At 42.9% G+C, this 105,588-nt stretch overlaps 13 protein-coding genes across 21 annotated transcripts; 8 read left to right on the top strand and 5 right to left on the bottom strand.

Annotated features, from left to right (window-relative positions):
* The first annotated feature begins 54,130 nt into the window (after positions 1-54,130).
* Positions 54,131-78,858, top strand: LOC6544133 (beta-1-syntrophin). 3 transcript variants are annotated; one of them, XM_026977541.1, is made up of 8 exons: positions 54,131-54,225; positions 62,410-62,708; positions 63,622-64,106; positions 75,896-76,105; positions 76,331-76,629; positions 76,970-77,164; positions 77,229-77,597; positions 77,651-78,858. In XM_026977541.1, exons 2-8 carry the CDS (start codon positions 62,467-62,469, stop codon positions 77,732-77,734), a joined length of 1,884 nt encoding a protein of 627 aa, XP_026833342.1. In that variant the 5' UTR covers positions 54,131-54,225; positions 62,410-62,466; the 3' UTR covers positions 77,735-78,858. The 3 variants fall into 3 exon arrangements, with proteins under 3 accessions (XP_026833342.1, XP_001973685.1, XP_015012931.1); XM_001973649.3 differs by lacking the exon at positions 54,131-54,225 and adding an exon at positions 54,262-54,698 and having other exon boundaries at positions 76,331-76,623; XM_015157445.2 differs by lacking the exon at positions 54,131-54,225 and adding an exon at positions 54,262-54,698.
* On the bottom strand, positions 54,216-54,464 carry LOC6544058. The gene has a single exon (XM_001973651.3). It carries the CDS (start codon positions 54,462-54,464, stop codon positions 54,240-54,242), a length of 225 nt encoding a protein of 74 aa, XP_001973687.1. The 3' UTR covers positions 54,216-54,239.
* LOC6544134 lies at positions 66,375-67,244 on the bottom strand. Its single transcript, XM_001973650.3, has one exon. It carries the CDS (start codon positions 67,199-67,201, stop codon positions 66,395-66,397), a length of 807 nt encoding a protein of 268 aa, XP_001973686.3. The 5' UTR covers positions 67,202-67,244; the 3' UTR covers positions 66,375-66,394.
* A 1,109-nt stretch (positions 78,859-79,967) lies between the features above and the next one.
* LOC6544132 lies at positions 79,968-81,026 on the top strand. The gene has a single exon (XM_001973648.3). It carries the CDS (start codon positions 80,042-80,044, stop codon positions 80,849-80,851), a length of 810 nt encoding a protein of 269 aa, XP_001973684.3. The 5' UTR covers positions 79,968-80,041; the 3' UTR covers positions 80,852-81,026.
* A 739-nt stretch (positions 81,027-81,765) lies between these two features.
* On the bottom strand, positions 81,766-82,735 carry LOC6544131. The gene has a single exon (XM_001973647.3). The coding sequence runs from the start codon at positions 82,615-82,617 to the stop codon at positions 81,850-81,852; it is 768 nt and encodes a 255-aa protein (XP_001973683.1). The 5' UTR covers positions 82,618-82,735; the 3' UTR covers positions 81,766-81,849.
* A 1,191-nt stretch (positions 82,736-83,926) lies between these two features.
* On the top strand, positions 83,927-84,850 carry LOC6544130. Of its 2 annotated transcripts, none has more exons than XM_026977076.1 (2): positions 83,927-84,496; positions 84,701-84,850. In XM_026977076.1, the coding sequence occupies exon 1, from the start codon at positions 83,983-83,985 to the stop codon at positions 84,481-84,483; it is 501 nt and encodes a 166-aa protein (XP_026832877.1). In that variant the 5' UTR covers positions 83,927-83,982; the 3' UTR covers positions 84,484-84,496; positions 84,701-84,850. The 2 variants fall into 2 exon arrangements, with proteins under 2 accessions (XP_026832877.1, XP_001973682.1); XM_001973646.3 differs by having other exon boundaries at positions 84,698-84,850.
* Positions 84,851-85,896: 1,046 nt separating this feature from the next.
* On the top strand, positions 85,897-86,799 carry LOC6544129. Its single transcript, XM_001973645.3, has one exon. It carries the CDS (start codon positions 85,979-85,981, stop codon positions 86,561-86,563), a length of 585 nt encoding a protein of 194 aa, XP_001973681.1. The 5' UTR covers positions 85,897-85,978; the 3' UTR covers positions 86,564-86,799.
* Positions 86,800-90,304: 3,505 nt separating this feature from the next.
* LOC6544128 (titin) lies at positions 90,305-91,012 on the bottom strand. The gene has a single exon (XM_001973644.3). It carries the CDS (start codon positions 90,950-90,952, stop codon positions 90,377-90,379), a length of 576 nt encoding a protein of 191 aa, XP_001973680.1. The 5' UTR covers positions 90,953-91,012; the 3' UTR covers positions 90,305-90,376.
* A 571-nt stretch (positions 91,013-91,583) lies between these two features.
* Positions 91,584-92,288, top strand: LOC6544127 (proline-rich extensin-like protein EPR1). Its single transcript, XM_001973643.3, has one exon. It carries the CDS (start codon positions 91,643-91,645, stop codon positions 92,156-92,158), a length of 516 nt encoding a protein of 171 aa, XP_001973679.1. The 5' UTR covers positions 91,584-91,642; the 3' UTR covers positions 92,159-92,288.
* Positions 92,289-93,436: 1,148 nt separating this feature from the next.
* Positions 93,437-94,186, top strand: LOC6544126 (cell surface glycoprotein 1). The gene has a single exon (XM_001973642.3). It carries the CDS (start codon positions 93,484-93,486, stop codon positions 94,069-94,071), a length of 588 nt encoding a protein of 195 aa, XP_001973678.1. The 5' UTR covers positions 93,437-93,483; the 3' UTR covers positions 94,072-94,186.
* Positions 94,187-94,534: 348 nt separating this feature from the next.
* Positions 94,535-95,333, top strand: LOC6544125 (extensin). Its single transcript, XM_001973641.3, has one exon. It carries the CDS (start codon positions 94,585-94,587, stop codon positions 95,269-95,271), a length of 687 nt encoding a protein of 228 aa, XP_001973677.1. The 5' UTR covers positions 94,535-94,584; the 3' UTR covers positions 95,272-95,333.
* On the bottom strand, positions 95,318-96,136 carry LOC6543997 (DNA-directed RNA polymerases I, II, and III subunit RPABC3). Its single transcript, XM_015158672.2, has 2 exons — positions 95,897-96,136; positions 95,318-95,824 (listed from the first exon to the last, which is right to left on the bottom strand). The coding sequence occupies exon 2, from the start codon at positions 95,817-95,819 to the stop codon at positions 95,370-95,372; it is 450 nt and encodes a 149-aa protein (XP_015014158.1). The 5' UTR covers positions 95,820-95,824; positions 95,897-96,136; the 3' UTR covers positions 95,318-95,369.
* A 206-nt stretch (positions 96,137-96,342) lies between these two features.
* On the top strand, positions 96,343-100,657 carry LOC6543996 (zinc finger protein OZF). Of its 6 annotated transcripts, XM_026976750.1 has the most exons (5): positions 96,343-96,574; positions 96,634-96,740; positions 98,107-98,882; positions 99,074-99,469; positions 99,529-100,657. In XM_026976750.1, the coding sequence occupies exons 3-5, from the start codon at positions 98,307-98,309 to the stop codon at positions 100,123-100,125; spliced, it is 1,569 nt and encodes a 522-aa protein (XP_026832551.1). In that variant the 5' UTR covers positions 96,343-96,574; positions 96,634-96,740; positions 98,107-98,306; the 3' UTR covers positions 100,126-100,657. The 6 variants fall into 6 exon arrangements, 5 of the variants coding, with proteins under 5 accessions (XP_026832551.1, XP_001973675.1, XP_015012933.1 ...); XM_001973639.3 differs by lacking the exon at positions 96,634-96,740; XM_015157447.2 differs by having other exon boundaries at positions 96,343-96,740.
* The last annotated feature ends 4,931 nt before the right edge of the window (positions 100,658-105,588 follow it).

Here is a 105,588-nt window from a genome sequence, read left to right as displayed (position 1 = left end):
GCACTCGACACGATACCTTAGAAATCTATCAACTATTGCAAAACAATCAATGCTAATACCTCGCTGTTAAAATTGGATTCCCACCAGCAGCAAAATTGCCAGTGGAAAATCAACGCGCTTCCATATGTCTAATTGAATTCTCCTGTCATAAGCATGATCAGATGACTGCCTTCGTGTGCCGAGATGCCCACTCAAGTGATCCCCGGGCATTTGACCAGTCTTTGTCTGTGCCTCCATCGCATCTCATCTCATCTCAGCTCAGACTCAGGCTCCCGGCTTCTGTCACTTGGTGATGATGATGATTTCATTTTAATAACACCACTGGACGGAGGAAGACTGCCACGGCGGAGATCGTTTAATACTCTGCATTCGCCGCGGCCGTGTCAACACCACTTGACGGAGTAACAAGGAAGCGCAACACTCTAAAACGACGTGTAATTTATCACAGGCAAAAGCATTTAGCCATGAACTGGAACGTAGACTCATGAATCCGACTGCAACTGCCACAAAATCTGGCTAGTTTCTTGGAGTAGTTTCTTCTGGCGCTGCCTGTCAGCATAGTTGTCGTCATAATCTGCCAACTGGCGATGCAGCTCCTGGAGCTGCTGCGCTGCAATTTGGTCGTCATATTAAAATTTCTTCTGCTCGTGGGCAAATCTGAAATCTTCCCTCCGCTCTCTCCAAATTTTTAATTAAGTTTGGGCCTTGGCAACGGGCGCATGCGTATCTGGCCTGCTCGCGTGTTCATCTCCCGGTGATGAGTTGGGGCATTAGCTTTGATGGCTGCACATATTTATTAGAGCGCTATCTGCCTCAAATTGTGGCCACTTGGAGCGATATAGAGGCATGGAACTGTAATCTAATTATGAAAGAGTTGGTTGACTTACTTTCAAGCCGGACTTCAATTGTACTTAATACACAGTAAAAACCTAATTTAAATTAAAACATATGCAAAAGGCACGAACACATTTAAAAAGTACGCTAGAATTTTTTAAAGTATACACATATTTAAAGTTCTTTTAAAGTTCTTATTGATATAGTATCACAGAAATTTTTTCTGATTTTAATTTTAAACAAAGAATACTTCAAATAATGCATATATGTGAAAGTAACAATTTCGTGACCCTTAGAAGCTTTGGAAGAAATACTTTCTTTTTATTTTATCAAAATGCTAAGTAAATCGTTATAGTCCTTTATGCTAATGATGCACCAAATCTTCAACAAGTAATATTCTAACAGAGCAAGATCATATTGATATAAGTATAATACAAATTGAATTTAAATGTATTAGTTATATTTCAAAGTTTGCTGAGAAAGGCCAAAGGATTGACTAAGTAATGTGACTTTTTTTCTACTACAACGTCCTAAAACTTTTCAGAGAAAACTTCAGCCAAGCCAATCGGAGATTGCCAAACATTTAAACAGGTCTGTTTTGTGCGCTGGCATGGCCAAATACAAATTGGCCATGGCCAAAAAACAAGACGAATCTACGAGAGAAATCACTGCGAGGCACAAACAAAATAGGCGACAAATCTTCCGAAGCTGACTTGAAGCCGGAATGCCAGAGAATTTAAGACATTTGGCGACATGCGATGGATTGCCAAATCGATCCAGATACAGATACTTTAAATCACAATTTCAATTGAACGGGCGCTGGCCAAGCCGATCCAAAAAAATCTGAAAAATCGATCTGCGCACATGTCAAAGGCGGTAGCGATCTCTGCAACAACAACGCGTTTAGACGCAACAACATCACCAACAACAACATCAACATCGGCAACAACTGGCGGGCAGCATTTTATTTCAATTTCAATTGATTGTCGTACAATCGCCATGAATAATTCAATTTTTAGAATTGCATTGCATGAAGTCAGATAGAGATAGCTGCTGGACAGGCGAAAGAGAGGGAGTGAGGCATACGTAGTATGGACATATTTTTGCCACTGTGTGTTGTTGTAGCTGTAAGCTATAGTCATTTTACCCTTCTCCTTTTCTCCTCCCGAGCCCCATTACATTTTTACTGTTTAGTATTTGAGTCCTAAGTTAAGTTATTTTATAAATTAGCTTATAATCTTATAAATAAGCCCAGCCGGTATCCGATATTACTATAAACTGAAGCTTTAGATACCAAAAATCGTTTATATTCCATGCTTCCCAACGAAATGGGAAATGACAGATGCGTAGATTTTTGGGCTATTTTTGTGTAGTGGGGAGGGGTACATAAACGAAATGCATCAAAACATCATCTTGAACCATTAGCAATGTCAGACACATTAAGCATCCCCTGCAAAGCAGGACTCTTTCATCTGCCATGGAACTCCAGCCAAGCATCGGTGATTAATGTGTTTATTATGCAACAATTATGTACATAAACACCGCGCATTGAATGCGAATACGAATTGGAGTGAGTTTGAGTGTCCCGTATGAATTCGGCTCTTGAGCGTTTCAAGATCACGGATCATGTCACATTAATGAACTCGCTCCCGGCCCTTGACTTTGACACTTCATAAAGGTGTCGACGCGAGGGAAGAGCAGTCGGCATCCTGGCAAGGACAATGAACGGGCTGCTCGTTTCATTTGCCTCACTTTATGCGGGGACAGGCCTCGTCTCCCAAGACATTCCCAGCCCGAATAAATCACACAGCGATGAATTTGCATAACTCCTGGTGCAGATCGGTCGAGTAATTTGTTCTGCTTAGCAGAAACTAGTTTGCGTCCTGTCATGGGATACACTTAACATCCTTTTTTTGGCCACCGTTTTTCGGCGATCAAGGCTTGCCAAAGCGAAAGGCTCCCAAGTGTATCTGTATCTGAGTCTGTATCTGTATCTGTCGGATGCGGACCTCGATCTAGATTTCCTTTCATCCATCTGCCGGCTGCATTCCATCGCTCATCTGCTTTGCACTCCATTTGGAGCCGCGCCTTTTTGGGGCACATATTTGGCCTCTGATGTCATTTCCCTCTCCTCAGCCAGCGACTCGCATAAATTCGCAGCCTAATTTGTTCAGAGCGCGTGCTTCAGTTTTCGGCCGAGTCGGCGGCGTCCCTCAAAAAGATACTAATAACAATTGTGCGATCTGCCTTGGCTCACTTTTGCTCCTCTTTGCGGCTAACAAGGGGATCTTCCGGCCAATACGAGTTGGGGATACTCTGAATTTATGTTTTCACCGTTAGCATGCCTTCTCTTTAATAGTAAGCATTTTATAAATTTGAATAACAATTTTTTTACACTGTAGCTTACGTTTATACGTTTTCAGACTACAAATTACCCCATTTAAATTTGGTTTTAGATGTTATTAAAGACGCCCTTTAATGTTTCTAGTAAACCCAGAGCCCTTATGGCAGGGCAACACCAGAGCTTTTGCATCTTGTCCGCTCAGGCCTAAGCTAAAGTGACAAATTGGAGCGTTTTTTGGGTGCCTCATGGTTGAAGTTAAAGCCGGGATCTGATCTGGGTGCAGGGCCTGGGGGTCTGGGGCTCGGGGTCTTTGGAGTCTGGTGCCCAGACACCTCTCCACACATGTGGAACGACGAAATTCGGGGCTTGGCCAGAGCAAGCCGCACTTAAGTGGATTTTGGAGCGTTCTGCGAGGGGCGAAACAAAAAACGGTTTGCCCTATAAATCTTCTGGGTGTTGACTTGGTTTCTTTGCTGTTTTGCTTTTTCTGCACGTTTTACGACTGACATTAATTGAATGCGTCTTAAATTGGGGGAACTTTCCTCCGAGCATAGCACACGCTTCATTTGATTTATTCGCAATGCGTAATCTTGGCGGCCAGCCAAATATTCGGTGAACTTGGCTTTAACTTGTCTGTGCAGTGGGAATTGGAGGCCTGTCCCCTTTTCGGTGTCGCTGTGTAGATGGGTCGGCCCGAAAACAAAGTGCAGCCGAAATGCCAGGAACAATTGCTTCCCATTTTCCAACTTTCTTTCGGTATGCTTAATAGTCTGGGCAGGGACCCGAGCAGTCCAAGGAGTCCACGGATAGCTCCTAGAACCAGTCGCAAGATCAAAGCTCGGCGATATAATTGGTCGCTGCTGCTCGTTGACCGCAGAGATCCACATGCACATCCACAATCCAATCCCAATCCTCGGCCCAGTGCATGCTTAATAATAATTCGTTTTGGCAAACAATGTAAATTCTTCATTAACCTCCTAATTTGCTAGGGATGCTCTGGCCGCCCGATCCTTCCCAATTGTTTGTGCCTCCGAGATCTGGATAAATGGTATTTTATGAGGAGCACGCCGAAATTTGTTACATTTTCTTGTCCTTTCCTGGGAGGGGGTTCTGTCATTTCCGCTGGCACATAAATGACTCTTTTTGTGGGCGGTATGGTAGGAAGAAAAAACATGTTTATGGCTTTGTTTATGACTTCGGAAGGATTGCGGTAGGAACATATATAGTTGGAGTTTATTGGGATGAGTTTACTATAAGAACTAGGTAACTTTAGTACTGGAAACTTTAAGCTAAAATACACATGTGATTTAAAGTCAGTTACCAACTTAATCAAACTTTCCAGTTGTTACTTTCCGATAGTTTCTTAGTTTCCACTCGGTCATTAGACATTCTATCCTGCATATTCGGAACGCTTTTCTCCGCTCTCTGCTTTTCCATCTTGGAGTAATTTTTCACTCCACATGCTACGAAAGCAAGTCGCAGGAATGTTGCTGATTTGCGCTGATTGATCGATTGATTGAGTGATTGACAACGGCGCCAATGAGAGGCCGATCATTCGCCAACTTGGGCAGTTCACGTTCGCTAATTAATTAAATGCCGAAATGCCAGAGCTGTCATACTCAGATCAATGCGAACATGGCCAGGTTGGTGGTTTTAAAGTTAGCCAGAGGGCTGCTTTCAGCAAATGGTGAATAGTGAGTGGTAAATAGTAAACAGTGATTGGTAAGAAGTGCTCTCCAGAAACTCCAAAGTTAAGTGTATTACAGAAAACATTTCAGCGTTTCGTTGCTCTGCTTTTCCGGCTGTGACTGGGACCATTCTTTACGAGAGGCAATAAATTTAACAATTTGTTTAGTGCAGACATGCACATGGATGCGGCACCAATACACGGACACGCAAAGTGTCTACGGCTCCTGGCCATATATGGCGAATCCTGAGGCTGGGGCCGCTTCTGAGATGCCAAAAGCAAAGCAATTTGTCGTGCGGTAAACCAAAAGCCAGCAATAACATTGGGGCAGCTGCTGTCGCCAGATGTGTGGGCTATTCAGGGGGCTGGGAGGGCTCCCGAGGCAAGGAGGTATAGAAAGCAAGAGTTAAGCAGTTCGAACCATTCTGCAATATCGTATTCACGTCACGCAGGCACCTATTGCCTTAGGATTTCGACGGACAAACTTACAAACTTGGCGCGTCGATAATCGGAGCTGATCGATAGAATTAGCGACTTTCTTCGGATAAACCATCACTTTTTCGCCCAAACAACTTTCAACCTGATTGATCAGGCAGTGAAGGTGGGGCATAAGTGCCACTGGGAGGAGAAACACTTTAATGTTCTATTTACGGTTATTGTTTAAAGAAACTAATTCGAGCTCTGATTTATTGGCATTCTCGTTTTTACTTACCATCCTACCATCTTTTTAATATTGGTATAAACACTGATGCTGAATTAGGGAATGTATATATCTTAAGAACTACAATTGTACTAGTGTATCGCCTATTTTAGTAACTTTTCTCAGCTATCCTGAGGTTATCCCATGAGGGCGTTCACGTGAAAAATAGAATTTGGTGCCAGTGCTCAAAGACAAAACTGCAAGTCAAACATGAGGGAAAAAGCCGCGGCAGAACCGCTAAAGTGAAAACGCGACGAGACAAAAGAGAATAAGCAAACCAAAAGGTAAATAGCGGCAACCAGGTAACAAGTGGAAACTCAATGTCCGACGTCCGACGTCCGATGCCCCCATGCACCATGCCCCCATACACTGCCCATTTGGCCCCAGTTGAGTCCGCATTGCCCCGAACGGCCTCCACACTTAGGGAAATTTTAGGCACAATTTTGGAGCACTTTAAATGTATTGGAACGGAATTTAATTAATTACTATTCAAAGTCTAACAAATTTCTATTTTAAATTGTAGCACAATGTCTACCAGATTTATTACAAAATTATATCACTACAATTATTACTTGGTTAAACTATTAAGCTGTAAACTATGTAAAAGCTAGAAAAAATGTATTATGAGTTTACCTTTGCAATACACAATCAAGTTATATGGACGCTCACCGTCTCCATACCTGAGTTATAAATCAACGGATGAATTCCAATGAGGGTTATTGTTTATAGCCATAAATGGGTATACTTGCTGAAATGTATGTTTCCTACCCTTTACAGTATGTATATATTCGATCAGGAAACTATCCGAGACGATCTGTTTGTCCGTATAAAAGGCGGGATCTTGGTAACTATTATAAGATATCATAGCTAGAGAGTTAAGATTAAGCGTGCATTTCGGTATATATTCTAATCAAATATAGCATTCTCCCTTGTTTCATTTCTGGTCAGCCGTTTTGCACTATCTAAACATCTTAGCAAATACCTTTGAAATCTCAAGAAAAATGAATATTTTACATAGTTGTAAGAGTGGCAACAAAGTACATACATATGATGTAAAATAAAATTTTTTTCCAGTGCCTGCATTCGCCGCGGCCTCGCTGTCTAAGCCAGTGTCACTGCGCCTCTTCCCTGCCCATGTCGATGGCGACGTCGTCATCTCTCCCGCGAGTCGGTGTCCGACTTCTGGCCCGGCTCCACCTCCACCTCCATCTCCACCTCCTCCGTCGGCCGGCCATTCCAGTTGCCGGCTCGTATGCATGCCAGCCATATAATGCAGCTCATCAACAACAAAACGGCAGCGGAGGCAAATGCAACATGTGCTCCGTGCTGCAAGTGCCCTGCTTCTTCTGCTTCTACTTCTTCTGCCTCTGCTTCTTCAGTCGGGCTTCTTCTACAGCGGTAAACAAATATGAGTGGCTGCGCATGCGCCGCACTCTCTTCTCTCTCTATTTCCCCACTCGTGTGTGTGTGTGTGTGCGTGCGCCTCCTTCGAGAAGTGTGGGAAAATTTTCGGAATTTCTTTTCTCGTCTTGGGTTTTCTTTCTGCAAAAGACCCATTTTCCGCGCTTCTCCGCTCTTCCCAAGGAGGCTTGCCATGCTTGCAAAGGGGCGGCTGGGGGACAGGGGGCGTGGCCTAGCGGGGGCTGGGCTCGGCATGCCAACTAGTGAAATTCTTTTTGATAATTTAATTTAAGAAATATTGTGTATAGACGCCAACGACCCCGACCCCTTGACCAGACGGCAACCAGAATTTGGCTTAGCCAATCTCCAAAGGTGGGTTTTCGCGTGCCGAATGCTCTGCCTGGCAACAGTGGAGAAAGTTTTTGTCGCCGCGCCGCTAAAAAGAAGCTTAATTACTAGCCAGCGAGATTGATGGAAACTGGAAAAGTTATAAACGGCTGTAGTATGCAGAAAGATTCTATCAGATATGATTATGCATAGCGTTTGCTATTCAGTCTCTATGGAAATACAACGATGTCTTGGGACTTCTTGGGCTGTATTTCCTTGTTCTGCTTTGAAGAAAAATTTAGGCCAGGGACCCCATGCAAAAAATATATTTTAAATTAGGTTTCAAAGACTAAAATGTAGAAGAATAGTTTTTTCATTTTCCAACTACACGTGCCGTAAAAAAGAAAATAAAAAAATAAACTAGCCATCTGCCTAAGAGAAAATTGTATTTCAGGAGTGCCATGAGGAACTATTTGATGAATTCCAAAGAAGAGAGTAATCCAAAGGAGCCTTGCCCACTCCTCAGCCTTTTTCAATTAGGTCTTTTACAACTAAAAGCCATCCCACAATTTATTACCCCAGTAACCATCCCAAATCTTGTAATTGAACTCGTAGTGGATACGGGCCTTCTTCCACTCCATTGCACAGTGTCATCATCATTTGGCGGACACACATTAACCGATCTCGTTTAGCCACGCATAGTTTAGTTTATGATGTCGATTAGTTGCACTATAAGCAACACCTTTAACTGCCAACAAATTACAACTTTATCATGCCGCAAACGACGTACGCAGCCGGGTCTCCATTCGCGGACCAGTTCCCATACCATGGCCATCAATTCTGGTCCAATCTGCTTCGAGAGCAGTTCGCATAATTAATGAAGTGCTGGAATGGCAGCGAGTGCCAGCGAGTGCCAGCAGCCGGGATGCCACAAATGAAGCTATTCCGCGGAGTGGGCCAGTCTTGTGGATGCCGCGAACTGCGGCTCCTCCATATTTATACAGAGCGCGCATGTTAAATAAAAGATAAGCGGCCCAAGCGGCCCGAGCGGCGAGTGTCACGCGCTCCTCCATTCCGTCGGCACCTCCTGGATCCCATCTGATTACCCTCTTCTAACTCGGAACACATACTCCTCCGTGGCTACGATTTCAATATGCAGTTCGGGGCTCTTTCTCCGGGTGTCGCATCATTTTGCAAGTCTAATCACATAAATTAAAACTGCCGTCATTTGGGAAACGCTGCGACGGCTTCTTTGGATCTTTTGGTCCCACGAAGGGAAATGCTCTGGGGAAAGAAGTTATGCTAATCCCGCAACGCCAAATAGTTAAATAAAGCGATCCTTTTCGAGCAAGGAGCATTCTTATGTTTCTAATACTCCTTTAAGTTTATGGACACTTTAGCTATAGCATTTACCAATTAATTAGACATAGCATTCACCTACGGTATACCTTATGTATAATATTAATACTATCAATTACTCATTTTTTTAACCAACTTTTTCGGTATTAGGCACTCAGTTTTGGAAACAATAAAACACGAAGCATTGGATACCAAAGGATTTTAAATTCATCAAGGGCTTTAAATGTATTTATGCAGTTGTTATTCAGCATTCATAACTATATAATATATATTATAATAAAACTATTATAATTATGGAAACCACTTTCTTTTGGTTTTTTTTTTTGAATCTTTTCCAGTAAATCCAGTTGCACCAGTGACCCTTCGATCTGAAAAAAGACAAAAGAAAAATGTTGTAAACAGTTCTTGCACCGATTTTAGTTGACTTCGAGTCGAATGTGTCAACACTTAAATTTAGATTATACCATATATGTATGGGTTGACTGATTTTACCATCGGGTGCAGCAATATTTAATTTTAGACTCCAGTCGCAGTCGAAGTCGAACAGTCCGAAGTCGGTAGCAGCTCCACAGTCAGCTCCACAGACTGTGATGTTGATCAGAAAGCATTTGCTCGGCCAGCTTGTAATTCAATCTGCTTGCATTCAGACATGTAACAGCAATTTTAAAACAATTTTCAACTTACTGACAGACCGGCTACCGGATTGGCTTGGCCCCAGCCCCAGCCCCAGAGTCAGCCTGAGTCTCAGCTTCAGATCCAAGTTGAGATCCAGAGCCCGGGGCTGAGGCTTGGCTTTATCCGCTGTCTGGGTATCAGAATCGGAGCTGGGGAGCTGCGGAGTTGGGGAGCTGGCAACGGCAACGCTTTTTGAGTGACTTTGGTACCAATCTGTCCATCATCATTACCATCAAGTGTAACATTTGTGACGACAGCCAGCGGCGTACCGAGAACCTCAGGTGCTGCGGATGATGCTCAATCCGAGTCTGAGTCCCAGTCTGATGGCGATGGCGATGCCGATGCCGATGCCGATGCTGAATCTGATACTGATGAGGCTGGGCTGCCTCCTCCTGACTCTTTGCGATCCAACTGCTATTGATGTTGGTGGCAGACTGAAAGCGCAGCGAAGCTGCTTCTGCGTACTGTGAATGCCTGTGCAATTACTTTGTAATTTAAGTTATTGATTGCCAGGCTCCTCGCCAGTCTAGGTGCCCTGGCTCCCCTTTCCCTTCACCGAATCTCTTGGATAATCTCACAGCGGCACCGTTACAGACCGTCACCCAATGTTACTTTGTCGCCCTATAAAATGGTTACTGTGTCGTATGGCTGGTAATTGACGAATAGTAAAACATAAAAATTAAGTATTTGGTTTATAATATTTAGGCCTAAGTGTCAATGACTCTTAACAATTCAGAAGCAAAAAATGCTGTTTGGTTATATTTTTGAATGAAATTTTTGATATAATAATAACTATTAAAATGAGTTAAGAGTTATAAAAACAAGATAAAATAAAAATGATTAATAATAAGCTGTACAATTAACTTAATTGATTGACCTATATCTTAGGGCTGGGCAATTTTAAAGGTACTTTAGAGGATTATATACTACACCCAAAAATATAGTAGATCATACAGTCGTCGACTATGACTGACCCAGTTTTCGTTGTAGATTAGAATTTATACAGTGCATCTGTGGCTATTCCGGAATATTTTATGTTTTGATTATTGCCAGCCCGCGAGTCGATTTATGGCAAAATTCAATTTCGTTTTTTGCAATCATTTAGTTGTACGCTTTTTCGATATCTATTTTACCGGGCTGAGGGGAATGGCTGCCTGTGCTTTTATATCATTAAATTCCTGGTTTTCTGTCATTTTCGCATTGCTGTTAGACGTAGACACTATCTTATAATTGCACGGACCACGGAGCAAGAAGCGACATTTCATCAATATATATTCCACTTTTTTAGCTCTGGAAACTGTCATAACTCATTGATGTTGTGGTTGTTCCTGAGTTCTGTTTGAGTTGACAAGGGGCAGAGATTGATGTATTGATTGTTGTTAGTTTGTAATGCCGACAGTTATGACAGTAATTTGTTTTCACAATTTGTTAGACACTCCAATGGAAATAGGTTGGAAGAGGTATTTTTTCAACTGTAGCTGAGATGGAGGCCATCTCGGCCACGAAATTCAGGTTTGATTCGCGCACGGAGGGACGCCTGGTAGAGCTAATTAGTATTTGAGGACTGCGCATCATATTTCACAGCAATAGCTGAAACCTTTTTATGGCCAGTCGGCTTTTACTACGTGCCACAGATGCGCCTCGAGGTTGATAGCTCGTTTTGGAGTCCTTCGGCTCGAGATGGACGCAAAATGAAAGGCCTTGGCACTTTGAAGTTTCAGCGTCGATTTGATTGCCTACTTATAAGCGGAGTATGCATTTCACTTTGTTCTCCCACCGACTTTCCCCCAGCGTAATGCATCTTCGCATCATCGCATCTTCGACGAGTTCGAGTCCAGTTTGGACGGCCACTAACAAAGAAATCAAAGACAGTCTGCAGAAATAAATCACAATTCGAACCAAATCAGTAGAAAATCCCGTGCCATAATAGGCCAAGTGTTTGTCTATGAGTGCTTCACTAATTTGGTCATTAATTGGCATTGGCTGTATGGATGGGCTCCACATTCAGGCATTTAATTTAGTTGGTACACAAACGTATGAATATTGCTGTATTGGGCGATAGAGATGGTCAATTTTATTTGGCACTCGTTGTTGAGAAACACGAATTGGGAAATTATTTGTATCCAAATTTACAATCCAAGGAGGCAATTGGAAATGATAAGGAATAAACCTGTTGAATCAACATATTATAATAAAAAATGACCTAATATTCATTTTTGGTTTTATACAAAAATTTCAATTGCCTTTTTAGTTGGATGCTAAAGAGCTTTCAATAGTTGGAAGTCCTCAAAAAATTGAGGAACATCATTTTAATAAACCATTTTATGAAGTTACATCTCCGGTACTTGATTTGTAAAATAGTTTTATCAAAGCTTTATGTGACAGATTCATTATTTAAGTGCAATCGCCAGGGGCCATCACAGCATTGAAGTGTGTGTGTCATGCCCAAATTCTCGAAACACCCAAAAGGCATAGCTTGAGCTCATAAATAACAAAAATTGCCAACGACAAACAACATTGATATTTAATAATAATAATAATAAATGTGCCAAAACAAGACAGGCAGCTGCCGCTGCTGCTGCCGCTGCCGCTGGAGGAAGCTAGAAAAACTGGCCATTGGCCACGATCCTCTGTCGAGGAGCAGATAGTCCAAGTCCGATGCCTGAAAAGAAGCCATTCCCGCAATCACAACTCGAGCAGAAGAAAGTAGGAGTTCGCGAGTGCGATTTGGTCATGCGATGGTGTTTTCCTGCGCAGCTGGAAGCCATTTTTAGTCAGAGCCGCCAGATGATCGATGATCGATGATACCCAGGTCGCCTCCGCTGGCCAAGTGCGGCCTGCCTTTTGAAATAGATTCAACTAGACCCGCCAGCGCCTTGGGGCATCGTTTTTAGTTTTGGTTATCGCCTTACTAGTAGCAATGGCTACTGCATCAGATCAGCCAGGAGCAGCCACCAGTGGCATCTTCGTATCTGGTATCTGGGATCTGGGAAGATATAGCGCCGGATGAAGGCAAGAAGTTCATTTTGTTTTTGGTAAATTACTCTGGCTCTTGTGTCTCAAGGTGATGTCTGTATTCGACAATCTAGATCAGCACAGCAGTTTACGACAGTTTTATGACACGTTTAGCCCCCGTTAGTGTTATCAATTACAACTGTCAGCTCCAAAAGGAATTCGTTGGCCAAACATGAAAGTAACGATATTTCTGAGCAGCACATTAGGGATTAGGGTTGTTGGTCGAGCTAAACTTGTATGATTTATGTAAGTTTACTCCAGCTTTGGAGTTCTCCACTAAGAGTAACGATTTAGAAGAAAATGTTTAGGCAAAACCTTAAAAATATACGAATGAAAACCTCGCGTTTGGGGAAGTGAGGAGTATACTGAAAATATTGAAAGTTAAAATAACTCATCCGACATGTTGGTCATAAGTATGTGTGCCTTAATCGGTATGAAACTTAAAGTAGTTTCTCCATATATACGTGCATTTTCCAGATAGGGCTAACGGTCTGCATGGGGATAAGCTCATTCCAAAGCCAAGTGTCCAGGTAGACGGAAAAATGCTGGAAATCGGAATCAAGAAGACAGCGAAGAAATTAAATTAATCTCCACCAAGTTAGCATTTGATGAGTGGCATGCAAAATGCCAGACGGATTTATGAGAACGGACAGATTTGGAGCAGTGAAGTGGGGAATCCAAACGATGTTACGCATTAGACAAACAACAAGCAGTCACACAAGACCCCATATAGTCGGTGTGAGCCCGAATCCGAGTCCGAAATTAAGCCGTATGCTGATTTCATTTTAATTACGGAGCGTCTCCCTCCGATCCCCTCCTGAGTCCCGAATCCTGGACTGGAGTGATGGCAATCAGGCTTGGCAAAGCTGGATCAGCTTAGAGCGACAAGTGCGTAATGCACATGCAATTACAAATACCCATGTGCCCAGCACATGTGTGTAATTTCAGTGGATCTCCGGAGCTGCGGAGCTCCGAGCTCTGGAACTCTGGAGCTGTGAGCTCAACTTGTCAACCCAAATAGGTGGAGGTAGAGTCAGTGCGCGGCTGGGCGATCAAAATCAAGTAAGCTCCGAGACGGAAGTATATCTGGACGGCGAGAAGATTGCAAGTTGAAATTGGAAGTCTAAGGGAAATTATAATATTATTATAAAAATATATTATATTATATAACATTTTGTTGTCACTTGAAAGATTAAGGTCATACCTAACATGTTAAAAATGTAATTAATTCATTTAAAGACAATGACCCAGAGGACTTTTCTTTTCCCAGCGTATTACTGATCACCTTAAAAAGGGTTCCATTTTCCGCCAGGTTATCCGTCATTCGTCAAAGCTTTCTTGTCCGTATTTGTGGTGCTAATGTGTCGAGCCAAAGTGCCAACAGTCATAACTCATTTGGCTTTAAACGGCTGCCTTAGAAACCATTTATTGTTGGCTGCCCTGAACGTGCGAACTGAACCACAAGCCAAAACGCTGCAAATTTGCAGCAGCTTATAGGTATTTTCATATATATTTCTTGCAGCGCCCAAAACGAAGTCAAAACCAAGTCACGCGTTGCAACTGAATGCAACAGGAAACGGAATATCAACCTATGACGGGTTGCCCGCAGCGTCTCCACGAGTTAGTTACAATGGAAATGGACCCATGCGGATTGCAGGCGAAAGTTTTTCGTTACATATCGCAGTGGCTTGGGGAGCAGGGTGAGGAGGCTGGGGAGGGAACCTGTGGGGCGGATGAGTCCTCATTGAAAGCGGCGACATTGACAAATGCATGTGGCAAACGCAATGTTGCAGATTTGTAAACGTGCCAACGCATGCCCCAATGCACAAGCGAATTTATTTTTCATTTTAGGGCCTAGTTAATGTGAAATCAATTTTAAGACATTGAGTGTTTTCTGGATTAAGTGAATACCTTAATCATGTTCATTTACAGTCATATGTGAAAAATGGTAGATATATATACAAGTATATACCATATGAATCCCTCAAATATTTCGGTACAAAGAAGTACGCAGGCTTGTAATGAATTATATGTAATAAATATAAAGTGGCTACTCACTAAAATATCTACAAGATCATTGGAATATTTAAACTGAACTTTAGGAACTGGAAAAGCTGGCAATTTGCTGTGGAAGTGAACTGTACGCTTGGCGATCTTCATCGTGCCTTCTTTATACGGTTAACTTGGCTATGGAATTATGGCACCGTGCTGCCATATTCGGTGGTCAGGGTTTCGTTATTGAGTGGCGACATAAATTAAGGCATGATTTATTGCCGAGTAGGTGGAATGGACCATAAACTCCTTGACAAGTCAGCAGTAGCCACTCCACCGAGTAGTAGGAAAAGGCAGCCAAGTGTAAGCAAAGCGGATAAATTACTACACATTAATTGAAAGTTAAGTAAAAAATAGCATAAATTGGGAGAGATCTATAGAGCGGCAGGGAGTTCTAATCCCGCCGTGAATAATGCCGCAAGGAGAGCGCTCAGCTGCCTCGCCGTGGGCAACAATAAATTTCACCTTGTAAGTGTAACAATTTGTATGTTAAACGCGCCCAGCGAGAAGCAAGCACAAAAAATAAGGCATCCAGGGCCCCAGGAGTGGACGCGGTTCGAGGATCGGATGGGGTCCCACCAGGCTGCGAGAAAGCAGATCCCAGCCGGAGACTCCCCGACTGCCCCCAGGGGAGACGATGTCCAAGTCGTTGTCTGTGTCCCAGCCTTGCGGCTTCGTGTGGCTGCTACCAGGCGGCAGTTGCATTTGAAAAAGAATAGACAATTGTTTGGTCCGCATAACAAGTTGAAGGCAAACAGCCTGGAGAAGTCGCTCTGCCAGGCTGGCCAGGCTCCCGAACTGGGCTGAGATGGAGACACCCAGGACAGTGGTGAGCGAATTGCAATTCAAGCTTTTGAAAATTTGTGGTATCTAAGTCAAAGGTCCCCTGCAGAAACGCGTTACATTTTAATAGTTTTAGGGAGTGAGCAATTTTAATTTTCGATTTGAATAGTTATGTCCTATTCCCTATTACGAAATTTGGTACTATCCCTCCACCTGAGATCAGATCAGATTTTTTGCCAGTCAGGAACCACGGTTGTGAGCAGACAATATAATAATGCCGACCGAAACTGAACAGAGTCGGGGAACGAAAATAGATTTGTATCGAATGGCGGCTCCTCTGAAGCGCGCCTTGCGATTTGCAAATATTTTGTCATTGTGTGGCGAGATTTATGGAGTGGAGTGGAGTCGAAGGCAGCGGCTCAGCCGAAGTGGTAGCTGCGGCGGAGGAAAACGCCGTCGCCCCGCTATGGTTTCCAGGAAAAACTTTGGGCACAGGCAAATATACCGCTAGACTATAGCTCCTACTCCGACTGCAGTCGCGGAGTGTCAGCGCCTGACTATGTGACACAATTCTCACTCACCTGACATCGGGGCGGCTCTGGACGGGGTTACCTCTGGACCAGCTCCAGCTTCAGTTGGAGCTTCAGTTGGAGCTTGAGCTGGAGCTGGTGCCTCGCTCCCAGCATGTGTGTGCAATGTGTCACGGGGGCAGCACGCTCACAGACTCGGTTTCATGCACAGACTCCATCCCATGCTAACAGCCTTAGGCACTCTTCCTCATCCAAGATTTTGCGGCCACATTTTCTGGCCGATCATCAGCTGTGCATGCTAAAAGAAAATTTGGCTGATTTCGTTCAAAAATGTATGCTCAGCAGAATGCAACGTTGAATGGTCGGAAACAGTAACCAAGGAGATTGGTGCCATGCAAACGGATAAGCTGTGGACTACTATATCCGTTGCTTATTTAACCTCCTCGAATTCATCATCTGTAAGTATAATAAAGTTACACATTCATTATTCAACTCATATGAACTCTTATCCTTATAAGATTTATATTACAATCGTATATAATTCGAAAATATTTGGACATAAAAAATATTCTTATTATGGCCAAAACTTTTGAATCGCAATCTGCTTTCCGAATAGATTCGATTTGGTATGCCCAACTTAAAGTCGACAATTAGTCAACAACTAAACACCTTTCACACCTCGCAGCGCACAGCTCACAAATGCACACTTGCAGGTTCGCACAAATGGCAATTGCAGTCTGCGTCTCATTCGCATCCTCGACGTCAGACATTCAATATCACTCAGTCGCAATCACGATCGGGGAGCACAAGTGAACTTCGGTGGCATTTAATGGCCAAACGAGAATCGGCCTGAGACCAAGACCGGAGGCACTGCTGCCACACAGTCACCATCGCACAATGCGGCACAGTGACTCCGAACAAGAGCTAACAATACCGGAGGAGAAGGCTGTGGAGGATGGGGCTGAGGCGGAGGCCAGAAGAGAGGGCAGCTAGATTTGAGCCTTAGATCAAAGCCAAATGCGCCGCCACTTGCTGTTAACTCGATGGCGCTCCAAGGTACACGAGCTTGGGGATGGGTACTTTTTGGACCTCTGTCCAGGCCATCCAATAGGCTCGGGCAATTTTTATTTGATTCCATTTATTTTTGATGATTTTTCCGTAGTTTACTGGGTGATTTGCAGAGTCGCTTAGTTTGAGTGACTGAATGTAACAGGATCATTGTGGTCGTTGTAGCATCTTAGGGTTTGATCACGCAGTTTGTAGGGTATTAACGTAAGGTCCACTATAGTAGAATCATCAGCCCCTGAAAGTAGGCAAGCGAGTTGAAGCTTTGCAGTGAGCACCAGGTACTTTGAAGTCGAAGATCTCGGCCTCAGCCTCCTTTCCTGTTTTTCGATCGGCTTCAGCTGGCTGAACTGTTTGCTTTGCTTCGAAAGTGTGCAAATGTTCGCGTCAGGCAATTTGCTGACGCGTTTGTTGTAATTAAATCGACGGCAGTGCCGTCTCAGGATGGAGAGGTACACGATACACGGCATTGATTTGATCGGCAGTTGGCTGGTGCTTCAGCTTCAGCTTCAGCTGCAGCCTTAGCTTGCGATTGCCGCTCTGTCCATTCATTGTGCACATGAATCTCCAGATGTCCAGGCTCTGGGGCGGTCCATCGGCCTGCGTTCAGCTAATCTGTTGGGACTCAATGCATTCGATCGTCTCGCTGGCTTGTTACTCTTGCATACAAATGACACAAATGCCTCGGCCGATGTCTAAACATGTGTTTAGACATGATATGTAGACAATCTATAAATATGTTCTATTTAAGGGCTGCAATAAACATGTCACGGGACAGCATAAGTGGCAACTACAGATAAGTACGGTTGCAGTGGTCTATTGCCGAAGTGTCAAGAGATATGATCACGCGGGAGGTGACTAGCGCGGTCATAGGCTTCAAACATAGATTTGAGATAAACCTCAGCTGCATTGACCAACGCAGACTGCAGCGTCTTACAAGCGCTGCATTATATAATTAGATGATAAGAACCTATGTAAGAATGAATAAAAGGCGATGCCCTCGCAGTAGCGAGTCAGTTAGATTCAAACACCCGAATTGAACTCATTAAGTGTACGCATTAGTTTATAGTGTGAACATTTTGGTCCTTCGAGCCGGATTCGACTCTGCAGTTTCCCCCTATATGGTAAGGGATTCAGAGAAAGGCCAGCTCCTTTAAGCATTGCTAAGTTAATCTTGCAGCTAAAGGTAGCAAAAATAATTGACTCTTGTTTCCCCCTACCAAAGGTAAGGAACAGAGATAAACATAAAAAGCAAAAAGATACAAAAGAATCTTTTATGTTTTTAAATAAAACAAGCACCTTATAGTCTATAGCTAAAGGTTGCTTTGTGTACCATTATAAATTGTGGTAAGGCGTGTTGAGGCCGTACATCAGCAATTCTGAATTTAACATTTTGGTCCTTCGAGAAATTCTGTTGTTTTCCCCCACCAGTGGTAAGAAACACAGAAGAAAAAAAAAAAACCAGCGCTTCAAAGTAAAAAGAGCAAGGTTATTCGAGTGATTCTGTTGTTTCCCCCACCAGTGGTAAGAAACACAGAATAAAAGACCACGCCTTAAAGTACTAGGACTATAAGGTGAAACATTGTGTTCTTGCTTTTCCTTGGCTGATCAATCAGCTGTGAGTCGAGGCACAGCTAGGTCAACTGGGCGACCAATCAAAAAATCCTCCAACGGATCACGCCAAAGAATATAAGCAGAAAGCACAAAAAAGTCACAGTGATTGTTTTCCCAACATGTTGTCGGAAAGATCTGTGAAATTGATGCAAGACCAAGGAGAGCTGCAGAACAAAATACTGCAAGCAATCAAGGAAAAGGCATCTATACCAGCAATAGAAGCATTGGTAGTTCGATTTACTACTAACAACAATGCGCTGGTAAAATTGGGAGTTGGCGATCATCAATATTTTAATGATAAAATATTTATTAAAACTATGGATGCTGTCAAGGCCTACAAGGAGTCGCAATTAAAGGTAGAAACACTTGAAGAAATAAATATACCAAGTGGATCAAAATTATCTGATAGCGCATCAGCTCGGAGCTCCAGTCCAGTTGATAATCTGGTTCAACTGGTGGATAGAAGAGCGGACAGGGTGAGGCAACAGATGAGCCTAATTTACGAAACCCTGGATAGTTCAAGTGAGATTGAACTAGTCAAGCAGCTGGCAATGATGAAAAGTCATTGGTCCAACGTGACGGACACACTGAAACTGCTTGAAAACAAGTATGACAGAACTGTCTTTGATCAAGATGAGGCAGACATTCTGCAATCTGAAGTTGCCGCACTAGAAATGGTACTTCAAATGAAGTTGGAACAGTTCAAAAGTTCCAACTGCGACGTGCCAGAACTCCCAAAAGTGGACCTTCCAACGTTCAATGGAAATGCGAAGGAATGGCCAACATTTTTCGAGCTGTTCTCTGAACTAATAGACAGCAGGAAAGATCTCAGCAACACAAGGAAGCTGGGATATTTAAGAGCCTGCTTAAAAGGAGAAGCTCAAATGGTGGTTAGCCATTTGATAACGGGATCAGCGGCTAGCTATACAGCAGCGTGGGAGCTTATCTGCAAACGCTATGAGAATAGCAGAAAAATATTCTCCCAACACTTCAACAAATTAATGGAATTGGAGTGCTTGCTGCCCCACGATGAGAAAAATTTAGGGAAGTTTTTGGATACTGCAACCGAGAGCATATTCATCATAAAGCAAAAAGGAAAAATAGGAAGCTCTGCTGACGTAATTTTAGCAGAAATTCTGCTGCGGAAATTTTCGCCAGAAGCCTTGCAGCTGTATGAACAGCATGTAAAAAAGGCAAGAGATATACAGTCCTTACAAGACGTACTGGAGTTTATTGAGCAACAATACAACTCAGTAAACGCCATTACCAAAAATACCGCTCAGCTTGCTACAAGAAAAGTGCAAGTTAGATCATGTGCCTTTTGCTCTAAGGATGGCCACGATATGATAAAGTGTCTCAAATTCAGAGCACAATCAATCGAAAAAAGAAAAGAATTCGTTCAAAAGAACAACATGTGCTTTAGATGCTTTGGAAAGCATAATGCTATCGACTGCAGAAAGGAAATTACATGCAATCGATGCTCCAAAAGACACAACAGCCTTCTGCATGAAGACACAAAACGCAGTATCAACAGCAATAGCCTTAAGCAAGGCCAAGACACACTATTGGCTACAGCTGTTGTTTTAGTGAAAAACAAAGCTGGAGGTTACAATGAGTTGAGGGCGCTTATTGACGGTGGATCCCAGAAGACGCTGATTTCAGAGGAAGCAGCACAAATATTAAGGATTCCCAGAGTAAGGAGTACTATAGAGGTCGAAGGTATCTCCCAGACTACTCAATTCTCAAAAAATAGTGTCCACCTGACGATCAAACCAAAAATTCCAAGCAGCTTCAAAGCATCAACGGAAGCATTGGTTTTACCAACACTCCATAGAGCCCTTCCCAGCAAAAAGTTTGATATTGATATCAGCAAAGAGTGGAAGGGCTACAGGCTAGCAGATCCACGATTCAACGAGCCAAGCAGAATTGACATAGTGATAGGTGTGGATCTATTTCCCCTGATTATGATGGAGAAAATTAAAACCGTAAATGGAATCTTGGGACAAAAAACCAAATTTGGATGGATTCTGTCCGGAAATATAACTCGAGCAGCAAAGCAAAAAATTACAAGTGCCACTACATCAATAAATCAAAAGGACCTGAAACGCTTTTGGGAATTGGATAGATGGAAGCTGATTCAACGCATCAAAGGTGATTTTTGGAAGAAATGGAAAGAGGAGTATCTGGTGTCATTGCAAAAGCGAACCAAATGGCGCCAAGAAAAGCCAAATCTGAAGGAGGGACAGCGGGTTCTTATAAAACATGAGAACACTCACCCTGCAAGATGGCCAATGGGAAGAATCATTAGTACGACTAAAGGACAAGATGATAAAGTCCGGGTAGTCACGGTTAAAACAAGCGATGGGGAAGTAAAAAGATCGCTAAACAAGATCTGTCAACTTCCTGTTAGCGAAGCAAAACCAGCTGGAGCTGGAACGCATAAATGATAGACGACTACTGGCCGTACATTTTTCCCCCCCGGAGAATGTCTAAACATGTGTTTAGACATGATATGTAGACAATCTATAAATATGTTCTATTTAAGGGCTGCAATAAACATGTCACGGGACAGCATAAGTGGCAACTACAGATAAGTACGGTTGCAGTGGTCTATTGCCGAAGTGTCAAGAGATATGATCACGCGGGAGGTGACTAGCGCGGTCATAGGCTTCAAACATAGATTTGAGATAAACCTCAGCTGCATTGACCAACGCAGACTGCAGCGTCTTACAAGCGCTGCATTATATAATTAGATGATAAGAACCTATGTAAGAATGAATAAAAGGCGATGCCCTCGCAGTAGCGAGTCAGTTAGATTCAAACACCCGAATTGAACTCATTAAGTGTACGCATTAGTTTATAGTGTGAACAGCCGACGTTTCTTTTTGTTCCTTTGGCCGGCAACGCTCTTGGTTTGTATTTTGTATTTCTAATGCCGTCACAGGCAATCAGATTCATTGGCCAACCGATCTCCCGATCTCCCGATCGCTGGATCGGACGGCCAACGTGGCCGGCTCCTGACTGAGATTTCACCTCGACGCTAATGGCGACAAACTGCCGTGGAGTGCAAGATCGCAGTCATGTGTCTTTAATTTGATACTGCCGCTGCTCCTGCGGCTGTGCAAGCAATTTATCCCATTTGTTCGGCCGCGCTGATCACGATGATCTACATGCTAATCAAATCAAATCACAACAAATCAACTCGCCAATTACTCACTTGAACACCGTCGGTATCGAGCAATAACAAATGACTTAGGCGACAAACTAGATGCTTGTGCCACACTCACACACGCTCACACTGCGCCAGAGGGAGACAGCAAGACATCGGCCAGTGGGCGGCGGATGGAGACTGTGTAAAGTGTGGATAAGTAATGGCCACGGAGCTGGTCATTTGTCTTCATTGGTGGCACACGGTGGAGGTGAAGAAAACTTAACACCTGCTTTCAGACCACTTAATGGTCATTGCTTTCGTGATTGGTTAATCTGGTGTAATTAAATTCGGGATGCTTCCAAAAAAACTACATAGTCTATATTAGATTACAGATATGATTCTACTTTTTTGGTTGCAGCCTTTCAACGCACAAATTTTGGCTGAATTTCTGCTAAATGAAAATAAGGTTTTACACGTATTTTAATTTTACTATTAATTGATTTTATTTCTTTTTGTGGAAATTCCAGCGCAATGCGGCTGAAACATTTACCCTTTGAGTTTTAAAAATTGAGCATAGTAAATTAAAACAATTGGTACTTTGACATTTGTTAGTGATTAGCAAATATGCATTGCCATTTGAACTGAAATATTAAGCTCGATATATTCAAGTGCTTTTGGCTTCAGCCTTCAACTGTAGCGGGCACCATTTAAAAGATCATTTGGTAAATGCCAAAAGTAAAACTGATCACTGAGCACTTTATAAAGAAGCATGGCCAATCGACAGTCTAACGCCTAGCAAAACATGTCATAACAAATTTATAGCTAAATAATGAACTTTATATTGTTGGCAATGAGTTCCCAGTTCCAAATGTTTGCAAATCAAATAGAAATCCATCTATGAAGAGGGAGACAGCACAGCCAATCGTTTGGTGATTGGCAATTGTTGAAAACGGCATTCAGCAAGAGTCAGAAACGGAATCAGAGGGAAAATTGTCGCTCTTGTTGGTAATTTATGAGTTTATTTTTTGCAAGCAAACACAGAAGGTCTTTTATGATCGAGATCGAAGTCATTCAGTTGCGAGCCCGAAGAGGCATTAATCAATAAATTTGTTTCCCTGCCAAGCGATGACATACCGCACAGTCAACCCTCGATGTCGGGGTCGCTCGAACATCGAGCATTGAGCATTGAGCAGCATTGAGGGCATTGTCAGCAGTCCCGTTCAACAAAGGTACAATGTTTTTCGATAAATATTATTGCCCAACGGCAGATCGTGCTCATTTAAGCGCCCTCATTGTTGTGACAACTTCACAGGCGATTCAATGGAGCGGGTGTTCCTTCTAGTTCAAGCAAATGGCCTGCTAGGGCAGCTGTTCAAGTGTCCTTTGTGCCGCTGTTGATTTTAATAGGTGTTGCCGATGCCCTTAATCACATCTCCGGCAGTTACTCCCCAATTTATGCCCCATTGAACAGCATTCAAAAGTGCGCATTGGTTTCGCTACTAACCGCCGCGGTAATGGTCTGAAACGAAGATCAACCCATAAGTGACTGGCAACACCCACTTTAATATTTCATGATATGGAAAAAGCGTCAAAACCACGTAGCAATAATAGGTTTACATTTCCAAAAAATTGTAGGGTAAAAGGATAAGTTTCAGCCGCCTCTGGCGGAGGAGCGAAAAAATAAATTCCCGTGCCCATGCCGGATCGTACGCAAGCGCATGCCAAAGATAGCTCGGATGCCAGCAGATCGGGGGAAGTAGTAGCCGGTATATACGAGTATATATCGCATATGGGGAGCCGGGCGACTAAGTGTGAAGCGCATGCGCAAATGCGCGATAAGAGTGAGGCCATTGTTGGTGCTATTGGCCAAGCACACAGCCGATTGAGTGGCAGTCCAGTTCAGTTTCAGAAATGGTAATAAACGATTACGTCAATTTATGCGCGCCAACACTATAAAGTAATTTTCAGCTGAAAACGGTCATGGACAAGGGAGTGGAACGTGGGATGCGTGGTACGGGATGCGGGGGAGGACTCAACATATGGAGCTGCCAATGCCAGGTAGATCGGCTACTTTTTACCTGCAATACTGCTCGAGTTGTCTTTGACAAGAAGTGACTGCAGTAGTCCAGTACGCTGTATCAAAGCAAGAGTGTACGCTACAGTCGAGTCCCTTGACTATCAGATACCCCTTACTCAGAAAATCAGACTATATAGACATGAGGAAAGCAGCTGCTTTCGAGCTTGCAATATGAGCCAAGCTTGAGAAAGGACTTACAAAACTGTAAAAAATAAGGACAAATAATCAATTAAGGCGTCACTGGAATCTGCATGCCCAATCCAACATTTCTAGCTACCATGCGAACTGACGAACGGGTATTAATTATGCTAGTTATCCAGTTACTTAGTTACAGGGTCGGAAACGGTTTATTCCACTCTTCTAGTAAAGGGTATTGAAGGAGTTTACTATAAGGTACAGTAATAATGCTTAATAATACTATATTTATTTTGACAAACCTTCCCCAACCGAAATGTAAAATATAGGGCCAAAAAGCAGGAAATCGGGTCACATGCGCTCAGTTGCTTACCTTTGATAAGTGCTTGTCGATTGCTGCCGACCTTGCGGCCAAGTGATGGGCGATAATGTGGTTGCATGTATTAATTAAGTTGCCGCTTGGCTTTTGGACCATAACTCAGCGTGTTCGGCTGCAACACACGACACAAACTTGCGCGGCAGCCACATTCACCTTTGCAACATGCGGCAATATATTTCTCCATCCGTATCCGTACGCGATGTAGCGGCTACCTGAACATGCAACTTGCAACTGCGATCTGCAACTTGCAACCAAATCAGATAAACAAGCTGCGCAATTGCAACAAGCGTAGTTTGCACTAATAACAACTCAATAAATAATAAAAGCAACATTCCCAATCGGCAACGGCCACAAAAAGACTCTGGCCAGCAACAATAAACATGCGCATCTTTATTTTATTCACTTCTTACGCCTTATTTGCCTGAGCAAATTTTCATTATTTTCATCTTTCCCCAGTTCCCCAGCTGGCTTCTCACAGAAGCTTGGATCAGAATTTGAGCCGCCGATCCCGTTTCCTTTCCCACCATTCCGCCCGTATCCACAGTGGAACTTCACTATTGCGCTCTCCATAACTTAAACCTATTTAATAAAAAGGTATTGAAGGTATTGAATGTTGGATTACTTGAGTGCTTAAATTGCTAGTCTTATTTTTTAACGGAAATACCTAAATTAAATTAAATAAATTAAAAGTTTGAACTACAAGAACTGGTGAAAATGAAAATTATATAATTTTAAAAAATATACAAGTCTTTCTAAGAAAATTCGTAGGTTTAACTAGTGTGGTGAACCCATATCAACTTGCCTTTGGTTCGATTCGGGCCACAAAAATATAACATTCAAATAATCTTGCAGAAATTAAAATTAAAATGGCGTTATATGAAACGATGAAATGTAGTAAATTAATAAATATTTTATTTTTGTCCACTTGGTTCGGTTTCACGACTCCACAACAACGATTTTTTGGAGAACGACAGACAAAGAACTTACTTCCATTTCAAAATGCCATGTTGTTTGTGATTTTCTCCTGATCTTAGTATCGGAATAAGAAAATGTAGGCGTGTCTCGAATTAAAATTAAAATATTTGCCATGAGATCTTGTGCATTTTGATTTGGCCAGTCTACATAATTCATTTTAAAGAGTGTGTCAACTTTGATCATTGTTGTGTCCCACTGTACCTCCGACTTGCGATTTGTTGCCTAGAACATTTTCTGGCAATGAGCAATCAATGGAGCGGCAGCAACATCTTGGCCATGTTGTGCCGGCGCAGAATTTATGCTAATATCCATTATGTCGAACATGTTATAGTTTCTTCCCTCGTTTCATATATATGCGCCGATATATGTGTACGATCCCTGCTTTTTTCGGGGCGTTAACTGGGAAATTGCCGGTTGCCGTTCGCCGGCTGGCAGTAGCGCAAGTGTTGAGCTCTTAATAGAAAATTGGAAACGAACCACGATCTGCACCACGCTGCAGCCCGACTTCATTTGTCCGTAGGCGGCGGGGATCTGCATGTGATGCTGGTGTAAATCAGAAGGTGTTATCGTCTGCATAAATATTGATATTGTTGGGCAAGTGATAGCCGGCGTTGTGCTCGGAGCGGTAATTGCACGGCTCCAGACGAGCGACTCCACCAGACTCGGATTCAGACTGCATCCAGACTCTGGGAAAATTGGCATTGGCATTGGCAGTGGTTCCCTGGCCCCTTTGTCCCTCTGGTATCTTCTAGCACCTTCTAGTATCGCCGCTTAGGTGCGCCTAATGGCTCTCCGTGGGTCCTCGCCAGAGTTCGCCTTCGGGGCTCCAGGTGACGCCCACTTCCCCGTGGGTTCTGGTGGCTTCGATCTGGGCTTGGGACTGGGTATGGGCTCGCCTTGCGCCATTCGACAATTTAGTGATTGCGATTAGGAGGTGTAAATGCGCTTCAGAAATTAATTTGTTCGCCACAAATTAAATTTTTATTATTAAAAAGTCTTGCGTGTGGCTAAAACGCTAAAAATAGCCAATTTTTCATGTGCGGCTTTCTTTGGTTATAAATGGGGGATCCTTTATTTGCCTTTTAGTGGAGTCTAAGTGGAAATTTATATTGAATTGCTACGGGCTCTTACTTAAACGAATGTAGCTTTGCGTTAAATAAGTAAAATTAAAATATCTTTATAATTTACATCCCTGATAACTTTAAAGTCGGGTATCTCAAGCTTTCAGAAATATATACATACCTAATTAAATAGCTATATTAAATAAATTCTGCAGATATGTTTACCATTTTTTAGTTATTATGTTATTCCTCCCGAAGTTTGTTTTACAAAATTCTAAATACTTGCTGGGTAACTCTAAATTGAACCAATTTAAGGTTATACCGTGGCTTCAAATTATATTTGTATGCTCGCTGTATTAAACAAATTTATTAAGTAAACGAAATACAGGGTCCCTCCCGTTAACTGTAGTTCTCATCCCAGAAGCTGCTCCCCTGGCCGGGCACTCCCCCATCGACCAACGGTAGCAGGTAGTTGAGTATCTGGAAATGGGCCCGCCGATCATTACCCATTCGGCCAGTATGCCCATCTCTGATCCATTAGCATAAACGTAGCATAAATGAAGACATTTTTCGGTCAGTAGCAACCGAAGAAGAACAGTATCGACAGGCATCATCAGCATCATGATCCTCGCCATGACCAATAATGGGAATCAGAGCACCAGAGGCAAGCCATAAAAAAATGTTCCCAGCTTTTTATTATCACCGGCCGATCTCGTCTGTGCATTGTAATAGAGTCAGATGCAATTTTTTGTTTGCATTTGGCTTGCATTGGATTAAATTAAAATTCAATGACAGCCTCCGGAGTAGGAGTGGGTGTGCTGGGGTGGTAAGGGGATGGTGCTGGGAGCAGGATGGAACAGAGGCTGCGGCAGAGCACCTACGTTTTGGATTTGTCGTGCAAATCAAAATGAAATCACGGACAAAAGAACATGCCAGGCGGACTGAGTCCGAGAGCTGCAGTCGCCGGGCCAGTGGAAGCGCATTTTGGGGCACTTCGTGACTCAAATGAACCGCAGAAAATCATTCGGCGAACAAAAACCGAGAAGAAATACAGAAGCTCCCAGGTCTGGGCTCCATAGAGCTTGAAGGGGGTGCAGGCGCCATGGCCATGGCTAAAACAAGATCAGTTATGGTAAGTTCGTTCTCATCGCCGCGGACAGGCCGGGCCACTTGTCATAAGTCCGGATAGCCGACATCGGATGACAAATCCGCCAAAGAGCCAAGTCCGAACCGATTCAAGACGAAGCCAATTCAAAGGAAAGAGGCCTCCTGTTCACACTATAAACTAATGCGTACACTTAATGAGTTCAATTCGGGTGTTTGAATCTAACTGACTCGCTGCTGCGAGGGCATCGCCTTTTATTCATTCTTACATAGGTTCTTATCATCTAATTATATAATGCAGCGCTTGTAAGACGCTGCAGTCTGCGTTGGTCAATGCAGCTGAGGTTTATCTCAAATCTATGTTTGAAGCCTATGACCGCGCTAGTCACCTCCCGCGTGGTCATATCTCTTGACACTTCGGCAATAGACCACTGCAACCGTACTTATCTGTAGTTGCCACTTATGCTGTCCCGTGACATGTTTATTGCAGCCCTTAAATAGAACATATTTATAGATTGTCTACTTATCATGTCTAAACACATGTTTAGACATTCTCCGGGGGGGAAAAATGTACGGCCAGTAGTTGTCTCTCATTTATGTGTTGCCTCCGGATATAAATGACCATTATAATTATAATAATCGTTGTCAACGCTAGGGCCGAGTGTCCGCTTGCCGTGTGGAAAATCAAGTCATCAATGTGTACTTTGTTATTTTTCAGAGTCTTGATGCGCATTTGAAGATTTTGCAGTTCATTAGTGTTGTTGATAATCAAGTGCTTCAGCGGGACCACGTTCCATGTCTCCTTGTCATCTATAATTCGTAAACTGGGGAAGATAGATATTTCAGACGCTGTCGAAATTACTTTTTGAGGAGTAATTATTGTTGTATCTCCTAATATTGCTGTGCATCCTGCAAGTAGTTGTATAATGCCTTGATTGGGCAGTCTTATAACTTGATGCTGTTCGTTGCATCTTATATTAGCTGTTGTATTCCGAAACAGTTTAAATAGCCAACGGTTGGATCCACTTATCTCTTTGATGAACGAATTGCCTTGGAATTCCATCATTTCGCATGAGTGTGCCTTGCTTGGTTTCAATGGAGATATTTCGCAAGAGTGATCTTCCGCGTTTTTCCATGCCCAATTACTTTCGCAAAGCCATGTTGTCGAATCCTCTTGTCTGCATTGGTTAATTTCCATTTCAGACATTAGGTGATATGCGTTTATGTCTGTATTGAACGCAAAATATTTAGAATTCAATTTCGGAATAAGCTTTGTTCCGTTTGTCCACAGTGGTATTGGGATTACTTCAAAGAGATCCGTTTCCTGATTGTTGTATATCGGCAATTTTGCTTCAATGAATAGGACATTATCCTTCAACATCGCTTGTGCCTTCATCAGTTTATAGATCAGTGGTAATTGTATAACTGAATTTCCACCCGGTAGCATTTGTTTTCGTCCTAATTTTTTCTTAACTTTTTCGAGCTCCTCCAGCATTTTGTTAGGGGCAATTAGTGTAGGATGAATTCTTCCTTCACTAATGTCCGTTATCATTGAGATCGCTGTTGCTTGTAGGCTTTCTGCCTCTTCAATCCAGTTTCGCACTTGATTTGATAACATAAGGAATTTAATTGACTCCTTATATACCATAAAGTGCTCCTTCATGGTTTCTGCAATAATATTGACTTGTTGGGTCAGTTTTCCCATATTCCGGTTTGCTTCTATTGTAGTTGCTCTTACTAATTCTTCCGTGGCATTGATGACCGAGGTCTGATTGTCAACATATTCCATTAGATGTTTTTCGTTTCTTATGATCGTTTGCATATTTTCCTGTATTCTATTTGCATTTCCGATATCAAAGAACAGTATAAACCTTTTCTTTCGGTTGGTACGGTGCCGAAGTATTTTGTCTTTTTCTTTTATGTTGTCAATTTTTGTCCGTATTGTCGTGCCGAAGAAATCGCAGTAGTCCTTGAAGTCTCCCATTTTTGTGCAAACCAAGCGGGATTTTTCCAGGAAGTCCTCTGATTGTTTTATGACATCAAAATAGGCTTGCATGTCATAATAAAACAATAATTGCCAACTGGATGTAGCGACTTCAATTTTACCAATTTTGTTCACCATAACTGCAGCTTTTGCGTCGATGTCGTAAATTTTCCCAAGTTCTTTGGCTTGTTTTTGAGGTTCCGATTTTTCTGTCGCATTTGTTGCTTGCAATATCAATAAACAGCATAGCACAGTAGCTATGCTTCCAGTGCCATTCCTTTTGTCCTTTGGAACTCGCTGCCTAAGCTTCTTGTCCTTGCGTAGCTGCATTGACTCCGTTATAGATGGCGTTGCAGCTCCAGCTGGTTTTGCTTCGCTAACAGGAAGTTGACAGATCTTATTTAGCGATCTTTTTACTTCCCCCTCGTTTGTTTTGACCGTGACTACCCGGACTTTATCATCTTGTCCTTTAGTCGTACCAATGATTCTTCCCATTGGCCATCTTGCAGGGTGAGTATTCTCATGTTTTATAAGAACCAGCTGTCCCTCCTTCAGATTTGGCTTTACTTGCCGCCATTTGGTTCGCTGTTGCAATGACACCAGATACTCCTCTTTCCATTTCTTCCAAAAGTCACCTCTGATGCGTTGAATAAGCTTCCATCTATCCAAAGAGCTGATTGTCTTACTTTCGTCAAAATGTTCAGGAGCTCCAATTAGAGGTCTTCCCACCAGAAAATGACCCGGCGTTAATATGTCTTCACCATCGTTTTCGCTCCTTACAGTGACTAATGGGCGCGAGTTTAGCACTGCTTCGATTTGACATAGCAGCGATGCAAATTCTTCATATGTAAAGCTGTTTTCACCAATAACTCGTTTAAGGTGATGCTTCACTGATTTTACGCCGGCTTCCCATAAACCTCCCATGTGGGGGCTTCCCGGGGGAATAAAGTGCCACTTGATGCCTTCTTTTTCTAGTGTAGGTGCTAACTCATTATTGTTTTTAATGGCAGCTACAAATTCTTTGTCCAACACTCTTGAAGCTCCTACGAAGTTTGTTCCATTATCTGAGTATATGTTCTCACTCTTGCCTCGTCTTGCAAAGAACCGTCGAAGAGCCTCCAGGAATTTGTCTGATGAAAGGTCGCTAACAGCTTCCAGATGTATCGCTTTTGTTGCCATACAAACAAATACACAAATGTATCCTTTATAAGTTTTTTGACCTCTTCCCTTTGAGCAGCGAATCTGGAACGGTCCGGCGTAGTCGATTCCAGTATTTTGAAACGAGTAATCAGCCGTTACTCGATAAACTGGTAAATTTCCCATCAGTTGACTGGACATCTCTTGCTTGTATCGTAGGCATACAATACATTCCCTTAAATATTTCTTTAAGGAATTTTGTATGCCAAATATCCAGAACTCCCTCTGAATATAAGTTCTCATAATGTTAATTCCGCCATGCAGAGTTTCTTTATGAGCATCCTTTGCAATTAACCAAGTCAAATGTGACTTATCCAGTATAATTGGATGTTTTACATTATACGGTATCATTGCGTTTTGTAGTCGTCCACCAACTCGAAGTACGCCATCACTATCCAAAAAAGGATTTAGCGCCTGTAACTTACTCTTTGGGTCTAATGGTCTTTTGTTCTTGAGTAGTCTGACTTCGTGTCCAAAATCTAGCTGTTGTTGTATCTTTACCACAGCAATCTTCGCTAGCTTTAATTCCTCTACCGTAAGATGTGACGGCTGTTGCGATTTTCCTCTCAGCTTTGTTATGAAGCGTAATACATACGCCATTACTCTAAGAAGTTTGTCGATCGATGAATACTTCGATAAAAGATGGTTTTGTAGATATTCGGATTTTATCAATGTGGATACCACAACAATTTCCGATTCTTTTTGAGTGGGCCAGTGTTGTGCATCTATAGATAGCCAATTCGGCCCTCTCCACCAAATTTCACAGATTTTAAGCGCTTGTGGTGATATCCCTCTTGAAGCCACGTCTGCTGGATTTTCTTCCGACTTAACGTAATTCCATTTGACATTGGGAATTAGTTTATAGATTTCTTCCACTCTAGTTCTGACGAACTTATCTTTGCTGCGCTTGTTCTGTATCCAAGCAATAGTAATTTGCGAATCACTCCATGCATGCGTTGTAATCTTGTTGCTCCCTATAGTCTGCACTTTCGCTAATAACTTAGCTAGTAAATGTGCAGCACATAATTCCAACTTTGGAATTGTTTTCCTGTTTTTTATGGGATTAACTTTGCTTTTTGCTGCTAGTAAGGTGACTCTGCCGCCTACTTTTGTATACACAGCCGCTGCATATGCTTTCTCTGATGCATCGCAGAATCCATGTAGCTCCATAATACCTTTGGAGCATCCAGTCCAGCGTGAAATGCTAATTCCTTCTAAATCTGATAGGCCTTTAGCATATTCCATCCACCAGTTTGCTAAGTTCGATTCCAATTCAACGTCCCAAGTCATCGGTAACTTCCACAGTTCCTGAATGAAACATTTGCCTTGAATCGTTACAGGTGCCAACCATCCTAGTGGGTCGAAACTTCTGGATAACTGTGATAACACTAACCGCTTTGTTATGCGTGTTAGCATTGGTTTTTCTGCCGAAAACGTAAATGTATCCTTCTTTGGATCCCATTGGAGTCCTAAGGTTTTGATCGATTCATTTTCCTCAATGCAGATTTTTTCCGTAGCACCGTCGTCCTGAATGTCGGCTAAAATACGTTCGTCATTTGCAACCCATTTTCGCAGATGCATGCCGGCCTTCTCCATTACTTGTCTCAATTTCCTTTGGAGTTCATAGCACTCGTTGACTGTGTCTCCACCAGTTATGAGGTCATCCATATAAAAGTCGTCTCTTATTGTTTCTGCTAAGACGCTATCCTCTTGGCAAAAGCGATCTGCCAACTCTCGTAGACATCGGACTGCTAAGAAAGGTGCTGCCGAGGTGCCATATGTTACGGTTGTTAACTTGAACTCACTGATCGGCAATTTTGGATCCTCTCTCCATAGGATATATTGGTATTCTTGGTCTTTCTCAGCAACCTTTATTTGGCGATACATTTTTTCAATGTCAGCTACCATAACATATTGCCACTTGCGCCATTTAATTAGAATATCGAATATATCCTTTTGAATCTTAGGGCCAGCTATAATGACGTCATTTAGGCTTAGTCCATTTGTCGTCTTTGCGGATGCGTCAAAAACTACTCGTAACTTCGTAGTTAAGCTTCCAGGCCTGATGATTGCTTGATGGGGTAAATAGTATTTACCTTGACCCGTTGTCTTTACAGGTTCCATATGTCCCATCTTTAGGTATTCTTTCATGAATTCGTTGTATGCAGCCCAGTTCTTTGGGTTTCTTTGAAACTTTTTTTCCATTTGCATAAGCCTTGCCATTGCCTGTTTGCGAGAGTCCCCAAGCTTTGCCTCTTGGTGGAATGGAATTGAAACCACAAATCTGCCTTCCTCGTTGATGACAGTTGTTTCTTGGAATTTTCTTTCGCATTCTGCATTGTCTGTAATTGTCTCATCGGTTTCATCTTCCAATTCCCAAAAGCGTTCCAGGTCCTTTAGATTTATTGTTGTAGTGGCACTTATAATTTTCTGTTTTGCTGCTCGAGTTATATTTCCGGACACAATCCATCCAAATTTGGTTTTTTGTCCCAAGATTCCATTTACGGTTTTAATTTTCTCCATCATAATCAGGGGAAATAGATCCACACCTATCACTATGTCAATTCTGCTTGGCTCGTTGAATCGTGGATCTGCTAGCCTGTAGCCCTTCCACTCTTTGTTGATATCAATATCAAACTTTTTGCTGGGAAGGGCTCTATGGAGTGTTGGTAAAACCAATGCTTCCGTTGACGCTTTGAAGCTGCTTGGAATTTTTGGTTTGATCGTCAGGTGGACACTATTTTTTGATAATTGAGTAGTCTGGGAGATACCTTCGACCTCTATAGTACTCCTTACTCTGGGAATCCTTAATATTTGTGCTGCTTCCTCTGAAATCAGCGTCTTCTGGGATCCACCGTCAATAAGCGCCCTCAACTCGTTGTAACCTCCAGCTTTGTTTTTCACTAAAACAACAGCTGTAGCCAATAGAGTGTCTTGGCCTTGCTTAAGGCTATTGCTGTTGATGCTGCGTTTTGTGTCTTCATGCAGAAGGCTGTTGTGTCTTTTGGAGCATCGATTGCATGTAATTTCCTTTCTGCAGTCGATAGCATTATGCTTTCCAAAGCATCTAAAGCACATGTTGTTCTTTTGAACGAATTCTTTTCTTTTTTCAATTGATTGTGCTCTGAATTTGAGACACTTTATCATATCGTGGCCATCCTTAGAGCAAAAGGCACACGATCTAACTTGCACTTTTCTTGTAGCAAGCTGAGCGGTATTTTTGGTAATGGCGTTTACTGAGTTGTATTGTTGCTCAATAAACTCCAGTACGTCTTGTAAGGACTGTATATCTCTTGCCTTTTTTACATGCTGTTCATACAGCTGCAAGGCTTCTGGCGAAAATTTCCGCAGCAGAATTTCTGCTAAAATTACGTCAGCAGAGCTTCCTATTTTTCCTTTTTGCTTTATGATGAATATGCTCTCGGTCGCAGTATCCAAAAACTTCCCTAAATTTTTTTCATCATGGGGCAGCAAGCACTCCAATTCCATTAATTTGTTGAAGTGTTGGGAGAATATTTTTCTGCTATTCTCATAGCGTTTGCAGATAAGCTCCCACGCTGCTGTATAGCTAGCCGCTGATCCCGTTATCAAATGGCTAACCACCATTTGAGCTTCTCCTTTTAAGCAGGCTCTTAAATATCCCAGCTTCCTTGTGTTGCTGAGATCCTTCCTGCTGTCTATTAGCTCAGAGAACAGCTCGAAAAATGTTGGCCATTCCTTCGCATTTCCATTGAACGTTGGAAGGTCCACTTTTGGGAGTTCTGGCACGTCGCAGTTGGAACTTTTGAACTGTTCCAACTTCATTTGAAGTACCATCTCTAGTGCGGCAACTTCAGATTGCAGAATGTCTGCCTCATCTTGATCAAAGACAGTTCTGTCATACTTGTTTTCAAGCAGTTTCAGTGTGTCCGTCACGTTGGACCAATGACTTTTCATCATTGCCAGCTGCTTGACTAGTTCAATCTCACTTGAACTATCCAGGGTTTCGTAAATTAGGCTCATCTGTTGCCTCACCCTGTCCGCTCTTCTATCCACCAGTTGAACCAGATTATCAACTGGACTGGAGCTCCGAGCTGATGCGCTATCAGATAATTTTGATCCACTTGGTATATTTATTTCTTCAAGTGTTTCTACCTTTAATTGCGACTCCTTGTAGGCCTTGACAGCATCCATAGTTTTAATAAATATTTTATCATTAAAATATTGATGATCGCCAACTCCCAATTTTACCAGCGCATTGTTGTTAGTAGTAAATCGAACTACCAATGCTTCTATTGCTGGTATAGATGCCTTTTCCTTGATTGCTTGCAGTATTTTGTTCTGCAGCTCTCCTTGGTCTTGCATCAATTTCACAGATCTTTCCGACAACATGTTGGGAAAACAATCACTGTGACTTTTTTGTGCTTTCTGCTTATATTCTTTGGCGTGATCCGTTGGAGGATTTTTTGATTGGTCGCCCAGTTGACCTAGCTGTGCCTCGACTCACAGCTGATTGATCAGCCAAGGAAAAGCAAGAACACAATGTTTCACCTTATAGTCCTAGTACTTTAAGGCGTGGTCTTTTATTCTGTGTTTCTTACCACTGGTGGGGGAAACAACAGAATCACTCGAATAACCTTGCTCTTTTTACTTTGAAGCGCTGGTTTTTTTCTTCTGTGTTTCTTACCACTGGTGGGGGAAAACAACAGAATTGCTCGAAGGACCAAAATGTTCACACTATAAACTAATGCGTACACTTAATGAGTTCAATTCGGGTGTTTGAATCTAACTGACTCGCTGCTGCGAGGGCATCGCCTTTTATTCATTCTTACATAGGTTCTTATCATCTAATTATATAATGCAGCGCTTGTAAGACGCTGCAGTCTGCGTTGGTCAATGCAGCTGAGGTTTATCTCAAATCTATGTTTGAAGCCTATGACCGCGCTAGTCACCTCCCGCGTGGTCATATCTCTTGACACTTCGGCAATAGACCACTGCAACCGTACTTATCTGTAGTTGCCACTTATGCTGTCCCGTGACATGTTTATTGCAGCCCTTAAATAGAACATATTTATAGATTGTCTACTTATCATGTCTAAACACATGTTTAGACACCTCCTGAAAGCGGAGCACTCACACTGCAAAGAAGTAAAGCGAAAATTGTATCTTTTGGATAATGTATATTAATATGGATGCCATATTAGTGACTATTACTCAATAATATTTGTAATATCAACCCACATACTTGCCCTTAAAGTGTTATAGTTAAGTGATACAGATGTCATGCATAAAATATTATAATTTTACGGCTCTCCCTATAATATTATGTAATTAAGATCGACACATAAGAATAAGTAATAAGAAAGAGAAATTGATTAAACGTGCAGTTTTCATTTAAGCATATACCTATTATTTAAAGGAAGTTACATTTTGTATTGCAGTGTGCAGTTCCTCACACATGGCGGCAAAAATTAAAAGCTTTCCGAGGCCAACAAGGGAAAAACTCGGCGAAAAATATAAATTTAGGTGGAATGTCAACGTTATCGTCGAGCTCATATCTGTTGGGGGACATCACTGGATGCAGCGCCTGTCCCGGCCGACCAGAGATGGCCTTTTGCATGGACGGAGCTGGCGATCAATGGCCAGCCATTTGGTAGGTGTTTCATGGTTAGCCAACAAGTCACCCGACTACCGATTCCCAAACCAAACCACGCCAAACCAAGCCGACCAGCAACAAATGCCGTTTGCTGCATTTGAAGTTGCACATTGCTGGCTTCGAGTTGCAAGTTGCTGTTGGCGTTGCCGCCGATCGGGAGGCAAATTAAACTGTCGAAACTATTTCATGTCCAATGCGCGATTTGGCAAACAATTTGTGACATTTGAATGGCCGTTCAATGACAATTGTGGCTGCCTTTTAGCCAAGTCCTCCGTTCATTCGCTCTTCCTGCGCTCTGTTATTGATTCCCCAAGTCTCTGCGTCGGCATCGCTCACAAGATTCTATTTGGGATTGGATTGGGATTGGGATTGGGTTGGGTCGCCGATCTCTGCTCGGTGGGAAATGGAATCAGTGCCATAAAATTACGAGTATCTGCTGGGCGTAATGTGTGAGAAATCTTTCAGATACCGTTGGGCATCAAGTTATTGCGGATTGGGTTCGTGGATTGCTTATTACGAATTATTTCTGGAGAGGCTCATTAGTTCCTAGATTTGTTGATTTTCATTCCTCAAAAAACTATTAATTGATGGCAATTAACTATTCACACTAATCTATGGAGTAACTATTTGGTTCATCCCTAATAGTTTATGTGTACAAATAGGAAGTTCCAATAAATATACTTATACCCGTTACACTAGAAGCGTTTCGGACCCTATAAAGTACCCTATATATTCTTGATCAGGACCAATAGACGAGTCGATCTGGCCACAATCAGGAACTACCACCTACATACTTTTGAAAAATGTTTTGATTTTTCGCGTTTTATTATTTTGCCTGCCAATTTCTATCACTGTGCCAAAAAGAATATTGAATTGAGCTGAGCAAAATGTATCTCATAGTCGAGGAACTCGACTATTGCGTTCGCTCTCGTTTTATTTCATTAGCATTCAAAAAAATGGTATTTTTCCGCCTAAACTGTATCAAGATCTCCAAATCCAGGGGAGGGGCTGGAAAGCGAAAGATTTACGCGGCTACCGCAGCGGACGATGTAAACAAGCCGCTAATGCCCCTGTCAGAGTTGCGGGCTAAAGTGCGTGCATCGCACAATGTGCAACATGGATTTTGCATTTGGCAGTGGACTGGTTGAGCGGCCAGGTATCCCCAAACGCGAACCGCCGCTTAAATGAGCGCAAATTAAATGCGGGTCGGCGAAATGTTGCACAAACGAAATTAGCGCACCCAAAAAGCTGCTGGGTGGGATGGGGGAAGCCCCACGTCTTTCCATGCTCAGTGGCAAGCAAATTATGCCGGCTTCGAAGTGACACGCCACATAGACCAAAAGAAGAGAGACTTGCTTGCTACTTTGGCTGGAATCTGCGCTGCGAACGTGGCGGCCAATAAAAACGCGCATTAGAAAGGTAACAATTGCCTGGTCAAGATTAAAAACCAGAACGTGAGACATTTTGCACTCCATTTGGCGCTTAACGGGGGGCTGAGTGCAGTGCGATTTGGCAGTGGCATGTGGGAGCCCGCGTTTTGGCCAGCCTCAAAATCTGCGCCTCAGTTGTCTTGGATCCGGTAAGTGTTTATTGCCAGTTGCAGTTTTCCCATTATTTTGCGATAGCATTTGTAGTAGACGATTGATTTAAGCCATTTGATGGCAGTGTCAATAAAAATAATGAATGATGGGAAAATGTATCTGGAAATGTTGTTTCATTCCTCAATTAAATATTTTCATTTATAACACCGCACACATTAAAAAGGAGCCTACTACATAAAGGTTGCTAGTAAATGCTTTCAAGTGCTTCAGTTCTCAAGTTGCTACATCCAAAGCAGAAAAGCTACCAATGCCTATTGAACTTTAATTTGGTCATAAAAATTTCCCATGCAGATCGCAGCCAGTTGGAGGGACTACTATTTCTGCTTAAAGCTGACATTAAATGTCAATAAGCTAGGCCATTTATGAGAAATGTAACAGTCGCATTTGTGCCCCATATTAAGGATCATTATTATTCATTCCACCGAGGCCAAAAGCGGCAGACAATTGGCTCTGATTACGGCCCGCCGATAGGCTAAACTGTCAGTCGATGGATGGGCCGTGGAAAAAGGCCTAGAGGCTATCCAAATTAGTGTAACAACGGGTTCATTATTATTGGCCTGGCTGATTGTTGAAGTGGAAGCGCAGGGACCCGGAGATCTTCTTGGCAACAAAGTTAATGCACTTTTCAAATGTGTTGTTGCTTTGTTCGGAGGGTTTGCCGGTTGGTTGGTTGGTTTTTAATTAACGCTTTCGCAACAAACTTGCCATTAGCCAGATTTTACAACTTGCGATTCTTTTTCGCAACGCCCGCATTACAACTAACTGGCGGAAAGAGATGCACGCAGCGCGGGACAGAGACAGTCGCATTTGTTGCCGGAATTTTTAGTAGTAGTAAAAATGGTTAAATAGTCTGCGGCGGCAGAGGATGGGCTCGCTTCAAAAAAGAGTAGGCATATACAGAAACTAAATTGGAATGCTGCCCAGATCCTGAGTCGACTGCCATGTACACCTGCAAATCTCAAAAATGTCGTACATACTAGCAAATAAATGTTTAAATAAGCTACTCAAACTGCAAATCAAAGCCTCCCTAACAAATCAAAGCTTAGCACGCTTTGCACTGTAAGAAAATAAGGCCTCATAACGCGTATAAATGTTGCACAATTGCGTACATTCAAACAATTGTCTGAAACAATAAGTTTTTGTATTAATTACTCAAATTAACTCATATCCTACCCCGAAATATGAATGGGAGTCCTACAATTTTACATGAAATAATCACATCCCGAGCTTCAAAGGTATTTCCAGGGTATTAAAACTCAAAAGTGAAACCACTTTGGAATCATTACCACTCGCTCTACCTGCCTCTTTCTACTGCTAACTACCCACTGGCCCCACTTCCTCCCTCGGCTTCCCAGTTGGCCAAACTTATTTCCCCGGATTTCGGCTCGTTTCGGGTCTTCAATTGCTAATCATCCTCCGTTGGCCAGCTGATGAAGTGCCATTTTGGCATACATTGTTGATGGAACTCTATATTTGATCTGTAGGTGAACCTCTGGCGGAGCTTCTGCAGCTGAACCTGGTAGGAGGAGTCGAGAGCTTCTCGGATTCCATGTGCCAATATCCGGCAACAGGTTTACTATCCGACCCGACCCTCCAAATGGCAGTATCAGTACCCGTATCCATGGATTCCTTGACGTCGTCAGCTTGGCCGGCTTATTAGCAAACTATGATTTATGCTTGGCTCCCAAGTAATTGCCAAACGTTTCATTTCGGGTAGCAGCATGGTGGAGCCTAACTCAAATTATTTAAGATCACTAATTAGCCATTCAGGAATGTGGGAACAGATTTGCCTTCGTACTAGTGTCTTCGTACTGCGAATCCGTATCCGTAATATCCGTAATAGAAGTTTGATACATTTATAGTTAACTAGTGTTACCAAGAATAATTGGGTCAACAGGTAAGGCCACGCTATATAACATAAATAAATTTCATATTCAGATACCATAAAATTGTCACAAGATCAGGAGTGTTAGACTTTTCTTGCTTATATACTGATTCCATCGGATCGTCGCCAACTTCTGGCACAAATATCTCAAATCACAATGCCGCAAGTTGAACCTCTGTGGGCATGGCGGCGTCGGCGGCTTCAGAGGTTGACAAAATCTTGTTTAGAGGCCCAGAGTTCCGCATTGAATGGCGGCAAAGATTGCTCGGCCTCCGGACAGCCGAACTATGCTGGCATGGAATGGGAATGGGGATTCGATCGGGATGCGAACTACTGGCCACACAAATGTGCAGAAACATTTTAATGAATTAAAACGCTCAAGATGGCCGCATACAGGCATAAATATTTTTGTGTTATTAAAAGTGATTCAGCCCAGGCGACAACCAGGCAATACAACTGGGCTATGGATGAATAAATCATTACATTTATTTTATTAGATACGCTGTTATACAATATCTAGGAACTCAATAGTATGTTAACTGCTTAATGTGCACCTAGCTTCCCACAGGTCTCTCCCTTTCTGATCCTCATCAATTGACTTTCTGCTAATAAGCCAATCTGTAGACCAATCAAATGTCAATACATTGAGCATAAAGTTCGCTGATCAGATGGCACAGTACAAGGCCATTTATTATTCCAAATAGTAGAACTTTAGCCACACTAATCCGATGCAGTTTTCCCCGACCTCTCACAGCCACAATCGGCGATTGGTGGGATAAAATATTTGGTGCCATTCGCTGGCCGATGTCCGTGGACATGAACAAAGCCACGTCGTAAACTGACTTGACTTGCAATGCTCAGCTACACACGTCGAATGCGTGAGCCAGAGGTGGCATAGTGATGGGAAATAGCTATTCAATTAGGAGGTAATGAACCAAAAAATATGGAAATCGAAAATATAGTTGCGGTTAAGTAACATAACCTACTAGTTCACCTTGACCAAATTTCGATCTATTGAATATTGTATTGTATAGTCTATTGTATAGTCCACTTAAATGTTCTATTGCCAATTAGCTCACACGACATATTCGAGCTAGGAAAGTTTAAGTCATATGAGTGAATTTGTATGCTGTGGATATAAATATATAAAAGAGAATCTCAAAAGTTGTAAGACCGTGTCTAAGTTTTAATAAGTCCTTGGTTAAGAGCTCAGATCTTTAGGCGTTACAAAGAGTGGATAAGCAGACAAAGAAGTTGCTTACAAACAACTAAAATAGAGCTTCTACAGTTAATAACTTCAGTAAATAGATCTTATTTTTCAGCGGTCCCAGAACGTACACCATATTCTCACGCACCCATCTCTGTCATTTGGCTTGAAAAGTCCCGGGAAAGAATACAAAAAGTTGGAAGGGGGCTTAACTCCTTTGCATAGCCTCTTCATAGTGCGAAGAGCAATGCAAGGGATTCGAAAAATTCCCAGGCGTTTGCTGCAGCACCGCCGCACATCGCGAGATGGCCATCTAATAAATTCAGCTAATTAATGGCGAGTATGAGAGCATGAGATTGAGCCACAGGCAGCCAAGTGGCGTGGAATGGTGGTGGCGAGGTGCACAGCAGTGCGAACCGCACATTAGCAAAATCTACATGATATTGAGATGCCACAAGTTGCCCGAAGATGAGCCCCAGAATCCTCCGGCGGCCGGTTTGCACACCTGAATCTGGGTGCCGGCCTCATTATGGCCAGAAGCGGAGCTGAGCTGCCTGCTGGCGGCAATAGCCTTAGATACAGATTTCTTATCATTAATTAATCCCAGGCATGTTAGCTACCGTGTTCGGAGATATAAGGCGCTTCTGGCCACGGATCCCGATCCGCAGATCCAGCATCTTTCAACTGGCCGCTGGGGGAGGCATCCATCGATTCCCCGGCTGCGGCACACGCCTTATCGCCGGCACGCAATCGTTGTGGTTTGTGTGGCACGCCACCACCTGCCCGTTTGGCCTCCTCGCACTACTGGTAGGTGTTGGGTCAGCCGGAGCAGGCGAGATTGCACATCGGGAGCAACTTCATTTGACTAAACTGAGCAGGGTTTAAGGTCTTGTCGATAAGAGCACGACTTCGCTGGCTCGTCCAACATTTTCCCCATTTGCAGATATGCCAATTTTGTGCCTTATTCTTTTGCTGTATTGTAAGCAATTTTCCAAAAAAAAAAAACTCAAGAATTAGATAGTGTTTAGATAGGGAATGAACAGAAAATGGGGAAGTACTTTGAGTAAAGTGCTGCACATAATTTGGCCAGCTATTAGTGTGGCCAATAAATGGTTTCTATTAGCAAGTCGGGCCGTCAAAGCGGATTTGCTGTGACACCGAGGCTTTCATTCAATTTCCCGATGCGATCCGATCCGATCCGCCGCCAAAAATTACCGCTTGGCCAAAAATGATTCCCCCGGGCCAACTGCAAACTCTCCACACTCATCGAATCTTGGCCCATCTCATCTCGCCTGGCGTTGTCAACAATGTAATTTATCAGGCAAGCGACATAATTACCTGCCACTTATGGCAATAAAAAAAGCAACGCAGACGGAGCGAGACAGCACAGAAACCTGGCCCGAACCGAACCGAAACGAGCCTGGCTCAAAAGCTAGCTGCCTGCATTCAAATGCAGTCCGCAGCGGGCGGCGAGCGGAAGCTGAAGCTGAAACTGAAGCTGAAGCTGAAGGATTTATGTTCTTACAAAACGCTCTGAGGCGCTTAACAAGTGAGGCAACCAACTGGCGACCAGGGCCATGTATTGATCGTCTGCGCGCTGGGCAGAGGGAGTTACACTCGGAAAAGTGGGTATACTATTTAACAACTGCAAATTCAATAAAATATATTAAATTAATTTAAGACAGAAATCTACTTTGATATTGTAGCAACTTTTCTTCTTATGGATCGTCACTAGCTAGAAGGCGACGAATTCGTACTGCAAATCTAACCAAGTGCATTCGACGGTTTCCTAGGCGAAGGAGCCCACGACAACGAAATTCCCGCCATTTGGTAGCCGCCGTTTAGCGCCTGCCTGTGCAACAGATTCCCGATTCCCACAACCGGCGGCACACCCGCTTTGATCTCCTTCCCTGTTCCCGACTGCCAGCTCCGAGGGAGATTCGTGCCTGCCGCTGCAGCGGCGGAGTCCACGAGCGTTGACAAGTCACATGAGCATTGTGATGCGGCGGGATTTAACATATTGGCCAACACTGCGGCTCAGTTGGCCTGCGGGGGGTGGCGGAAGACGGCTGCCCCCCGTCCGGCGAAAATTAGTTGACAAATGGTGGGGCCTGTGCAAGGGAAAGCGTTTCAATTGCCGAGGATTGATTGTAATGGATTTGAAATCGGTGCCCAGCGAATGACACATTGTAAAATGCAAAGTTCAAAACCACATTTTTTGTTAGTTATCGGGGTTAAAAGCAATTGGAGATTGCACCCTACACTTATAATACTTATAATATATAAAGTTATAAGTTATTTTCCATTTGTCTTCTTCAGGACGCTACATTGAATGTATCGAATGTGCACTTTATCCTCATCATCATATCCACCACAAGCTGCTCAATATATTTATAATACCATGCTTTCCATCCATCCGAAAATACGTTCACTAAATTAATGACCCGTAGTTCAACAACGCGAGATGCGATCGGCATACACTTTTCAAGCCGCATTTCCTTACCAATTCCTTAGGCCTCCAGCCGAATCTAACTCATTCCGCGCCATATAAGTGGGGCTTTTGGGCTCCTCCACGATCCCCCGATTTTTCAATCCTCCAATCCTCCGAAGCCGTCATAACTGTACAGCAGCCCGCAACACGACGGAACAATAGCAGAGGGACTTCTGTTGACCCCGCCAGGTGAACCCACCTGTTTGCGGGCCTTATCAATTGCCGTTAGTTGGGACAGGCCAAATGGAGTCGACTCACTTCCTAAAGCACAGAAATCGGCAGACAAATTCATATTTTATTGCCGCAACCATGGCCGGGCCAAAAGCATTAACAAACAATGCCACGGCAACAACGGCCAACAAGAAGATCAATGCAAAAGCAAATATTTTCACTCCGCGGCTGCCTAATCTGAATCCGAGCGCAACAGCTCAGCTCCTGGTCGCCTGGCCATTGTTTTTGCCGCTGGTGCCGCTCCCGTTGCATCGGATGCCTCCTGCTCCTCCGCTGCTCCTCTCAGCTCCTCCTTGGCCAAACTGCATTTCGGACATAATTTTCATATGTCGTTCTGGCAGTTATAATCACGTTCACAGCTCGTTAGCCGAATGCGAATACAAATAAAATTACCGAAAAACCCGAATTTGAGCCACAACCCACCTGCAGCTCCTCCACACTGCCTGTATGGCCATAATTGTCGGGAACCAGCATCTCGTACATGAGGATGGCTGGATGGCTGGATGGCTGGATCGCTGACCATCTCCATATTGACCATTAGGCGGGCCGAGAGTGCGTTTTGCATTTTGTGCATCTTCATCGATTTCACCATTTGGCGCGCGGTGCATAATTGGCCAGGCCAGGACCGACCAAACGGGCCCAAACCCCACAGGTGCACAAGAAATAATATTGCTACAACAAGGTCAGGCATTTAATTTGCATAAGATAAGATCGAGATATCTCATTCACTAAGATGTAAGCACGGTAGATCAAGAGTAATTTTGTAGTACAGCAATGTAAAAAAATAATCAATAACATTTTTCATAAATAGGTTGAAGGAATTTCTCTCCGTGCACGGGGAGCAAGGCAGAGTCAAAGCGACGGCACGTTTTTTGCTGCTGATGATTACCGATATAGCAGCCAGTGAAAAATGCGTTGGATGCGTGGAAAACTTTGCTGCTTTTTCATCCACCAAAAATGTAGTGGTGGAGAAAATTCACTCCATTCCGCAGGTTGAAAATGGGTGGAAATCGATATATAAAAGATACTTAGAAATTCCAATGGTATTTTGGAAAACGGTCGGAATTCATTTTATAGGGAAAAAAACAATAATATGGAATGAGAAGGAAGCGCTTCCGACCCTATAAAGTGTATATATTCATGATAAGAATCAATAGCCGAGTCATCTGCAGATCCCAGGAACTATTATACTAATCCGCCCAAAACTGCCAGGCCGCTTTTTTGAAAAATTAGTTGAATTTTTTCATTTTATTATTCGTCTTTCCAATTTCTATCGATTTTCCAAAAATATGTTGGCCACGCCTGCCCTAATGCCCACATTAACTCTGCCCAAAATTCCCACAGTTAAAATAACTTTCTAGCTTTTATAGATCCTGAGATCTCGATGTTCTCCAAACATGGCCAGATCGACTGTTGGCTATTGATCCTGGTCCAGAATATATATACTATATAGTCCTTCTACCTGGTACATGCTTTTCAAGGAAAAGTATTTTATGAAATAAATTCAAAACCAGAATCAATTACGCGGCATACAAGTCTCCAATCCATGTGTATTTACAATCCGCTTGTCTATTATATACCAATGCATATAATAATATTTGTACTCAATGAAGTTTACTAAATTACTTCAAACTTTAAATGAACCGCCAAAGTCTAGCACCGCCCGCTTTTATCTTTATTACCTGATCTGGTAACGCACTTGGAGTATTTATCTTCTAATACGGCAATGTAGTCAACTCGCTGTACATGAACTGTGGCGCCTTCAATCTCCTTCTGTACCCCGAATTCTCGAATGTCCGGTCATGTCCGGGTCCGTCCGTCCGGCTATGTCCGGGTCCTGCTAATCTAGCGTAATGTTCTCCTCTATACGGCTCCATACATAGCTCCCGCAAGCTGATGGCCTCTAATGGGTGCATGCTAGCTCCATGCCCACCGCCGGTAGTCCATGATGATGACCCGCCTGCATGGCCTCTTGCGTGTTTACATGTTTTATATAGTTTTTCCAAATAACTTGATCTACTTTGGAATCTTTCTTCAGCATCCCGAACTGCAGAAGCTCAGCGATCATTAGACCCGGTTTGGATGCATTTCGGGATCCAATCCCATTCGTCAAACCCATCGTCCTCAAACACATCCGGTAACAGTTGGCATACAAATACACATCCTAAATTGACGAATTCTTTCCTTGAAGTGAATAGTCGGGCTTATATTGGACTGTGAAAAGAAATGGATTCTAATCAGTGGTGTATAATAAATTTTTGAACTTTAATTTTAACCTAGCTGGGGTTTTTTAGCATGCCCTCCTTGGCCAAAGAGAAACTCGTCGAACTCGCCGGCCTCTATGAAATCGTCCAAAAGGCGTAAATTGTTAACAATTGAGTTGGACATGTTGCACTTTTTTTGAAAAGCAAGATTTTTTGTTTTAATAATAGATATGGTATTTTTATGGGTTTTTTTTTTTATTGATTTTTATAGATCTGTAGATCTTGTACATGTTTTGTAGATCTAATTTGTTCTTCTTTTTTAAAACATTTCCGATAATATTAAATCATGATAATTATAATAATTATATAGTTGATATAGGCTTAATGTACATGATTATGTATGCGATCGCATGTTATTATTATATAAATGTAAATCAGCTGTTCAAATCATCATTAAGAGAAGAGCACCAATTTCGAAAATTGAGCGATAAAAAGAGAAAAAAACAGATTGCTTCAAATTTTATGCTTTTTCGAAATTTTCAAGCATGCAGCTCTTGACTGTCAACACACTGTCACTGATGTATACTTTTGGGCGCTGATTGTGGTCGCCTGGTCGCAAGCGAAAGTTCGAAAAAAAATTGGAAAAGCTCGGAATGCAGAGCTTTTACACATTGTGCTATAATTTTTCTATAAAATAATTTACAGCAATTCGTTAAATAAAAAAAGAGGGTTTCAACTGGAAAATATAAATAACTATATAGGTATAACTAAAAATATATAAATTATTATTATAGTGTCTCTGGTTTGACAAATAGGATCCGAAAAATGTGTTGGTTGACCAAGAGGCCGAGGAGCGCTACTTAAAGGTGGGTGTAAGAATGGAAGTAAAAGACCGACCAAAAAAGGAGTTTGAGTTCGACTGGTTTAACAAATACATTTATTATTTTTTTGTAGCTGCCTTTTCCGGACAGATCTGACCTGTTTTTTAGTGCCTTTCAGTGTAGGATAATCAATTTCTTAACAAGAATTTTATATTGTATTTTAAATATTTTTGATGAATAAATATTTTAAAATAAATATTATAACATTTCAAACACTTGTATGAAAAACATTATCGCGGTTATTTGTTCAAGAGGGATGCCAATGTGATCTTGCAAGTAATCACACTTAAGAACACATACACTCACTGCTCGACCGGTAAGAGAGATTACTTGAACTATTTTGCGACTCTAAACTAGAAGACATGCCTTACAGTCTTCACTAGAACTAGTTGGGAATTGTAGGGCTACAAGAAAATATTTTTCCTAAGCAAATATTAAAAGCGGCAATAACTATGTGTTCCGACAGTAAATTAAACATTCTTCAGGCTTTAATTAAGACAATTTTTACTACTTTGTGCAAGTAATACATACATACATACATACATACATACATACATACATACATACATACATACATACATACATACATACATACATACATACATACATACATACATACATACATACATACATACATACATACATACATACATACATACATACATACATACATACATACACCGTTACATACACTACATATATACTACACTCACTGCTCGACCGGTAAAAGAGATTACTTGAACTATTTTGCGACTCTAAATTAGAAGACATACCTTACAGTCCTTACTAGAACTAGTTGGGAATTATAGGGCTACAAGAAAATATTTCTCATAAGCAAAAATTAAAAGCGGCAATAACCATGTGTTCCGACAGTAAGTTATTTTAAAATAACTTTAAAATTCTTCAGGCGTTAATTAAGACAATTTTTACTACTTTGTGCAAGTAACACATATACTACATACATACATACATACATGCATACTTACATACATACATACATACATACATACTTACATACATACATACATTACAGCATACTTAAATGATCCTCACATGTGAAAAAGACTTATTCTTTAACGTTGAAATAGATACTATAGAATATACTGAGTAAAAAAATATATTGTTTTTGAGGGGCGTGGTGGGCGGTGGCGACACGCCCATTTGCCAAAATAATTGTTAGCTAAGACTAAAAAACAAAATGATCATCGTCTTTTAAATAGTTTACGTGATATTAATTTGTGCCTACAAAACAGGTCAAATCCCCCTATATTTCACTCCACACACATCAATAATACCATTCTTAACGGCGATATATCTCTCTCTCCCTCTCACTTCCGCCCGCGACCAGACTGCGTTCGGCAGAAACTATAACAGTTATTGCCAAGAGGTAGAGAATGCGAATTGAAAGACTATGCAAAACGAAATAAACAAACCCAAAGTAACAAACAGAAAAGGTTGTTTTATTTTAAATTCAAATAAATCTGCGATATAATGTATGTACATACACATTAAAATTTTGAAAATATTAAAAAAAAATTTAAGTTTTGCTCCAGGCTATGCGGAAATTCCGGAAAATCTTTGGAAAAACCGAAAATAAAAAATGATTTTTAGCTACAAACGTCAACACCACAGTTGGCGCTGTAGGCCAATATCGATATTCGTATAATGTTTGACAGCTGAACATATTTTAATGAAACAATATATATATATAAAAAAAAAAAAACTGCAACTGCTGTCAAACCGCAGTGATCCATAAATAAATTATGAATCAACAAAATTATGTTTTGTCGTGATGAAAATGTGATGTTGTTATATGCAGTCTCCTGTTGAATCTTGTCTTCAGTGCCATAAAAACATTAAAAATGTTTTGAAAAATATATTTGACTTACAAAAAATTGTCCAATAAAAGACAAATTCGAATTAGAGTGCTGAGAAAAGAAAATTTAAATTTAAAACGAAAGGTGATTAGGTTGGAATCAAAGTCCGAAAAAAACCTACTTTCTCAAATTGACAAAATTAGTTTAACGGGAAATGAAAAAATATTGGCGAAAATGCTTCTTAAAGAAAAAAGGGCACAAATACAAGATGGAATGATTTGGAAAAATTGTTTGCTCAGAGGAAAATTAAATTTTTCCCAGTCCATCATCCTTACATAAATAAATTACAGTCGGTAGACAACGAGGGCTTGTACTCAGCCCTTAGAGAAACCATTAAAGAAATGAATGAATCTGAGAAAGAAGGCATATTTACTTGTGATGAAGTAGAAATAAAAAACAAAAAAACTTACAATGTATATGTTGATATAATAGACTTGTGGACTTTTATGTCATCCGAGAGGTTTACGAATTAGATCAGAGATCAGTAACGAGAATGTGTAAATTAACAAGAAGTCACGATAATCCAACTAAATTTGAGCTTATGCGTGTATCTCTGGTAACTCAGACGCTTAGTCACACTGTTTCAGTGGCAATTAAAACTTGTAATCAAAACAAGCAATTTCATGGAAATAGTCCCGAAGTTGCAGCCTAAACTGCTGCATTTGTACAAATGCATAAATACCTAAAGAACGTGAAATATCACGAGAATAGTATGTCGTGATCAAAGGAGCAGATGAAAATGGTGACAACTGAATATAAATAAGCTTTCCGATTAACTTTGGTACTCAAGCGAGAAACTTCAGGAAGAAGCTGGTAAAATTTCTTTCCTACGTGAAAAGTTTGAAGAAAAAGGAACTGCTTTTTGTTTACGTTAATTGTACAAAATACGATCGGCGTCTACCAACTTCATTCGTTTTTTTTTTAGCTTAGCGCAGGTCAGTTTTAGTTTCCTTTGCCTATTAGAATACAGCACGTAACATTGGGTAAGTAAATCTTCAGCACTGAAACGTTTTATTCCTTCAAGATACAAGAGAGAAGTGAAAAGTTTGAGAATGAGAAAAGTAAGATAGCTATTCAAAAATACTAAACGGCATTTGGAAAGAGTTACGCTAGTTTTCTATCGAAATCGATAAAAATAGAATCGTAAAATATTTGTATACACAGAGGTAACTGCATTACAGAGGTTATTGCATTTTGTCATATGCTATTTGCTTACAAAAACATAGCAATGGGAAAGAAACAAATCGGTAAAAACTAATTACCTGCTATAATTCCAGTAATGTGCGAACTGCACCACAAAATTAAATAAATACAATTTGAAACAACTGAAGGTAAACTAGTCTCTGACTTCATCCACACTATGTACTTAGAGAAAGAGTTGCGGTTGTTACATAATATTCAACAAATATAGTAAACCCTTTTACTCTACAAGTAAATCAGGTATTATAAACAACGAGTTAACCGATGTTAAGCTTATTATCTGTTCTAGGATTGATTGTAGTGGCTTGATTTATTAATATTTTCGTTTTTCCGACTTAAATGGAAAAATACAAAAATAAAAAAGTTGAAAAATTACGCCAACGCCACCTTTATGGCCAAAGACTTTAGTATATGTTTACTATTACGTTTAATATAAATTTAGATATTTACGATCATATTTGTGTCTGAGCGAAAAGATAGCTATTTCCGAAGCAAACAAAAAAATAACTGCATACAAAACGAATGTATGCGATGGTCGCCCGATTTCTAAAAACATCGAATATATATCGATAAGGAAAACCCTAATCGCGTTAAGGCGCAAGAACACTATCTCTAGAGCCCTATGTCAAGCTTACGTAAAAGCAAGAGAGAGAGCGCTATAGTTGAGTTCCTCGACTAACGGATACCCGGTACTCAGCTAGTGGATGTGCGGGAGAGAAATACAATTTTTACTACTTTGTGCAAGTAATACATACATACATACATACATACATACATACATACATACATACATACATACATACATACATACATACATACATACATACATACATACATACATACATACATACATACATACATACATACATACATACATACATACATACACCGTTACATACACTACATATATACTACACTCACTGCTCGACCGGTAAAAGAGATTACTTGAACTATTTTGCGACTCTAAATTAGAAGACATACCTTACAGTCCTTACTAGAACTAGTTGGGAATTATAGGGCTACAAGAAAATATTTCTCATAAGCAAAAATTAAAAGCGGCAATAACCATGTGTTCCGACAGTAAGTTATTTTAAAATAACTTTAAAATTCTTCAGGCGTTAATTAAGACAATTTTTACTACTTTGTGCAAGTAACACATATACTACATACATACATACATACATGCATACTTACATACATACATACATACATACATACTTACATACATACATACATTACAGCATACTTAAATGATCCTCACATGTGAAAAAGACTTATTCTTTAACGTTGAAATAGATACTATAGAATATACTGAGTAAAAAAATATATTGTTTTTGAGGGGCGTGGTGGGCGGTGGCGACACGCCCATTTGCCAAAATAATTGTTAGCTAAGACTAAAAAACAAAATGATCATCGTCTTTTAAATAGTTTACGTGATATTAATTTGTGCCTACAAAACAGGTCAAATCCCCCTATATTTCACTCCACACACATCAATAATACCATTCTTAACGGCGATATATCTCTCTCTCCCTCTCACTTCCGCCCGCGACCAGACTGCGTTCGGCAGAAACTATAACAGTTATTGCCAAGAGGTAGAGAATGCGAATTGAAAGACTATGCAAAACGAAATAAACAAACCCAAAGTAACAAACAGAAAAGGTTGTTTTATTTTAAATTCAAATAAATCTGCGATATAATGTATGTACATACACATTAAAATTTTGAAAATATTAAAAAAAAATTTAAGTTTTGCTCCAGGCTATGCGGAAATTCCGGAAAATCTTTGGAAAAACCGAAAATAAAAAATGATTTTTAGCTACAAACGTCAACACCACAGTTGGCGCTGTAGGCCAATATCGATATTCGTATAATGTTTGACAGCTGAACATATTTTAATGAAACAATATATATATATAAAAAAAAAAAAACTGCAACTGCTGTCAAACCGCAGTGATCCATAAATAAATTATGAATCAACAAAATTATGTTTTGTCGTGATGAAAATGTGATGTTGTTATATGCAGTCTCCTGTTGAATCTTGTCTTCAGTGCCATAAAAACATTAAAAATGTTTTGAAAAATATATTTGACTTACAAAAAATTGTCCAATAAAAGACAAATTCGAATTAGAGTGCTGAGAAAAGAAAATTTAAATTTAAAACGAAAGGTGATTAGGTTGGAATCAAAGTCCGAAAAAAACCTACTTTCTCAAATTGACAAAATTAGTTTAACGGGAAATGAAAAAATATTGGCGAAAATGCTTCTTAAAGAAAAAAGGGCACAAATACAAGATGGAATGATTTGGAAAAATTGTTTGCTCAGAGGAAAATTAAATTTTTCCCAGTCCATCATCCTTACATAAATAAATTACAGTCGGTAGACAACGAGGGCTTGTACTCAGCCCTTAGAGAAACCATTAAAGAAATGAATGAATCTGAGAAAGAAGGCATATTTACTTGTGATGAAGTAGAAATAAAAAACAAAAAAACTTACAATGTATATGTTGATATAATAGACTTGTGGACTTTTATGTCATCCGAGAGGTTTACGAATTAGATCAGAGATCAGTAACGAGAATGTGTAAATTAACAAGAAGTCACGATAATCCAACTAAATTTGAGCTTATGCGTGTATCTCTGGTAACTCAGACGCTTAGTCACACTGTTTCAGTGGCAATTAAAACTTGTAATCAAAACAAGCAATTTCATGGAAATAGTCCCGAAGTTGCAGCCTAAACTGCTGCATTTGTACAAATGCATAAATACCTAAAGAACGTGAAATATCACGAGAATAGTATGTCGTGATCAAAGGAGCAGATGAAAATGGTGACAACTGAATATAAATAAGCTTTCCGATTAACTTTGGTACTCAAGCGAGAAACTTCAGGAAGAAGCTGGTAAAATTTCTTTCCTACGTGAAAAGTTTGAAGAAAAAGGAACTGCTTTTTGTTTACGTTAATTGTACAAAATACGATCGGCGTCTACCAACTTCATTCGTTTTTTTTTTAGCTTAGCGCAGGTCAGTTTTAGTTTCCTTTGCCTATTAGAATACAGCACGTAACATTGGGTAAGTAAATCTTCAGCACTGAAACGTTTTATTCCTTCAAGATACAAGAGAGAAGTGAAAAGTTTGAGAATGAGAAAAGTAAGATAGCTATTCAAAAATACTAAACGGCATTTGGAAAGAGTTACGCTAGTTTTCTATCGAAATCGATAAAAATAGAATCGTAAAATATTTGTATACACAGAGGTAACTGCATTACAGAGGTTATTGCATTTTGTCATATGCTATTTGCTTACAAAAACATAGCAATGGGAAAGAAACAAATCGGTAAAAACTAATTACCTGCTATAATTCCAGTAATGTGCGAACTGCACCACAAAATTAAATAAATACAATTTGAAACAACTGAAGGTAAACTAGTCTCTGACTTCATCCACACTATGTACTTAGAGAAAGAGTTGCGGTTGTTACATAATATTCAACAAATATAGTAAACCCTTTTACTCTACAAGTAAATCAGGTATTATAAACAACGAGTTAACCGATGTTAAGCTTATTATCTGTTCTAGGATTGATTGTAGTGGCTTGATTTATTAATATTTTCGTTTTTCCGACTTAAATGGAAAAATACAAAAATAAAAAAGTTGAAAAATTACGCCAACGCCACCTTTATGGCCAAAGACTTTAGTATATGTTTACTATTACGTTTAATATAAATTTAGATATTTACGATCATATTTGTGTCTGAGCGAAAAGATAGCTATTTCCGAAGCAAACAAAAAAATAACTGCATACAAAACGAATGTATGCGATGGTCGCCCGATTTCTAAAAACATCGAATATATATCGATAAGGAAAACCCTAATCGCGTTAAGGCGCAAGAACACTATCTCTAGAGCCCTATGTCAAGCTTACGTAAAAGCAAGAGAGAGAGCGCTATAGTTGAGTTCCTCGACTAACGGATACCCGGTACTCAGCTAGTGGATGTGCGGGAGAGAAATACAAATTCTTTTGACATAATGATAGAAGCAAGGAACACAATAATATGAAAACATATTTTGAAATTGTGGGCGGATAGCTCTTAGCGGTTAGTGGGCATGGCCAAAATGTTGTTGGCATATCGATAGAAATCGGCAAATCAAAAACAAACAAAAAAACAAACATTTTCAAATGTAAAAGTGTGGGGTAGGGTATTGAATATTTTCTATATTTTTCAACACTTTGAAGTAAAATATTAGCTTTTTTATAAACAATTTTTTTTTAGAATTGTTATTAACAAACACTGCAATAACTTCCTTGCAACTTTGTCTCAGCAACCTTGTCATTGTGAATTTGTCGCTGCAACAAATAAGACTAAGTTGCTAAACATTGCTTATCCGCCCCTTATTTTTTGTTAGAGAGGGAGCTTTTCGTGAGAGCCAAGCCTATTTAAGCTCTTGCACGCATTAATTTCTTTTTATTCTGAATCTTACCCGCGTTGCTTTCGGTTCTCTCTGCGAATATTTGGAAAATACAGCGGAAATCCTCGATATCCGATAAATCGCGGGGTGAAACAACACGTATGATATCTTATTTAACATATAAGTGCATTTTCGAACGTTTTATTGCTTCGCGACTTTCCAACGCCAACGAACTCAGCACCGCGCTTTTCCAACGGCTTTTTACAAGCGCCACCGTCGCCGCCGAACAAACAATAATAAAGAAAAGCGCCAGACAAAAAGCTAAGCGCTAATTGGCCGACCAGTATTGTAGTACGGCATTTCTTAATGTTTAGTGTTGACTTAGCTCGACGTCGCATCGTGTAAATGGTGGCATATCAATTGACCAGGTTTTCTGTGCTCTGAATAAAAGGGAGCCGCGGAGTAGTGTAATAAAATCAAAATAAGTTGAAAGCAAAAAATCCCTAATACACACGCACACACTGGAGCACGGGAGCGCCACAGTGTGTGTCAGTGAGTGTGGGTGTGTGTTCATGCGCAGGCGCCAATTCTAGTTTCTGAGCATTAATTGCTTTTCGCAATACGATCGAATGGTAGGTGGTAACAGATTTTCATCGCTTTCTTCATTTATCTGAATATGTTTGTTTAATTTTCTTGGATATGTTTCATTGTAAACAAAGAGTGTGCCCCCACGCAGCGATGGCCTAAGCCGCGCTCCACCCCCAAAACACCACCCGCACATTTACTACGCGCGCTTTGCCGGAAAGCTCCGCCTCTGCGACGGCGTAAGCTTTTTCCTTCATTCAAGTCGCCGCTGCTGCAGTCGTTGCCGTTATGCTGCGTGAAAGTTAATTCCGTTTACTATCGGCATTCATCATCGTCATCATCATCGCCACCCACCCACTCAAACCAACCACCCTCCGCACCTTATGCCGGCTTTTTGTGCTAAGCATTTAAGCGGTAATTGACATGCATTCGCCGATATGTGTTGACAGATTACCACTGCTAAGATTTTTTGTTGCCATTTGCCCTTTTCCTTTCGGTTTTCCTTTCCCTGTGAAAGTGTGGCTGGGTTTCCGAGGGGTGGGGATTACTATTACGGCGGGAATAGGGTAGTGCAAGCCACATAGCCCAATTTTTATCATCTCGAGTGCGGCTTCAGGTGTTGCTTTGCAGGTTGAAAGTATTTGACCTTGGAATTTTATTTGCATACTGTGTTTTGGTTCTAAATTGAAATAATTTATGCCCCGATTTAGACTGGTTGTTCTGTCATTTCTAGGTATTACAATTGTCTTTAGGTTCTCGCGCTAAATGTGCTTACTGCACTCATAGTAATAAAACCACTAGGTGAAACCTTAAAAGTCGCACTACCTCATTATGTAAGAGGGTCTGAGAAGCACGTTTTTGATTAGAAGTATTGCATGCCAAAACATACTGTGCTGTATACATTGTACATGTGCTGACCATCTTATCAATGGTGCACCAAAACAAAAAATAGTTTTGATGTTAAAGAAATTAAGTAGAATACAAGTATTTACGAAAATCTCTGAGCTGGTACCAAATTTATTGTTTGTTGCAAAGAACTAATAATCTGCTCTACTCCGACTAAACAACTAAAAATGCTCTTTATGTGTTTAAATAATATTTTGAGATAAGTAAAAGTAAACTTTTACTTTATCGTCCTGCTTTGTTCTCTTCTCCAACCGTAATAAGGGTATTTGGTGATAACAAATTGGATTAGCAATGTATTCTCTGAAAATCCGAACATAATGTCTATTTTAAAGGTCTTAGCTCAGGAAGAGCGACCTAATTATAAGCTTTCCTGGATCACTTACATATCAGGCATAGAAACTATATTTTTAGAAAAGTGTAATCCGCTTTTGGGCTTAACATTCTGCCGCTTTCTCTCTCAGAGAAGGAAACCAAATTTCGCTAACTTAATCAGAGCGACGTGCAATTACGTGCATTAGAGCATTTCCACTTGGTCCTTCAGCCCCCGGCTGCTCAAATCCCCACTTCCACATCTTGTTGGCTGCTTAGTTCCTTTCTTGGGCCGCCTCTTGTTCCATTTGTTTCCGTTACCTTCTGTCATCCATCGCGCCTTTCAACAGCTCAGCGAAGCGGCTGAGAGGCGACGGCTACGGTATCGTCGGGAAAATATCGCACTTAAATTGCACTTAATGAAGCTGCATCATCACATTTTGCATTTCATGAAAAGGTACACTGAGAAAAGAAGTAAGGAATTAGCATTGGTTAGTCATTTTAATATTTCTTAATTGTTTTGGTCAATTAGTCTTGTACTAAATCTATCATTTACAATATTACAAACAGTTATAATCAAATAGAAATTGAAATCGATAAAAGGTACAACTAAGCGACACAGTGATTATGCTATAATTAAACATCATGTTAACTATGAAAGCTTGAGTCAATTTTAATGTTTATCTGATCCTTTCAAAATGATTTTTGTACCTTCATTTATCTTAAACATTTTAAACTAAGTTAAATTTGCCTCTGTACTGGCAGAGAATGGAGTGGTCCGTTTGTCGAAACGGTTCAGTGCATTGCCATTTCTTTTCGTACGTGAGCAGATTCCACTTGCATTCAGCAGACAAATGAGTGAAAATTATGCCAAGACACTGGCAATTAATAAGTGGAGAACGGCATTGTAAGCATCCGCATTCCCTTCTCCCTTCGCCTGCCGCTTGACTTTTGTCTCTGGCCACCTGCTGTTAGCCGCCTTCAGTGATTACAGACACTCCGCACACCTTGGTGCTACACGGTTCCACCCGGCAGTACCCACTTCACCTGCGATCCCCTTCAATCCGAACGTCTCATTTCCATGCTCGCATTGGGGGTGTTGAGTGTTTGCCAACGGCTGTACATAATAATCCCTGGTCGCTCTGCACTGCACGAAATCAGTTGGTTATATTATGAACCTGGGGATCGGGTGGGTATCTTGATTTGTTTTTAATGGGGCTTCCCAGCGATAGCTGGGATTGATACAATAATTGGGTATTGTTTACATGCCAATGAAAATTTGTAATGATCTTTGATGGAATCTTTAAATGGAACTCGCTTTCCTTTCCTAGTATATACTAACATAACTGCTACCTTATTATTATGGGCACAGTAACCGACTCGGTTCAGTAAGTTATATATTCAATTAAGTTTAAGAAAGCCCTTCCTAGTCTGTACTAAGAACTATCCAAATTATTTGTGAAGCCCCATTCACGTTTAGTAACTCGAAATTGCTTTTGGCTCGGACCACCACAGAACGGCACCTAATATAAATGAGCAGACATGAAGTGGTTCTGGGATTGAAATTGGGCAAACACCAGAGCTGTGGCCATAAAACCATCGCTCCAAAATGCGATGCACACGACACGACCCCCAGCTCTCACCACCCCCTCCCCCCACACACACACAACACACATAATCCCCTCGCACCCGCACTCTACAATCGATATAAACGCATTTTCATAATTAATCAATGCTGAATAATTTGTCAGACGGAGTCGGGTTATGTTGTGGCACCGAGTGTGGTGAAGGGGGAGTTCCAGGCAGTGTGGGCGGTGCTGTATGTGCTAATAAGCAAATCTCGGAGGTTTTTTTTGGCTTTTATCGGTCGCAGCGGCGGCTTGTGCGGTAAACACATGAAAAATCTATCTATCCGAATCCCACACACATGAATGGCCGACAGCAGTAGACTAGGTCAACTGTAAATGCCGCATTCACACTGGGACACAAAAAAGTGGTAGTAAGGGACTATAAATAGGTGTGGAATTGGGGATTAAAAGAAAACTTACGGTTCATTGTGGGACGAGTTATAAGTTCAAGGCTAGTGAGCTAAGTGCTTGTTTCGGAAATGTCTCTTTGTTATATAGACAATCTATTTTATAACTCTATTAAATAATTTTATATATTCTTATATATAATTTGATTCACGAACTTGATTCACGAAGTTCATATTTTAGAACCCAATACAGTAAATTTACAGAAGTAAATGTAACTTTAACTGATTCTTCTTCTTGTGCAACTCTTACCAAAATAAATGTACTGTATAAGCAGGTGTAAACGCAACGCTTCTAAGCTCATACAGTTTTTTTCCGCTGAGTTCTCACATTACAAAAATAACTAAACAATACTAAACCAACTGGGCATCCGCCCTTTTTGTGGTCCACAGGTCGAGTGTGTGATGCTGTCCGTGTGTGCGGCATGTTTTGGGTATTATGTGTATTTAAAGATCATTAGTGCGCAATTTATATGTAGATATTCCGAGTATACGTACGTAAATGCGTATCGATTTCCACCAGTTGAGCAGTAAGAGGGCTTAATGCCAGCCCAACGTGTTGGCATTGTTAAGAATGATTAAGAGGCTTCGATGGCATCAGTGCGCAGGAGGTGGAACAGGTCGAGGGGCGGCGGGTTGACGAGGCTGGGTAGGTCAAAAGGTCGGGAGGTAGGTGCTCTGTGGGCCGACTACTCCAGGCGGTGTCAAGGCCAAGCGTCAAGACTTTCCCCTTTGTATCCCATGTGGGTGCTACCTTAATCGAAGTTAAGCCGAATGTGGGGCCAAATGACGAAAAAATGAGAGCGGCGGAAAACAGGACGATAAATTGGCTTAAATGACGTTAAATAACCATTAGAAAAGTCCTGCGTTCGGCTTCGACCCAGCAATTATATTTCATATTTTCTGAAGGTGAACGGTTCGGTTTCTTGCATCGAATATCTAGATTATGCACAGGCGCTTTTGCTAGAAAACATAAAGGGTAGGAAATCGCTAGGGATATACTTTCGAAATATTTTATGTATTTTACAGTACAGTTACGATGCAGTTTTTAGTCCGTTGGACACAATGCTGTGAAATTGATTTTTCCATTAACATTAAACGATTTTCACCTGGATTTTCTCCCCCATTTTCCCAGGAGCCCCAAAGTATGCAATAAAAAGTCGCTCCGCATTTTAAACGACCATTCAGCATGGCCTTTCTTTCTCCGCCACCCATCCGCAATATATCGTTGTCAATTTGGCCGATTACGATCAAGATTCCATAAAACGTATAGGAGACCTTGCCGCCATCAGCCGGAGCAGCATTTTTGCATACATTTACCATTAAACCGTCGGAACCTGGATGGTTCAGATAAAAAGAATTAAATGCAGGGTCGCGGCGGGAAAGGACACGGATTGAATTAATGTGGGGAAACAATGTGAGGGCGACAGTTGCCACTCGCTCTAATGAAGCAACATTTGCACACAGATACTGACATACCCACACATACCCGTTTTAAAGAGCGGAGCAAATAGCGAAAATTCCATGGAGCTTCTGCGGCGGCAAAAAGAAGCCAGAGCCGGCCATAAATATTTTTCGAAATAAATTCTCGTTTACAAATTATGATTTTATGACTTTTTGATGGCCCCGCCGCAAGACCCACACTTACGCCATTCCCGCTTACACACACACACACTTACGCAGGGTAATATTTTTCCGCTCGGTCAGAAGGAGAGTGCGGGGGAGGCCGATTCGAAGGGAAAACGCTTTACGTATTTATGGCAATTCCGCATTGGGCTGCTGCTGCTGCTGCTGCATGCTGGTGGTAGTAGTCCTACTGCTTTATGTATCGATACAAAGGACCTCCTTTTTCGCCCATCACCAAGTTTGCATTACAAAAATTGGAACAAAAAACAAAGCGAACAAATCGCACAAAAAGGCGAGCCTTAAAGCGGCGCCAAAAAAGTTATTACACGAAAGCGAGAAAAAATTCGTTTCGAGTTGAATGCAACTTGCATGTGTATGAGCCTGTGTAGTATGTATGTATGTATATGTGTGGGTTGCAGCAGCTGCTGCCACTTCCCAGTATTTGTGCTACGTTTTTTTGTACGATTTCCCACTGCCTACTTTTGGGCGCATAATTTATGACCGCCCGGCGTTAAATTAGCCAAAGCGGAGCATGAAAAACGACAGAACGCTGGCGACAAGCGACGTCCGGCGCTTATTAGGCGATGACATGGGCTGGAGTTCAATGGCGCTGAGGGGCTGGAAGGGGGTCAGATTGCCAGGGCGTTGCAAAGGGGGCGTGACACACATCTTTATAGGCAGTGTAATCTCCTTTGGGCCAAGTCAGCGGGCCGCTATTTATTTTAGTCTACAGACGGGGTATTTTGTTAAAGTTCTCACTGCCAGATTTTTTCGCAACTTACCATATATTTATTTTAAATTTATATAGCTAGAATACGTTGAGCACAGTGGAAATTGCTAGAACTTTTTTTCTATCTATGTAAGATAAAAAAAATACGGTCTACAATACTTTATTTACTTCGAAATAATAGAGTCAGACTCGCGGTTATATCTTGAGGAACCATTGTATGTATATCAATTCTTGATCATTTTTTAATATAGTCATGTCCTTCTGGTCGTCCGTCCGTTTCTATGCAAACCAGTATCTAGTTATCTTCTTTTTCTTCTTTCTATTTCAGGTAGTGTATCTATGTATGTACATATGTATAAAGCTATGTACGTGTATCTCGCTTTGTTGATTGTTTTGAATACAATGAATGAATGCATTCTTAAATAATTTTAAATGCCTTATTCGACCCTCAGAGAGTAATAATAATAAATGCATTTATATAAAATGTCAAAATCTATCTCACAACTTTCAGAGGAAAACAAGCGCCTTAGCTATAACTTATTATTAATAATCTAGTAATGAGCAAATAAAATGCAGTGGTAAATAAAAAAATAATTTTCCATTTCTGAATCAAAATGTTATTCGACTATTATATGAATACAGTTATACAATAGTCAGGAAAGGATATTAAATTTCGTTCTTAGTTTTAAGATGTCGCAGCAATATCGCATGCATAACCTTTAGACATTGAAATTAAATTCTTGTGGCATTGCCTGAAACTTACTGAGGAGCGAATTGTTAAGCCCCTTTTCAATCTCAGAAGTCAGGCCTCGTGCGTCCTTAAATGGAAATATTCATGTACGCCCTGAGTTTGTTTGGGTGTGCTTACTTACAATTATGAGCGTGTTGATGACAACGTTGCCAGCGCCCTCGTCCTTCGTCCTTCGTCTCAAGCAGTCACACACTTGGAAAGATTTTTATAAATTTCGCCTTCTTGGGTAGGGGCCCTGAGCTGCGGCATTGCAGTAATAATTACAAATGTTGCACAATAAATTTGCAAAGTAAACAGACTTGGTGACGGCAGCACATTCGAAGAGCAGCAGCAGCAGCAGCAGCAGCAGAGCAGGGGCAAAATTACTTCCTGCTGAATCGTAGCGGAAATGTACATACAAATGGCACTCACACAGGCGCAATCACAATCACAGAAACAGGATGTGTCTGACTGGAGCAGTCCTTTTCCGGTTGAGAGCGTGAGCACGAAATCGAATTGGATGTTGGCAGCACACTCCTCTCCCTGCAAACTGGGGGATTCCCCCTGCGTGTCACTATGGCATCTCTGGCAGGAGTCCTGCTCCTCGGAGAGTGGCAACTTGTCAAATAGAAAATCATAGAAAAAAGTCCCGCGGCGGCGACAAGATGCGTAATTGCAGAGCTCCGAGCGGGGAACTGTTGCACTGCGGCTGCCAAGGATGTGAAAGGATGTGTGTGGAAGGATGTGGCCGGATGTCGAAGGATGTGTGCCCCAAATGCCACGGCTTTTTGCATTTCCGCCCTGTTTTTGCCACCTCCACCCCTGAATACTCCTATATTCTTGACTTGTCGGAGAATGCAATAAATCCTGGACTGGCAAAACAATGACAAATGTCCTTTCTTCCGCTACGCATTTCTGCCTCCGTGTGTGTCATCCACAAGCCGGACATTTAATTTGATATCCGCTTATCGCCAGCAATTCCCTCCAGCCTCTATCATCTGCATGTCTAACTGAAGATACCATTGAGCTGTGATTTTATCTTAGTGCCCCACCTGGTTACGGAAGTAATGTGTATTTCTCTAATGCCACAAATTTAACTGGCTGCATTTCCATTGTACTCATTTAATAACCACAGTAAAAATTTAATCGCTTATCTTCGCAATTAGTGTTATTTGACTTAGCATCCGTTCAACTGTCACACTGTTAATTATTGCTCAAATACCGATAAATTTGGCTAAGCTTTTATTTTATCAGACAGTTCAAATTAATAAATTTCACATGCAGCGAGGAAGCGCTTTACTGCTGGGCCGTGCTATGGATTTATTATTTTAATATTATGGGTCACATAAGAAATATTAATTTTAAAGTTGCATGCCAGGTTTTAGAATTTAAATTAATATTTATTTTATTCTTTCTGCTTTGTAGGCGTCTACCATGTAGAATCACATATCAGCAACGTGCATTTCAAGTCAGAGAGGAACCATGGTGGAATCCTCGAGTCTGGGGAGAACCCCGCCGGCGGCCCAGCAGCCAATTCCGCAGCAGCACTCCCCATCGCCCTCAGGACTGCGATGCGGCAACATGGAGACGCGTGTACGTGGCGCGTGGTACCGCGTCCTGGTCACGCTGGAGACCGACTTCCTGGCCGTCAGCCTGGACGAGTCCTGTGAGGCGGCGCAGCCATCGAACGATGGACAATCTACTACCCTGAATGGAACCATGGGGTGAGTTGCGGTCTATAGGGAATAAAAAAGCACGGGGATCGATTGTTTCAAGAAACGTCTGTGCGATTCTTTAGGACAAGAGTCATTAACTATACCCGTTACTCTTAGAGTTAAAGGGTATACTAGATTAGTTGAAAAGTATGTTACAGGCAGAAGGAAGCGTGTCCGATAAATAAATAAATATATAAAATAAATAATATAAAATATAAATAGATATATTATATAAATAGATATACATATGTATATATTCTTGATCAGGATCAATAGCCGAGTCTGTCCGTCCGTCTGTCTGTTCGTATGAACGACTCGATCTCAGGAACTACAAAGGCTAGAATGTTTAGATCAAGGATGCATCTTCCAGAGACATAGACACAGTGCAGGGTTGTTGCCAAAACTGCCACGGCCATAATTTAAAATTTTAAATATTTTTTCATTTGTTATTTTATTCGCAATTCTTACCGATGTTCCAGAAAATTATGAAATTTCTCGTTTGCACTTCCACTAGCTGAGTAACGGGTATCTGATAGTCGGGGAACTCGACTATAGCATTCTATCTTGTTTTAATTTAAGAACTGCTCAACTACCCGTCATTTAGCTTAAGGGTGTGCAAGTTGCATCGAAGATGCAAGACAGATTTAGGCGGACGGACAGAATAGAGATCCTAGAATATAAGTGCTTCGTAGAATCGCGTCTATTTACCTTTTTCATACTTTTACCAATTCTAATGTAGCCTGTTACTTAAATAGCACCGAGTAAATTGTTTTCATAGTTTTCACGCCGTAGATTGTAGGCTAATGTAATATATATTAAACAACAAATTTTATATATTTAAGATTTTTAGGCCTTTAAGTTTGTTACTTATAAACCTAATCCACGATATAGCTAATGATGCAACCATCATTTTCTCCCACAGAAGCAATCACAGTGGCGGAGGAGGCGGTGGCGCAGGCGGCGGGGGATCAGGTGGAGGCGGCCAGAACGGCACCCTGCCCAGTTCCGCGTCGCTGCAGGGTATGAATATCCAGGATACAGAGCTAGACGGCTCCGGCAGCAACGACAATGGGGACCGCGATCCTTGCCTGAACAACAACAACAATGCTGGCGATGGTGGCGGCATGGATATGTGCGACGTACCTGACCATGTGGCCAACCAGAAGCGTCATGTGCGGATCATTAAGTCGGACAACAACGGCCTGGGCATCTCCATCAAGGGTGGCCGGGAGAACCGCATGCCCATCCTCATCTCGAAGATCTTTCGGGGCATGGCCGCCGACCAGGCCAAAGGTCTGTACGTGGGCGACGCCATCCTGACCGTCAACGGGGAGGAACTGCGGGACGCCACCCACGACGAGGCGGTGAGGGCCCTGAAGCGGTCCGGTCGAGTGGTGGATCTGGAAGGTGGGTACAGGATGATGATACATTTGTTACTCCCCCTACCAGAATGTCAAATTGTTATTTGGGTAATACATTTCGCACACACGAAATGCCAAAGGTGGGGTGCCGAAAAAGGGGAGAGCTTAAAAAACGCGAGTCAAACTAAGAAGTAAACTATGGGAGCCATCGCGAACAGTTGGGTACAGTGGGATGGATTGTAGAAATAAGAAATGGTTGTGTTTATTGTCATATTATTGGGAAAAATTATGGCATATGGAACTACTTAATATTCCATGTATTTTATTCGAGCTCTCCATTCCAGTCCATTTTATTGATATAAATCCTTGTATAGCTGAGATTTAATCGCTGTTGCCAACTATGAACTAGAATCCAACTGAAAATGCAGATCCGCCTCAGCAACCATAAATTTGAAGTATGTTTTGTCTGCTGCTTGTTTTTGTGATAAATTGCGTCTTTAATAATCCTCGTCCCCATCCTCAATCCAGCACAGATAATCTTTTACAAACTTGTTCAACCGTGATTAATTGACCGACAGTGGGGATTCTTTTTTGTGCCGTTGTTGTGCCACCCGTCCCATGGTGGTGTAGCGAGCTGGAAAGGCGGAACAGAGGGTTTTAGTGCAAATACATACGTGGGATTACTCAGCAAAACATGCGAGTCACTGCCGCAGCCACTGCGACTGCTATTGCCACTGTTGCAGCTGGGTCCTCTTGAAATTCCCCAGCATCCAGACCGCTTTTGCCGCGAATCCTCCTCTTCCCGCCAACCCACTCTTGTTGACTGTTAGCTGTTGACTGCCGCTAGTTGCGCTGGTTTGTTGGCTGGCTGGTTGGTTGGTGCGTTGCCTGGTTTGTTTGCCCCGGCTTGGCAATGAGTAATGAGAAAAGTTTTCTTTCCATTTGATCAAATGGCCCAAAAATACATAGCCGCCTTGTGGGTGGTACACCAACGCCCAGTGGCGTCGAATGGCAAAAAGCGAGAACGATTCACATTGGGAAAGGTTGGATCCCTGCATCCCTAGGATGCATTCTCAACTGTCATAGTAGCTGACAAGCAGGAGCTGGCAGGTATAAATATAGCCAGAGTTTTAGGTGATGAAAGCGGAAGCTATTATCAAGGTTTGCTAATCTATCGGAAAAACAAAATTCGCAAAATACTTGGCTGTTTGGTGGGTATTGCCACCTTTTTTACCCCCAAAGACAAGGCTACTATTTAACACAACTTGGTTTTCAATCGGAGTTATAAGCTACTCGATAATTGGCTCTTGAACGGCTTAGCGAATCATGGCTAACTGCAAGAACACTCTAGAAAAGGGATACACGAGTCCCAGGCCAGAGCTTATAACAACTCAAGTACATAATCACACCAGCATATCATCATCGTAATCATAATTGCAGGCAGACGAAGGACAATACCTAATCAAAATGGTCAGGAGAGGTTGGGGCACCGCTTCCTGTTCATCTCCATTGAGTTGTGTTTTGCTCCGCTCCGCTCGGCTCCTGGTTCATAACACAATAAACAATAGTAAGCATCAATTAGGCGATGTATGGGTGGAATGTCCTTGCACACGCATAAATACACGCAGTGCCCCACAAAGCGGCAATCCCAGACACACCCACTTGTGCATCCCGTGGGCGTGACCCAATCACATGCCAAACCATTTGCATAAACAATGCAATGAACCGGGCACGAGGATTGTGCTGAAAAACTCTTCCCCTGCAAAATGATGGAGAAGAGGATGCAGTCGGTGCTGGAGCTGGAGTTGGAGTTCCAGTAGGATTTGTAGTGAGGACCCCCAATGCCATTTCCTGACATACACATTTCCTGGGCAGCTGCTCCAGTTAAGCAGTCGCCTTAATTAGGTTCTGCGAGTTATCCTTTCAAAATCTATGGAATTTCCAAGTATATAAGATGAAAACTATTAAGTTGTCTCAATAAATACTTAAGAAGATAGGGAAAGAAGAAAGACTAATATTATATTATTCTAGTGTCTTTGGTAATACTAACATTTTAGCTCCCCATTGCCTATGAAAAACAACGTTTTATTCCTAAACCACTTTTAAATTGGAAAAGTTATGGGGAAAACCTTAAAAAGCTTACCTGCTATGGTGTTTTGATATTTAAAACTTGCGTGTGATGTAAGATCGAATTTCATAATTCCTGTTAGGTGTTTCCAATTAAATGTGTTTCGTAAAATAAGTCCCAAAAATTCAGTAGAAACAAGTACGTATATTTTCGTTCAAATAGTTGTCACTCGTGGACAGACAAGTGAATTCCTAAATCCGCCTCAGTCATTCGCTCCTGCGGCGCTGATGTGGCTGCTCCACGGCAAGGATGAGGCGGCCGAACTGGGATCCCCTGGCGCCCAAGGGCAGCAGGATCAGGCGACCACTGGTCAGCTCGTTGGTCAGCGCCTCCTCCACCGCCGCCTCCTCTTCAACCAGCTCAACTTGCGACTCCTCCAGGTCCTCCAGTTCGTTCTCGGTCTCGTTCAGCTCAGGCACTCCGTAGGTGGCGGCGGGTGGCCCATAGGTTCCAGCTGGCGCGACGGCCTTGACCTCCGGCTCATCGTTCTGCGACTCCGCTTGGCCCAGGGCAGGGACATCAGCAACAGGCTGCTCGCCAGTAACAGCAACAGCGTCAGCGGCGGCAAAGTCCTCGACGGCCTCCAGGCTGGGGGGCTGAAAGTCGCGGGCTGGCTCCTGGGCCACCACCTCCACGGTGTCCGGCTCTAGGGGATCCTGCTCTTCAGGGGCTCCATAGGTGTTGGCAGGCGTGCGGATGGACACTTCCAAGTCCGCTTCCGTCTCCGCTTCCGGCTGCTGCTGCTCGGTGGTGCTCAGTGGTTCGGTACTCTCCAGGGTTTCCACTTCGCTCGCAGACGTGGTACTGGTGGTCGTCAGTGGTTCCGTCTCGAGCTTGGGCTGCACTTCACCGGGCAGATTAAAGGGAACCCTGGGACGGAAGCCAGCTGCCGGATAGGGTGTGGAAGAGTACTCCACCTGGCGTTGGCTCTTCGCCCGGCGCTGTGGCATGGCGGAAACGGTGGAGAGCGCCAGGAGGCACACGGCCAGAATCAGGATGGGTTGACTCCTCATGTTTGGTGGTGATTGGTGGACGAGTGGTAACAGTTTGTGCCCGGCTGCTGTGGGTGCCTCCTATTTATGCGAGGAGTGCCACCGATGCTCCCATCAGAATTCAGTAACGGTCGCAAGGTCGCCTTCGCCTGGGGTTATGATAACTCACTCGATCCCAGATGCATAGTACGAATGCGAATTTGTGGAACAACTGACAAACTGACAAACTGACAATATTCGCGCATTTAAAAACGTATCGTGGGCCATCAAAGCAGCCATCAAGCTCAATGTTAATGTCGCTTTAATATCAACAACCGACCTGCCCCATCCCGCACAAGTTCAGTTCCATCCCGTGCTGAGCCCTCCAAGACTCACGTCATCGTCTCCAACGTGCCTCGCATGCCACGCAGCACGGAGCTCAAAGTATCTGTCCCAGAGTCTGACTCGCATTTAATTTTGGCCAGCACATGTCCATGCTGAGCTGCTGGTGATCCATTTCGCCGTCTCTTCGGGCCAAAAATATAATTCAGCGAACCAATTTCAGGGGCTGAACTATTTTCGCAGAAGTTCGCCAAAGCTGCGAAGCCCCTTTACTCTGCTTAGAAGTTGAAGAACATTTTACTTGTTTACTTTTTTTGTCACAGTAATAAATAATATGCTTTGGAGAATTGATACATCTTAACGTTATAAATGTACATATTATTTTTTATAAGAATCTGCATACAATTTGAACGGTCATCTTTAAGAAGTCAGCAGCAATAAGTATCTATAAACATTTACTTTATTTAAGCTGATTTACATTTACTTAATCGCCTGTTTGCAGAACCCACATCCCTGTCGATAAACCAATCCAATCAATTAGCTAATTTACCCCGCTCCTTGGTGCCCAGAAATTCAGAAATCTGCCTTCGCCGCTCGTTTAGCTATTGAGTGCGCATTTTGATTTTCGGCTTTGGGTTTGCGGTCGTTTTCATAATTTCGACGGAGTGCTCATTAAATTAAAGTGGCCCAGATCTATAGGACGCTGAGCGGCGCAAATGTAATCACAATTTCTAAAGGGGCGGCGACAAACTCGGCAGCTAAGAACTTTCCCGCCCCCTTTCCACCCACCGACTTCGGGCCAGCTCCTGATTCGAACTTCAATTTACAAGTTGGCCAAGTTGTTTGCCAAGCTCCGCTGGCCGCTGGCAGTCTTATTGTAATTTAAACAAGGCGCGGAACGGGTGGAAGTCTGGTGGACCTGCAACTGGGGAACGAGAACGGGAACGGGAACTGGAACTGGATTCCAGCTCCGACTGCCAAATGTCAGCGAAGAATCCGACGGAGGAGGCGACGACAGTTGGCTTTGCCCGCCTTCGCCTCCCAGAAGTCCATTAGCAATGGTTTTTACAGCTTGGCACACATTTGCGGACTCACCAAGCAGCTACCCCAACCCACCACCCACACCTAAGCCCACCAGTTCCACCGCCACCCAAGTGCCCCCTGCTTTACCAACCTGCCCACTTCCTCGCCAGGAACTCGTGAGATTTTACTCGCAAAAGTTTTGCCCAAAGTTTGTTTTAACGCACGATTTGCCGAATTCCGAATGCCTCCTGCTGTTGATATCATATTCCGACCGGCCACGCCCACTATACGGCCGCCTCTTTGATTTATGCTTTTGGGTGGCAGCTCTGCCGGATTTTCAGGATTTCCTTTTGTCGGCAAAGGTGTAAAAAGTTTTTTGCCGGGCTGTGAATTAAGTGGGATAATGTGGAAAGGGCAAAAACCAACGAGTAGTGTTAAATGAATGCGTTTTGGGTAAAATTATTATAGTTCGAATGATCTCAGAAAGCTGTGTAAAGCAAAATGCAGGGAGCTTAAAAATAACTCTTTAAACTAACCGAAGAGCTGAAGATGATAAGCAAGCTTAATCCAGAAGAATGGCTAAAAGCTTACAAACAAATTACCAATATATTTCAAAACATTACCATTTTAATTCTTTCTATAAAATAATTTATTTTATTTATGCTGAGAGGCAAGAACGTGGTAATTCAATAGTTCACAATGTTGGGATTTATTAAAATAAGTTTATGCTGAAATTTATGGCAGCTTTTAGAAGATACAAATTATAAGATCTTGCAGCTGCATAAAGGGCAATTTAAAATACAATTTAAATCTTTTGAAAATAATAGTAAGCTTTGGAAAAAGCTAACACGAATTAAGCAAACACTCCCAATAAATAAATAAGTTTCCTGTGTGTTTTCATGAATTTTCGTTTGCATTAAAAGCATCTCAAAAATTCGTTTACTCACCATTTCAAGTCATACAGACTTAACCCACATGCTAGAAGCACTGGTCAAATGCTTGACTTTAATCTTCAGTGGATTGTTTGTAAGACCTTATTTATTTGAAAAATGTAAGCGAAAATATTCATACTTTTTTTTTTTTTTTTTTTTTTATTGTAGTTTATTAAGATATACAGGATAGCTATGAACCCTTTTATTACCTTATTTTCTATTGTTTCTGCCAATTGGCGCTCCGGCTATAGGGAATATTTAATATAGCTTTTTCTAGTTTGGTCTAATACTCTCATGTTGTTTTATAATTAATGTTTAGCTATTAAGCTATTGTTATCTTAGCACTAAGTCTCTTGGTTGACGTCTTTTGATCCTCTGCCTCGGTCGAGTAATGGTGAGATCATTAGCGAGACGATTCCTGTGGTTCATCAGTCTTGAGTTGTACCGACTGGAGTGGAAGTTGATTTGTTGTAGTACCGTAACTAGTTTTAGGTCCCTATGTAGCACGCTATTTCGAATGTACCACTCACAGCCTGTAATTTGTCTCGCTATTTTGTTCTGGGCCACCTGAATTTTTTTGATTTGGCTATCTCTTGCTATCCCCCAGATTTGGCAACCATATTGCCAGATGGGAGCAATGACCTGCTTGTATAGGGTGAGCTTATTTCGGGTGGAGAGTTTACTGTTGCTTCTTAGGAGCCACCAGTGCTTTGTCACAGCTGCTCTCACCCTTGTTTTGATGGCTGCTATGTGGGGAGCAAATGTGAGCCGGCGATCTAATGTTATGCCAAGATATTTGGCCGTACTACACTGCTGTACCATCTCCTCACCTAGTTGAACAGCAGGTGGTGTTTTCCTCCTTAGTGAGAAGCACACGTTAGCTGACTTTTGACCATTTATGCCAATATTCCATCTTCTTGCCCATTTCTCGTACCTGTCAGCGTACTCTTGTAGGCCGTCTGCTGCTTCATATTCGCAGGATGATCTGTAAGTAACACAGACGTCATCGGCGAAAGTGGCTAGAGTCATCCTGTCAGGGTTGGCGTCCATACTAGCATTTGGCTGCGGCATATCGTTGGTATACAGACAGTACAATAATGGACCCAGTACACTTCCTTGAGGCACTCCTGCACTGACCTCATGTATCCCTGAGGTTGCGGAGTGGAAACGTACTGCGAACTGCCTATTCGCCAAGTAGGACCGCATTAGCAAGTAATACGGTGCTGGTAGTGTCATTTTTATTTTGGCCAATAGGCCAATATGCCAGACTCGGTCGAATGCTTCCTTAATGTCCAAAAAGAGCGCATTGCAGTATTCTTTCTCATCGTAGGCTTGCAATATTTGGTCAACGATGCGGTGCAGTTGTTCTATTGAACTGTGACCTGCACGAAATCCAAATTGGTGATCAGGGATGGCTCTTCTGGATGACATTATCCCAGCAATTCGGGCAGAGATAAGTCTCTCAAAGATCTTCGAGATTGATGGGAGGAGACTGATTGGCCGGTAGGATGCTGGGTCACTCTCTGGCTTTCCGGGCTTGTGGATCATACTCACTAAGCCAAATTTCCACTGGGCAGGGAAGTAATGCAACCTCAACATAGCGTTGAAGATCAACGTTATGTAAGAGATCGCGTGAGTAGGCAGCGCCTTCAGAGTAGCGTTGCAGATGATGTCGTGGCCTGGTGCTCTTTTAGAGGATTGGCGGTTTATGATCGCTGATATCTCACATTGGTCGAACGGGAGAATCGGTGCATCCATTTGCAGCGCTTGCTCGAGGACTTCCTGCGTTTCTTGTTTTTCCTGTTGGCTGGCAAGGTTAAAGGGCTTGAACCGTTCAGCTAAGTGCCTAGCAAACACTTCCGCTTGTTCCTTGTCAGAACGACACCATGTTCCGTTCTCATTAGCTAGTGGTGCCTTCCTGGGGCACCTCCTTTTTATACTACGCGTCGCTTTCCATAGAGAATGCCTCGCTTCGCTTCCAGTACCAGTGTTGGTAAGCCTCTCGTCGAACCATGCAGCTTTATGGTCCACCAGTTTCTTACGGAGAATATGTTGAGCTCTGTTCCACTCTAATTTGTCTAGAGGGTGGCGGGACCTCATCCATCTTGTCCGAAGTCGTCTCTTTTCAGCAATTAAAATAAGAATTTCCCGTGTGAGGGGTATACCTGCTGCTACGGGTCTCTGTGTCAACGTTCGTGTAGCTGTTATGGCTGCCGATTTCACCTTTACAGCAAATAGGTTGATTGCGTCCTCAATATCTTCTTCTGAGTTGATTTCTATATCAAGATACAGAGATTGCTCTAGAAGACCGCAGAACATTTCTAAGTTGGTGTGTCTGGTTATCAATCGATCTGCTGTAGGATATGTCAATGCTGTGACATCCAGCGTTATGATAAGAGGCAGGTGATCAGAGCTGAGATCAGGAGCCGATGTTATGGAAGCATGAATATCGAGAACGCCTTTCGTTACTGCAAAATCAATGCAGCTTGGAGTTCCTCTCCTACCGTACGGATACCGAGTAGGACTGCCTGTAGCCAGCGTGTTGACTTCCGTACTAAGAATAAGATCCGCGAGAGCGCGACCTCTTTGATTGCATCTTCCTGAGCCCCAGAGCCAGTGAGATGCATTCCAGTCTCCTGCAATTATAAATTTTCGATGATTTAGCGGTAGTATGTCAGCAAATTCATTTGTTGTCCATGTGAAACGAGGAGGACAGTAAATCGCACCAAAGTCGATCACACCAAGCGCTGTGTTTATTCCTGCAGACGCTATTTGTACTTTTTCGCTGGTAACAGGGCTCAGAGGATAATGCACCAAGCTAGATTTTATAAAGATCGCAGCTCCTCCTCTAGCATTGCCAACACTTGGATCATTAGCTGGATATGCATCAAAACCATATATTTTTGGCACAAAGTTTCCTCGGCAGTGAGTCTCACTAATTAGTATGACATCGATCTTATTTTGTCGCGCAAAGCACTCAAGCTCTGGCAGCTTCGTGGAAACGCCATCGGCGTTCCACATTAGAATGCGCAGCGGCATCATATTGTTGATCGTTGCGCTTGGAGGGCAGCAAGCAAATTAAGAATTTGCCCCTGCTGCTGTGTCTGCTGTTGCTGCTGTTTGAGCATCATCATCATCATCTCCGTCTGTTTATCCTGTAACGAGCGGAGTGAATCGATATTTCCATTGAGGGTTCGCATCATGTTTTCAATGTTATTTTCAAGAGATGAGTGATATGCCGTATTTCGGGATCTCGATGCTGAACGGTTGCGGTTGTTGTCTCGTTGAGCTGCAACTCGAGATCTCGATGTCGAGCGGTTGCGGCTGTTGGTTCGTTGGTTTATGTTTGGGTTGTTCTGCTGTTCATGTTGAGAGACATGCACGCCTCCCCTAGCTGCATCTGCATAGGAGACACCTTGACGAGTGGCTACTCTTGGTCTGCTCCTAGTTTGATCATTTGTCTCGGTTTGGCTATTCACAGTAGGCCGAGCTCCAACTCCACGCTTGGGCCGAGATCGTTGCAGGAACGCCTGGTATTTGGGGCACCCTGAATAGCTTGCAGGGTGCTGTTGTCCGCAATTGTAGCACGTGCACGGTTCACTGCGCGGCCTAGTACAGTTGCTGGCAGCGTGCTCGCCAGCACATTTGACGCAAATATGCGCTTTACGACAGTATTTAGCCGTATGGCCAAACTGTTGGCATCGATGGCATTGCACAACAGCATTGCGCTTTCGGAGGGGCTCAACGATAACCCGCATATGGCAAAGTGCCTTGACTAGCAGGATCTCCTTATTATTGGCCGCGGCGGCAATATTCACGAAGAACATATTTACCGGCTTGGCTACAGGGGTGCCTGGCTCACTGCGCCTCTGGGGCAGATGGACGTCAAGCACCTTGTGTCCGAATTTTTCCAGATCCTCCTTAATCTGGCTATGAAGCGTGCTGTGGTGTAAGCCTTTAATGCAGACTTTAAACGGCCTATCTTCCTTCAGTTGGTAGCAATGGAATTCATATTTTTCCTGCTCAAGCCAACTGACAATGCTACGAAAAGTGGTAGCGTCATTTGCATAGAGTCTCATCATACCGCCAAGTGAAGCCCTAGCTTCAACTTTATTTATGTCAATTATTTTCCTGAGTTCTTGCATGAGCAGAGAGACGTTTTCAATACCTTCCATCACTATGGGCGGTGGTTTGGGCTGCGTCTTGTTGGGAGAACCTGAGGTGCCAGGAGAGTTAGCGGCCCGCTTCGCCGCAGCAATGGCAGCTTGATGACTTGTACTAGGCCTCTCACATAGCACGTCGTTGGCGTTCTCAACTTCCATGTCATCTGGGTGAAGCGCTAGCAATTCGAAACGGTTTGAGCTGCCACTATAGTTCGATTGAGGTATGGGAACGTTATCACCGTTCTTGCCGAGGTTAGCTTTTTTCCCATCAGTCTTTGGGGAGGCGCATGACTTGCGCTTTATTGTTTGAAAGCGCTGCGAGGCTTCACCTGAAGCAGGGCTTTGGTAGCGCGAGGCGGTTCCTGATGTGGACCCATTGACGCTCGAAAAAGCAGATGCCAATGAAGCTGCTGTGGCGGCAAAATCGGATACTTGTAGAGTATCATTATCTGAGGGCGCGTTGACGGCATTTCTAAGTTCCTCTCCTAGAACTGCCTTGTTCTTATTAGTAGCACTAGTAGTCGTTGACTGCGGCTTGTCAAATTGTCCGGGTTTCATCGCACGCCTAAGAGTATGCAATAATATCAATTGATCTTGGGGCAGAATAGAAACTAAAAGCTTCTATCTGATACATAGGCCAGAACTTATCTGCTGCTGGAACCAAATGGTAAGCTCCTCACAGATGTTTGTTAAGCTTTCCAACGGATGTTGTGTTAAGCTTGCCGGCACGTGGCCGTTGGACAGCGGAGCACAATTTAATTAAATTTGATAGTTTTAAGATCACTGCACTGGCACGTTACTATCACTGATAGTGACTCAAGATGTCACTAAGCACTAATTGTGCCACTAATTGTGGACTTGTCTCTGGTGATTAGTGGCGAAAATATTAATAACCGCGAGCGATGATCAGGTGCGTGCTGCTCTTCGAAAGCTGCGAGGAAACTAATATTCATACTGAAGCAGCTAACAATTGTGGCCTGCGGTGGTTTTCAGCCAACTTTTCCATAACTTGTTTGTTTTCCTTGCAACACACACACTCTCAACTTTATTTACACTTAAATGCAAAAATTTGCACAACCTATTACCGTGGTTCTTGTTGTTTCTGCTGTTGCATCTAAACTTTTGCCGCTGGCAGTTAGGTTTTCGTTTGTCGTTTTTGGCTTAGTTTGCTCTGCAGTCCACTCCAAAAAATCCCGCCCGACCATCCGAAACTCCTCCATTCCCTCCCGAGCTTAATCACACTTTGCGCCTGCCGCTATGCAACATTTTTTATATATTATTTCTCCTCTTTTTTGCTTGTTTGTTTGCCGGTCGCATATTTGTAAGTGTAAATGCTTGCGGAGCTCCGGAACGCCCGGGAGTCCCACCTTTCGGAGCACGTAAATGCCGAGCAATTAGCAAGTGGGTGGCCAGCTCCTCCTACCATTGCGCATTACCCATCCGCCGTGGTGCCGTCTGCTCTAATTAGTCGAGATAAACACACGAATCGAGTCGGACGAACCGCCGCCAACCGTCGGCCGATGGCATTAAGTGTGAAAATTGAATTTCCAAATCACTCGAATGGCAACCGAAGACTACAACAACAGTAACAACGCCAAACCAGGAACATGACAACAACAGCAACAGCAAACGGAAATTGTGCAAATGTTGTGGGCGGAATTCTGAGCATATCAAGTGGGCTGGGACATGGCATGGGACTTTTCCAGTTACCGCCAGAGGAGCACCTGGCATCGTCAGCCCCATTTGCATAGTAGTTGCACAGTGGTCTAGTCTGTGATGAATACAGTGGTGTAGAACATATCCCGATATAATTCTGAATTATTTATGTTAGGAACTTTCGAAAAATATTATTATTATTATTGCTTCCACTTAAATCTATGTCGGTTTCCGACAGTAGATCAGTAGTTTGTGAGATACTCCCTGAAAAAGTAAGGGAAGTACTAATGCATAACGGTGGGCCCACTGTACCCTTGAGTTTGACGCTAGTTGGGGACTTTGGGTGTGCAAATCTAATAAAAATGGAGCGGAAACTCTAATGAATTTATGCCGCAGCGTTTGCCAAGACTTCCGCAGCAACAACCGCAACTCGGGCTGTAGCTCTAGCGAAGAAGGCTCCAACTGCGGCTGATTGAATGCCGGGAGTGCATTTGCAAGTGCTTTACTGATGACACTGTGCCCCACATCAAACATCCCGTCCTGCATCCATATTCATGCGATACCGTTTGATTTGCACTGATGCTTATGTCCCCGGTTGGTTCCTCCTGTGTGCTTTGCAGTTAAATTCCTGCGCGAAGTGACGCCCTACTTTCGGAAGGCGAGCATCATCTCGGAAGTGGGCTGGGAGCTCCAGCGGGCCTTCCTCTGTCCGCTGGGACCAGGCGTGCCGACGTCGCCGCCCGCCCCCAAGACGACACCCCGGGCGGATACGCGATACATCCCACTGCAGCTGACGCATCTGGCCAGGAATCTCAAATACATCGACCCGGGTAAGAATCTGTGCAGCACTTAAACCTACTGTCCAAATGTATTTAAGAAATGTATAGCTTGCGAATTCCTTTGATAATATGTGACTGCGCTAAGTTGGAGATCAAGGAAATCAAAAATATAAATTTAATAAAATACAATTTGTTCCATTCTCCCGATATCCCCTGATTAGTGTTATTGAATACCCATAAACACTCACAGCTAATGATACATCTTTCTCCCCTTAGAAAATCGGTGCTTCGAGTTGCATTCGCCGGACGGAGTGCACTCCTGCATCCTGCGGGCAGCGGACTCGGCGGAGGCCCTGGTCTGGTTCAATGCCCTCCACTCGGCGATGGGTACCAGCACGCAGCGGGCCTTGGCCGAGGCCAATCGGGCACTGACCAACCTCATCGGCGAACTGAAACACATTGGATGGCTGAGCAAGCGGATGAGCGGCGGGGGAAGTTCTGGGAGCGCCGGGGGCGGAGCGGCCAGCGGGGGCAGCGGCACCTCGAACAGCGGTGTAGCCGGCGAGTTGGTAAGTGTAAGTTGACCCAACATCCCACTGAAAGTAACTTGGAAACATTGCTGTTCGCGAGACAGAATACAAAACTTTTCAATGAAGGATTTACTTGAAATAAATGGATAATTCAATGCAATTGGCTATTTGATACTGTAGCAGCCTTTAAATAAGCCCCTTTTTCCATGCCATGGTACGCTAAAGTAGAAACATAGAAAAAGAATTAAAGTTAATACTTAATAATAATAAAGAAATCAAATTTGATAACTGGCATGGTAGCCTTCTAACAACTGCAAACTAACCTCACACAGTAGCAAGTTAATTTGAAACAAATACTTCAAGTATATATTTCTACGATCAACAGCCCAGCGGTCGTTCCAGTTCGGAGAGCTCCGATGAGAGTGACAAGTGGCTGCCCATATTCGTGGCGGTGACGGAGCGTGAGTTCCGGATATACGAGAGTGCTCCCTGGTCGGTGGAGGCCTGGAGTCGCCCCCTGGAAATCTACGCTCTGGCCACGACGCGTCTGGCAGGAGCCGGCAACAATTCCTCCCTGAACGTGAGTTAACTGACACAACTGACTCGAAATAGAACAAATATTATAGCAACTGAATCGGCTGCAGGGCCAGCAGACTACGGTGTTCTGCGTCCGATGCGGCACCGCCCGTGGGGTGCTCGTCTACTGGCTCCGCTCGGAGACGCACCGGGACATGGCCGCCTGGGCCAGGTCCCTCGTTCAGGGCTCCCACCAAGCGGTCAACTACCAGAGGGAGTTCTCGTTCCGCTGCCTGTTCCAGGGCCGGCAGTGTCAATTGGTTGTGCACATAAATCGTGGCTTCTTTCTGTACGACTGTGGTGGATTCGCTCCAACCACTCCGACGGTGGCCACCGCCAAGACGCAGCTGTGGCAGTTCGCCTTCGACAAGCTGAAGGGTTCCGCGGATGACGGCGCCAGGATGTTGTATCTGGACTTCGGCGAGGACGGAGAGATTGTAAGTGAGTTCGAAAAGTGGACAAATTTTGGTTAATTGCGATGTATTTGCAGGAACTGGACATGGAGTGCTGTCCAAAGCCGGTTGTTTTCGTCGTGCACAATTGCCTGTCGGCCAAAGTACACAATATTGCCTAGGACGAGGTTGGATTGGAAAGCCAGTCTGATAACTGTTGATGTTTTGGGTGCAATCGATTTTTGTATTTCTACTAGGTACAAAGCTACAGTGCATATGGTTTAGTTATTAGATTGTTCAACGAAAAAGTATTATTGCTTATTTTATGTGTTTAAAGTTTGTTCGTTTAGACACATACATATCTGAAGATATTTATTAAATGCAATAACTGTTATCTGTCAATTAATCCAGATTTAATCAAGAAATTCAAATTAGGACACATTTTGTAAACCTCATTTGTAGATCAGCCTAAAAGACGATCGCAAAATATTATAATTCTGTTCGTATTGTAGCTTCTGTTTTACCTAAAATATTAACATTTACAAGAGTAAGGACTACCAAAATTACGACCTAGTTAATTTAGCAAAGAAAGTATTAGATAGTGGTAGATGAGTGAGCATTTCGCGCTTCCTGGTGGGTTTGGAAATGGATTAGTTGGATAGGATTAGCTGGAAGAAGACAGAAAAGTAGATTTTTGGGAAAAAAACACGAAGCACAAACCAAAAACCGAAAGTAAAGACAAGTAAGACAAAACAAAACCACTTTATGTATCTTGTAAGTAGACGTAAATTCATTTTATACGTGTGTCATTTACACAGGTTACCATCTAAAGTGAAACCGAAAATCGAAATCTAATTCTATGAACTCCACAACATCTACATAAACGTTGAACAATAAATATCGTAATTGTACTTAACTACTTGTATCTTGAATCTTGTATCTAAACGAAGCACACATATCTCGAGGCACCGTCATTGGCGTCGATATCGAGCGCGAATTAGGCTCCCAACTATACTAAATATAAAATCAGATAGTTACCTAAATGATACGAGTATATCCAGGCCATTTCGTAATTTTTCCCCACTCTTCATGTACAAGCCATCGATCAAATGCAATTATTATACATTTATATCACATATAACACGACACATACTCATTTTATGAAATTAGAAATTTCGTTATAGACAAAAACACACAAAAGTAATACAAGTAATGACAGAAGTCAATAAGATAATAACAAAGTATAAGACGTACAATATTTTTAACGTAAGTAGTGTTGAATCTTCTATAATAAACTTATATATAAATACTGTACCATCAACTATATCGTATTCGTTGTTTTATTTAAATGGGAGGGCCATCAGTAATGATCGCTGTAATTTATATAGAACGAAAGTTAGAATAGTACCGAATAATACTCACAAGAAAACGAATCGGTGATATTGACCTTACTTTGACAAGAGCCAACCACAGGAATCCAATTAAAATATGCCAAATGCAATTACTCAAAGTTAACCCTGTTGTGCATTCTATGCCTGCAAATATTTCTCTAGGTTAGCAGGCAATCAATGAACTTGTAGCCTGTTGCTATTGTTGTTGTCCCAAGACACATTCATTTCCTCCTGTGAGCATGTGTGTTTATATGAATTTATTTTCAATTTTATCATTTCCCATTTAGACGAAAACAAAGTCACCCGAAGAACGTGACCAGCATGGCCAACAGCTGGCACGGTCAAGCCACTAACTTTGCTCATCACAAAGTTAAATCGACAGAACTACACAAGCTTTCACACAGATAGAACCACGGCACAGGCCTTCCTTATAGTTGGGGTCAACTTAATAGATACAAGTTGTTTTCCGTACGTAACATTAGCACTAATCCCAATTATCCATTCATCGATTTGCCATTTTATATTTTAATTTTTAAGCTAGCCGCGATTTTGTAACTTGTTTATGTAGATGATTGTTTCTCGTAAGCAGTTTATTTACAAAATGTACTCCGAGGAAGGTCAAGAATAAAAGTACTTGGCGTAAATTTAGGAATAAGGTTGGCAGGTTGGCTACGTCGATACTTATCTTCCCTTTCAGCCAACTTGAGCCACAGACACTACTATTTCAACCTCTGCCGTTTGCGGTCTAGTATGCGTAACGGAGTTAAAGGCAAGAATGTAAAGTGACTTTTTGGGGTTGCCGCTCTGGCCATCGTTGCGGTCAATGGGGTAAGGTGTAAGGTGTAACGACCCAGGCCTTTCTGGCCCCTTCAATGCCGCCACAGACTCGCACAACACAACACCCTCTGGCAGACAGAAACTCACGCCCACAGACGGGGGTATTACATTTCCGGTTTGGGCCACTTGCGGAAGTTTCGCGTTAAATTAAATGCTCAGGGCTGAAATTATGACAGCTCCCGAATGGGTGGGAGCCATTTGTATAAATACGCCCGTCTGGAATGGAGTGCCAACAAATCGTCAGCAAATCGACCAACGAACATGTGGAAAGGACTCAGTTGCGCTCTACTGTGCCTGGCTGTGGTCCAGGCGGCAGTTATCCGGCCCGGAGGGGATTCGGAGGTTCCGGAAACCACCACTAGTGCGGTTATCCGGGATCAAGAGGGGGATGTCACCACCGAGGATTCCACAACTTTGGCGGGTCCTGCTTTGAGTCGCGACGAGGAGGCCAGCATACTGATTGATCCTGCCCCGGGCACGTTACATGAGGATAGCGCCGTGGTGCCAGAGAAGTCCGGGAAGCTCCTGCTGCTCAGTACAACACCCAAGCGGTTCCGTGAAATTGAGCGCCAGCTGGAGGAGCAGGACGACGAGGGGGAGGACAACAAGGCGGATGTGGAGGTAACCACAACTGAGCAGCCAAAGGAAGCCGCGGAGCAGACGGAGATGGAGAAGGAGGTCATCACCCCTGAAAGCTCAACCACAGAGAGCAGCACAACTGCGGCCACTACCAAACTGTTTGCCATCGATGCCACTCCGGCCGGAGTGGAGTCCCCACCTCCGAACGTGGCCATCTCCCTCTCCCTGGACAATGAAAATGCAACGCTTTCGGTTGCCGAGCAGCCGCAGGTGCCCGGCGACAATAATGTCGCCGTGGAGCTGGCCATCGTGGAGCCGGAGGCCGAGTACGTGCTGGTGGATGGCGGCCACGATGACCTGGACCTCCAGCTGGCCAGCTTCACGCACATCGACAGCGATGTCCACTTGCAGCCGGTTGTGCACTCCGTAGAAATCGTGCCCACCAGCTTCGATGATCCTTTGATTGTCAATTACGTGCACAATTTGCGCTGACTTTCCCAAGGAGGCGTGCCAGGACGAATCAATTAACCCGGCGCGGTGGCCACGCGGACTCTGTTAAAGTTTCTTAACTCGTTTTTGATGACTTTTGTTACTTCTTGAATATGCTTATTGAATGGCTTGCTGAATGGCCTTTAACGAAATAAACTATATATAAAAGGACATCTGATTCCTTACTTATTTACAAATCTGTTCATAAATATGGTACTTTGTATCCAAATTTATTGGAGCTGTCGCTTTAATAGAATGCCGTGGCAAATTCACGAAATTCTCACATAAAGTATTCCACAATATTGCCATAAATGTCTGCCACGAGAACACCGACCGCTCAACAAGTACCCACCAGTATAAAGTAGGTTCAATGGTCCCGGCGGATTCGCTCCTCCCGTCACTTGGTGCAGGGAGCACTCACATACTCGTTATTCAATTTGAATCCTCTATGAGGACGGGGTGGGATGGGCTCCACCTCCTCCTCCAAAGTCGCCGAACGCTTTCCGGATGCCACGCACGTTCCACGGTTAAAACTTTGCACATCCGCACGTCAAATTTAATACGGATGTCGGGATGGCGGGAAGTCCGGAGGTCGGGAAGAAGAATTCTCCCGCTGACTCTAGACATAAGCTGTCACCATTTGATAGAAAACACTCCTCCTTCAATTGGAAACGAAAACAACATTTAACAAAACATTCAGTGACGTTAGAGAAATAAAGTTTCGAACGTGCCGGAACTTCCGGCCGCTGAAAAGGATAATTTGTATTCCCATACAAATTTCCAGAATCTTTGCTGTCCAGTTATATAAAAAACAGCTCGAGTTACTCGTTACTCGAGAGAAAATAGTAGTTTATGAATTGAATTGATTTTCACCCAATTACTGTATAAGTAAATACCAAGGCCTTTAAGGTAAATAACAATAGAGAACATTTATTCTTCATTCACAAAAGTAACTTAAAATACTGAACTGTTAACAATGATTATGACTTCCCCGCGTTCGATCACCACCGCTGCTCCTGCGTGGTGTAGACAAATCTCCGCGATCTGGCAGCCTGGATCGGAAGCCGCGATCGCAGGGGAATAGCCACCGGAATGGAGGAAGGAACTCTAGCCACCACCACAGCAGGTCCCACATCGGCAGTAAAGAGCACACTCTCCGAGTCGGGCTCATCCTTGGATCCTGGCTCCGGAGTGGGTTTCAGGGGGTCAGTGCTGACACCGCAGATTGGGTGATCGGCGTTGCTGTCGGTGGAGTTGCTGGATAAGGTCTGCTGCTCCTCCTCCGTATCCTGCTCGGTGGGCAGGCGGAAGGCGCGACTTGGTCGGTAGCCAGCTGGTGGGTAAGGCGCCTTTATAAAAGCCCGACTGGAACGGGATTCCACAGATGGAGGAGCTGTGGTAGTGTCTACGGAGTCCCAGTTGGTGGTCGTGCTCCAGTCTTCGGTTGAATCTGTAGTGCTGCTTAACAAATCCTCGAGTGGCAGCTCGGTTGTGGTTGTCAGCTGATCCGTCCCCAAGCCAGAGCCTTCCTGAACCGCAACTTCCACTACACCCGGCCCTTCTTGGACCTCTACTTCCACTTCGCCTGGCAGCCAGAAGGAGCGACCTTGTGGTCTATAGCCCGCCGCCGGATAGGGGGCATCCCTAGCATCTGCCGGCTGATCCTCCTGCACACTGACCGCATACCGATTGATCCTGACCTGACGCGCTGTGATCTCGACGGGATTAAGGACCCAAAGGCAAAGGAGAACGGGTAGAATACACTGCATGCTGGACTTTCGATCTCGGCCCGAATTTAGCCCCAACTGATCCAGGTACGATTGTGGGCGATACTTTTATACAGAGTTCTCGATCCCGGAGAGTATTGACATGAGGCTTCTATATCGACTCGACATCGATTAGGCGCACACTTAATGATTTATTTTGCATAGCTTTTTGTTTGTTTCTGGTCTCCGCCGGCAAAACCACGTCCGCTGCCAGCTCATATCTCCACCATATCGCCCACATCGCCCACATTATCACCGGTCTCCAACTGCCAACTGGTGTCCGATGTCCACGTCCGATTCGCCATGTTCTTTGAAAATTAAATGCGCTTTGTACGTGACACGAAACTCAATCCCCAGCCAATTGAAAGCGAAAACGGAGCGAAGTCGACATCGTCCACTGTTGTCAATTGCATTATGCTGGAATTGTCAGCTTGAGCATTAGAATTTTTGATTAAACACTTATAATCAATATTTATGCGATCAACGATTTGCCGTTGAGGTGACCGCCAAGGTCACCCAGCCCATTCCCCCAAACGATTGTTTTACGTCACGTCCAGAACTATCATTGCATTAAATGAAGTGAGGATGATTAAATATAAATAATAGCTGTGAGCAAACGCACATACTCGTATGTACAATATATAAACCAAACTTAATTTTAAATTCGTAGCACTTAAACTGTCATTTAAGTAGGAGTATACAAATTCGTTTTACTTTGTACATATTTTATAATATAGTCTGCACACATCAAGCAATTTTACTTTCTAAAACTATTTATTATTTTTAGCAAATAATAAGTTTTTGAAATGAGAATGAGTGTGTTGCTAACTATAAAATATATTTGTTAAATAAAGAATTGGTATTAAAATACCGTAAATAAATTCCTTTCCATATTAGTTTTAAAAATTTCAAGGACTCGTGTCTTGAACTAAACTAAATGTTTGTCCGTCTCCATTTTACCAATATCCGTTAACTTCACCCCAATTTACGACTAGCCATTAATTTCGCCTTCTGTCCCATTAAGAGCGGTTTATTGTTAAGTGATTGGTTTAATCGAGGTGCAGACACTCAGATTTTGGACTGATTTCTGTCGGAACCTCGGACCTCACATCTGCTTCCTCTTTCTGGTCACGTCGTGGGCGCATAAAGACGCCGCAGACACCGCCGATCGTGGGTGACCAGACCATAGTGGAGTGCCGACGTCAGACCATAGGTCCAAAAAAGGATGTCCACGCTGGGTCCACGCGTCGCACATTAAACAGGTGCCCATCCAAGTCCTACCTATAAAAGCGCCCAGGGAGGCTCTTCAAGTCATCAGTCGTTGTTTCGGCCTTCCCACAGCTACACTTCAATCCTTCCATCTCCACCATGGCAAAGTTCCAGCTTATCCTCATGGCTGCAGCCCTTAGCTTGTTGGCCGTTTCCCAAGCCCAGCAGCAGCGCTATTCGCAGCGCCTGAGCCGCGGACGCTCGAGGTACTCCGCTCGCCAGGAGCTGGCTCCCGTCGACGCAGCTGATCCGGATGCCGTCACACCCTATCCCTCGGCGGATGAGCTAAAGCCGGAAGTGCCCTTCGACGAGGCTGCTGCTCCCTCGGCCGCCGAGCCCACGCCGGATGCCGTCTACGGACCGCCCGATGCTGCGCCTAACAGCGTTCCCGACGAGGTGTACGGCCCACCGGACGTGACCGGAAACGATCTGCCCGCTGCCGCTGACATTCCGGCGGAGCAGCAGGCCCGTTTGGTAGCTGGCAGGAGGCCGGCCAACTATCGGAGAGTGGCCAAGCCTGTGGCCTATCGTCGTCCGCTTTCCGCCGCAGCTCGTCCGGCCAAATTGAGTGCTGCCCGGTCCACCTTGCGACGCTTTTAAGGGGATATTCCAGGTAAGGATTTAACAACTCATTAAGAATAACTTTTGAGCCTCCAAAGCAATATTTAAATAATTTTATAATATATAATTATATAATTATTATAATTAATAGCCAATTCTCTATTCAGATTTATATACCCATATGAATTTAAATAGCTTGCATGGTTAATATCTAGAATTTAAATAGTTCTTTCTTTTTTGCTTGCAATTCCAGCAGCCAACTCAAAACAAAAACCAATGACGATCAAAACAGCCACGATGACGACAAAAACACACACAGGAACACTTTTTACCGGATCCCACACTCATACACACGAAACACACATCCGATTATAATATAATGCAAATAAATCTGATTGAGATAGAATGCTCTTTGTCTGGCAGACATACCAGTGACTCACTTCGTCACAGACGGGAAAGAATCTTTCCTAGACGCGTCCAAAAACTAATTTTCTGCCAACTTGATCAAGAAGTTATTGATCATCGGGAGAGTGGGTTAAGGGGAAGACCTGGAACCGGTTTGGGAACGCACGCTTCGCAAATTGGTGACGAATTTGGGATTGCCCCGACCGCAAAAAAACAAGAAATAAGCCAGACTGATCTTCCAGTGAAAAATAAATACTCTAATCTCGAATTCTTTTCAGGTCAGTCTAGGTAATCTGTGTGGGAAAATAGTTCAGATGGATCCAAACGAAACATAATGGAAATCAAATATTTATTATTATAGAAAAAGAAAACAAATGCTGATCTATGTTCATTTGTGCAATTACCTTAACCCTAAACACCCGAAACAGCTCCAGCATGTTAAAAGGAATTATTACGACTTTATATATGAGTATGTTGTATTTATGGAACCATTATCATGACTAAAACCATTTTAATAATAATTAATAAAAATATTGTTATGTATAAATAACAATATAAATGATTCATTTAATTGCATTACTGTACTGTAAGAGTATTTTTAGCCATTAAGATTAATACATTACACATCACAAAGTAAGGAAGCTAAGGAATTGCTCCCTTCATCAATAAACACAGTTTAACAAAGGCAATGACTGCAAATTTTCCGCCTAAATAGAGAGAGTATAAATTACGTATATCACGGGGAATTAAATATTTAATTAGTGTGACTAAAACTCATTACCATAATACACACCGAAATAATACGATGCAATTCTACATAAGAACGTTTTATTACCACTATTAAAAGTGGCTTAATTTTTTGCTTACCTTCCATTAATTAAAAAAACAAATTCAAATTTAGCATAGATACTATTTAACGCATTTTATAATAATGACGACGCCTCAAACATTTTTCTTTCTGTGCAACTTGTTTGATTTGAAGAAAAGCTGCTTCCGAGCAGAGAGTGGAAGCTTATTTAAATGATCTTTCAAGTCGCCTGTACTCAGTTGTCGGAGAAGATCAGGCCAGATTACTTCACGTGAAGCTACCGGAGAAGCTCGTACAGAAAGTGAAATTTTCATTGCAAAAATGTTGAAGCGAATGTTTACCGTGGCTATAATCACCATGACTCTGTTGGAAATTGCCCGAGCCCAACGGCCCGCCTTTTCGGGATTGAGGCCACCAGGTGGACTAAGTCAGAAGGACAAGTACCACGCAACTCAAAACACAGCCGTGGAGAACATCACCGGAGTGGATATCGCTACTAGATTTGGAGAGCCATCCAGTTCGCAGAAGCCAGCTTTAGTCAATCTACCTTTTGGAGCCTCCCAGAGGCCCCCCGTTGGAGTTCCCCTGGTACTGCCAATAAGTGGGTCTGCTCAGGACTCGGATTTCTCGGTGGCCAACCGATTTGGAGCAGAGAACAACCCAGAATCCACATCCCAGTCCACTAGTTCCACAGCCGGAAGTCCCGCAACCTCCGTGACCCCTGTTCTCAGCCAGCTGCCCATCGATGCCCATGGTGATCGGGAGTGGGTCAACCACTTGAGCCAGCTGCCCGTGGAACAGCAGCCCTTCTGGTTCATTAACTACCAGGCAATCGAGGCTCATCGGAACAGCTCGAGACCTAATGTGGGCGCTCTGGAAACGCGGGGATCTTTCTTCCGCGGTTAATTCCGCGGAAATTTATAACAATGAGATTTTTAAAGTTTCCGTTTTACTAACTCAAATATGTGCGAATTTGAATATATAGAATTACTTATTTATTTTATATAAAGAAGAGAAATATGCGTATTTATAGGTTGCGATAATGGAATCAACTCAAAGTTGATAAGATTGATGGCATGTCCGAGCAAATCAATTATTTGTTGAATATTTTTGAGGTGATTAACAAAAGTCGTGATGATAACCTTGAAGCGTCTTTTAATTGCCTCGATTTATAATTTATATGCTGAGACCCATATTTTTCTTTCAAACACTTGTACACTTTGTACGAAACAGTTACAGGAGAAGTTATGGATTGGTTTTATTACGGGAAAAAAGAGCCAATGCTATAGTCGAGCTCCCCGACTATCAGATACCCGTTACTCAGCTAGTGAAAGTGCAAACGAGAAAATTCAACATTTTCTGGAATATCAATAGAAAAAAGTTAATTTAGAAGATATATAAAAAAAGGACAAAAAAATATCACAACATTTTTCAAACGTGTGGTCGTGGCAGTTTTGTGCGGCTTGTGGGCGTTAACGTGGGCGTGGCAGCATGGGTCAATAAACTTGCGCTGCGTCTCCGGAATTTTAATCCTTAATAATTTTTTCATTCCTGAGATCGAAGCGTTTTTTTCCTTAATTTTTTCCAATATTCCAGAAAATGTTGAAAGTTCGCGTTCGCACTTCCACCAGCTGAGTAACGCGTATCTGATAGTCGGGGAACTCGACTATAGCATTCTCTTTTGTTTTTCATTTCATTTCCTTTTCTTTTTGCCTGACCTCAACATAGAGTTCATATGGGCAATACGGCAATTATAAGGAACAATGTTCGAAACGAATATCGATATACATATTATATGTAGGTCGTCTTCCACTGGCTATACACTAGTTTATACCCAACAGGAGGCCACTGAGTGGCAACAAAGGGTGAATCTTGTGTCATAAATTTGAAAATGTTTGCAAAGGATATAAGCATGTTGAATTTATTTTGTTTACGAACTAATCCTTGATAACCGGACTTAAAATTATTATTTTATTTAGTAATAGGAAACTAAGAAATTATCAAATAATCGAAGCACTGTACGAGACTTAATATTGGTCTTCAAGACGGTTAGGGTTTCTTGATGGTTTCATAAATTTAAGTATAAACATCGTTAGTAATAATACGATTCAATATTTATTGTGGAACCATTTAATGTTGCCTGCCCTTAACATAGGTTTCATATAATTGACAATACCGCAATTATCAGGGCAAAATTTGAAGTGGTACCAAATTAATTAAATAATTTATCAACGGATATTGGTATATTGGTCGTCCTCCACCGGATATACCACTTTATACCCAAAAGGTGGACTCTGCGTGGCAACAACGGGTAAATCTTGTGCCTTTGTTATTTCCAGAAGCGCCACAATAATGATCATCCGACGGTTCTACGGCCATTCCCCCCGCCCTATCTTCGCGAGAAGATAGAAGCGACATAGGAAACAGTAAGGAAACGAGGAAATATTTATATATTATATATGTATGTATATAAATATGATCAACTTTGTTATATTCTGTAGGGGTCATGCAACTCATATTTAGATCGACAATGATTTAACATTAGGGATAAGTCATTTCTTGTGCTTGGAACAGAGAAGTTTAGCCCAGTAACCAAGTCGGGACTATAAACTTCATTACGAATATGATTAAAAATATAGACTGTTTCAAGCTTCGTTTTTCGGGTTTTGAACAAGAGCGCCATGTAGTACCAGGTATCCCTATCCAAAAGCTTATTTGTTAATAATACAAACAGAGCAGATTGCGCTTCTGAAGGGTCCAACTTGTGCTGGTAGTGCGGCATCAATATTTCATTGTGCTGGTAAACTAATCGGGACAGGTGGAATCACTGGGTGTGAAACCGGTGCAGACAAATCGAAATCTATAGCAATGCCAAACTGGACTCTCAAACGGATTGATCGGGTTGCTCCGAATCCCTTTTAGCTGCCTCCTCTTAGCAACAATTGGGGAAGCCTGTTGATCACTTGCTAAGCGGTTTTTTTGCGCTTTGGAGATTCCTGTAATGATCAGTCCCTTAAGCCAGAAGCAAAAAGCAGACTGCTTTTCCATGTTTTTTTTATTCAGACCACTATGAAAACACACAAAATCAAAACTTGCAGTTGCGGAGTGCGGAGTGGTACATTTAAAAGTTCCGCAAGAGCGCAGTCAGCTTTTGGATTTCGTGAGTGAGAGTGAGAGAGCGGGAGCACAGTGCAGTTAATGTGCATGCAAAAGCAATACCCAACAGCACTACGGACAACTCACGAAAGAGAGAGAGTAAATCAAAAAAAGCAAGACACACAAAAGGTTAAATAAATTTGTTTAATTGTGCACTAATCAGAAAACATTCAACCGCGAAGTGATCGGGTTTTTATTTATTATGTATACAAAGTAAATTAATAACGATTTTATTAAAAACCACTGCTGGTTTCGGCAAAAGCAAAAACAAATTCGGAGTGCAAAAAAATCACGACCGTTCGCTTTGAAGTCAGTATTTTCGCTCTACTTTACCTTCATCAATGTTCTACGCCTACCGCACGTATGTACATACATACATACATATGTAAGTACTATGCAGACTACAAAATGGCTTCGCAAGCCATTAAACTTGTGAGCCAGCCACTATAGCGCAAAAATAAAACAAAGCATTAAATATGCATTGGAAATGGGAAGCCTTTCACTAAAGACCATACAATTCCGCTAGAAGCGTGCGATGGGAACAAGGAACCAGAGGCAATTCAGATGTCAAGGGGATGCAAGGATGCAAAGCATTCTTAAGGGCGAATGACTTGCAAGAAGTTCTTGAGAATGGAAATATTCGAGCGTTGTGTAAGGTTGGGCAAACAAAACTGCATGCGTTTCGACAATTTAATACTAACAGTTAAGGCCATTATTTCGCATGCCAATTAAGGAATATATATTTACCCGAAATGTGTAACACTGCACTGCACGCTAATGACACCCATCTGAAAGAAATTATCCACCGAATCTGCAAGACCAAAAATAAAAAATAACGGAAGTCAACCATCTTAGCTTTCAACAAACTTTACCTATCCATCTCTTTACCTCATAAACATACTTCAGCTAACCCACAATTCTATGGGTACGCCGACAACGCAGACGAAGAAGCAACAACCTTCCCCCAAATAACCATACCAAATAATACCGATATAAGTAGGTACATAGAGGCAAACATTATTAATGACAAAAGCAATTACATTACGAACTCATTTTCCTGGTACCAATCTATAACCCCAAATAACGAAAACATAATCGATTATACCAAACACTCTAAAAACTGTGATAATAGGCAGGCTTAATTCAATTCCCTAATAGTTCCCATTATGAATGTACATACATATGTATATTATATCATGGCTATGATACAGGTATATCACGGAAATCACGGCTGATCTCCTAGCCGTGTACATATTTTCTACACACTTCTACAAAAAGTTATGTACTTTATTTTAACTAATTTAAGGTTTGGTTGGCATTGGAGTCGATAAACATAATTTTTTAAGCTGCATAACCAATCGCTTTCTCCTATCACATCCCGGGCTTCTATTACTAGCAACTTCTTTTGGGACTTCTTTCAAAATCAGTTTTTAGTTTTAACTACCCTTAAAGTTCTGAGACTACTTAAAATGCAAGCAAAACAAACAGACGCACCATTTGCAAAAATATATTTTTAACAACAAAATCCAAACCGAACAAATTAATTAAAGGGAGCTAGGATTACTACCAGCCCACTTGCTGGGGAGCAGCGTTGTAGGCTGCCAGGTAATACGGCTGCTGGGCACCCACATAGTAAAACTGGGGCGTGGCCAATGCTGGAGCCTGAGCTACGGGAACCACCGGAGCCACCGGAGCCACTGCCTCATCCACGGGCAGCTCCTCCAGGCGAGCTATGCGTTGGCGGAGACGCTTGGGCTTGGCCAGCTGCAACTTGGCCAGTCTCTGTCGGCTGCGTAGGCGGGCCGGAGCGGAGGAGGGCGTGGTGGCCTCCAGTGAGCTCTCCTCGGTGTCCACCTCCTCGTTCTCTGGGCTAGGCTCGAAGGTGTCCACTGGTGGCTCCTGCTCCGACGGCAAGACATCTGTGTCCACATCCTCGGGCGGTCCGTAGGTCAGTGCGGGCTGTTCGGCGGCAGGTTTCAGCTCAGCAGCCGAGGGATAGGGCGTGGGAGCCACCTCCTGCCGGGCGAACGCAACCGGACGCAGGCGCAGAGTCCGCCGAAGTGGCGCCTGTGCCGCACAATTTACGGCGCAGATGGCCAGCAGGAGAAGAAGCGAACTGAGGAACTGATAACGTGCCATGATCGGGGACTTGCAGTGGAGCTGTGTTGGCTGTCGTATATGGAGCTTTAACTTTTATACCTCCACCTGCCGCAGCGGTGGCCCTGCTGATCGGTGGTCACTGGTCAACGATTCTACGATTCCAGCGCAACGATTCCCAGCCAACAACGCCGTGAATTTTAAGCAGAGCGCCGCGATTTGAAATCCATCAATGCGAATGTGTATGTCAAGCAGGCGCCGCACAGTGGAGTGGAATTTAAAGTGATGGCAAATCTATAGCCCTAGTTGTCCAACTGAAGCATAGACCGTATACTTAGTCTCATTCTCAGCGCATAAAAAGTGAAGTTTTCAAGAAACTCAATAGCTCCGTTAAAGTGCGTTATAGTGATAATATCTCTTGTAATGTTGATTTGATATACAATATACTTTCCTATTTTTTTGGTTACAACTTCGACATCGAGTTCCAGCCCATTGCTCGTAGTCAGTGGAGCCAAGTAAAGTGTCAAAGTTAAGTGCCCGCGGGTTATAATTAACGGCCAATGGTTATGGCTTAGACATGGGCCCTTGACTAAATATTGTCACGTCCATAGGCCATCGAAAGGGTGTCCCTCGGAGTGCCAAATATAAGTGGCCGAAAACTTCAGTTTGTATAAAAGGCGCGCGACTTCCAGCTATTGACAACATTCTAAGCCAACTCAGCAGCACCTCAACATGGCCCACAAGCTCATCCGCTCCCTTCTCCTGATCGCAGCCATGGCTGCCGTTTCTGTGGCGGAGCCTGCTAGGTTCCGTGGCCGATCATCACGCCTGCAGTTTGCCCGTCAGGAGCAGGCTCCAGAGGATCAGGCTGCTCCGGCCGACCCCGCCGTGGATATTGCACCCACTCCGGCCTCGGCCCCTTATCCGCCATCCGGAGTTACACCGGAGGTGCCCTTCGACCTGCCCACGGAAACCGAAGCGCAGCCTGATCTAACCTACGGACCACCAGCTGAGCCCGATAACACCTACGGACCTCCGGATAATACTTATGGACCTCCAGCTGAGCCGGACAACACCTATGGACCTCCAGCTGATGACTCAGTGGACCAGGCCCCTGCTGCGGATCTTGTACCCGCCAGCTTGATCCAGCCTCGTAACGAACGCCTCCGCAGACGTCGTCCGATCCCGGAGAAGCTTCGAAGTGCTCAGACCATCCGCTCTGGATCAGTGCTGGTGTACAGCATCTGAAATGGGTCCATCCCGTGTTGCTAGAAATTAATGGTATCGACACATTAGGATACGCATTTATTACTTTGTTGCTAAATAAATAATAAATTGTTGTTGAATATTTTCATTAAAATAATCGAATAATTGAGTATATATTTAAGGTCACCCAAACCTTTTTTCCAATTTGTATATTACAAAAGTTTTCAGACTTGTTTTGAGTGGCAAAACTATTGCTTTATTTGGTGAAGCTAACAGATATATGAACGCATTTGCCATTCCATTAAGATGTTACACACTTGAACTGGATTCGACATGACGGAAAATATTATTTATCCAAAATAAACAAGGTAATGTTCTTCCTTGACAAATATATGATCTATTAACAAAACTGCAGTTTATGACCTAATTTTTTTTTTGTCATTTCGGAGGCTTCAAAATTATAAACAAATATGAACTTCTAGTCGTGTCCAATGTTTAGCTTGTGCAAACATTAAGTGAGTTTCTTATCAATCATTTTGGTGAGACAAAGCTTTGAATATAACAATTTTTGTAATTTGTGTAAGCATCAATAGTACTAAATGATCAAATGTATGTGATTCAATTATCAAAAATTAGAAAAGTAAAAGTAAGTTTGACTTATGAGGACAAAAGGTAAATGGTTATTTCAAAAACTAAACTAATAAAAAAATATAATTATTTTAAATTATATTTTTATTGACCCTGATAAAAACTCAAAGCTTTGAATATACAAATTTTCGGTAATTTGCATACGCACCATTAGTATTTAATTTTATGTGTAAAAATCAGAAAAGTATATCTGTGATACGTTAACAGAATGTAAATGGGTGTTCCATAAACTTCCTAAACTAATATTAAAAAAAAAACAATTTTCATTGACCCTAATAAAAACTGTCTAAATGGGACGTGCTTTTAAAAGTGCGTGCTTGATGGTTTTTTTCACAGCCTATTTTGTTTAGCATGAATACAAAGTTCATCAAATAAAATTATGAACTGCCAAGAACCCAAAACCAAACAAACTCAAAAGTTCACAGCGACACTAAAGCCCACGCCAAGTGTAAATAAATGATTCCAAGGAGGGGAAAGAGGCGCATATTCCAAATCATAGCATTGGCCAATGAATTTCGAAAAAGGGTCACGTATCGGGTATTAAGCAGAAGCTACATCGCCGCCGATCAGCGCAACATAATCAAAGTTTTACCGGGAATAAGAGCCTGAAACTGAAAGTGACGAGCATAAATTATAGCAGAACTCGATCTGATAGCTTGGGGCTATAAATATGTCGAGTCGGATTGAGAAATCAGAACAGAAGCCCTTCAACCGCGAATATGATTAAACCGACTGGCGCTCCAATTGCTATTCTTGTCCTGAGCCTGTTGGCACTGAGTTCCGCGGAACCGATCCGCCGGAGATTCCCGGTGCGCCAGGTGCAGGATATACCCAGTCCTTCGCCCACGGGATATCCGGAGGCGGGCATCACCCCGAGTGTGCCCTTCGATTTGCCAAGTTCCACAGTCAAGCCGGAGAACACCTATCTGCCACCTGATAACACCTATGGACCTCCGGACAACACATACGGGCCACCAGATAACACTTACGGACCTCCAGAGGCCGACTCCGTGCCGGCTGTTGCTCCCGAGGCTGAACCGCAGCCAGAGAATCCCATCCAGACTGATGATATCCCAGAAACTGAGGAAGCATCAGTGGATGGTGCCAGGCTGGAGCCCGCTGATGAGGACGCCGAGGAGGATGAACCGCAGTTGGAAGTTGCTGGGGATGGCACTGTGATCGTTGTAGCCAGCAGTCTTGACCAGCCACAGCCCGTCCAGTCCGCACGACTCTATCAAAGATTTCCTCAAGGACGGCGTTCTCAGAAGCCCGTTCCTCAGCGGCTGATCCTGCGTCGCAATTGGTAGGCTTAAAAAGGTTAGCGTAAGCAACGACGCACTGCATCAGACTTAATCGATCACTTAATACTCACTGCATCAAGAACTTAGAATCTGTTCTTGGGACATCATTCGGGCACCGTACACAACAAAAATGTATTTACAAACTATTACTTACAAAATTCAATTTAAAAATAAATCCATAAACTAATTTGAAGCGTTGCGATTAATGTATAGATCATTGTATTTTTATACCTTTTTATCTCTTATTTCTGTCTAAAAACAGTATACAAGTATTTTATACAAAAAACGTCGGGTGATCGTCTTTTTAAAGAAATCTAGCAACATTTTCATAACAGCCACTACTTACATCTGATGTAGTCGACACCGCTATGGGCACGTATCGTTGGACCTGCCTTATAAGTCATCGGCCTCGAGGTTTCTTCGGGCGTTTGGACTGGGAAGTCCCCAAGGGCATCCCTAGTGGGTATTTATAGGCGCCACTTAGCCTCCCCATGCAGCAGTTCATGTCAGCACCCCACAATGTCCGGTTATCCAACTGTTGCTCTGGCCACCTTTGCGCTCTGTTTCATTCTTTGCCTGAATGGAACTGAAGGCAGTCATCTGAGGTTTCCAGGACCCGCGGCGGGCAAGTTTCTGCAAAGACAGGAACAAGCTCCATATCCACCAGCAGGCCTGGTCCCCGATCCGCCATTCGAACTGCCCACAGAGGAGGCGGTTGAATTTCCTCAGCCAGAGGAGACATATGGTCCTCCAGCTGAAACATACGGGCCGCCGGCAGTAGTGGAAGCGCCAGCTGAGGCCTACGGCCCACCGGATCAAGTTTACGGGCCTCCCGATCAGACCTACGGACCTCCAGACCAGCCAACCAACGACGTCAGCTCCAACACCTTGCCACAAAGCGCAGCTATAATTGATTTGGCAAGTTTGCCGCTGCCACCCCAGGCTCAGTATGTTCTTCCGCTACTGAACCGCTTGGCTGCCTTCCGCCCACAGCGTCCGGTTCTGCTGACTCCGCAACGTCGTCCTGCTAAGCTTACGGCTCGACCTCGGCCCCATACAGCCAAGATTGTGAATGCTATTAGGCCTGCTCCAGTGTTCCCATCGACTCCACAGGCATTGCCCTTCGTGGATCGCCGAATTCCTTTCCGCCCACGACCATCACGCCTGATTGTAAATGCGCCCTTGAGACGCCCATCCAGGCAATAGACTACATCACTCAGCACTCCAACCAATGCTAGAAATGCACTGTAAATAAAGTTTGTTGTTTATGTCTAATTTGCGAACGAAATAATTAGGTAGAAAATTCAGAAGGCCAGCCGCTTCATCAGCAGGTACATGTGCTGGTCCACCTCGAAGCCGTGAAGATTGTTGGCGTCACCCTGCAGTCGCATAAGCAGGCCGCCGAAGGACACGTAGGCCGAGAGCCGGGAGGCCTCATTGTGTGCCTCGTCACCCTCGATCCTGTAGATTTTGCCGTACATCACGTACTCAAAGCTGTCCGCCCGCGTGCCTTCGTGCTCCATTGGATTGTACTCCCCGCTGTCCGGGCAACCATCTTCGCGCAGCGTGGTGGCCAGTACCAGGCGGAACTTGTCACCCAGCTCCATGGGGTACAGCCACGAGTTGATGTCCAGGATGAGGTCCATCTTAAAAGACTCGGACTCGCAGTGCAGGCGGGATACACGGTCGAACTTTTTGCCCTCCGGATCCATGTCCTTCACGTTGAAGATGTCCTCAAAAAGTACTCCAGCCATGTTTTCTGGAAATTCGACAAGTAATTGAGTTAATGCTTTGAAGTCAGTTCAGCGGAGCGCCAAAACGCACGCCTTACCTTGAGTCGTCTGATTAGAGTTTATATGTATTAAATCCTTTACGCAGAGGTAGTTTCGTGGTCTTTTATAAACGCCGTTTATTTCAGCAGAATATTATAATATTTAAACTATTGTTAGCTACTAATTTCCATTTCTTAAATATTTTGCTTGCGCGTGTTTAAGATTCGGCGATGCCAGATCTTTCTGGCGGCTTCGAGCGTTGCCACACCACTACTGTTTCAGTGCGTAAAGTGGTCGTGTTCAGCAGTCTGTGATTTCAGTGTGCAAAAAAAGTCACGTTCAGCACAGTGTATTTCACTTGGTTGTCATTGAGATACGCATAAATATTGCAAGACCTCATTTGAGGTGACTTTTAATTTTACTTGTAACTAAATTTAGTTTGTTGCGGTTTTCCACATCTTACACCATTTTTTTAGTTCACAACTACTGGCTCTGCATCACGCTCCCATCTGTAGACGTGCAGACATAGTCCCTCTGTGCCCATTTATCGGTGAATACCCATCACTAAGATTAAGAACAACATTGTAAAACGAAGGAAAACTGTTATTTATTTTGCTGGACAAATCGGTTTTGGATAAGAAAAGGCAACCCTTCATAGTCCTCAGGTTAAGACGCAGGCAGAACGATGGATACACCTTGAAAAGCCAGTCGGACTGCCAGCTAGCGAATTGCAAAAAGTATGTACACACAGCTCATGGGCGTTGAAATTATAAACAAAAAAGAAGCGAACTCCTAGTCGGACGCGGAATGTATAGAAAGTCAAGGTGTGTCCCATTCGGGGTGACGATGAGTATTCCTGCGAAATGAAGGCCCCTAGCTTAGCGATTCCCGCTTATTGCGAGGGTAAGTCTACGCCTGATCGGGCTATGGTGTTGGTGTTAAATGTGGAGCCCCTGGGCCAAATGTGTAGCATATGTGTAGAATGGTTTGATTTACGTATATGACTATTGTGGTGCTGGTGCATTAATTACTAACCATCGGTTGCAAGACCCCGAAAACTATAGAGTCCTCGAGTTTTGTGCCCTGAATACGAAAGACTTCAACGGCTTCTCCCATTCCTCTTCCCAATCCCCCTCCACCCTCACCCTTAACCCTTACCCACCCCCATAACCCCGCCTATTTAGCATTACAAAACTGCTGTTATGTATTCACCTCTTTATTTTCGCTTTTTGTGTGTGATTTCGCTGTCGTTCGTGCTTTTTGCCCCGTTCTCTTTCAGTTACGATTCCCAGCTCCGAATTCTAGCTTTAATTCGCTTTTTCAACAGTTTGGTCGAGGGCCGTTGTGCAGTTAAAGTGAGTTAGTTTTTAGCTTCTGCGGGTGCGGCTCTAATGAACCATTAACCCTCCGCAGGGCAGGGTGTTGGTCGGGCCGGGATCGGAACGGAATCGGAGGGTTCCCAATCTGTTTGCCAGATGTTCGTCGCAGTCCAGGGTCATTGTCGTCGCTCTCCTCCAGTTGCATTTTCTGTGTGCTCGCTTTTCATTGGAAACTTCGCTGCGGCGGAGAACAGACACCGCGGGATCGAAAACGGTCAGGTTGCACAGCTTTATCTCGATATCTATCTGAAGCTATATTGTGATTTTAGTGAGTGTGTTGGATTGCTTATCAGTTGTTGCCTTCCGCGGGGTCTTATCAGACGGTTTCTCTATCTCGCTCCCGCCCAAACAAAAGATTAAGACAACAAACTGGGAATTCTTTGTGTGGAAGCTTAAGTTCGCTGGAAACGCTAAATGATAAAGCGATTCACTTCGAGACTAGGCTACTTCTAGCTCTCTACACCGCGAAAAACAGTGCACAACATGCCATTGAAACCTGCATTTTAAAAAGAAATTAATACGTTGTATAGTTCAGAACGTTCCCGGTTATTTCCAAATTGGATAATTCATTAAATATGAATATGAATAAATCTAAGCGATTTTGACAACACTGTCAAAACAGTAAGAACTATTGCAAAAGTAGAAAAGTGTCATGCACTTCCAAGCACCTAAATATGCAAACCTCCCAATTTTGGTAATATTTTTCCTGTGCATAGGTCTTATCACTGTTGACACAGCTGGAGGTTCTGTTCCGTTGCTGTTTCTCTTCTTGTTTCTGTTTCGGCCTCACATACGGTTACTATTTCTGTCTGTGTTTTTGATTCTCCCTCTGCTTCGGAACGTGGCGCACGGCGAATGGAGAATTAAAACAGTTCTTAACTTTTTTGCAGCTCATCTAAACTAATCCAAACCAAAGGTGTATGGGAATTATCCTAGAACTAGCAAATTGAACCAAAAAATACGAATACCCTAAATTACATACGTAGAACATTAACACTAGAAGTAAAGCCAAACACAGCTGGTGCCGGTGATTCCCAGGAAGCGGTCCCCAAAAATTTAGTTACGAATCGAAATAATAAAAACCAAACAAATGGTACGCAGCCGCCGCAGCGTGTCCAAAGAGGATGCCGTATCTCTGCTCACGGACAGCGGCATATCATTGTCCTCGCCGCCGGCGGCGAGGGAATCCTCACCAGGCCACACACTTTCGATCAAGAGGCGGAAAAGCAGCTTGGCTAGTCTGCGGGATGCCTATGTGGAGCAGGAAGAGGACGACGGCGGAGAGCAAGACTCAAAGGATGACGACTACGTGCAGCCGCAGCTAAAAAAGACCGCCCGAAAGGCTGAACCGGTGAAACGCAAGCACCATGTCTGCAGCCAATGTTCCAAGGAGTTCGGCGGCAAGACGGATCTGCAGCGCCATATGCTTATCCATTCGGACGAACGACCGCACAAGTGCAAGGACTGTGGCAAGAGCTACCGCCAGGCGGTCAATCTGAAGAACCATATTACCACCGCCCACGAGCATCGTAAGCAGTTCGTCTGTTCCGAGTGCCCAAAATCATTCGCACTCAAGGAGCGCCTGCGACTCCACATGCGTCTCCACTCTGGCGAGAAGCCCTATCTCTGCGCCCTCTGTGACAAAAAATTCGCCCGAGGAGGTCAGGTAAATAATACGACAGTCAATTTTTAATTTCGATTTAATGATTAATGATATACATTTCTACTACTCCAACAAATTATTCGTTGATTTATTATAAACTTAAATTTATATGTTTATAAATTTTCGTTTAGGCTTTTGTTTATATAGTTCATAACCGTAGGTGTTTCTAATATATATTATTATGTATATTGCAGCTGCAACAGCACATGGTTTCTCACCACAAGACGAGTATCCAGCAGTTCAACTGTACCAAGTGCTCGGCCAGCTTCTCAACCAACGCCAATTTGCGGGTGCACATGGAGCGACATGAACAGGGCATGGAGCACCGGTGCAGCATCTGTGAGAGCCAATTCGCCAACGAGCTGGCCCTGAGAGCCCACATAAACCAGGAGCACCACAAGCTGACCCAATTTGAGTGCGAGATATGCCACAAGATGATAGAGCCGGACGAGGATCTGGCCACTCACATGCAGCGGCACGCCGCTGTTAAGACGCACGTGTGCGAGGTGTGCAACACCTATTTTACCCAGAAGAGCCAGTACAATGTCCACATGCGGATGCATACAGGAGAGCGCCCCTACCAGTGTAGGGTATGTAGAAAGGGTCTTAGCTTGCAAGTAACCATAACTTCTATTTCAACTCCCATCAGATCTGCCACCAGACCTTTGCCCATTCGAGCGTACTAAAACTGCACATCCGGAAGCACACGGGAGAAAAACCCTTTCGCTGCCAGCTGTGTGAGGACGAAGTAGCCTTCTCTCAGCTGGCGCACCTTAAGAACCACATGAAGAAGATACACAAACAGCACAAGCCCTACATGTGCGAAGGCTGCCACGAGTTCTTTAAGATCAAGGTGGAGCTGCAGTCGCATGTTGAGCAGTGCGATAAGTGTCCTGTTGGCGGGGACCAACCCAGTGGCAGTCAGTCTGAAGATGCGCAAATCCTGTCTGTCTTAAGATTCAACATGGCAGTGGTACTGAAAAAAATTAGCTCCGCTCAGAAGCTGCGCCAGTTGGGTTACGAGAAGCGTCTGATCGATAACGTTATCATTGCATCCTTAAAGCTGGCTCAGCGACAATCCCATGACGACGCCACGATGACACCATTGGCCAGACTCCGGCTGAATGTGGAGGAATTTCTTAAGTGGATTGTGCCAGCCCCCACAATGCAGAAATTCAGCGACGAATTGTTGTCTATCGACACAATTCTGGAGAAAATTGCCACCATGTATATGAAGCAGAAGTAGAATCCAGGAGTTGCTAGCCAACGCCAAATGCGAGTGTGCCATAGAAGAAGGCTTTGTAGAACTAGTTCTTGCCATTTAGTTTAGTGTTTTACCCAAAGTTTCAGACGAAACCCAACCAAATAATTTATCCCAAAGATGTATACTTTGTAATACAGATCATTTTAATGAATTACTAACCCTAATCCCAATTTCGCTGCTACCAAAAAGTATAATTGAGTTAGTGTGGTCATAATAATTGTCCTATAAAAAGAAATTAGTTTAAGAACGAATTTCGATGCAATAATTTATATAATAATAAGTTTAACACGATTGAAACCTCAAATAATTTTGTATTCTTAGTCTTGCCAGAGCAACAGATTGTCCCGAAGTGAATCTATAACAGCTCAAGTACAATACAACTCATTGTGGCCATGCTTGTAAAACGAATAAGCTTAATGCATTTAGTTGCCATTTGTCTTTCCCAACCTTTTTTTCTTTTTAAAAACTCGAATGAGTACAATGTAGTGTGTAAAAAGTTAAAATCTGAAGTGTACAACTGAAATGCAAATCAAAATACGCAATAAAGTAATGAAATGAATAATAAATATTGTTTGTGATTACAACCCCAAATACTGGAAATTAGTCTTTTCTGATTTTTCAAAAACTGTAAATATGAAACAGTGAAATTAGTTTTATTATTCCTTATTTTTGAAGTTCTTTAGTCATGTTGTCTTTCACAGTTGAAAAGAGTTAAGGGAAGTTCTTTAACAAAACTACTTAATAAGAGAACGAGGACCTTCAAATTGAATGATCAAAAAATAATAATCATTTTAAGTTACTTTTTCATGAGGGTTTTTAGGCAGGACATATTATTTCACTCAGCTTTCGAACTTGCATATGCATCATCACCTTCGCACTCCTTCTATCTGAGTACAGGATATCTGAAAACCGAGGACCTTGACTTTCTCTTAGTAGTACCTATTATTTTTGGCCCAATAAAAACAGTTTTAGGATTTTTTGTTTCAACAAATTATTCTCGTCGTGTCTAAGCCTGGAATACTTGAATCAATCAATTTTTATTTATCTTCTGGCAGCCGTGGTTTTGACCTTTGTGGCTAATCTATGGAATTTTATGCCTTGTCCGGCTGGAAGCTGCATTCCATATTTGAATGCAGCCAAAAAAGCAGCGAGCCACACAGATACACCCAGCCAGGTTGGCATCTAACCACATAAACAGTTAGGTACAAGTGCCCCATGGGTCCCTGCCCGATGGCCATAAATGGCCTGGGCTTGTGCACAAATTTATAAGCCACTTACATTAAGGTGGCCAATATTTTTTATGGCAAATACCGCACTGCATGCGAACTGAGCTCTGAGCAGCGGTGGCATCTGCAGGCGTTGTGCCACCTGCCCGCGCCACTTCCTCCGGTACGCCACCTTCCACCCACCCGGAGCAATTAATGAAATTTGCCGCGACCGTTACTGTCAACCCAAAGGAATTGGTTGGTGGGGGCGCCATTTGCTTGGCTATGAGCTGTATGTACAACTTTATGTGTCAAATATAGTTATGATTTTATGATAGCCAGGTCCAGCCTGGGATTTGCCTCCGGAAAAACCCTTGCGTGTCTGTCACCTGAAGCTGCTGATGTAATCTTCGCCAGTCTGCCATCCCATACCGTCCCCGTTCCCGCTCCCGCTCCCGTTCCCGATCTCAATTTCTTGTCCCGGGGAGCAGCTTAATGTCTACATTTGTTCTGGCCGTTGCGTGTTCAATGGTTGCCCTTTTTGCAATCTCAGCTAACTCAGTTACTCCTGCTCCCACCGCCCACTGCCACTTCCATGTCCTCCTGCTTCTCCACGGCCGTGGCAACTGCAAGTCAGGCACTCCAGCTCCTTCAGCTTCTTCCACAGATTTAGTCTCGCCATTTCCAGCAGCTGCCGCTGCCATGGTGCATTAGAACAAATTGCTCTTGTTGCGATAGGAAGGATGGACATGCCTTTTGCCATGTTTGGGCCGACGGACAGAATGCCTCTGCTGGTTAGAGAGCAGTAAGCACTCGATCCATCGGCTATATGTGAAAACTTGTTCAGTTTGTTCCAGGAGGACAATATTATTACTGGTGTTGTTAGTCGTGCACAACATGCAATTTACATTTAATATTACGCGAAAATATAATAAATAATACAACATTTTCGACTGGTAGTAAGAGCTTGAGCTTGAACCCTTCCGAATAAATTTAACACATTCTTTACAACATTCCAATGGTTGGAAGATACCGAATTTTTATAAGAAGAGTATATGACATTCAACAAACCAAATTTAAAGCCCCTTGTTTATTTTCCAAGTAAAATGCGCCGCGAATTCGTGAAACAAATAGTCACAGACGTAAGTACGCATGTTTCGCCTGTTGGCCAAGGCTCGTTGGTGGCTCAGCCTCATCTGCATACCGGGATTTGACCGGGACAATGTTAATGATGAGAACTCGGAGGAGCAGCCTGTCTCGAGAGCCTCCGAGGAGCAGGTCCCATTTCCGTTTTCCTTCGGGACCTGGACTGAAGAAAATTGATTCGACTTTAGCCCATGCTTGTTCGCTATCATTTGCGTTAGCTTGTTTGGCATTATGTAATGCATATATAATTCTTTTGTTGTCTGCGGCTTATTAGCGAATTTACTCTGGCATTGGGGTAATGTCATACCACTTGGAGGCAAACTCTTTATTATGAATCTTAGCCCAAGAGAAGTTGAAGTGCAGTTCTTCACAGACGTCATATTTGAGGCGGAGTTGGGAAACTGGCTAGCTAAATTGCAGTAGCCCACTTCATCGACAAGGGCTTAAGAAGAAGAGATCCATAATTGACTGGGAATGCCCAAGTGAAACCAATTTCACAGAGCATTTGAATTCAAGTAGGGCAGACTGCAGTCAAGTTTTAAAGAATTTCTAAGTTCTGTAAATATCATTAAACTATTATTATGATTATGTGGGAATTATAATAATACTTGTTTTTATAAATAACTATACATCTTTATTATTTAAATTGATGGTGATCAAAGCTATTCATAATTCACTGAAGTGTTGTATTCAACCCGCTAAATGATTTTGAGTTCATATATATAGCTTTTAAAGATATATGCCCGTAACCTTATATTCCTCAGCTTTGACCACGTATTTTGGACCTTAGTCAAGGGGAGTCAAGACTTTGAGGTCATTCAACTTTTGGTGGCCAGGGCGTTTAAGGAGGCAAGTCAAAGTCAAGTCAAAAGTCATAAAAGTATGCAGGTCTGCGCAGTCGGATTGCCGTAGCAAAAGTACGAGTCTACAGATGGTTTGTATAGCCAAAGCTCTGGGCTTGGGTACGGGATTGAGATTGGGCTTGGGCTCGGGCTCGGGTTCAAGAATGACTATGTGCATGCGTGTTAGTATGGGTATATGGGTATATGGGTACGGCATGGGGAAGTGCGTTGCAGTGGTAATCCTTGGCCATGTATGTGCTGCCCTTATTGCAACAGCAACAGAAACAGCAAAACAGCATCAGAAACAACAATTACAAATGGACGACTTCTTTGTTCTGTCAGCAAAGCCTGCTGCAGTCCAACAGCCCAGAATCAGCTCCAGTTGGATCTCCAGCCCAAGGTTTGGGCCCAGTTAAGGCCAAAAGAGCTGCAGCCCGAGTTTTGCGGTAGCAGCCCAAAAGAGGGGGCGTCGTCAGAGTCGTCTCCATCTCCATCTATGCTGCAGCTGCCACGCATAAAGCATACGATCGGCACTGCAAGAAATATTTGATAATAGTTAAGGATCTATACAAGGTTGTTGGGTAGTGCAGAAAAATCACAAAATTAGATTGAAAATCAGACTAGTAAACATTAAAATTGGACGATTTTTTTTTCAGTGCTCACTGCGGATGCTGTTCGTTTGGGCCATTTGACTGGCCAAAACAAATATGAAGACCTGCATTCAGCGGCCGCGTCTTTTCTTTTGTCTAGGAGACGGAGGAGTCAGAAATGCGCAACGTTATCATAACTAAGTTCGTGTGGATGCGTGTGCTTGTGATTTTCCCGAAACGAAACGAAACGAAAGCAAAAGAAGGAAACCGTCTGCATATGCATAATTCATGCTATTGAACCTTCTGCGGTTATGACTGGACATGGACATGGGGCCCTGGACTTGAACCTACCAATCCACGGAGGTGGGGCAGGGGCGGGAATAGGCAAGGGGACCTCAGCCAGGCAACTAGAAAAATTATAATTTCACAAGTCATAATAGGATTTGCAATTCAAATGCGAGAAGGCAACGCAGACACTAAAAGCGGACTCAAGTCCGCTGGGTATCTTTGAGATTGTTTCTGTTGTTGTTGTTGTTGTTGTTGTTGCTATTCTTGTTGTTGCCATTTCCTTTTTGTTGAAATGTCTGCGGAAGGAGCAAACAACAATAAGAGGCTTCTCGGCCAGGGCCCAGACTTATGGCCAAGGCCCCGACCAATATGTCAAAAATATTAAGAGACATGGCCAATGGGCCCGGGAATAGGATCGAGAATCGGCAACAGAATCGGTTTTGGGTTTGTGGTGTGGGGATTGGCCTGGCTATCGGACTAGGATCATGCATAAATATGCAAACGATAAGAGCTCTCCTCTATAAAGTTGTAAAATTGACAAGCGTTGCAATGCCAAACTCTCAAATAAAGCAATAAAATGCACTAAAACATCGCCGGCCAGGGATCGCAACTCGCAACTCCAGGCCGATCGGTAGCCATGGACCAAATGCAAAAATTAGAAATGAAAGCCAGCGGGTCGCAGCAACAGATACTCCTGCTCCTTCACCACCAGCTCCTCCTCGTCTGCTTGCCCAGAATTTATGCCATTCTGGCTGGGACTGGGACTGGGACTGGCGGGGGAATGGGAATGATCCGATGGAAAGATGAGCACGGAAGCATCATCGTTTGTCACTGGCGCATGCAAAGGCTCAATTCATGATTCTGCATCGATATCGTGAAGGAAGTCCGCCTCGAGTGACAGCAGGCAGCGCATAAAGATAACAAATAGTATTGCAGTGGGTTGCATCGTAATCATGTCAAGCTGCCCATACCGGTAGCCCCAGAAGGGAACTACTAGCCACAACTTACGACTCACTTAGGGCTTCCTACTTTATGCGAAATCGAGCCCAAAGCTTATTCCCAGGAAATTTCAAGTGATGAAGTCTTCAGATATAAATTAAGAGCACAACTTTTCGGAATTCGGCTTTCGCCTTTCGGTTCATGTCGAAAAAAATAACAAAAGACTTTGGAAACGAACTTGACAGTTTTTCAGCTAAGTACGCAAGCGAAGCGAGCAGATTTAATTAGGGATTAGTTTCTGGCCTTGCTCAGTCGTGGCATCATAAATATTTAATGATATTGTCAGCTCCGCGGTAAGAGACCATACATATGGCTCTGATCTTGACTTCGGACCAGGCTTTTTTCCCGGCTTTGGCTTCAATTTAAATCAAACGT

Source organism: Drosophila erecta, unplaced genomic scaffold (assembly GCF_003286155.1).
Source record: "Drosophila erecta strain 14021-0224.00,06,07 unplaced genomic scaffold, DereRS2 tig00000021-arrow-pilon, whole genome shotgun sequence".
NCBI classification, from domain to species: domain Eukaryota; kingdom Metazoa; phylum Arthropoda; class Insecta; order Diptera; family Drosophilidae; genus Drosophila; species Drosophila erecta.
This window is presented reverse-complemented; position numbering and strand designations above follow the sequence as displayed.

Bases quoted from the DNA above. Each gene is read 5' to 3' on its own strand.
- LOC6543997 (XM_015158672.2), bottom strand. From the start codon at position 95,819: ATGGCTGGAGTACTTTTTGAGGACATCTTCAACGTGAAGGACATGGAT.
- LOC6544131 (XM_001973647.3), bottom strand. From the start codon at position 82,617: ATGCAGTGTATTCTACCCGTTCTCCTTTGCCTTTGGGTCCTTAATCCC.
- LOC6544132 (XM_001973648.3), top strand. From the start codon at position 80,042: ATGTGGAAAGGACTCAGTTGCGCTCTACTGTGCCTGGCTGTGGTCCAG.
- LOC6544127 (XM_001973643.3), top strand. From the start codon at position 91,643: ATGGCCCACAAGCTCATCCGCTCCCTTCTCCTGATCGCAGCCATGGCT.
- LOC6544128 (XM_001973644.3), bottom strand. From the start codon at position 90,952: ATGGCACGTTATCAGTTCCTCAGTTCGCTTCTTCTCCTGCTGGCCATC.
- LOC6543996 (XM_001973639.3), top strand. From the start codon at position 98,307: ATGGTACGCAGCCGCCGCAGCGTGTCCAAAGAGGATGCCGTATCTCTG. The intron at 98,883-99,073 runs GTAAATAATACG...TGTATATTGCAG, and splicing joins AATTCGCCCGAGGAGGTCAG to CTGCAACAGCACATGGTTTC. The intron at 99,470-99,528 runs GTATGTAGAAAG...AACTCCCATCAG, and splicing joins AGCGCCCCTACCAGTGTAGG to ATCTGCCACCAGACCTTTGC.
- LOC6544125 (XM_001973641.3), top strand. From the start codon at position 94,585: ATGTCCGGTTATCCAACTGTTGCTCTGGCCACCTTTGCGCTCTGTTTC.
- LOC6544134 (XM_001973650.3), bottom strand. From the start codon at position 67,201: ATGAGGAGTCAACCCATCCTGATTCTGGCCGTGTGCCTCCTGGCGCTC.
- LOC6544130 (XM_026977076.1), top strand. From the start codon at position 83,983: ATGGCAAAGTTCCAGCTTATCCTCATGGCTGCAGCCCTTAGCTTGTTG.
- LOC6544129 (XM_001973645.3), top strand. From the start codon at position 85,979: ATGTTGAAGCGAATGTTTACCGTGGCTATAATCACCATGACTCTGTTG.
- LOC6544133 (XM_026977541.1), top strand. From the start codon at position 62,467: ATGGTGGAATCCTCGAGTCTGGGGAGAACCCCGCCGGCGGCCCAGCAG. The intron at 76,630-76,969 runs GTAAGTTGACCC...TACGATCAACAG, and splicing joins TAGCCGGCGAGTTGGTAAGT to CCCAGCGGTCGTTCCAGTTC. The intron at 77,165-77,228 runs GTGAGTTAACTG...AATCGGCTGCAG, and splicing joins GCAACAATTCCTCCCTGAAC to GGCCAGCAGACTACGGTGTT.
- LOC6544058 (XM_001973651.3), bottom strand. From the start codon at position 54,464: ATGCGACGTCGAGCTAAGTCAACACTAAACATTAAGAAATGCCGTACT.
- LOC6544126 (XM_001973642.3), top strand. From the start codon at position 93,484: ATGATTAAACCGACTGGCGCTCCAATTGCTATTCTTGTCCTGAGCCTG.